Source organism: Alosa pseudoharengus, unplaced genomic scaffold, assembly GCF_046254945.1.
Source record: "Alosa pseudoharengus isolate Yale_2024_CS ecotype anadromous, Long Island Sound unplaced genomic scaffold, YU_APseudo_1.1 YU_APseudo_1.1_scf_2, whole genome shotgun sequence".
Classification (NCBI taxonomy): domain Eukaryota; kingdom Metazoa; phylum Chordata; class Actinopteri; order Clupeiformes; family Clupeidae; genus Alosa; species Alosa pseudoharengus.
The window spans coordinates 39774952-39919130 of record NW_027468663.1 but is presented as its reverse complement, the minus strand read 5'-3'; the positions used below and the strand labels follow the sequence as shown (position 1 = coordinate 39919130).

The following is a 144179-nucleotide window of genomic DNA, read 5'->3' as shown; positions in this document are numbered from 1 at the left end:
CGGGCGGACCACGGCTCAGCCACCTTGGCCATGGCAAAAGTCAGTGGCTTGTGGTCCACAAAAGCAGTGAAGTGTCGAGCTTCCAGCAGGGAACGAAAATGTCTGATGGCGAGGTAGAGACCCAGCAGCTCCCGGTCGAAAGTACTGTACTTACGCTCGCTGGGACGCAGCTGACGGCTAAAGAAAGCCAGCGGCTGCCAGGCCCCGCCTACCCACTGCTCGTAGACAGCACCGACAGCGTAGTCCGAGGCGTCCGAGGTGACGGCGATGGAGGCTGTTGAAGAAGGATGCGCCAGCATGGTGGCATTCGCCAGGGCTGCCTTAGTGGCAGCAAAAGCCTTGTCCCTGCTCTCTGACCAGTCCACAAGGTGCTTGGGCTTGCCTTTCAAGGCCTCGTGCAAGGGCCGCATAAGCTGAGCAGCTCGAGGGATGAAGCGGTGGTAAAAATTCACCATGCCGAGGAACTCCTGCAGGGATTTGACAGTGAGCGGGCGTGGGAACTGTGTTACTGCCTCCACCTTTGATGGGAGAGGGACTGCACCGTCCTTAGTGACTCTGTGTCCCAGGAAATCAATGGTGGAGAGACCAAACTGGCACTTGGCGGGGTTGACAATTAGCCCGTGTTGGCTAAGTCGCTCAAAAAGGGTTCGGAGGTGCGCCAGGTGCTGAGACTTGGACGTGCTCGCTACGAGGATGTCATTCAAGTACACAAAAAGAAAAGGTAGCTCCCGTAGAACAGAGTCCATGAGGCGTTGAAAAGATTGGGCGGCGTTTTTAAGGCCGAATGGCATGCGCAGGAACTCAAAAAGACCAAATGGCGTGATCACGGCTGTTTTGGGAATGTCCAGTGGGTGCACCGGCACCTGATGATATCCCCGGACGAGGTCCACCTTGGAAAAAATCACCTTACCTGCCAGGTGAGCTGAAAAATCCTGTATGTTCGGGACTGGGTATCGGTCAGGTGTCGTTGCCTCATTAAGCCGCCGGTAGTCGCCACACGGGCGCCAGCCGCCGCCCGGTTTGGGGACGATGTGGAGGGGTGATGCCCACGGGCTGTCGGATCGACGGACTATACCCAGGCGTTCCATGTTTGCAAATTCAGCCTTTGCAACGGCAAGCTTGGTCGGGTCGAGGCGCCGAGCGCGGGCGTAGACGGGTGGACCAGTAGTGGCGAGATGGTGCTCCACACCATGCTTCACGGCGGATGCAGAGAAAGTGGGCTGAGTGAGCGCTGGGAACTCGGCAAGTAGACGGTGGAAGTCATCTGAGGCTGAGAGCATGCTAGACAGTCGTCTGGAGTCAGTCCCGCTGAGCGTGCACGTATAAGAACAAAATGTGACGGCGTCAATCAAACGGCGGTTCTTTACATCTACCAACAGTCCCTGTGCACACAGAAAATCGGCTCCGAGGAGGGGAACGGCAACCTTTGCTGTAACAAAGTCCCAGCCAAACCGCTGTCCTCCGAAACACAATTCAACGTACCTCGTTCCATATGTGCGGATGGGGCTACCATTGGCAGCTTCCATAGGGGGGCCGTGGCTGTCAGTCACCATGTCCAAACGGGATGCAGGCAGGACGCTCCTCTGTGCTCCCGTGTCGCACAGGAAACGTCATCCGGAGATGCTGTCACGGATGAAAAGCAGCCTGCCTACGCGGCCGACGCTCATGGCCACTACTGAGCGCCGGCCCTGGCATTTCCCGACCCGCCGAAACTGCATGGCGAACGACATTTGTTAGCCTTGGGTCCAAACTTGGCATGATAAAAACACAAGCCTGAAGACTGTTGGGGGCCAGAAGACTGCTGCCGACGAGAAGTGGTTGCAGCGATGAGTGTGGAGTCGTCCAGCGTCACAGGAGCGATGTGTGCGGGAAAAAGCGCGGCCACACAATGTCCCTGACTTGCCAGGAAGAATTTGTCAGCCTCTTCAGCCAGCCTCCGACAGTCAGTGATTGTGGTGTTGGCTAGTGCAGCCCTGACTTGGGAAGGCAGCTGACGCAGAAAAAGTTGGATAAAAAGAAAATCGGGTCTTTGCTCACCCAAGAGATCCAGCATACGGTCCATGAGCTCAGATGGTTTGCTGTCACCCAGTCCTTGAAGGGAGAAAAGCCTGCTGGCTCTCTCAGCGTCTGACAGTTCAAAAGTTTTCAACAGGTGGGCTTTGAGTGCTATATACTTCTCAGTTGCCGGAGGGTTTTTAAGAAGACTCACCTCTCTGGATGCTGTTGAATTTCCGAGAGCCGACACAACGTAGTAGTACTTTGTTGTATCCGCGGTGATCTCACGCAACGCGAACTGCGCTTCAGTCTGGGCAAACCATGCCGACGCCGACGATTCCCAGAATTCGGGGAGTTTGAGGGTAACAGCGTTCGCGGTCATGGTCGTGTAGTGTCTCTGGATACGTCCAGCAGACTAACGTCGGGGTCACCAGTGTGGAAATTGCAGTAAATCGCAAGAGACAATTTCTCACGTTGAGCACACGAATGCGTGTGTCGTTTATTTAGATAGGAAAAAACACTGAAATCAAAAATGGCGCTGTCCAGCAACAAAACAGGCATGGGGCTACACGTCATCACACATTCATAACATTTAAAGGGACCGCGATCCCTGAACAGTTATACTTACATGAAGTAACTACAGACAGAACAAAGTGCTGTGTTTAATATGAACAGTGTGTAGAACCACACTTAATAACAAAGGTGAATTATGCCGGTCACATTCACTACAGTCTAGTGTTATCCAATTGCGTGCAGTGAGATTTTTAAATGCATGCTTGTTGCCGCCCCTCGAGTTGGGCCATTACATTGTTCTTTGCCAGACCCTTAATCTTTCTAGATTATCAGGGTCTGGATTTTCCAGGCTACCAAAACTATGGAACACCCTGCCTCTGTACATCAAGCAGGCGAGTTCAGTAAATATTTTTTTAAAAAGACCTGAAAACATACTTGTATAAGAAAGCCTTTAGTTAACTAATTTTATCTTGTAGACTCCTTTTTCAGATTATCTGCTGCCATTGGAGGGCGCAGCCAGCCAGAAGCAGATGGGCTTCCCCTATTAAGTCAGGTTCTGCTCAAGGTTTCTTCCTGGAATATGGGAGTTTTTCCTTGCCACAGTTGGCGTGCTTGTGGGGGTAAAGGGTTTTAAGGCTGCCAGTCTTAAACGTCTGTGTATAAAGTCAAATAATTACAACATATGCTAAGAACATGCTAAAGCTGGCTGCTTAAGAGTCAACAGGGCCTAAACATTTGTTAGCCTAGCATTTGTTAGCAAAGCCTTTATATATCAATAGTAGTATAATAGTATTTCTGATATGTTGCTGATTGGATCATAAACGGCCACAGCAACAAAGGGGAATGACTGACTCTTTTCTAATAACTGTGTTACATGTTATTTTCTATATTTCTGTTATTGGTTGCAACCTGGTCTCACAGGAATCCGTGAAATAGCCACGGACGCTTAATAGAGGGAGAGCAGCTTCACAGAAGAGAACTTCTGACGGCAAATTTGAGGAAAAGTTGGTAAACCACCCTTCTTACCTAATTTGAGGGTGCTGATTCTGAATATTTTGTTTACCAAGCTCAATTCTCAGTTCTAAGCTGCATAATCAGCATTTTAACATAAAATAGCGATTATTTTTGCTTATTTTTCCCTAAATTGGGTTGATTTCAAAAGTAATCACTAAAACCAAATAAAAGTGTTCTCTAAATACATGTTTGAGCATTAAATAAGCCATACTATAGTTTATTAACGTATTTAATGGGAACATGATTACAGTTAACATGTAATAAACTCGGAAATTCTAATCAAAACACAACCATATTTTTATTGCTAACATAGTGAGTCACTCGTGGTGTTTAATGCATTTCATCACAATAACAAATTGCACAGATAACCTTCAACTCAGAATATATCCTACAGTACATATGAACTTAGATAGTGGCAATAAGCCTAATGCAGAACTGCATCTACCGTCAGCAACAACCGTCAAGTAAAAAACATTTTACTTCTAGTAACACTGGATTTGGTGTGCTTGCCTCCATACTAGAGCTTGATAATGTGCTCTTCTAATATGCCATTGAGCAGCATCACTTGTTGGTGGTAGAGCCTCCGATCCTCGACATCTAGAAAACAGAGTGGCTCTGGCATAGTTATCACGATACCAAAATTATGACTTCGATACAATACCTGCCATAAATATCTTGATACTCGATACTGAAGCGATATACAAATCCTAAAATACCTGGAAAAGGAAGGCCGCCGCAGGCCTCCTCCAAGTGTATTGAGTCATTTGTGTTGAATTTGGTGCACTTTTGGTCAATTCTGGGTTTCAAACTTCTAAACTTCCTACATAATTATTATTTTTGTAGTCAGTAAAATAGAAGTTTGTGTGTGATTAAGTCCTTTATTGTTTGTTATAGCTCATTTATATTGTGTGATGTTTTGGCAATAAATTACCTTTAAATAGCCAAAGTAGGCTAGATCAAGGTCAGTGTTCAAATTACTGCATGCAAATCACTTAATGCTATGCAGAAGAGCCTAATCTTTAGGCCATCTGATGTAGGCTACCCTAGGCCTTCCTGTGTTTATGGGATTTCTTTGACAGTTGCAAAGGGAAAAAGTGAAGATAGTCTTCTTTTCTCCCAGTGTAATTTAATAAGTATGTCTCAACCACTCTTTGGGTCTTAAAGGAACCATAAGATTGTGGGCAAAACTGGTACTGCAATCACTTTCAAATTACTGTACAGCGGTGTATCCCCTCCCCCTCCCCCCTGACTCGAGGTTGCCAACCTGGATGCTGAAACACTACTGACTTTGTGATTAGTAGATAGGTGGAGGGTGGTGCATCAGGCCAAAACACAAAATGACAACATCAACATCAGTTGAGGGCTGCAACTTCACTTTTTAAATGACAATATCCTGGCCGGACTACTGTTGTCCGTGATATAAGTATTTCAAATGAACATGATTTATTAATGTCTAGTGACATATCAGGGCCATTTTATGATTCATTGAAATACATTTCTTACATATGGTTCCTTTAATCAGATATGCCTACACCATTATTACATTACATTACATTACATTTGGCTGACACATTTTTAACCAAAGCGACTAACAACATGGTAACAGTTAAGTTTTAAAGCAACTCTCTCAACAACTGGGTCTTCAGGAGTTTTTTGAAAATGGAGAGGGATGACCCTGCCCTTGTAGGAACTGGCAGTATGTTCCACCAACGAGGACCACAGATGAGAAAAGTTTGGATTGGCCTGAGCGTATCTGTTGCAATATCTGTGTGCATTCCTACATTAGGTCTATTTCTTTGATAGTCAACATAATTTGCTACCACATAACAAATACCAAATAACAATACAAAAGTTTCTTACAAACTTTCCTGCATACTTCTTTAATGTGCTGCAATCAGATGGGTGCCCTAAAGACATAACTAGATCTTGAGCATCTATTACCAGTGTTGAATGAGCAGTTTTTGTAATGATCACTACTGGACATTCGACATTGCTAGACAGCACTTGAGTGAGGATGACTTATTTCCACTTCACAAATAACCATCGCTATCTGCAATAGCTACAGTACAGGGACATTAATCAGTTCATAGCTGAGTATTTATCCTAGGTCCACTTCCCTTTCAGCATCATATGCAGTAATGATGCACTGGAGAATGTTTCTTTTTGTTGCACTAAAAGGATATCTTGTCTAAATTTTATTTTTATTTGAAAATAATGCTATCTCCATAGCACTCTTCAGCAACCCTCAAACATGCACACTCTTCCATTTTTTTGCATGGCTGGGATTTGAATGATAGGAAAGAGCACCAGTGATGTTTTAACTCGGCAAGCACAGTCGCCTTTACAGTAAAAGAAAATACAGTGTAAATCCTCTATAAAGACTGACAACTCTTCATAATAGTTAGTGGCAAAATACTTTCTACAGAAAAATGAGCAGTCACCTACTATTCTATCAATTTATTATCAAGGAATCTATTTTGCTTCTAAACGTCATACTGAATTTTAGCTATTATTTCAATTTATATTTTAATTTTATCTTATTTTCATTTGCTACTTGAGGGTCATTGGGGTAATTCCTGTCCTGTCCTACAACATATCTGATACATAAAGAGTATATTAATGCCTTATTTTTTGCAATTCCTACGATATCTGATGGCAAAACCAAAAAGTATGTGAATTATGCTAACTAGGCTAATTAGCAAGCTTAAAACTCAAAATTGAGCTTGGTAAACAAAATATTTGAATTCAGCACCCTCAAATTGTGTGAAATAGCCCCTTTACCGACTTTTCCTCAAATTTGCCAACAGGACTTTTTCTGAACGTTTGTTAGCTCTCTGCTCTCCCTCTATAACTCAAAATCCGTGGTGGCCCCACAGAATCACTGAAATTTCCATGAAACTCACACGGATTTCGCTCCAAAGCAAGTTAATGACACTCATATCCCATGGTTATTTCACGGATCCCCGTTTCAACAACTGAGTGCAGATTTAGCTCAACGCACGTTGTTATCTCATTGGGAAACACACTTTTGATACATTCAGTTCGTTTTTTATTATTATTATTTTTAATGTCTATGTCAGACCTTCTGCACATGACCCTCATAGAGTGTGCAAAGTGTCATCTCTCTAGCTGTAACGCAAAGCATTGTGCCTGCAAAAACTACTTTTTTGGCGATTTAACATTTAGCCATTTTTAAATTTTTTGCCAAAAAACTCACTTTTGCTGGTCCGATCAGTATGACATCAGAATAACAGCAGGACATCACAAACAAGCCAGGCTCAGTTTGGAGTCGGTGGATTATTCCCGGAAGGAGATAAACGGTTCGAAACGTACAAGGTTTCCCTCTTCTGGCACGGTAACGCTAGGTGCTAGAGGGATGGGACCAGTGTTGCCACAGTTACCTTGAAAAACTAATCTGATTACTGATTACTCCTTTAAAAAGTAACTTAGTTACTTTACTGATTACTTGATTTTAAAATTAACTAAGTTAGATTACAAGTTACTTTATTAGTTACTTTCAGCAGCTGCCGACAACACCCCCACCGCCTCAACATAAAAATGATAACTGGTTTTGCCAACACTCACTATACTGGAAGTGCATTTTAACAGGAATGTATAGCAGACATCCCAACCTAACCTACTTAGATACTGAAATTCAGATGTTTGTTCAATAATGTCTAAGTACACCAAATAAGGAAGGCCTATTGATAGAAATTGTTATAGTAAAATATGTAGATTTTTTGTAGATTTGTTTTTCATGTAGCCTTGGCAACTAGCCATCTTGTATAGGCCTGAGTAATATGCAAATTAAATTACACTTGTTAAACTCACCTCAACAAGTATTTTGCAATCATTTAACCCGCCGTGAGCAATGCTAAAGTCGCTGTTACAAACAGTGCAGTGTGCAAGATTATCATTATGTTTTAATCTTTTGAGACAATTGGGTACACTTTTGTGTAGTCTGATGTGAAATGGGTCTTAAATCTTCCTTTTTGAGGGGCACTGACGCTGCCATCACGCTCCTGTTCCTAGATACACTGACTGAACTGATTAATTCAGTTTGGGAGAAAAGAGATATAAGCACACTTACACTGAAAACTGATTGGTTGATTTAGCAAAACAGACCAGAATGCTCTCTGTCTTGGATGCGCTTCAGGCACAAACGCACCAATCCTCTCTCTCTCCTTCTCCGTTGTGTGCGCGTTAAGCTCATATGCACACGCGATTTGAAGTCCGGTCTGGCTTGCGTGTTCTTGTTTGCTCTAGGTTCTGGGAGATTTTATGTAATTTGCGGGCGTCAGGAAGCCGCTATCAATATGTGGGAGACTCCCAAAACTTCGGGAGACTTGGGATGTCTAGCTAGACAGCACAGCACTTTGTCGCCAGCACAGAATGTACAATGTACCTTAATGTTGTCATGTTTAGCTGACACAAACTCAAAGTAATGACTGATGAAATGTGCATCTCTCTCTCTCCCTCCATTGTTTACATTTGTGTCGCTGCGTGGTTTTACACGTGAATTGTGCTCATGCTGAAAACGTGAGCATAGTCTAGCCTACATTAATCGCCAAGACAAGAAGAAAGCAAAGAATTTCTTTTTATTAAGGAAAATGACAAAAATAGTAACGCACAGTAACTTAGATAAGTAACTTTAATCTGATTACTGGTTTGTAAATAGTAGCGCATTAGATTACTCTTTAATGAAAAAAGTGGTCAAAATAGACTAACGCATTACTAAGTAACGTGTTACTGGCATCACTGGATGGGACCAAGACGCACGTCACCGCCTTGAGTCCCTTGACAACTGTTCCAAAGGTGGGATATCTGAGACACCCACAAAAAAAACTGTGAAGGAAAAACTTTTAAAAAGTTGACCACTTCTACTTCAGAGGTGGAGTTGTGGGTGGTAGCATGGAGCAACAAGGCTGAAATTCAAGTCAGACCTTCTGCACATGACCCTCATGGAGCGTGCAAAGTGTTATCAACAAACTAGCAACCATGACCCTATTCTCAACCAAAATGATTACCCTAGCAACCAGCATAGCAACCACTTTATTTAGCATAGCAACCACCATATCTACCCTAGCTAAGTAGCCTAAATCATATATTTTTGGAATGCTTGTAGTGTGTAGGTGTGAGTTAAGCTATAATAAGTTATATTCCACCCTCATGTCCATGAAGAGCTTTGTTTTTATACCTCACTCATACAAAAGACCTTAAACTTCTCTCTCTGACCATTCCTCGGAGAACACTTAATTGGTCAATTGCTCCAAAAATGTTGTCTCTGAACAAACACTTTTTACATGTTAACTCATCTCAGACTCCCCTAATATAAACCTATGTCTGATTTTGTCCAGACCCATGTACCTTTCAAAATCTTAACCCTAAGTTAGGTTACAAGGAATCCCTATTTATTGCGTAATTAAAGCAAATTAGCACAGTGCAAGCAATTATCACAAAATCCATCACATATCCAAATAGCTCATGTTGCATTGTAGAGAACTGAGTGGAATTTGTTTAAAAATACATTAAACTATATCCTGCATATGCAATATTTCATGAAGTTACAGGAAATCCCTATTTTTTTGTTTTAAGATATTCCACGGCAGAAAAACATTAAAATATTTGTGAAGAGGTTGTTTTCAACACCTGCTGATATGGTTAACAAATCCTATAAGTATCATCTAGTTCCCTCCTCTGGAGATCACTTTATTTAGTAAAAAAGTGAAAAATTAAAAAGTAGCCAAATAGGGATTTCATGTAACCTCTAACACACACATCAAATAGCTATATCTCTTGAACCATAGAGTATAATTTGTTGAAACTTATTGTGGCACATGTTTGGATGGCAAGGAAGATGCCCATGACATTTTATGCAATTGCCATGTCCAGAAAGCAATATATCCTTGTCAGATTTTGATTCCTTATAAACACCTCAGACAGACTTAGTCTTTTAACTCCCACCAGCATTTTTGTCTTAAAAAGTCCAATACATGTAATATCCAACACATGTAAGAGAACTAAAAGAGAACAAAGGGGGATAACAAAGATAAAATGATAGCCCTCCAAAACTGTAAAAACATTCTTATTCTCTCTTAAAATGGGAGTTTTAGTCAAATAGAGATATTTTGTAACCTGCTAAAAACAATTGCCCATAAATCCTGGGTTCTTTCTTTGTTATGTATAATTATTAGCCTGGTGTTACCATCCTACGTACTTCCGGCCAAAATTTGATTTCAGCCTCGCACGTATGACGAAGAGAAATCGTAGTCACAGGCGGTAAGGGCCAGGCTATATAATTATACTTTTTTTAATGTTCATTGCCATGAATTCTACCATTATCAGTTGTAAAACAAATTTAGTTTAATAATTTTAGTTGTTTAAAATAGAAAAGAGAATAGGTTACAATATATCCCTATCTTACAGCTAAAGAGAGAGAGAGAGAGAGAGATAAAGTGATACAGAAATGGGGAAGTTTTCATAGTATGGTAAAAATAGCCTAAATAAAACAGTAAAACAAACATTCAATGGAATCCGTAGAACTTTAAGTTTTGAATCATGTCTGTGGCCCCCTCCTGTAACATCAAAACAGGAAAAAAATCTCTGGATCTGACTTTACATAAGAGAAAAATGACAAATACCTATTTATTTTTCAAAAGTTAAAGTGGTTACGAATATGGGAGTGCCCCCACATATAGCCTATATGGTGTGTCTTCAGCAGTGTTGGGAACGTTACTTTAAAAAAAGTAATTAGTTATAGTTACTCACTACTTGTTCCAAAAAGTAACTGAGTTAGTAACTGAATTACTCTATGATAAGAGTAACTCGTTACCAGGGAAAGTAACTATTTGCGTTACTGTTACAAAAAAAAGTTGCTATATGTCAAAGATTTTGGATTCTTTTGAGCAGTTTTGAGTAGCCAGTTGAAATGAGTAGAACAGACAGGTGTTTGTAAGCTACATAACTTTCAATATTTATTAGATAGATAGATAGATAGATAGATAGATACTTTATTGATCCCCAAGGGGAAATTCAAGATATTGCACATCGACAGACCTATGGTAGACTTCAGCCTGTGTCATAGGTTTTTGTTGTGACGCAGAAAGATCTAGCTTTTGCTGCTTGGAGGACTTTGCTCCGAGTCCTTCTTTGCTAGTGGATGGCGAGCGATCATCTGTGGTGGAGGTATCGGTGTTTTTGGCCACTAGCTTTAGATGCGTGTGTGATGCTTCATTAAATTAGAGTTGCTTACAACGGATGTCGACAAAGTCTTCGCTCCTGGACATAATGTACACATTACATGCACATTCTTGCCTTGATGAATTTGAAGTAGTGCTTATATCTCCACCTTGAAAAGGCCCACTTTTCGGATTGCTCCTGACCTCTGCTGTTTCGTCGAATCTCTATTTTAGCGGTTGCGTGTGTGTGTGTGGCAAATGTGCTGGCAAGTGTGTAAAAACACTGGCTCTGATTGGTTATCATGAAACATGACTCTGCCTTAGCCAATCATAATCGCTTACGTCGTTATTAACCCACCTCCTCACTAGCTGTGAGCCAGGGTGCGTTCGGATTACACCGTTTATTCAATCAATGCATAGTAACGCACCGCATTTAACGTCCAGTAACGTTAACGGCGTTGTAACGACGGGAAAAGTAATTAAATAGATTACCCCGTTAGTGAAAAAATAACGTCGTTACCTAACGCCGTTCTTTTAAACGGCTTTATTCCAAACACTGGTCTTCAGGCATTTAAATCTTTTATAAACTTAAAAAAGAAAAATTATGTTTGATAGAAAATCTAGAAGTCACGTCAATACGCAGGCGCAAACTGTGAACCAATGAACGAGCTCTATTCTTAACATGTTCTGTGATTACTAGTTACATGTTCTACAAGAATAGAATCTCCTTGACTCTAATCGCCTGACCATCAAATTGCTCAATAACCATTCATGTTATATGGTCAATGACCCCCCCCCAAAAAAAAAAAAAAAAAAACCTGCTGATCTGCACCATTTATCTATCATAATATATAAAGCAATAAGCGTCTGTGTGTCTGTGGCATGAACTATACAGGGCGAAACCATTTGGCTTAGCTAGCTGCTAATGTGGCATCCAAAAGACCGCTGTCTCACTCGCTATCCGGAGAAATAATCTTTGGTCGCCGCTATTTATGGATTTCCGGCTCCCATTGACTTACATTGAACACAGGTAAACAAAACGTCAATTATGTGCTCAAACTAACACCTCTGAGTTATGCCAACAACCATTCCACTTTGATACGAAACTACATATTTGTACAACATTTATACAGCAAAAATCACAGAATTTGGATCAAGTAATGTGGAGAAATCTTATGCAAAGTGTCAACCCCTAACAATGTGCCCATTGCCCAAATTTATGGTCGTCTAATGTCGAATGTCAGAGTAATGACATTGAAAAGGGTACCTTAAAGGAACCATATGTAAGAAATGTATTTTAATTAATCATAAAATGGCCCTGATATGTCACTAGACATTAAGAAATCATGTTCATTTCAAATACTTATATCACTGACAACAGTAGTCCGGCCAGGATATTGCCATTTAAAAAGTGAAGTTGCAGCCCTCAACTGATGTTGATGTTGTGTTTTGTCATGTCATGTTGTGTTTTGGCCTGATGCGCCACCCTCTACCTATCTAGTAATTACAAAGTCAGTAGTGTTTTGGCATCCGGGTTGGCAACCTCGAGTCAGGGGGGAGGGGGAGGGGATACACCGCTCTACAGTAATTTGAAAGTGATTGCAGTACCAGTTTTGGCCACAATCTTACATATGGTTCCTTTAATGATACACTTCAATTTATAAAGGAACGAAGTATAAAAAGAAAAACACAATTTATCAGATGGATTACCCAAATAATTTGTAACAAAGTACATTTATTCGAGGGCACATCTATTCCCAGAACTATAATGGGTGTTACATATTCCACAACCACTAGATGGCAGCATGACACAGCACATAAGGTACGCCTACGTGTCGCTGCGACCTGAAGGATGGCGTGGTTGAATATCCACTGATTTTAGGGGCGTTGTTAGCCACGCTGCACAAGCGGGGTAGGCTACAGAAGAAGCCTATAGGCTACAGTCGCGTGTGTTTGTGGTGATTTATTCCATGTCTTTAGAATTAACAAAATAATAATGTAACATTAAAGAGATAGCCTACATAGATTAAAAAAAAACTTTATCATTGATATAAGCTTACTGAAAATCAAATATAGGCCTAGCCTACAATTGTGTTCCACAGACAATATGTTCTACAGATAATAACAACAGTAAGAAGAACATAGGCTAACCTAAGTCATGAGGACACGGGGGCCTAAGTCTCATGTTGGCCTATGACTACGTAGCCTAGGCTACCAAGCACGTCTACGACAGTGAAATAGCTCCAATATTAATTGTGTCGCCAATGAATATGCTAACATGAATCTCATCAGTCACCTATAATAGATAAGGGTTAGGCTGTAGGCCTAACATATGTAGGCTAAAATGTAAAAATAGGGTCATATCATATAATGTTGACTTTTTAAGATGGGGGAGCTGAACATATTACACTGAACTAACTGTTCATTGTTGAAAATCAATCAAAAGTTTGCAGTTGATCCGGATGTCATTGGTCGCAAGGACTGTTAATGGGTGTATCCACAATTGCAACCTTGTTACAAGTTGGTCTTTCAGCTGCTAATGCAATCAGTAGCCGTGAGAAAACATGTTAGACAACTGAGGGATGAGATGCCACACATAAAATGTACAGTCAAACAGAACGCACAAACATCAATGGGAATCCACCAAACACTGCAGGGAACCATGTTATTGTCAATCACTCTGCCACGCTAAATCAGACCCTGCTTATGTTTGAGACACTAGATGACGTAGGCTATCCGCAGAACGGATATTTGTAGATATGATGCAGGACAAGAGAGATTGGCAGCTCAGTCTCCCTCATACCTAGTCCCTATAGTGAACGATGTAATAGCATATAGTGCTGCTGCTTCTGATGTGCAAGACAAGACAGGGTATATATTCATAATGTGACAGCATGTATTTATCATTATGTTACAACCTCTGCAACTACTATTGATGTTAAAAGAACAAAACAATACATCTTAAAATGTTCATTGCTTAATATAGTCCATGAGCCACAGGCCCAAAAAGGGGCGTGTCACTACAACTTGGGGGGGGGGCAAATTCTCACTATATTTTTCTGAAAGCTACATATCTCTGGAGTATAAAATGGTATGATAGCAAGTTGGATCTTGTAGCTTTGTGGCTGTACAGGCCTTCAAAGTTGACCTCTGATTTGAAAAAAGGAAATTCCGCCTATTGGCTTTTTTTGTTAAACCACTCATAAGAGCCCAGAAAATAATCCAAACCTCATTATTCCTGATGCATATGTGGTGTTTGATGCTGGCATACATATTTTGAATCATTATGTGATTTTGCCCTTCATTTTGGTTGATAAAATTCAAGATTTATGTGTAATAATGAGCAAATCTAAGTTTTCAGAGACACAACGTGTTGCAGCACTAATTGAAACGCCCACTACCTCATTAATTAATGTATTTATACCTTCCTACCTCCCAACAGAGACTTGAAATACAAATGATTACATAGGTCTGCATTGCTATGCTATTTACTATTTGTAAATGTACTATTCGGAAACACCCCAAAATTCAGTAAATTAGTATTTTATTGAAACTACCCATAAGCAGTGTTGGGCAAGTTACTGAAAATTAGTAATTAGTTACAGTTACTAATTACTTCTTTCAAAAGTAATTCAATTACGTTACCAATTACTGTATATCAAAAGTAATTAGTTACTAGAGAAAGTAACTTTTGAGTTACTTTTAAGTCTGCTTTTAAAATGTCAATATGAACAGTACTGAACAGTCACACACACAATAAACCTAATTTTTGGACCTATTTATTGTAGTTTCAACGGGCCTTCAACCTTAGGTTATCCTCGTCCTGCTTTGAACACAGTTGTATTATATAGCATTTTAAGCACCAGCAGTTTGGGAAAAGCCTGCGCTGCACAAGTGCTGACCTACCGAAAAAAGTTCCAATGCATCTGAGAGTTTGGGATTGTCGTGCACTATGCAGAAGGTTACTCTTCAGCTGATGAGGTGTTCCAGAGAGAAGTTGCATGTTCCGTCGCAGACAAATGAATCCATAACACCATGGACGTCAATTCCGATGTAAACATACTGTGCAAATAACTCAAGTCGCTTAGTAGGCCTACGTACGGTAGGCTATTTAGAGGTTTCTTTATCTGGTAAGTGAAATCTGCATTTTCCTCTCGAGTTAAACGTGTGCTTGCTTGTGTCAAGGCTATATATAGGCTACCGTAGCCTATTGGTGTTGTGGCGTGGCTATCAGGGCCGTTTCAAGGAATTTGGGGGCCCCAAGCAAAATGGACATGGAGGCCCCCCCCCCCACCGCACGCAAAGCCTACAGGAACCACCGCATAGCCATACAGTTTAAGTTCACCCACAGTTTACATAAATACAAAATTTTGACAGTGCAATACTGCAGTTGCATATATATATACTGTGGTACCACCGTACCATAAAATCCAATATAAATGTAAAAAAGTGCACAATAACTAAATCCAACATACTTAAACACACACACACACACTCACATTAACATTTTTCAGTTCTCACAAAGTGAGAAAATAAAACACTGCCATCTTATGCAGAAAAAGGATGCATTGTTCAAACTATAAAGAGTGCAGGTTGTATAGCAATTTGAAAATCCAACATAAATACAAGTACAACACAAGTACACACACACATACACACACATAAGATTAACCTTTCAGGCCATCTTCATCAGTGGAGGTATCTAGGAAGAGCCTGAGGGCTGAGAAATTTAAGCAAAGCACCTTGAGGGAGAAAGAAAAGATATGTTAGCATTTCCATATTTTGATATTTAGAAGGGATGCAGCTGCTTTCACAACTACCAATGCTTACTGTAAAAACATCCCAAGCTAATGTTATACATTGACCAAGGCCTACTTGTAGCTTAACATAGCATTTAAGCATTCTGCTGTTTGAGAATTAGACAGGTTGATGCTTTAAAGACAGTAAACAGATGGCGTGCATGAATACTACTAGACATGAATGTTCCAGTCTGCTTTGATGCACGGAATTTATCGTGTGGTTTTCCTAACCCCCATTTGGTAAATAGATTATCACGGTCGAATAGTTAGTATAGCAGAGAAGCTATGCCACTTTCATCAAAACCTATTACAAAGCTATAGCAATGTTATGTCATTATATACGATAAACAGTGATTCTGGAACAGATCTGCGTCTTCCTTATCCTGTTAATAAACATATTACAGTATGTAACCATATTCCGTCCGTTCGAAAAAAAAAGTTGCGCTAACTGTTCTAGTTTGTTACAAGCAGCATGGGCCGTCAGGCAGGTTAACATAAACATTTTTTGCTAGGCTAGCCTTCCTGCTGCGACATTACACCATTTGTACAATACAAGTAGAGCTATTTTATCCAGTGTAATTTATCACTTACCACTATCTTGTTTTTTATTGTCATCCTCTTCCTTTCTCTTCTGGCTTCCGGACGCATAACTCCGCTTCATCATGACTGCCTGTTTTATATTTTCGCGGCAGCAGCAGAGGGCTGGCTGCTGTCAGCGACTACTGAGAGGGGCCCCCTTGAGGGGGATCCCGGTATTGCCGGTAACAGTGTCGTTGCACTTTACTGCATTGACTATCAAAGGGGCGCTCACAGTTTGTCGTTGCATTTTATTTTTAACCAGTCGTTGTCTTGGGGCCCCTGGCCAGCTCGGGGCCCCAGGCAATTGCTTGGTTTGCTTGCCTTCTAGCGACGGGCCTGGTGGCTATGTTGTAAGAATGAGAAATTGATATAACGAGGCTTTTGCGCAATAGCGGAAAAGAGCGGAGATACACAACAAATGCGCTTTTACTGTAGTGGAGCTTACCAGATGGAAACGAAAGGGAAAAGGCTTTTAAGATGCCCATTTAAATTGTAGCCTAATGCACTCTTGTGTGTTTTAGCATAAATCCGAAATAAGGAGGAATGGGAGAAGGCTATTAACTGTATCTGCAATCTAAACATGAAACACAATCGTTGGAAACACAGCTAAGGTCTGGAGACAAGCAGCAAATGTGCATCTTGTCTGCAGTTGTTCATTCGAGATCAACAGAGTAACGCAAGTAACGAACTCTTTGAAATTTCAGTAATTGTAATTGCCTTACTGGATTTACAAAAATACTTCGTTACATGCTCGTTACCACTAAAAGTAGTGGAATTACAGTAACGAGTTACTTTGTAACGCATTACTCCCAACACTGCCCATAAGAGATATTACAAGAGATCAAAACATCATGATTACCAATCACATATCACCTTTACATTCAAGGAATACCATATGAAAATTGTTCACATCACCACATGTACCCACCTTAACATAAATATTATAATTTTATAATGTCCAGGGCACATGAAATACATACAGTAATTTCCTGTGTATTAGCCGTATTGTGTATAAGCCACAGGACAGTGTTTTATGCAAGTTAAAAGAAACAAAACCATATACCATATTAACTGCCCCCGTGTATTAACCTCATAGCTGAAGAAATTTAGCAAAATCAATGTGTAAGCTGCAGCTGATAGTTGGAAAATTATGGTAATTGCATCACAGGTGCTAAAATGATCTACATTATACATTTCAGTTGTACTTTTGACTAGTAAGAATGTGGGAATGAGATGTAGATGAACTGGTTGGTGAAAATATTCATACTTTACAAATTGTTATCATTATGTACAATTATTATTATTATTATCATACTTAAAATTGTCTTTCATCTGATGTTAAAATCATTTCCATTGAAAAGAAATAATAACTATTTTCCAAGACTTAATCTACAAGTACATACATTTACAACAGTTTTAAAAATTCTACACAGTTAGATCTGATGAGACAGAAACTGAAATTGGATCAATCCATTTTCAGAGGAACATGAGTTCACAGCAGGCAAAGCAACGCAAGAGGTTAGGGATGATCTGATTCAGGCTCATACTATAGGCAAAGATCATGAAATAGAGGCTAGAGTCAGATACACCTAAGCACAAATTCCATGATACATTCACAAAGCAAAAATTAAAGACATTTACGAGCATGAGTCAAAAAAGAAAACACAGGCACATGGCAAGACCATCATGTTAAAGACTGGACATGAGAGAAGTCTTTTGTCACCCTCTTGGACCTTAACCATGGTCATTGGCGACACCTGAGGGGACCCCAGGGAAAACCAAAGCATTTGCAGAAACTTGCATCACTATCAGATAATCTTCCAGATGAATATAATACAACAACAATCATTGATGGAATGTCTCTGGTCCAGAAGGTCAATAACAATGTCTCAACTTATGCAGACATTGCTGCTGCTATTCATAGCATGATCCGTAAAGAGGCAAAGCAGAGGCAGATCATTTTTTAGTTTAAATTAGATTAGATTTAACTTTATTGTCATTGTGCAGAGAACAAGTACAGAGACAACAAAATGCAGTTTGCGTTTAACCAGAAGTGCAAAAAAGCAGAAAAGTGCAATGTGACACAGTATAGGCAAGTGGTGCATAGACAGGACAAGAAATATAGTGCAGTGTAGACAGTAGTATACATTTGTTTTGCAGAAGGTGGTTTAGAGTAGCATAAATTAAATATAAATATGTGCAGTGTATTAGCAGTTACCTTATAAGAGCAGAATAAATATGGCTATGTACTGTAATATGAACAATGTATGAACAACATGTACAGGTATGTGCAATGTAGTGGCGGTACCATTATAGTAGTAGTAAGAACAATATAGATATATGCAGTGTATTAACAGAATATATTACAGAAAAACGGAATAAATATGGATATTTAGTATGAACCATATAGACAGATATGTACAGTATGTACAACTATGTGCAGTGTGGTAACAGTACCATTGTAGTGCAGAAACAGTAACATTACAATAGTATTAATAATAAGTGTATGTGCAGGATGAAAAGCAGTAGAATATGGCTATGTACAGTATAAGTGTAATTACAGTATGTACATTTGTAAATAAATAGATGGATGAAATAGATGGGTGGGATAGGCTAGTGCAGTTGTGGGGGGGAGCTAGGGGATGTCCGCCTCCTTGTTGTCCCTGTCAAGGTTGCCATGGTCGTGGACACCTCAACAGGCACAGGCAAGGAGGCATCAGGCGGGGCAGGGGTGATGGGGGCTTAGTTTGTTGGATGTCACCGGGATGCAGAGCTAGAGTTCAGTAGGGTGACAGTCGCAGGAAAGAAGCTTCCTTTGAACCTGCTGGTTCGGATGCGGAGAGATCTGTAATGCCTCCCGGAGGGGAGTGGGGTGAACAGTCGGTGGTTGGGGTGAGAACAGTCTTTGATGATGCGCGCCTTACGCAAGCATCGATTGCGCTGGATGTCCTCGATGGAGCGGAGTGAGGAACCGGTGATGTTTTCACCACCCTCTGCAGTGCTTTCCGGTCATGGGTTGCCATACCAAACTGTGACACAGTTGGTGAGGATGCTCTCGATGTTGCAGCGGTAGACGTTCACCAGGATCTGAGGAGACAGATGGACCTCAGAAAGAAGAGACACTGGTGAGCCTTTTTGATCAGGGTAGAGGTGTTGAGGGTCCAAGAGAGGTCTTCAGAGATGTGGACACCCAGAAACTTGAAGCTGGTGACATGCTCCACCTCAGTCCTGTTGATGAGAATGGGTGTGTGTGTGCTAGCTTTAGACTTCCTTAAGTCCACAATGAGCTCTTTGGTCTTCTTGGTGTTGAGAGCCAGGTTGTTATCAGTGCACCACGATGTTAGGTGCTGGACCTCTTCCCTGTAGGCCGTCTCATCGTTATTGCTGATGAGCCCAATCACCGTAGTGTCATCTGCAAACTTGACAATGGTGTTAGAGCCATGTACAGGTGTGCAGTCGTAGGTGAAGAGGGAGTAGAGGAGAGGGCTCAGCACACATCCCTGTGGTACACTGGTGTTCGATGGTTGAGGAGGTGTGATTATCTAACCTAACAGACTGAGGTCTGTTGGTTAGGAAGTCCAGAATCCATAAGTTTGGTTTTTCTTTTATCACATACACATATATTGGTAGATTTTACCTTGACATGTTTCGACGTATACTTCCGTCTTCATCAGAAGGTCACACGGTGGAGTAGTGTGACGCGTTTTTATCAGCTGATGTTGTTACGGAGGTCCTCCTGCATGCCAGAGTCATTAAGCAGAACAACCTATACCACCACTGGATAAAGGAGGCGATTGAAATAAGAAAGCGGAGCCCAAAGACGATGAACAGAGATGAGGGAGCATATATGCTCTCCCATACCTGGAGTGCCATCCTGGGGGGCGGCTGACTGACAGCAGGAGGTGTGGTCCACCTGTCAAAATACTGACAGGTGGATCATACCTCCGTAACAACATCAGCTGATAAAAACGTGTCACACTACTCCACCGTTTGACCTTCTGATGAAGATGGAAGTATACGTCGAAACATGTCAAGGTAAAGAAAAAACATCTACCAATATATGTGTATGTGATAAAAAAGAAAAAAAACTTATTTATCTCAAGTGTAGACACAATGAATGCAATACAAGTAGTCCAGAATCCAGTTAAAGAGGGAGGTATTGATGCCCAGTTCACGGATGATGGTGTTGAACGCTGAGCTGAAGTCAATGAACAGCATTCTTACATAGGTGTTGCTATTGTCAAGGTGGGACAGGGCAGAGTGAAGTGCCATAGAGATGACATCCTCTGTGTTCATGTTCTGACGATGAATTCAATGAATAGATTAAAGATTCTTTGTACTCGTTTCAGCTACAATTTAAAAAAAACATTTGTACTGCAGACCTATGTATGTCATCATTTAATTTCAACTCGCTATTGAAAGTAAGGAAGGTAGAATAGTAATGATCAATAAGATCTGCATTTAGGTATTGCCATAATATGTTGCTCTGAAAACTCAAATTAGCTTTTTTTTGCACATAAATCTTGAATTTTATCAACCAAAATGAAGAGCAAAATCACATAATGAGTCAAAATATGTATGCCAACATCAAACACCACATATGCATCAGGAATAATGAGGTTTGGATTATTTTCTGGGCTCTTATGAGTTTTTTAACAAAGAAAGCCAATAGGCGGAATTTCCTTTTTTTTCAAATCAAAGGTCAACTTTGAAGGCCTGTACAGCCACAAAGCTACAAGATCCAACTTGCTATCATACCATTTCATACTCCAGAGATACAGTATGTAGCTTTCAGGAAAATATAGTGAGAATTTGCCCCCCCAAGTGGTAGTGACGACCCCCTGTGGCTCATGGACTAATAGATGTGTTATAAAAACAGAATCCTTGTCTGCTTTCTGTGTTTTTGCATGCACCTGTCAACAGGGGCGTAAAGACATATTTATTCACTGTGCACTTAGGCTGTTCTGAGTCATTGTTTGTATGTTATAGTGCTGATTTCCATTTATTGCACATTGATATTGCATTCACATTATTGTTTATTATTGCTATTCTCCTTATTAATGTGTCACCAACATTTAAAATAATATCAACTGACATTGTTATTCATAGCCATATTTATTCTGGTCTTATAAGGTAACTGCTAATACAGTGCACATATTTATATTTTCATTTATACTACTCTAAACCACCTTCGGAAAATCAACTGTATAGTACTGTCTCACTGCACCATATTTCTTGACCGGTCTCATCACCTGCCTATAGGCTACTTACACCACCTTACTTACTGTAGCGGTGCGGCTGCCCGCTACCCTTAAAGTGAATACAGCTGATCCGAACGGGACTGAGACCGTGGTTCACAAACACCATTTTATTAGCACGTTAGCACAAACATAGTATTCCAGCGCACACACGAACATGACATTCCAAGGCATTCAGGACGCCGCCTGCAACACAAACATAAATCGCGACGTTACTGAACGGCCAAAGACAATGAAACACGGTACGAACACTTCACAAACATGGACAGAGACTAGGAAACACTCACGCTGCGGCCGCGCTGGCTTCCGGGTGCTGTAGGCTGGGAAAGGACCCGACGTGAAGTCGGAAAGGACTTTGTGCATTGGGGGGTGTGACGTCAGAGAGGTGCGGGGATCAAGTGTGTGGGATAAGAGGGGTGTTTTTGGCTTTCATGTGTTGGGGGAATATTTAAGGGGGATACAGAGGATGTATAATGATGCTAGGCAGATAAATATGTGAAGAGTATTGTGTTGACTATGTATGGTGATATTTGAACCAGAAATGTATGTTCGTAGAGATAATTGATTTTGGTTATGATGGTGGGTTAGGCCATGCGAAATATATTCTTGGCCAAAACGGGTCTAAAGGAGAGAAGGGTCTGAAGTGAGCTTGAGACAACACCTAGACATTGAATAGCGGTACACATCAGTCAATCCTTGTGAGGGGAGAATTGTTATATTTTTGAGTTGTAATTATTGGAGCTGTTTGGAAGTTTAAGTTTTAGTGTTAATTGAGAGTCGTTGCATTGGAGTTTTTTTTTTTCTTTTTTTGTTTATTTCAGTTAGTTATTTTTTTCCCCCTTTCTCCTGACTGACTTACTGATGCTTACCTGCGGCAAAAGAAAATAAAACGCATACAACTGCCTTTGCCCAAACATCTGACGCACTGCCTCCAGTTTTTCCACCGCCGTGAGGTTAACCCGACTACACTTACAACACTTTGAAGAGCAAAAACAAAGCTCAGCACACCTGTGGGGTGTACTACGAATCTCGATTAGTGGGTTAGCGAGGCATGTTGCGCTCAAAGCCAGTCTATGCTGTGACACGAAAGTGGATCTGTTTTAGTGTCGCTATATCACCATAGGGGTATTTCACAAAACCTAGATAAGGGATTAAGCTGGGATTTTTAGGTTATCCTGGATGAATTTAGCCTTGACTTGGTTTCACAAAAGAGATGGCACATAAGTTACCATGGGGATTTATTCTCTGCACCTAGCCTGGTCCCGTCCAGGCTAACAGCCAAGCTAAGTTCATTCTAATGGTAATTATGTTGTCTTATTGGTTCAGCTAGCTGTCATTCACATCAGACCTCCGTGCTAATTTTTAAGGAGCTTTATTACATTTATAAACTATTTGATAAATGTATTTGTTCGCAAAACAAAACAGATTGTCTGCCTACTACCATATGGTTATTATTTCAATTGTGATAGCCTTATAATTATGAACATAGGCCTAGGTAGCCTACTCATTGTTTGCTTATTTTATTGATAGACGTTTGATGAATGAATGAGCCTACTGTAGTTGATTGGAAGTAGAGGGGCAAGTTTTCGAAGGTATTTTCAACTATAATATTAAGGTAAACATACTATGTGCATTCTTTGCAGTGGCAAGCGCTTTCTTAATGATGTTGCGTGCCGAGACAAGGACGCACTCACACGTGGGTGCATACGTAAATTTGCATTCAGTTGGTCTACCACCCCTACTTCTGCTGTTTTACAGAAATAGCCATGATTCCCCATTCCAAAAAGGACAACTTTACTTCATTGTTAGTTTATATCAAAAAGCGGTTGTTCACTTTGTGTGAATGACGCAATTTTCGCGTCTTTTTTATTCCAACCGTGGGCACTTTGGAGCAGAAACGAGAACGCACACAAATCCTGATTTGCTTACACCTGGCTTGACATAGTCTCTCCTAGTCATCCTGGATTGGCATTAGTGAAACGAGTTGAGCTAGGATGACCAGACAACGCTATGTCAAACCTCGTTTTATCACTTATCTTGGATGTCTTAATTCTGCCTTTGTGAAATACCCCTCGGGTTTGGTTGACAGCATAAGATACCATGGTGATATAGCGACACTAAAACAGATCCACTTTCGTGTCACAGCATACCCTGGCTTTGAGCGCAACATACCTCGCTAACCCACTAATCGAGATTCGTAGTATACCCCAGGTTGCTGCAGTGCAATGATGTCATCTGCTGGCCGTGCTGCGCAATAGCGCCACAACATATGTAATTTCACAGGACATTACGGTACAAATCTTGTTTTTCCTTACTAATATTCGTGTCATCCAGCTAACTTATTGCGTTTTTCTTTTGAAATTTCGTTCCTTTATAAATTGTAGTGTAATATGAAGGTATGTTTTTGAATGTCATTACTCTGACATGTGAGGGATAACGGCCACCAACGTGACCTGTTATACGTGACTCATGGACAAGGGGAAATGGGAGCCGGTAATCGGTCAATGTAGCCTAGAAATCTAGACGCGCCCCTAGCGGCAGCAAATTACATTTGTTGCCAGGGCTAGTCTAGCAACTCTCAGTTGGCTTGTGAGCTCCAGAAATCGAAACTTAATCAGTACATTGAAATCGTGTATAGAGTTGTTTGGTGGGCTTAACATAATGATTGATGGCAGAGTTGCAACGTTTGGCTTGAATTCCCTGCTACTTGAAAACAAATATCCTATTGCGTCCTATTGCGTGCAGAGGGAATTTGAAAGACAACTGATTATCCCGCCCCTCGGACTGAGCACTGCGAACGGTGAGTGCCCAGACCCTTTAGAGACGAATGACCGCGTCGCAGGAAGCCCGTCTACGGAGAGCCTGGCCACTCCGTATTAAGTCCCATTATACCGAATTTTGGTTGCAGTTCCACCAGATTTCCACTGGGGGCGATCGCCATGAGTGCAGAATGAATGGGAGTCAATGGAGCTGTCTCCAACGGCTGTCTCTTTCACTTGATTGTCGTTGACAAATCTCAGATTTGATTGTAGTTTATATAACTTCAACATGGGTTATAGGTTAAAAGTTGAATGAACGAGTACTTATGTCCTTTTGATTTCTTACAGTTTTGGTCGTTGTTGCCCATAACACGCTAGCATTGTGCTAATGAGTGACGTCATTGACACGTTTGAAAGGCTTTTTAGAACAATTAAGTGACTTTAAAAAATATAATACTCCACCAAGTGTATTTTCTTTGCCTCCCCTTTCGAATACAATATTCAAATAGAGCTGCACAGTCCCGCCCACAGCCGATGCCGGATGTAAAAAGTCAATGCAATTTCTCCATTGACAATTGCGGTGTAAGCCATAAAAACTTAACTGCACGTGGTAGACTTAAAACCAGCTACGGTTGTACTAAGCGATTGTATATGCTCCTATAGACACCAAGAGTTCGTGGGGCACTAACCTTGTTTTGAGATAAATGCCTTTTATTCGCGATCTCTTGGATAAGTACTTCATTACCCACAATCCTGAACAATCCCACAATCCCACAGTGATGCCTCTGATTGGTGGAAAGGCCTTTATGGTCATAGTTTGAAACTTTCTCAGCGGAAAAATATTGACAAAGATGGAGGAGTTTTTTACTGCCTATGGTGAAAATCTTAATGTGATTAAACACTTTCTTGACGAATATTGGTACTTGTATCAACAAGGATTGGGGTTTATACATCACACGAACTTAGTCAGGGCCAATACACTATCAAATAGACCACTGTAAATGTTAGTTTAAACAGTCAAACTTTTCAGGTAGGCTAGCACTAGCCGACAGGCTAACCTTTAGCATTTCCGACATTGTATGTCATTACATAATGCAGCTAACATTAGCCTACATGCTGCAACACAGGTATGAATATTATGTTTTAGTGAGTGTCCAAAGGGGTGAAAGCCACTTTAAATCGGGTCACATTATTGACTGTTGTGTGTCCGAGAGTCAGTTTGTGGGTTTTGTAAGGGTCAGCAGCATGAGGGACAAGACCTACAAAGTTGTGGTGAGTTAGCTAAGCAGGGAGGTTGTAATGTTAATGCTGCTAGCAGTGCTAGTTAACATTAGCTAGGCTACTGTAGCCTTCATACTGTATGATTCATATTAATCATTAACCTAGGAATACTTCATGCATTTAATGAACATTTTGTGTAATAATTCACGGCAAATTAATAAACTGAATATGGTGGTCCAAGAGCAGACCATGCATCAGCCCGACTGAGCAGTGATGACAGCATAGGATGAGTCAGGTAACGTTATGAAGCACTGCCGTTAACGTTATCCGCTTTCACACACACGATATAAAATACACGATGATAAATATAAAATTCAATATCAAAACACTATTATTTACACGATTACTCCTGAAATAACTGATATTAACTGCACAATCACTATATAAATATCATTGTTTGGAGGAGAGGGTTCGCTGCTGTCGCCGGTTGGAAATGAAATATTTCGCGCTGGTTCGTGCTGCTTATATATTTTTCAGTGAGGCCCGGTGGTTTATGGGATGAGTAGTTCCTTCGCTCGGAAATGAAAATATGTACACAGTCTTGTACCTTTGACTTTTTTTGGATTTTCTCTTCGTTTTTTCACTCGAAATGATATGTTGTATGCTTATGAGTTATGCCGTAGCTGGTTAGCCTAAGACATGCTGTAAAACTCTTTAGATACGGATTTTTCCAAACGTCAATGGGACAAATGAATGGGAAGCTTACATCCGGCACCTAACCGCGTTTTGGCTGTGGGCGGGACTGTGCAGCTCTATTACTTGAAAACAAATTATATCCCAGGAAAAGTGGATTTTGAGGGGTACAGCTCCATCCCAGCAAACACACTAACGTGGCCATCACGTGATTTTCCAACCAATGTTTACGTTGCCGCCACGTTAATTTCCAACGTGGCGGCAACCGGAAAAGTGAAAGACGCCTTGATGTTGCCGCCACGTTATTTGACAACATTACCGCGACATATCGGCGACATGCAGGCAACCTTCCTGCAACTTAATGGCAACGTAACCGCAACTTTATAGCAACATTGAAACCCATGTTGGAGGTCGCCAGAATGTTGTCAGGATGTTAAAAAAAAAAACAGCTCTGGGCGGATCGATCTGCAGATGCAGTCCTCATTTGCCCACTCACTTGGTTTAAGAAGAACAGAGCGACATTTCACATTTGATTACACCATTTATTTAAATTAATTTAATTTGAGAGTTCCTGCCGATGACTTGATGTGCTGCTGCTGCTGCTGCTGCTACTCCTCCTCCTCCTCCCCTCCTCCTACTGCTGCTGCCGGGCCTGCAAGCAAAGAAGAAAACCTTTAGCTTTCAGGTAAGAGCTGCACTTTTTTTTGAATTTGTGCAGACTGTCCCCAAGTTTTACTTACGTTTTATTGTGCTGCATACTCCGGGTTCCGAGCAGTGGCAGCTTCTCCTTCCCCTTCAGGTTGCTGCCTCCAAATTTAGTAGTGTGGGCTACAGAAAACAACATTTCAATTAAGAGAGGCACAACATAGCCAAAGTTTTCTGTCACCAACCATGAGAGAAAGGGTTCCACTTTCATCTCACACACACAGGCTAGCAGCTACTAGCTCGTGTCTTAGAACATGCCAAACGAACGTCTTCTCTGGGGAGTCCGTTAGCTGCTACTGCATATATCTCATATAAAATCATAGCACACCATCTACTAATTACACTTGTCATATTCAATAACATTCACATATCATATTAATATTAAAACACTAACATTACAGTACAGTAAAGTACAGTAACAAAGCAGTACAGTAAACGTAAATCTCCGATTGGTTTTTTATATCATTCAATTAGCTCAAAGTTATCCTAGCATGCTACATGCTAGCCCCATTCTAATGCAATTGTTGCTACGCGATGCTAATCACTCGCTAGCCTTAACAATCTTTGCTAGCAGATAAATTACTCACCGGCGTTCAAAAGAAGTGGATAAAGACGTGAAAACAATGAGGGAAGATTAAGGACAAAGTAGAAATACTAAAACGACTTAAGATGTATTAAAAATGATTCACGATAGAAAGGTGTCAAGGAGTAAAAGGTTTTGATTCTAAGTCTATTCATTCAAGTGTAACGTTATCGAGTCCATTGAACGTAACGTTAAAATAAACGAATTCTGGTATCCAAGCAACACGCTTGTCAAAATAAAAGCATTTCCCGTTGACTAGAAAATCGTATGTCCTTCTGGATTTTTAATTATTTTGTTATTTATTCAATTTATGTACCTATTTATTTAACATTGGCAACTAATTTTGGGTTTAGTAACCAATGCTTAGGTGGGTTACACCTTCACCCCTCTCCATCGACTTTGTTTGTGCATGCACATAAAAATGTCAAAGCAAAATAAGATTTAGGTGCATAGACAATTGACTCTTAACCTAATGTTACATCTAAAAGGCGAGGCTCGAATTAACAATGTTTGGTCTCCTCATTGCCAATGCACAGGCATCATGGTGGTACTCCTCACATCTGGTGTAGAGTAGAGTTACAGGCATAAAAAAAAGATCAGTCAGAGACTTTGAAATGAGGAGACAGCACTCAAAAAATCCTCCATAGAAATGCATGGGGTTAGTTTGTAGGCTAACTAACGACAAATATCCCACCCCTTCCTCGCCAAAATGTCGACATGTGTATACATTGAGCCAATCATGTGGTGTGATGTGACTACATTGAGCCAATTATGTGCTGTGTTGTGCAGACATCGTGCCAATCATGTGTTGTGAACTCGCCACTGGAGCACACTGGTGTCGTGAAGCCTTGTGCACGCGTATTTCTGCCGAATAGGATGCCCGATGAGTACCCAAAAAGCGTTGCAATATGACTGCCGAGTGGAGGGACTTGCCTAAAAGGACTTTGGAGCAGTCAAACTCAGCTAGCTAGACACAATTGTTCTTGTATAGCTGTCTTTGCACACTTTTTCATTTCGCTTGATATTTTATTAAACTGTGAGTGTGTGAACAGAAAGTATTAAGACATTCTTACCTTTTTTTTCTTTTCCAGGGACCGAACTGAAGAGGGATCGATCCACCATTTTGGAGACAACCGGAGGCAACATTGATAACCCTGACTCAGTTGCGACAGCAGAACCAGCATCTCTACGGCTTAAGGACAACTTCAGCTTGATAGAAAACTTGCAACACTTTAATTGACATATGAACTGATGTTGGATTGGCACCACTTAGCCTACTTGCTGATCGAATAATTTGGTGAATACAATAATAATTGAATTATAATTAAGCTGGTGTTGTAATGTAGAATTATTTTCTCATGCTATGATTTCATACAACATTTGGGTTCTATGGAATTATTTGTTTTCTTATTGGACAGGAGACAGCTATTCCCAAAAGTGGGAATATCCCAGGTCAATAGAATAATCTGGTGTTTTAAGGTTAATTAGTCGGCGGCAGAATTAATGTATTGAATCAACACAGCATTTGTGATCGCAGGGTTGTTACCTTCGCCACTCGGCCTCAGAACCTCGAGGTTACAGCCAAACAAAACACCTGTGATTATATCATTACCCAACACTCCTACTCACACAATTTCAAATTGCTTAACCTCTTTTCAGCCTTGGTAACTGAATACTAAAATTAAACTCAGGTTGATTGTTAGTTATCAGTCTTATCCTGTGGGTCATGTGCACTGCTGTTATTTTCTTATAACTTAAATTTGGACTATAAAGCATAGTTTGGATTGGATTCTGATTAGCAGTCAGTGGTTTAGCTACTCTCCACCTCAGCCTCTCCAAGGTCTTTATGCTCTCTCCTGGTTGACCAATGCCTAACTTGCAACGTGGTTTGTTTGTACACATCACTTGAATTCATGAAACACATTAATTTTACTTCAAATGTTGATAGAAAGAATTGTCAGTGTGATTTATTAATGTGTTCCTTACATGCATTTAAAATAAACGATTCATCAATTCAGTATCTGAATATATTTGATTGCTATTTTTCAACTGGGTCAGAGTTTGTGGAAATTAGAAAATTGTAGTTCTGGATGGTCAACATTAATCTCAGTTTAGCATTATTTTTGTGGGGATGAGTCATCAGGTAGTAAATAAACAGTACAAACCAGTGGTCTATTTTTCTGGCTGGAAGATAGTTTGACTAAAGTTTAAAAAAAAAATAATAATATCTCTGATTATTATTGCATTTGATATAACCTCAGCTAACAATTGGTGTTGGGAAACGGCAACATTGCTAAATGACCATAGGGCCACGTTATGGCCACGTTGCTCAAGTCACCAAATGGCAACGTTACCAAATGACCATAGCACCATGTTGTGGCCACGTTATTTAGACCACTAAATGGCAACGTTGTCAAATGACCATAGGGCCACGTTATGGCCACGTTGCTCAAGTCACCAAATGGCAACGTTACCAAATGACCATAGCGCCACGTTGCGGCCACGTTATTTAGACCACTAAATGGCAACGTTGCCAAATGACCATAGGGCCACGTTATGGCCACGTTGCTCAAGTCACCAAATGGCAACGTTACCAAATGACCAAAGCGCCACGTTGCGGCCACGTTATTTACACCACCAAATGGCAACGTTACCAAATTACCATAGGGCCACGTTAGGGCCACGTTGCTCAAGTCACCAAATGGCCACTTCATAGTGGCAACGTTGTGGCCACGTTGCAGGAAGGTTGCCAGAATGTTAGTTGGCCGTGACCAACTGGCAACTTATAGGCAACGTGGCTGTTTAGTTGTGTGTTAGCTGGGATAGACCATGCATTCTGCACTCGTGGACGAGCGCCCTCATGTGGAACCACAGAAGGAACTGCAACCAGTTCAGAAACCGGAGGTTTTCCGAGAGTGGCAGTTCTCCCCTTATTAGCAGTGTTGGGCAAGTTACTTCAAAATCGTAATGTACTATGCATTACTTATTACTGTCATTTCAAAGTAATTTGTTACATTATAATATTACTGTCTCTGAATTGTAAGGCATTACACTACTATTGCATTACTTTTAAGTTACTTTTACCAAAATATCTAGAAATATGGATTTGCCATTCTAAATGCAGTTTATTACGCTCAATGCAGCTCATTGCTCTTCCAATGGAGGGAGATGTGGTATAGCATAATGACTGAGCTAGGCTTAAGGCTAACAACATACAGTAAGAATGCAATAGGTGCAGTGCTCATGATGCAAAACAAGGAACAATCATAGTCAGAATTTTGTTAAAAACCGACAAAAGTTCAAAGTCTGGTAAATTGTGATATAAATACTGTAACTTTAAGGCTTAGGCGTGATCAATAGAGAGCCAATTGTAAATCAAAGCTTAATAAAGACATGTCAAGATGGTGGCCTACTGGCCATTTCGGTGCCCTAAGTGAGTGGCTTTGAGTGAGTGACATTTAAATGATAACTCAAACACCTAAAGTAAAATAAAAGGCCTATTATACATACCATTACTGTGTGTTTTTTAACATTAATTTCTGAAGAAATGCTGTTTTCTTATAAATGGTGCACGGTCACTTTAAGAGCATTGATCTTTACGTTCTCATAATGCCCTTTTGCCAGCTCTTGTTTACAAGCCTTGTTTGTTGAGTTACATTGATAGCACAATATTAACAATAATATGCACAATGTTAAGTTGTTTTAAGCAGCCTTCATTGCTTTGGAAAGTATGCAATGACATGTTGCTTCACATTTCGTTTTGCAAATAAAAGTGAATTATGAGCCTGGGATCAACCTAGCTATCTGAATGGATTTTTTTGTCGACTTGGCATATCATGTGCTTCATGTAGCCTAAATGCTTGGGAAACGAATTATTGAAGACCCACCAATTCCATTCTACTAGTACGTGGTGGAGATTGAGAGAACCCAAAAAGTATCAAACTTCCATGTACCATGGTGTTAGTGCATTCTGACATTGTAAACGTTATTGATGAAGAGTGAAACGCAGTTTGCAGTAAAGCTACTATTCATTGGTTACATTTGGGTGCCCCCTCTGTCCTTTGGTGCCCTACGCAAAGTGCGTGATGCGCGTGGTGGGAGCGGTGCCACTGCCAAGCTACACAATATTTTTCTGCATTTCTATCCCTTTATTCTCTTTAATTCAAGTTCACAGCTCAAAGCTGACATGCACTAAAAAAACATAGTTTGTGTTTTATCAAGAATAAAAAAGATTAGCGTGGCACCACTTTAGATGTTTCATTAAATGACTTGTGTTATTTCGCGAGGCATAGTGAGATCTTTCGGTTTCGCACACAAAGTGCACTAACTATTATGTTCTTCATATCCTTGTCTCTGACAAGCTAAAAATAATTAGCGTAGGCTTATGTCCATCCCGCAAATAGAGTCCGACTTTGAGTCTGCTGCAGCCACAGTCATCTTCAACCAGTATCAGGAGATACGTTCTACTATTTCGCGCCGATTTTTTCTCATCTGTTGTTCTCGCGGTGGTGTTTGCGAATATGTATCAAAACAAAGCAAGCGCTTAATTTTGGGTTAAAATGCATTGTAACGTGCGTTACTGAAGTTTGTACCGAGTAAATATTACCCAATTTTTTTTTGTAATGCCTTACATTACCGCGTTACCGCAAACAGCAATATATTACAGTAATTCAGTGTTGTAGTCAAGTCACTATGCCTCGAGTCCGAGTCCAGGTTCGAGTCCTCAGTGTTCAAGTCCGAGTCAAGTCCAAGTCATTAAAAAAAAAATTCCAAGTCAAGTCCGAGTCGAGTCCACTACTCATCCGAGTCAAGTCCGAGTCGAGTCACTATTGATCCACGTCGAGTCCGAGTCGAGTCCCTATTGATCAAGTCGAGTCCAAGTCCAGCACTAAAGTAAGCATAGCCTACATGTCGTTCCATTTTTTTCCATTACAGATGAAATCCTTAAAAGCAAAACGGACAATCTTCTGTCTCCAAGCAGGGGTGCCATCACTTGTGTGAAAGTAGTATTGCCAAATTTCTTGCCAAACCCAATGTGTTGTATTTATTATATCGGAGAGAATACCATACCATAGCTATACCATAGCCTATAGGCCTACTCATAATAAATGAGCAATTCACATCCCAATCACACAGGGCATTAAGTCACATTATGCTGTTACTGACTGCTGACAATTGTATAGGCAGTGTTGTAGAAGTTCATAGGCTACTTCACAAGAGCTAGATGAACGTTGGAGTAGGGCTATTTTGTAAGAGGTAGTGTGGATCATAAAAGGGCATTTTTTTTTAAAATTCTGGCTGTTAAATACACAATTTTAGCGCAGTTTGGGAGGGACAGAAACAGAGCAGGGCCCGTCTTGGTAGCTTCTTTCTGACTCCCGTGACGTGAACACTGGCTACCGGCAACTGCATAATTATGTCATTTCACTGACACTATGGAGACATATTTCACGTCAATTTAACAATAGAGATGAAAACTAGCTTTAGGTTAACGAAGATGTAGATCATCTGCCTAATTAATTTATTTGTGCAACAGGCCACGTTCATTTCAGCGAGATGAGTGAAATACATGTTTTTTTAAGCTGCCATCGCCATACTATTTGCTACGATATTCACCTGTTAGAAATAGAACACGTTGCTATTTCCTTTTTTTCGTGCAGTGGATTAGGCTATCAAATCGCTCCTTTGAACAGTAACAGTAATCCAGTTCATTCGTGGTTTTAAATATAGTTGTTTCTGGCCTACCCACGAGAGGTTCAGTTTGTCAGTTTCTCGTAGGCCTACATGGACACTACATGGACACTCTACTAGGCAATGTAATGTTATGCTTCTATATTTTATGACACCAAAATTAAGAAGTATGCTATATCTTGATCGGGAAAACGTTTAGTTTATTTTTCTTTCATCCGATAATAGCCTGCTGCAAATTAACAGACAGAAGCACGGCAAGGCACGCCCCGAATGAAAATGAATGAATGGAACCTCGCTTCTCGCGTCAGTCAGGGAAAACACTGTTCACCAAGTCACGATGATCAGCTATCCAGCAGCAGTGTGTGTTGTTTAGCCTAGGCTGAGTGTAATCTTAGGTAATGTCATGTCATGTATGAGAACTAATATTGCCTGGCAATAGCCAGCGGTTCCCAAACTTTAACCCCCGCGTACCACCGCCTACATTCTGACTCGGCTCGCGTACCCCCACCATCCGACACATAAACACATAAAAATGTAACGCATTCTATAACCCCCCCCCCCCCCCGCGTTGACAATATTTGTCCGTTTAGGTGCGTGCATTTGGTCAGTTAAAAAGTTATGAAAATTAGCCTGCATAGTAGCCTAACTACATCCACATACAATATCTTATAATAGGCCTACATAAACGCATGACAAGGATGACAAGGCTAAACTTAGGCTACCTTTAGTTTGTTAAATGTAAAGCCTAGCTTAATGTTACCTTTCTTGCCCATCTGAAATAACTCCTAGCTTTGCTCATTCCCTCCTTTCTGTTTTTGTTGTTTTCAAAAACCTGTTATTATCCGCGAAACTTTCCCCCCACAGGACCATCCAACGCATTCAAAAGTAACGCATTCTAGCTATTCCAGGCGTCATGTTTAATAAGCTGCCCTTTTTTTGATGAACACATACAGAGTTTATAAATAATATTCTTTTATTTTCATGTTTCCATATAATTATGGCCTGATTCGAAATTATGTATTTATTCATGAATTAATTACAAAAGATTTAAAATGTTCATTTTATACCTGTCCGCCATTGCCTTTTTCATCTCGCGTACCCCCTAGAAGCAGCTCGCGTACCACAGTTTGGGAATCCCTGGCCTACTACATTGAAATAGCGGCGGCCATATCTCCAGGCATTTTGGTGTTAAAGTTAACGTTAGTTTGCTTTGCATGTGAACATGATTGCGATGTAGCCTACGACACGAAGCAGTAGCCTAACATTCCCTTGAACTAAAATTAGTATTACGAATAATTTAGATATTAAAATCATATAGCAAATTATAGCCTAATGATATATTACAAAAAAAAGTCGAGTCCTCGACGAGTCATCGCGAGTGCGAATGCACGAGTCCGAGTCCAAGTTCGAGTCATCAGTGCTCAAGTCCAAGTCAAGTCACGAGTCTCTAAATTTAGCTAATGACTCGGACTCGAGTTCGAGTCTCGGACTCGAGTACTACAACACTGCAGTAATTACATTACTTTTGTAACGCATTACTCCCAACACTGCTTATTAGACATTCTCTGGCTGTACTCAGTGATACTGCAGACTCGTAAAAGTAGTTAGAAAATAAGGCAGAAAAACAACAAGTTTCCTCATGTTGCTTCCTTATGTTGGAATGTGCAAAAATGTACAAACAATCAAGAGGATGCCTTCTTGTATGTTATTTCTGCTACAGTGATACTGCAAACGTGTTGATAGCCTATTGTTGATTTATATGCTGTAGCCTAAAGCATGTCACACAGTAGCCTAGCCTACAGAAAACACTTAATTGATGTGATATAATGATAACTTGTATGCAATGGTTTATTAAACACATTTTCACACATTCCTTCCAAGCTATTTCCAGGAACCGAACTGAAGATGCTGGGATCCACCATTTTAAAGAGGACTGGAGGCAAAAGGACATCTTGACAACCCTAACTAGCTGCAACAGCAGAACCAGCCCCTCTGCGGCTTAAGGACAACTTCAGCTTGATAGAAAACTGGGGGGCAGTTACCTTTTGGGTCTAGTGTTTCCCTGTCCCTTATATGCCTTGTGAATCACTGTTTTAAATGGGAGATGCCGACCACAGTCTTTGTTTGTCGTTTCCGATAGTATTTTGAAATAGCCTCTTATAAAGTTCTGTTAATTGGGCAAAATGTCCTGCGTGAGAGTGTGATTAGTAAATGATATACCCATGGCTGTATTTCATTTGTGCTGCACCTCAAGCCTTGTCCATACAGCCACCAGCTTGTTCAACGCATTTCTTGTCAGGCCATTATTCCTAGTCTACCTGTTCAAGTGGAAGCATTTGATGGGTTAACTTACTTTCTATGTAGTGCTACTCTGTGTGCTACTTTGTGTGTTTTGTTGGAAGGTCTGTGGGAAATTGTGTTTATAAGGCTTAGCTTGACCTAGGACCTTGGGCCCTGACAAGTTTTAGGGTGTGCAAGTGAGTTTATGCTGTGTAGTCATCTTTTTTTGGTGGTCTTGGTCCTTTGTAAAATAGAAACTTTTTTTTATTTTGCCCTGTGTGGGATTGTTGAGTGGCCAGTAGCTGTCCTCTGAAATGGAAAACAAAAACAAAACAAACAAAAAAAACTCACAACAGCAATGGTGTTTTGCAGAACTTGCATAGAATTTGTGACATGATTGACATAAAGGTTTTTAGCATGTATTCAACATTAGTCGGAGTACTAAAATTCAAGATCAATGACTGTTTTGAGGTGACTAAAACAAAGTGCAATCAAGATTCCTGTTAGGGAAAAATAATCTTCATGGCCATTCTTCATGACATTGCAGTATGTTGTCATTTGTGCTCTCATCAGAGTATTATCATTGCAATTTTTCATACAGACACAATATTTTTTACTGTAATTAACTTCTCTGTGTTTGATTACAAAATGAGTATGGAGTTTTTGGGAGAAAAGAATGTTATTGTGGCCAGTAATTGGATAACAAGAGGGAGATCTAAGTCAAAATTGCACTAGACAGAATTAACATTAGGATTGGATTCTGATTAGCAGTCACTGTTTTAGCTACTCTCCACCTCAGCCGCTCCAAGGCCTTCATGCTCTGTACTGGTTGACCAATGTCTACCCTGCAATGTGTTTTTTTAGTACATCACTTCAATCTGTGAAACGCATGAATTTGACTTCAAATGTTATTTTAATAGAAAGAATTGTCGTTGTGATTTATTTATGTGTATATGCATTTAAAATAAATGCTTCATCAATTCTGTATCTGAATATATGTCATTGCTATTTTTTCAACTGGGTCAGAGTTTGTGGAACTGAGAATTGTTATGTAGTTCTGGATTAATCTTAGTTGAGCACAAATAGTTTCTGTGGGAATTGAGTCATCCCTAGGTAATAAACATTGCCACAACGTTGCCAGGAAGTAATGTCACCATGGCCAAATGGCAACTTATAGGCAACGTTGCCATTTGGTCATGTGTTAGCTGCATATGCTCCAAATGTAAAGCACTTTGAGCTGCATTCTGTGTATGAAAGGTGCTATACAAATAAAGCTTATTATTATTATTATTATTATTATTATTATTATTATTATAAGAGATGTCTGTTCTGTGTTGGTATTTGCTAGTATGGATGTATGCACATTCAGACAAAGTACTGTATTGCCTATTTGGTGAAGAAAACTGTACAAAAGGTGTTTACTGTAGGTGTATTTTGATGAAAAATTACATGTAGTTCAATGAAATTTGTCTTTTTTTATTTGTCTGTGCAGGTAAAAAAAATTTCACACATGTACAAAATATTTTATTTTATTTATTTTATTTCTACCGGTACGAAATGTCTTTGCACATACAGAACTCCTTTTGCACAGCTGCAAAACTTTATTACACATGTGAACATCTTTACACAAGCTCAATATTACACTGTAAAAAATAATATGCCCTTTTAACTTAAAAAGGTTTGTTACCCCGCTGCCTTACGTTTTTGAGTTAACTTGACATAACGTTTTTGAGTTAACTTGACATAAAATTAAATTTGATTTAACTTATATTTCTTAGTTAAGTCAACTGAAAATTTTACACAGACTCTTGTTGTGTCAAAAAAGCCATGTAAGTTAACTTGATTAATTTACATGTTGTTTCAAAATAGGATCATTAGTTGAAATAAATTTGTTCAGACATGTATTTTCCTTGTTAGTTTTATTAACTTTTAAAAACTTTTATACTTATTTTTTTCAAAGAGAGGATGCACATCATAATATCGAAGAAAAAACCCAAAACTAACTAAAAATACACAGGTGGATGTACAGCACATCAAATTTGGGGGGGAAACCCATTATGCTACATTAGAAAAAATAATCTGAAAACACACATAAAAACAAATCAAAACTGAGGACCAAGTCCAAGTTCTACGGAAGGTTGTTGTACTACTCTTTACCAAGCAGCCTGTTTTGGAGAAAGCAGCTGCAATGTTCATGTGAAGAGGAGCTCCTTCCAATGTTCAAGAACAGCTTTTGTACTTCAAACGTGAATTTTAGATGCTTCGGGTAGTCCATATTGAGACCCATCAGTCCAAAGAGTTCAAAGGCCTTTGGAATATTGGAAATGTCCATGACGATAAACTGTTCCTCCAAAACAAGACATATGTGATTGATTTTGTAGAACTACGCATTTGCTGCAGTCCTCATACACGATCAGGATCCCCACACTGGTTTCTTTTAAGACATCTTCAACTGGACCAGTTGGCTGAAAAACAAATCACCAGAAAGGTGAATATTTAACTCATTACCAGGGACATGCTTTTATTCTATTACAGTTTAGAACAGTTAAAATAATCTGCTTAGTTCAAATACAATGTTACATGCTTTATAAAATGATGAGTTTCCATCTGTAGAGCATGTCCTTGTATTTCAACCAGTGCTTCCAAATCACATTTAAAGTTATTTGCTAAACCTACCTCACAGGTCTTTAGAATGCTGGAAGTATCTTGACGAAGAAAGTGGGGCATGCCAAGCAGGTTGTTCGCTTATTCTGGTTGGAATCCTGAAATGCAAAGGACAAGAAACATGGGCAGATATTCATCAAGTTCACTGAGGAAGGTTCTCAAGAGATCAGCAGACATCAGACAGTTGAATTCCGTGAGGATGCAGTGAATGCAGAATATGACAACAAAAAAGAAAAGATAAAAGACATTAAATCAATATTTTTGTGTTCATTCTACAGGCAATTCTGTTAATACCTGGTGACACTATAAAATAAAAAAAAGTCAATTGTGTGTAGAAATGTCCGTTGAGGTCAACTTGCCTTCTGAAGGTGATAAAACAAGCAGAGCAAGGGGCAAAAGTGGCTGTGCTGTCCGTGCTTCAGAGTATATCTTCTGATGACCCTCTGATTCCGCGTTGAAAATGGGCTCAGTTTACAGGTCCACTTCATTAACACTCTTCTGTAACAGAGATAAATTACAAGCATCTGAGATTTTAATGCACAAAAATGTGTTTGTAAAAGCATTAGGCCTATTGAGATATCTGTTAAACATTGATACTACATGGCCTACATTATGATACACAATATTATTCAGATTTGAATGAGGACTTTCTATGAACACTGTAAAAATGCTTAGGTAACTTTTATCACCTATACTAAACATAGTGAGAATGAAGTCATGCTTAATAAAGATATGCTTAATGGGTTCATAATAATATTCTACATTTATGTCCACTGTGCTAAATAGCATCGGAGATGGTTGAAATAGGATGTAGGCTACTAAAGGATCTTTGATATTGACTCATTTCTTGCCACACACTCTCAGTGCTGTTTTTAAAGTAAACTTTTGGCTCAAACTGTGAAAACAAACATATCACCCTTACTAATCTGAATTAAGGTTAAATTGTCATTAGTCCTTGTGAAGGGAGAACATGCTGATGGACAAGAGAAGCTTCCGTTAGTTAGCAGGCTAGTTCGTACCCATCTAAGTGAATGTATGCAAATAGATAACCACCAACCAACTTGGCTTGCCTTAAACAAACAAACAAAAACATCTCCTTAGCTATTTTAAATACACAAGGGGAAATAACCATAAGGAATAGAGAAAAGACTTGTTTTCTTCAAGTGGCTTGGTACATTACAGCATTATGATAGCTAGCTTTTACTGGTACTAGCGAGATATGTGGTTAAGCGAAAACATCTACGAAATGCAAGTGTTTCATCCAATTATATGGAAATAGTTCTACTCATTCAATTCATTGAGTGGTTGTGTACTAAAGTTTACTCACCAAAAACACTGAATATTGACGGATTACGTCGGATGAAAGTTGAGACGATTCCTCCATGTGCTTTTCTTCCAACAGGGCAAAGTGATGTAAACAGGTCTGGCCAGAGGTGGCAGTAACGAGCATGTGTCGTGTTTTGTTAGGGCTACTTGTTCATTTAAGTGAAGACAACAAAGTGCTTGTTCATTGAACTTAGAACAAAGTTGAATCAGTGAAAACTTAGTATTTCTTTTTGACTCGACAATTTTCACAGAGTTTAGTTATATTAACTAAACAAATTAAGTTAAAGCAACAAAACCACAGTATTATTTTTTACAGTGTAAAGACCCTATTTTGACTCCATAAAAATGTGTCATTTTGGCCAGACTGTGTTTGTTCAGACATGGGTGTTAACTAAACGTGAGGTCAGAGTTGACACAAGCATCAAAGCGATCAAGGAAAAACTGTAAAGCGATCAAGAAAAAATTTAATGTAAAAAAACCATTATTTAAGAAAAACAGAGCTGTGTTTTTCTGAATTATTAATGTATTAGGCTGTCTAATTTTTTAAAGCCCTGTTTTCTGCATCTTATTCAGAGCAAAATGTTTTAGAGAGCTAAATGTCAGTGTTTAGGCTATAGCCTCTTAAAATGGGTTGGACTTTTCAAATGAGATTTTCCAAATTAATGTATTCATCTTTTAGATATCAAAGTGTAGGCCTATTAAATCTTCGAATTAATGACCAACGAAAAAGTAATACCAGAGAATGTCTAATAAAGGCTCTGGTAATACCGTGACACGGGTAAAAAAAAAACAACCCCGGAAGTAACAATGACGTCACTATTTAAACGCGCTAAGAGAAACTCTAAAGAGACTAAACCTTTTTTTAACACGACGAATACTGTACACATTATTTTGTTTATAGGCGTACTTTTTACATCGGGATAACAATGTCTGAAACAAAAAATAATTCAAGTACATTTTTAAACCACCATTGTTAAGATGTATATGCATTTCGGGTGGTTTAAAGAGCTGCCATGTCCTATAATCATACGGGTATTCTGAAGATCTGCTAACTAAGCTACAGTCGGAGAACGTAGTTTCTATAACTCGGCTTAGGGGAAAGTCCCCGGACTAAAGGCAGAAAGTGCCCTGCGTCACTGCAAGACATGACTTAATTGTGTATATCAAGCTAAGACACTTTGAGAAGTTGAGCTTGACACTTCTGAGTTGTGGTTGTCAGTACTATAGTAATGCAGGTGTCACTCTGACACTAACTAAATGGGGCTCATTCTCAGAATGCACTTTTGCTATTAACCTGTTGAGGAGTACGGTCACAAATATGTAATTAGAATGTACGCGAACCGAGAGGCAAACTGTTTGAGCGCAGAAGGGTGGCCATACGTCCGGATTTAGACGGACAGTCCGGATTTTAAACGCCCTGTCCGGCGTCCGGCGCAGCATTGCCAGACGATCATTTGTCCTAATTTTTGTGAGTTGCAATGTTTGCTCGGACGCATCATAGCGTTTGTCCCCAAACCACCTCCCCAGCTCATAAAACAGAGAGGACAGTTAATATATTCTTGGTAAAATCCACATCAGGTAGGCTAATCATATATACTTATCATAAATCTAGTTGCTTTAAATTTGGTTAATTTCGGTATTCATACTCTTTGTAGGATTTAGTTTAACCTGCTATTGTTGAACCCAGAATGCGACGTTTCATAACGGCATTAAAGAAAGGTCCTAATCTGAGGTCCTGAGTGACAAGCAATGGACCCCGTAAGTGACGTCAGGTTCTACTGAGCCCATGGTTAAATTCAGACGATTCTACTGACAGAAATTAAAACAGCAAGTTAAATATCAATCCATCGTTCAAGACGGTACAATGGTCGTTTAACACAACATTTAAACGTCTTGAAAATTGCAGATGTTGGTAAGTATGAGTCGTGAACTGGCACAAGTGAGGGGAAGCTATTTTTTTTTTGCTAAGTCAGTGGCATCCATGGCCTGCTTTGTTTCGCATCTGAGCTGTGATAGAACTTACTTACCAGACGAGGCAATCTTAATTTAAAGAATTTGAGTTTTGATTTGATTGGTTTTGACATTGTCAATGCGTTAAGAAAGCAAAAGATTTTGTTTGTTTTCAACTTGATAGTTGTGTTCAGTTCAGCGAAAAATCAACGTTATCGATACAGTACTCAAATCTCTTCGATGTAATTTAGCAGGATAGCATAGCTAGCTAGCTAGCATGCTAACGTATAACCATAGAGGGTTAGTAATCAATGGTCTTTTGTATAACCAACACTGAAAATGTCACCGGGAAATACCGTGTGGTTGATTTAATGACAATACATGGTAATTCATATTTTTGACGTGAAATTAGAGCTGAGTGTGGGCAGCTGCCCTTTCCTTAAAAAAAAGAGTTATTGTTGGGCTACCAGAAAAGCTACTTGGCTAACGTTATTGAACAGATTCAGAAACCGACATTGAATACACCATGGCCATGTAACTTACTCTTTTTTCGGCATCGGATATAATTGCTTCGCCAGTGCGACTGTAGTTGTGCCTTGCTTAGTGAAGCACATATGCGATATGTCCATATCAAGGGGAATGTCTGGATTCACGTTACTCAGTGTTGTATGAGGGACTGATGCACGTCACATGTTGTTTACTGTTGTCAAATGCAAACCACTTTATCAGTTTTCAAGTAATGAGCTCATTATTGTTCAGTGCATTGCCAAGTCATATTTAAATTTGTCTTCTGTCACACACACACATTTTTGGATGGTTTGTGGCTCTTAAGGAATCTTATTTATCTTGACTGTGTATGTTGGCAGACTATGTTGACTACACTTCACCTTTTCTGCCCTTTCATATCTAGGTGAGGTTTCTCTCATGTGCCTCCACACTGGCGCTGTTCTCTAGAGGCTTGTCATCACCATCACCATGGACAAGATCCTGGAGGCACTCGTGACCTCCTCACACCCGCTGCCAGTCAAGCGGGCCATAGTGCGCAAGGTAGTGGAAGCGGCAGAGAAAGAGGTGACAGAGGAGCAGTGTCATGCACTCTATGCCCTCACAACACGCCTCATCCTGCTTGGCGAGGATGCTTTCCAGAGACAGACAGGGCAACAGGTATGCACTCACCCTCTCTTAAAGCAAAATACTATTCCTCTTGCCACCTATGTGTGACATGTTTCAAGTTTTCAGTCATGGTAAAGTGCTTTATGATTGTGAAAAAGGAAGGCTATCGTGGTTAGCCTATGTGTCATTTGGGATCACTTCTCTGCCAGTGAAGCATCAGCTCATGTGATGATATGTGAGAGTTGAGATGAGATGTTTTTTTTTTCTGTGTGGCTGACAGGTTCAGGAAGCATATGCACGCTACCACCGCGATGAATTTGCCCGCTTTGTCAGCAAGGACTTTGTGCTGGGCCTGCTGCAGCAAGGCTACGGGCCCCTGGACCGGCACCACCCGGCGCTCATCGACTTCCTCCACGGCTGCCTTCGTCTGCTCATCAGCTGCCCGGCTGTGCTGGAGGTGGCGGCAGCGCTCCAGACGGAGGTCCTGCGCGTGGTCTGCGAGCGGCCCAAGCCCGTGCTATGCGCCCGCCTAGCGGCGCTGCTCGCCGACTTCCCGCAGTGCGTTCCCCGTGACAAGGGCCAGGGGGCGCTGTTCTGCCAGCAGCTTGTGCGCACCATGAGCCACTTCCAGTGCACCACCAGCCAGGAGAAGGACCTGAGGGAGTTTGTGGCGCAGGTGAACCGCGTCAGCGAGCTGCTGCAGGGCATCTGGAAGGCCGAGCCTGCGGCCCTGCTGCCCTCTCTGCAGGAGGTGTTTGCCATCATCTCCTCCACAGGTTAGAGGAACCCCCCCCCCACACACACACACAAACACACATCTATACACACTCTACAGGCCACTACAACTGTGAGAGTGAGCACTTAAATCCCCCACAGTCAGGTTCCCTAGAAATTTCATGCAATTCGATACATATCCTGCAGACACGCATGCGCGCACACATACACACATACACACACACACAGAGAAACACATACTCTCTACAGATACTACAGGGGCACAAACCTAAGTCATCCTTCCCAATTGTGTATGTTATCCCCGTTACGCTGCAGACCCTGCATTTGAGCCGTCCATCTCTTTGGCCAGCCTGGTGCAGCACATCCCCCTGCAGATGATCGCTGTGCTCATCAAGAGCCTCACCACTGACCACAACGTCAAAGACGCCAGCATGACCAAGGCCCTCTGCAGGTGTGTGTGTGGGGGGGTGTGTTTTTGTTGTGACTTGTTGTCAAAATGAGCAAATGCCTGTTTTTGCATTCTTTTTCTCTCCCTCTTCATCAACAGTGTTAACACTGTTTCAGATTCTGTGTTAAGGCCTATGGTCATTTGTCAGGTGTTATGCTCGAACCAGAGGTTGTTTGTTTCCACAGTGGCACTGTGACTGTGCCCATGGCTTTTCTTTGTGAGGGTTTTTTGCTCAACAGACAGGGCAGAATGTCCAGGTCACTGGGTTCATAGGTCAGTTGTCGCTTTGGCTGTGTTAGTGTGGTGACTGCTTTGGCCTGTAAGTGCACTGTTTATTGTGATAGTAATGGTCTCCACCACATATGACATTCATTCTTTCTGTCCCGTAGGATGATTGACTGGTTGTCCTGGCCCCTCGCTAACCATGTTGATACCTGGGTCATCGCTCTACTGAAGGGACTGGCCTCAGTGCAGAAGTTCACTATCCTCATAGACGTCACCTTGCTCAAAATTGAACTGGTGTGTGTGTGTGCGCTTGAGAGAGTCTGTACTTATTGCTTTTTTTTCAATTTCAGGATGTTTGCTTAAGACATGATGGTTGTACTGATAAATGAATGTTTTTAAAGTGAATATGTCCAGGTGAAGGTTCTGCCTATAGAAAGTGCTCAGATTTCCATTTATGTCGATGATGTTGTTTTTGTTTTTGTTTTCTCCTCTTACTAATAGGCAATGTTTGTTTAATGTGTATGTATTTATTCTGTGTGTGTGTGTGTGTAGGTCTTCAATCGTCTGTGGTACCCCATTGTGCGGCAGGGGGCTCTGGTGGTTCTGTCCCACATGCTCCTGAGTTTCCAACACTCCCCAGAGGCTTTCCACCTGGTGAGCAATCAGTGTTTCTCCTCTAGATTTTTTTTAGCAGTGGGGGCAGTGGGGTATACTACGAAGCACGTTAGACATATCTAGGCTATGTAGACATATCGAGGCTTGACAAAGCCTTGACTCAGGGGTATACGTTAAGTGATACTACGATTGCAGTTATGTGATATATTTGTCAAACTAGGCTTTCAGCTCAGATCTGTGCGCGCTCTCGGTGTTGGGATGACGTTGGCCAATCGTGACATTGTGAAACGTGGAGACGCACAAGACCGCCTCTATTTAAAAACAATTACTTCCGCATTCATGAGCGATAGCTTAATCTACACTGCGGTGATTTTTTTGTGTCTAACCTATAACATCAAATAAATAAATTGTCATCAGTTGTTGTATGGTATGACCATCCATAGTGGGATATTTGCACGCACAGCACTATTAAAGCGCATTCGAAATCCAAAATGTTAGTAGAGGCGGAGCTCCACCTGTAAGATATATGACTCCGTTAGATAACTTAATTTTTAAGACAATTGATTGGTCAGTGTGCGGTAGATTACACGATTTGAGCTATAACTTAGCACATAACCTCCTCCCGACCAGGTTTGGTTGACAGCATAAGATGCCATGGTGATATAGCGACACTAAAACAAATCCACTTTTGTGTCACAGCATAGCCTGGCTTTGAGCGCAACATACCTCACTAACCCACTAATCGAGATTCGTAGTACACCCCACCGGTCAGTCTGTCTCTATTTACACACAACACAATGGCTCTTTCACAAATTACACTGCATTTAAAAAAAAAAAAAAAGAAGAAAACTTAGGCTTAGACTACTCAGGACCTACAGCTTAAAGGAGAATTCCGGTGTGATATTGACCTAAAGTGTGTTGAAACATGATACCGAGTGTGAACGTATGTCTCATAGCCCATCTCGGCTTGTCCCCTGCACTCCAAAATCTGGCGCTAGTTAGCCGATGCTACCAACAGCTTTTTCAATGGTGGTGCTTCGGCATCGGGCTAGCCATGCAAATAAATCACTGTTTTACACCATTTTAGGCTCAATGTATCTCCACACTTCATTGGTAGACTTCCGAGGGCCCTGACATTTAAAACGAGACATTGAGAACTTTGAAAAAGCACTGGTAGTTTACTTAAAAGACGATTTATACAGACAGTATCTTCACGAAGTTTAGCGTTTGCAGCCATCTTGAATTTAGTCACGATAAGTCGAGCGACGAGTAAGAATGAACAGGTATGATAAGGGACCAGATTTCAAAAATAATTCCATGGAAATGCATTGATTCCAGTTTCTTCCAGTAGCAGCAACTGAAATCCATGCATTTCCACGGAATTATTTTTGGAATCTGATCCCCTATCATACCTGTTCATTCTTACTCGTCACTCGACTTATCGTGACTAAATTCAAGATGGCTGCAAATGCTAAACTTCGTGAAGATACTGTCTGTATAAATCGTCTTGTCGTCTCGTCAACACTTCAGTTATATATCACATACACTCGTGACACAAAAGTGCAGTGCAATACTTCACCTGCACGTAGTTAAACTGCCTTAGTGCAGATAGCAAATCTCTAAAATCCTGTGGGCCAATTGTCTTTAGATTTGATACTGTTAGTTGTTGTCTACTGTTGAATATAGAAAATTGATGAATGAACATCCAGCATTTTTAAGGAGGTAGTGTTCTTGGTCCGTGTCCTAGGTGGTGCCCCATGTTGTCCAGTTGGTTCAGAGCCTGCGCGGTGATGGCCTTCCAACTAGTAAGGCCTTCCTTCTACAGTTTACGGAGCTCATCCACTGCATGATGTACCAGTATTCTGGCTTTCCAGATCTCTACGACAGCATCCTGGAAGCCATTAAAGTAAGGAAACTAAAGATCATGAAATAAATATACTGTACTTTGAAGCATGTTAAAAAATGATGTGTTGACCAAAAAAGTGCACATTCACTTAGAAAGCCAGCAATTTAAAGCCAGATTTTGCCAGTGCGTTGAAATGGCCAGATCCATGGAACACATCTTTTTGATAAAAAAAAAAAAAAAAAAAACAATGGAGACTGTTGCTTGTTCTGTTTAGGACCTACCTAAGCCAAGTGAGGAGAAGATCAAGCTGATCCTGAACCAAAGTGCCTGGACATCCCAGTCCAACTTGTTTGCCCCGGGCCTAATGCAGCTGGCTGGGAAGTCTGAGACAGGGAAGACGGGCCTGGTGAACCTGGGCAACACCTGCTACATGAACAGCGTCATCCAGACCCTCTTCATGGCCACCGAGTGAGTACCGTTGGGTCAAAGCAGGATCAATGGCCACTCTCCTGCCATAAAAGGCCATTGCTCATGAAGACTTTCTGGCACTGCACTCATAGTCTCCCTCTCCCTCTCCAGTTTCAGGCGGCATGTGTTATCACTGCAGCTGAACGGCAGCAATACTTTGATGAAGAAACTGCAGCTCCTGTTTGCGTTTCTGGCTCACACACAGGTGACACACAGTATTGCTCAAAACATTATCAATACATATCTCTTTTTTTCCCTGACAAATAAAAGTCAGAGCTTTTACACCTAAAACCTTTCACTATAGAGTTCCAGAGTGATATTTGGAGTCATTCTCTGTATAAACTGCTGAAAGAAACAGCAGGTATTTCACCTTTTCTCTTTCCTCTCCCACAGAGAGCGGCATACGCACCCAGGAATTTCTTTGAGGCCTCCCGCCCTCCCTGGTTCACTGTGGGCTCTCAGCAGGACTGCTCTGAGTACTTGCGCTTCCTTTTAGACCGGTAACCACAAACACGCCGCCACGAGAGCCTCCAACACACCAGACAATAAGAGCTTGTAAACGGAAAGCAACATTAGCTGTCAGATTGTCAGTAAATGGCGGACTTGTGAGGCAGGCCACTTGAAGATCAGCAGTAGTAATAGCCCAAATGCAATGTATGTTCATTTTATCGATGGTGGTTGTATCTGGTTGTGTCTTTGTATGCAGGTTACATGAGGAAGAGAAAGCACTTCGAGCCCTGGCAGAGGCTAAGCCAAAGCCCAGTGAGGTCTCTCCATCTGACCAGTCCCTTAACTCCACCCAAGACGCTGGTGCTGACCAGTCCATTAACTCCACTCAAGACGCTGGTGCTGACCAGTCCATTAGCTCCACTCAAGACGCTGGTGCTGCGCAAACCCCCCACACTGCCCCTGATGGCGGTCCGGTGGCCGACGGGCCGACCCTGGTGGAGCGCATGTTTGGCGGACGCTTGTCCACGGGCATTCGCTGCCTTCGCTGCCACAGTGTGTCCGAGAAGGAGGAGCCATTTACTGACCTCTCGCTGGCCTTCTGCCCGCCCCAGGATCAGCCCCAGCACAGCCCGCCACGCGGCGGCGTCAATGGCGGCGGCGAGACCGTGCCACTGGAGATAGGCCCCGTCACGCGGGACGGGGTCGGACCTGGCGCCGGCCGTCACAGCCCCCCACCTCCGGTGCGGACCGGGCCACCGCTTGCGCTGCCCGACCTGGTGGACTATCTGCTGGCGCCGGAGATCCTGGAGGAGGAGAACCGCTACTTCTGCGAGCGGTGTGGCTCGCTGCAGCGTGCCGAGCGGGGCGTGCGTGTGGTGGCGGCGCCCGAGTACCTCATCCTTACGCTGCTGCGCTTCTCGTACGATGCCGCGCGCCAGCTACGCCGCAAGATTGTGGACGACGTGCGCGTTCCACTGTGCATGCGCCTGCCTGTCCACCTGGCGCACGCACAGCCTACTCCTCGGCACCAACAGGAGACGACGCCGGCAGCGGCACCCTCGCGCTGTGTGCTGACCGCCACGCGCTCGCCTGACAGCGGAGAGAACCAGGCCAAGAAGCTCAAGCCATCGCAGAGAGAGGAGGACGAGCGAGGGGGCGGGGGGGAGACCCGGGGGGTGAGGAAGACGCGCGGGAACGTCAACGGAGGAGCACCCGTGATGGACGCGCCAAGAGAAGAGGACGAGAGCAAAACCGAGGTGCAGACTTTTTCTTACGTTCTGACCTCCGTTGTGATGCACTCGGGGATTTCCTCTGAGAGCGGCCACTACTACACGTACGGCAGAAACATGAGCGCCGTCGATTACGAGGACAGCTCCGCCGGCACAGCCAATCACCTCACGCCTTCCAGCGGTGAACACGAAGGACTCGGCTGCACCAGCCAATCCAAACTGGCCTCGGGCAGTGGCAAGGCGGAGGGGTCACACGACCCGTCGTCCAGGGATTGGATCCTGTTCAATGACAGCAGGGTGACCTTCACAACCTTCAATTCGGTGCAGAACGTTACCAGCCGCTTCCCGAAGGACACAGCCTACGTCCTCATCTACCGGAGACAGGGCTCCAGCGAGGTGCCCCAAGGCAGTGGGGTCCCCACCAACGGCCTGAGGCCTGGCGTTGAACCCCCGCTCCAGAAGGAGCTGATGGACGCCATCACCAAAGACAACAAACTCTACCTGCAGGTGAGCGGTCGCTACTCAGGACCCGGCCAGAGCCGCTGAAATGTCCTGACTTAACACCCAACATGCTCCTCTACATCAGTGCAATTGGACAAATATTTGTCCAGTTGTGTGGGTGTCAGTTGTCAGTAACTGAGAAATTGGGAAAATGATTGAATTTATGCTGTTTTACAAGTCATTTAGCAGCTCCCTGTTTTTTTTTTTTGTTTTTTTTTTCGAAGCCGGTTATCCTTGACCAAGTTAGATATTATATGGGCCAAACTTCATGATGATAAAAAGACTGCCTTGCAAGATTGGATCATGTCAGTGTAGTGCATCTACCCCAAGATGATGCTAGGGGCCAGTGTTTCTGCGTTCAGGCAGTTGGAAAGTGCAGTGTGGATGGATTTGTGTGTATACTATTGGTGGCATCAAAAACAAGATGCTGAATTTGTAAAATTGTGCTCTTTGGTTTCCATAGAAGAATGCTTAGAATATCCTTTTAAGAGTTGGAGCTCTGTTCATCATTCATTGACACCAGTTGACAGTCATGTTTTGGCTACTGTTTAAACCATTTCTTATGCATTCGTAACTCTGCCACTGTTCATATTGAGCCTTAAATTCTCACCACCTCATCCATACTATATAGATCTCAGTGGTCAAGATAAAATATCAATGTGCCGACTCCCTTTGCGGCTGGCCTCAGTAGCGTGTCTTCTGGTTGTCCGCAGGAGCAGGAGCTGACCGCACGCACACGAGCCTTGCAGGCCGCCTCGGCCTCCTGCTCATTCAAGCCCAACGGCTCAGACGACAACGAACCCCCCGGGAGCTGCGGCCCGTCCGGTGGAGGAGGCGGCGGAGGAGGAGGAGGAGGCTTCAACACTGTCAGCAGGCTGGTGTTCTGAGAACCATGACTGGATGTTCACACACACACCAGATGAACTGGGACACACTGGACTCAAAAGCTTTCCCACCCATCACACTGGACCCAGTGTTTTTGTTTTGCTTTCTTGCGAACAGTAAGTTAAATGACCCCTGACCTCAAATTTTGGAGCCATGATGGACTCCTCAGCCACTCTCCCCCTCACCCTCTAAACCTGCGATTTCTTTGGAGTGCATGCGTTTTTCTTCCTTTCTTTCTTTGCTTTTTTTAGGAGAAGTTCAGACTACTTAAATGCAAATTTACGACTTTATTTCCCTGATGCACACACACATCATAGGGAATTACATTTTGCAATGCAATAAATCAGTGCATTATAATACAATGCAACTCAGATCTCCTCTGAAACATCATGAAACTTTGTTCATCCTCAGAAATAAATAAGACGTTTTAAGATGGTTTAAATGATTGTTCTTTATAAATGGCAAGCAAAATACATACAAGTGTGTTTTTCAAGCCCCTTTTCTTTAAAGAGATGGGTGGGAGTTACATTTACACAATTTTTTTACTCTGCATATATAGTCAATAATTCAAGATGTGTTTTTGAATTGATGATTTGGTTGGCATTACAACACTAGTAAAGACAATTTACTGCATATGACAAACTACATGCCAACACTGTGGCAGCAAACTGATAGAATTGGTGATTAGGCCTACGTTTGAGGTAAAACTTGATGCAAATTTGATTTTTAAATGATCTGAGTCCCTTTAAATAAACACGAATTGCATGCTAAATGTTCCTCTAAAGATGAATTCAAATGGTTTGGGGTGGTTGGTTATGTATATCTACTTAGTACTCCTAATTATTTCTTTCAGGGAGTTTTTAATAATTAATTTAATTTTGTAATAATCTCCAGTTTTTTCTGTGCCTTTTCATGCCATTATTCAAGTGAGCTAACTGGACAGGTATATGATGACAGGTATATGATAACTACAAGATTTTAATGGATTCATGAAAATAAACTGGCTTTTGCTGTACAGTGTTAATATTAATAAACTTTTTTTAATTGAAGTAAAGATCCATACAAGTATACTCCCAGTGCCCAGTTTCCACTTCTTCTCACACACGCACACACGCACAAATGTGAGTTTCTGTGCCCTCACTATTGGTTGTTGGTGTGGGACACAGATCTAAGATCAAAAAGTGCTTGAAGGGAGAGCCAAGGCAAGATACTGTGCTGTGCTCTCAACATCACCCAGGCTTTTAGAAACCAGTCACGCATAGGTAGTCTAGACATCAAACACTGTTACTAATGTCAACAGGCCACAACATTATGGGGATAGTTTTTTAGCATTGACAGACCTCAACACTTGCGTTATGCGTTTACAAATTTGTAAAATCTGTGCCCCTATCTCAACATTGAGCCTTGTGCCAATTAATAAATATTGTGCTTACCAGCAAAAAATGGTACTTATAAATATAATACTAAATAATGACAGTCATAACAATTTCATATTATGTACAGCTCAAATTGTTTTACTTGCAATGAAAGGGAGATCTATAAGAAGTTGGTTGAAATTAAAAATACAAAGTGACATGAAATCGTGTACAGTAGGAAGCATGAAAATAGAGAAAGAGTGCTTAAGTCATGTACAGTACAGTGACATTTTGTGGTGTCTTACATCTGAGTAATTCTTGAGCAAGTGCATTCCTAACTTGTTCAAAATGAACAATCCAATATTTTGGTGAAAAATGGCCAAGCCAGCTTTCCTACAGACCCAGGATTGTGAAGCCTCTGAGATCTGCTTACCTAGTATTACAGGTTCCTGTAGTAGGATTACTGCTGCAGGGTTTGGACTAATCAGAAGTATCATGGCCCTTTGTTTGGGAGACAGTAACATTATGTATGACAATTGAAAACATTAGGTCCTGTTGGAGATGTGTTTTTATCACAAGATTGAAAAAGAGGAGGATTCTCTTTGAACATTCAGGTTGCCATGCAGTGGATTTCATGTTGCTTGTGGACTCCCAGTTTCATCAGTAATATTTAATGTATCCAGGGAAACTTGTGATTTCCAGGCAGCTAGGAGCATCATTACTGGTCTGGCAACACCCCTAACACTCACCCAGCACAGCAGACCATTAGTGTCCCAGCACTGCATGTTCTGTGGGCGGCCTGGTCTGGGGAGCACTGCTTTCCAAGACCATTTCCATTTTGTAAAATCAATGTCTCTCAATTATTCAGCAGTGGGGACTGATGCGTTTTCTGCTTCACCATTTTGTAAGGACACATCAAGACTGCCAATAAAGGCACAGTCTACAATTCCATTCCCATTTTTTCAATCCCATTCCTCTACCTGCCATGAGGGTTGGACTATGAAACAGTAATTAAGTGGACTGAATAACTATGGTTTCATAAGTGACATGTGTTTTTAAGATCAGTGGTTACTTCCGGCTCAGAGTGAGAAAATCCCAGCCAATCAACACATGCCTCAGTAGCATGAGAGGGGAGGAGCATGATGTTTTCCTCCCAGCATTCTTATCAGCATCATTAGTATAAGTATAGTATATATACTCTTTTGATCCCGTGAGGGAAATTTGGTCTCATCCGTGAATTAGTGAAACACACTCAGCACACAGTGAACACACAGTGAGGTGAAGCACACACTAATCCCGGCGCAGTGGGCTGCCTGCAACAAAGGCGACGCTCGGGGAGCAGTGAGGGGTTAGGTGCCTTGCTCAAGGGCACTTCAGCCGTGCCTACTGGTCGGGGTTCGAACCGGCAACCCTCCGGTTACAAGTCCGAAGCGCTAACCACTAGGCCACGGCTGCCCCAAATCCAGTTTATCCCCATTATCCAGTGCCTGTTTGGAAAAAAAAGGAGAACCCCATGGATCATTTGCCAACATTTCTGTTGATTGAGACTCATGAGAGTCATGAGATTAACATTGTGTGTGTAGAGTTGAGAAATCTCCATGGGGCTTCCATACACATTCTCAAGAACTTGGCCCCTGCATGTTGGTAAACATGATAAAACCTTCATGCCCCCTGAGGCATATGATGAAAGGGATAATCCAGTAATAATGAAGATTACAGTAACATTGCAAGAATTTCATTATTATTCCAATGGGAGTGTGTTCTACAGACCTAAGTACCCAAACAATGCACCTGTATCATCAAAGGTGCATGAGCAAACGTACATGGAAAATTACAAAACTATCTGGTTCTAAATCAAAACGACAGTAGAATCAAAACGACTCAATAATTTGAAATTATGGAATACTTGCAAATGTATGGAAATATTTTCTTCAAAAGTGAAATCTTAAATAGTGCATTCCTTATAAATAAATCATGCACTATTTTTAATTATTTCGTCCCCACGTATTATTAACAGGAATTTAGGCTAGCACAACAAAACAGCTTGGAAAGGTAGGCTATCCTCATGTTCCCCTTGATCATTATGTCCGAAGAATTTTCTCAAAATTATTATTCATTTTCTAACTTAAATTATGACGTTTAAAAACGATATTCACAGAGGCCTAAAGGATAATTATGATCGTATGCGCCTCCCAATAAATTCACAGACAGTTAATATTTTAAGATTTCAGATTTTAATTTTTAATCATTTTTAAGAAAATTGATATAATGTCAAAAAGTCGGAGAGCACGCATTATACTTCTATACTTCTAATAGGCCCGTGGCCTAATGTAAATACTATGTCTGAGATCGAGATGTCTAAACACTCTATTGCGCACCGACTCGCACCAAACAGCACTTGCGTAATGGAGAATTGTGCTGAGTAACGTTAAGTTTGAAGACTACATTTCCCATAATGTGTAACGCCCCTTGTTTTTTTCTTGCACGCCACCTTCTCCCTGCCTCCATGGTCTGAAGGAGGCTGAGTTTAGGGAAAGTATCGACGTTCCCGCTTGTCAATCATAAGGAACCGAGGGGAGCGAAACTGGTAGGAAGGCCGGCGAAACAAGTATTTTTTGAGCAACTCTAATGCAGCTTGTGCATCGATAATGGGAGTCAAGGTGGGAGAGAATTGCCATCCTGTTTCGGGAGGAAAGATTGATTCGACTTACAAATAAATCAGATAAAACCTTCTAAGTGCACGTCGAACTTGGCGAGTGTCAATCGCAGCTGAATGTAGCTGTGGTTTCTGTCTTGAAAACGAAAACGGGGGTTGTTCCTCCAGGGTAAGTGTTTACATACCAGTGTAAACACTTTTGTCGGCATATTTCAGGACAGTATAGCTGTTAGGTGTTCAACTTTTGGCACATTTTCCTACTCGACTAGGGGACTCGAGGGGAGTTTGTGCCCTCAAGTGTCGCTGTTGGGAACCACTCATACAGAGTGGACCGCCGTGTGAGAGAGAGGAGTGACGGTATTTATCGCTGTTGCTTTTGTTACATTTGAGCCAAACGTAACATTGTTACTCTTCCATCTATATAATATAACTCGCTCGTGGCTCTCATTCACAGGTTCGCGTCTGAAACTTGCACCACAAACCTCTCCACGGCGCAAAACGAGGGAGAAGATGAGTGGGGGAGATGTGGTGCATTCGGGGTGGTTGAGAAAGTCTCCACCAGAGAAAAAGTTGAGACGTTATGTAAGTAATGCTTTATTAAAATCGAATATATAACAATTACCGTAACCGCCGAGACTAACCACACATTTATGCAAATGCTATCTACTTTCGAATACCCGTCATCTGATATAGGCTGCGATTGGCAGTGTAGCCGACAGGCTAGCTGTGGTATCTGCTGACAACTACACAATTGTAGTTAGCAAAGCAGCGTTGTTTCAGGGACAAAGGTGGGAGCTAAAAATTGTGGACTTTGACAATATCTCCACTGAGTATTGCTCTTGAGTTTCATACAAATTCCTGGTATTGTTGTGTTCTATTCCTACGGTCCTAAAATTGCACGCCACGCATTCCACTGAGAGGGGGACACTAAAAAAGGCTTGTTTGTGTAGTCATGGTTAGTTTCATTCTACACGACACGCCTCCACATATTCATGTGAAAAAAGAAACTACCCAAGCAAACTATTTCCTATATCCAGCTTTGGTTTTTGAGAGTTTATCTACTTGTCGACTAGTTGTGTTTTTGGCTTATAGACTTTTACACTGGTTTTAGTTGGACTCCGCGGCGCCAAGGAATGCGGCCATGGCTAGCCCACCTTTTCCTTTGATGGAATGCGCCTAGTGTTTGCGTTTTGTCCTGCGCAGAGGGCTACAGCAACAGTTCTTCGAAACCTGTGTTTGTTGATGTAAAAGCTGCAAAAACGGGTCAGCTTATTTAACTTTAAATTAAACCTCAATGTGAGTCTGTTATTGACCTGAGGCCGCAGGGAAAGGGTTGTCTCTCTGAACACGAATGGTGCTACTGTAAATAAAGGCAACACACTTTAGGTGCTGTCAGGGGTTCAGTTTTATGTATTTTCCCACACCAGAGGTTCACTATTCTACCATGCCACTTCCAGAGGATTGTGGCTTTCAGTTGTTCTTTGTGACTGTCAGTAGTTTTTGCTATTCCTGGACTTGTATTTTCTGAGATGTGGTAGCCTAGGTGTCCCCATCGGTTGCCAATCTATTACTTCATCTGATTCCAGCACATCTATGGTACCTGGTCTTCTGTAACTATATTGCAGAGTTGACTACCTTGTTATAATGAAATTACCACCTGCTCAATAATTCATGTTGCAACCTAATACAATCTAAACCTGACCGGTTTTCATCATCCCCATTCTGTTTACATTATAACTTGTGCAGTCTCAGCAGGTTAACTAGAATATGCTTGAAATGTTGACAATTCTGCACTCTATATGAATATTCCATAAAATATATGACTGACAGAAAAATATAAACGTGAGCCTGATGAAGCAAACTGCGAAACACATTGTTCATGCCAAATAAAAATATACCCTCCAGTATGCAATGTATACTAGTTTTTGACTTTTCTGTCTTAGGATACGTCAAGCCCTGTCTACCGCCACATTAAAATCAATACAATGCAGTTTCGGCCAGAAATAGAAAACCGTATTTCTGATAACTGAGGTGTCATGGAGACACCCATTGTTGGCTGGAGGATATCGTGGATAACAAAACGCTCCTCTGGACCACTTGTATTAGCCAGAGGAAGCCTCAGTGAGGGGGCATGTTTTCACAAGTACTCAAGTTCTCTGTCTTTGGCATGCTCTCTCTCTTTTTTTCTCTCTCTCTCTCTCACACATACTTCTTTCTCTCTCCTTCTCTCTCTCTCTCTCTCTCTCTCTTTCTTTCTTTCTTTCTTTCTTTCTTTCTTTCTTTTATATACAAACACACACATACTCATACATGATTATTGAGGAAATGTCTTTCCCTCTTTCACTCCATCCCTCAATCTTTCTATTTCTCTGTCCTCTATTGTGATGCAGAAACAACTAGTGCCTGCCAAGAGAAGTGCTTGGTTCCTCATTTGAATTTGGTTGCGTTAGGAAAACAAGTTAAAAAAAGCCTTTTGGAGTTCATTGTTGTCTTTGTGGTTTAGGAACAGGAGGTTTCTGGGAAAGCTGGTGACTGAGTTAGCACATGCATCTGTGTCACACTCACACACACGCACGCACACTCGGTCACGTCAGCGATGCACACACACATGTGTATTCACGTCACATGAGGACTGAGACCAAAGTTCTTTCCGTTTCCCACTCACTGCTCAGCCCTCAGGTCTAATTGATATTAAGCTGTAAATCCAGTGTGCTGGTCTGACATGACAAGAGGTGGAACTTTGCTTCTGCGCTCACGAATAAGCAGGTACCTCAAACCTTCTCTTGATTGGACTTTCAAAGGAATTGCACATTATATCGGAAGTCGAGGCTTAGTTGATTGCTGGCCTGTTATGTAAATGTAAATCAGGTTTCTTGGGCGAAGTTTACTTGCGTATACAAGTAATTTGGTCTCTGCATTTATCCCATCCGTGAATTAGTGAACACACAGAGAATACACAGTGAGGTGAAGCACACACTAACCCAGAGCAGTGAGCTGCCTTGCTACAGCGGCGCTCGGGTGTAGCAGTGAGGGGTTAGGAGCCTTGCTCAATGGCACTTCAGTCGTTCCTACTGGTCAGGGATCGAACCGGCAACCCTTTGGTTCCAAGCCCAGTAGCCCACGACTGCTCCACTGATTGTCTTTCTCTATGCATTTTTTTTGTCCCAAATCTCTGATTTTGTCTGTCTGCTGTGGAGTGGTGTAGGAGTAGATGTGGAAGGGGATATGCATAGGTTGACATTCGCATGCACACACTCGCCTTGACTGTCCCATCCCTCCCATCCCGTAGCTTATGCACAAACACATACAAACACCTGTCCTCATCAGTAGCAGCAACAGCAGCAGAATAGTCACCTGTACACACACACACACACACACACACACTCCTTATTGTACTCCCTATGAGTGATGTGGTGTTCCTGAAGTTCAGATGGCCTCCTCTCCGTGTCCATCCATATGTGTGTGTTTGTGGCCATTTGAGCGAGTGAAGAATGTGCTTACACAACATTAGTGCTGCTTTATTCACACTGGTGCAGCATGCGGACCCAGCGGTGAGAGGAGCGGTAGGCAGGGCCAGTACAATAGACTTGCTTTGCCAAATCAAAGAGCACGGTCTGCCCATTCACAGTGACACTTCAGTTATGCCCATACCCTCACCCAAGCGGTTTCTCTGCTTTAATTGGTAGTGGCATTTGTGTCTTTGGGCACTTATTGCAAATTGTCAGAGCAAGATTGTCAAGGTTGTGTGTGTGTGTGTTGTGTGTGTGAAAAGCACCATAGCAGCAGCTATGGTGCTTTTCAGGTGCTTTTCACTTCCAGGGTTCACTCACTCATTCACTCACACACACAGCTTTTCGCTACAACATTTTAAGCCCCTCCTCCCTCTGTGCGCCCCAATCCATCTGTACCCAATAGCATGGTGGCCTAGGCCTCTCCCATAGTATAGAGTGGAGGCCCCAAACCTTCAGCTTCCCTGTTGGCTGAAAGTTTGATTGACAACACATGTGCCAGCAGAGGTACTGTCTGTGCATTAGCTTCACAGAGATTTGTTTATGAGAGCTCATGGTTGTACAGGGCAACATGTCTGCCTTGCATCAAATTTAAAAGCAATAACTTGTAAAACATTCAAATACACATGTGGAATGAATGAGCACAACCCTGTTAATATGTTAATATTATTAGTGATAATAATAGATTATTAAGTAGCAAAGTTGCCAACTCAGCATCACAAGGGATTGCTCACCTCCGCTTCCCCTTTTGAGCCCCCATTTTGGAAGGAGACTAACACCCACAAATGCACATCGGTGAGAGGAGTGTGTATCCGGTGGTCTGAGACGCGCGTTCCTCTTTCCTACATTGACTAGACACTCCGTGCCTTATTCATTGTCTGATTTTATGGCAGGCAGTGATTGTTTTTTTCTTTCTTGAAATGTTAATGTTTTGTAATGTATTGGATTTTCGGAGCACTCCTCAAACACAACTGAGAGACTCAAAAGCCTCTGTACAGTAATAGCTGGCAGTGTGGAGTTAATTATTTAGTGTAGTTGTGATTGCCTTAGTTGATTAGGTGTCCTATCTGCTGGAGGATGAAGGAGACATGGGCCCTGGCTCGTTTCAGTTCCTCATACTAGGAAGTGGAGGGTTGGGTTGGGCTGGGCTCCCTGGTTTTCCCAGGCAGAGCTGCTTCCAGCTCGGCCAAGGGGAGAGAGTGGAGCAGGAGGGGGTTGGCCCTGAACCACACGAACCCTTATGCTCCCAGCCTCTCTGTCTCCTGTCTTTCTTTCTGTCTCTCTTTTCTCTCAATCTCTCCATCTGTCCATCAGGGTTGTGCAAAATTCGAATTGCAATTATGCTTCCTGTTTGATACCTCAATTGAAATGCAAGTGAAATTCAAGAATTGAATTGGAATTTAAGAGCCAGTTTCAATTTAATTCTGGAATTTTGCACAACCCTGCTGTCCATACATCTATATGCCCATCGTTTTCTTTATTCTTGTCATTTCTCTCTTGATATTTCTTTCTTTCTCTCATTTCTTTCCTTTGAAGTTCTGTCTGTGCCTCTTTTTGTCTGTCGTCTTTAGTAGGGCAAGGGGCATGGTGACCGCACATCCCAGTCTGCTCATAATCAACACAGAAAACATCCGTCTCTCTCTCTCTCACTCTCTCACTCACCCCCTCACTCTCGGCTCTCTAAGTATGTCTCTTTCTCTCTGTCTCTCGCTCCCATGATGTTCTGTCTATCCTATATGCACAGATTTCACTAAGCCCTGATTTGTGTGTGTGTGTGTGTGTGTGTGCGTTTGTGTGTGTGTGTGTGTGTTTGAGTGTATCGAATGGGTTGCGTAAATGTGTTTCCTTTGTGCGTGTGTGTATAAAAGTCGAAGTGAACACCTAGTGAACCATTTGTGTATATGCACACAGTATGAAATTAATGAACTCTTCAAATGGGCCAACTCAATAGAACAGTGGTTAATTATGCACGGCTCTGCTCTGTTGTGTATGTATGATGTGTGCGTTATTTTATTAAAGGCGTGGTGTGTGGGCAGTGCTCCGTTCATTAAATCTGCTTAGCTAGTGGAACGGCCGTAGGCTTGATAGCGTGGTCCACCTCACCTCCCGTCCACCCTGGTTGTGGCCTTAGCCTCTGCACAAACAAACAAACAAGGGAAAAATAAGAAACAGACAACAATCCTGGAGAACAAGCAAGCTTTTGTGTCTTTATGATCGGCTTACTAAGCTGCCTGTGCTTTTGGCACTTATTAATGCACGCATTTCATTTTTCCACTTAAAATACTTTGTATCCCTTTTTCTCTCTCCCCTCCCCTCTTTCCCACTCTGATCCTTCTCTCCGACGAGGTTGTGCTGTCGGCAATGCTCTGCTATGGCCTGCAAATGGGTGGCCACGGCGCTGTAATCAATTATTAACAATCTATTACAAATAAGAGAAAAAAACTTGCAGTGATCATGAAAAATTCATGCTGGTCCCACTCTCCAGTGGTTGTCTTAAGCGCCCTTTGTCTGAGGTGAACCTGATAGGGTCCGTGTCGTGCCCTCGTGCATAGGCAGTCTGGAAAAGATACACAAATACGTTGGTGTGTGTGCGCTAGTGTATGTGAGTCACACAGAGTGAGTCATTGGTCTCTTCATCATGCTTCAGCATTTTATCTTTCACCCCCCCCCCCACCCCCCACAAACACACACACACACACACAAACATTAATATAGTGTGCTCCAGTAATGCAGAAAATGGTTCTAAACTCCCTCAACTCACTAACTTGGGCACCAGATTTTGTTGTCCAGCCCCAAAGGTGTATATGCATCCAGCACAGAACTGTACACATCCTGGGGTCGTCCATGTTTTAGTGCCTGCTACCATACAAGGGGTATCATTTTTTGGCAGGTGACCCTGTTTTTGATGTCGCAAAACGTTGACAACCCCAATCATTCACAACATGTTGTGAGAGCGCGCATCTCTGCTGTAACATTCAGTCGAGAGCGGTACTTTGATTTTCACACATGATTACATCAATCAAAGATCTCATGCGGGCTGTCTATGTTGATTTTTACTTAGCTAGATTGTAATGAAGGATCGATATTAGTATGATGATGTTTTTAATATATTTTTTTTATTTAATGTACTGGTCAATTTTAAGATGCCCATCATTTGACTTTCAGATGACCCCACATGGGGTCACGACTCCAAGGTTGGGAAACGATGGATTATATTGCTTGATTGCTGTGAAGTCTGTGGACTCAAAGTTTAACATTCCAGCTCAGTACAGCATGCAAACAATAGAATGTAGCTATGTTTTAAGATTATGGATCTCAGAAGTGTTTGAGTTTAATTGATGTGTTTGGCAAATGCTAATATAAACATGTTACAAGACCGTCACTCGGGGCAGTGGGCTTTGGAAAAATGTGAAAAATATTATTTAAAGGTGCTCTTAGTGATGCTGGGTAACGTCACTTCTGTTGACTTTTCAAACAAAACAGAGAGCTACTGTAGCTCGCTACTTCCTCCCCCTCCCTCCCGTGCTGCTCCCGTGCAATTGAAACTCTCCTAAACGAGCATCTCATCTGTGATTTGCTGGAACAGTTTGTTATGTTTTTATGGGCTAGGTTTGCCTAGGTTGTTTTTGATCTCCACAGAGATCTCATTTTTTTACAGTGTATTTAGGACACAGACAGCTAGCGGTTGGTTAGGTGATGTTTGCAGTAACTGACATAAAATGTTTTAGTTTAAAAAAACGCATGGCATCGCTTAGAGCACCTTTAAGATGCCACTTGAGCCCCGTTTTTGTGGACTAACTTTTCACTTCCACTTATGTGCTTGTTTACTCAGCACAGGATGTTGGTTGTGTTGAGTTGATGGCCTTGTTTTGGAAACTCAATCCCTGTCTGAAACAATAGCATAACCACAGTCCCAGCCTCCCAGGCCTTCCCAGCTTAGTGGTGGCGAGAGAGGCTTGGCGTGCTCCTGACATTTTTCAAGGCATCATGTGAATGCTCCTGGTCACCAGGGAGACGGTAGAGCGGAGACAAGCTCAGGTGGTTTTCAGTGACTGCTCACTCAGTGTCCATCTGTTGCTGTCCATTCCTTGCTCATCCTCTTCCCAATGCATGACTCTTCCCCTCACACTAAGCCTTTTATTGGCTTTTATCTCTCACCCTCCCTCCGTGGTCTTCCTGATGTGGTCATCCTACTCCAGCCCTCACTCTTTCTATCTCTCACTGGCCTTCTGTTCCTCTTGTTTTTTTTCTCGCTTCTCTATCCCTCTTTGTCTGACCCTGTCTCCGTGGCTCACTTCCTGTTTGTCCCTGCACCCCCTTTCAAATCCAGAGGGTGAAAAGTCCGGTATCAGAGAGTAAAAATCCTGCCATTTGTTCCAACCATTCACTAAACCAGCTGATTATATTTAGCACAACTCCTCAGCCAGTTAGATTGGCTAATCAGTGAAATCATTTATGTTAAGTGCACAGGTACAGCCAATACATGGCAGAACCTTTCCTTTCTGAAGCCGGCCTTTTACAACTCTGCCCAAATCCTGACCGTCTGTCTGTCTGCCTGTTTGTCTGTGGGCCTGTCTGGGCCCCACTGTCTCTGCATTGATGTTCCCACAAAGTGTCTGGAGAGTGATGTGAGTTGTCTCTCGCCTGATTTAGTTTTACTAGAGCTATGGTGTGTGTTCAGGATTCCAGTGGTGGGAATGAGGGCCTGTATTAGGGCAGGTTTCTCTTTCTGTCTCGGCATGCATGGATGCTGTTATGTCTGGGCACCCATCATGCTGTAATAGCTTCTCATTCAGACTCATTTTCTTCTCTCTCTCTCTCTCTCTCTCTTGGTCTCTGTCTTGTTTATTGCGGCTGTATAAATGTTGCCCTTGTTTGGCACTCAGTGCACATACACAGAATTGGATTCTGTCTTGATCCGTATGGAGAAACTTCATTGCACAGTGTAGTTCTCTCCCCTCACATTTTGAAAGGACACTTCTCTCCCCTCACTTTGAAAGGACATCTTTACCTTCAACTCTGGCACAAGGCCTGCAATCACTATACCATGTCTGCATGTGGCCTTTGGGTCGCTGTGGATTGCAGCATTGGACTGCTGTGGACATACTGTAGGACATAACAGAGAGGGTTAAAGCGGAGTAATCAAGGATCTTTGGACATAACCTCTCTTTCTCTCTCTGGCACACACATGCACATTGCACAAGCACATGTGTTTTCGCACAAGGGTACCAGCTCATGGTGTGTCCAGTCACTTCCCAGTTTTCCCTATTTGCAGGCCTCACTATGGTCACATGGGTCCGATGTCACCGTTTGGACGTCTGCTGGGGTTTTGGCAGAGATGACAACAGTTGTCTATTAATACCTCTGCCTCTGTGGGCCAGTCACCTCAGGACCCTCTCAACCACTCCTCTGGCCACTGTGCGTGCGTGCGTGCGTGCCTTTGTTTGGCCTTTGAGAGGTTCCACAGATTCTGAAAACCACTATAGGGATGAGCACAAGGCAAAGATTCTTCCATTCGTGATGACTTGATCTCACTGTGTGAGATGCATCTATATACTGTACATGTATGATGTGGTTTAAAGACATGTCCTGGTTATGCCCCCTACTGCTTCTTCGGGAAAATGCACCCACTTCATGTCTCTGCACCAGCTGTGTAAAACAAGTTGAAGGCATGACATTTTCCATGACGCAAGATGATCTATTTTCGTCAAGAACAGAGGACCACTGCTTGACGATGAGTATTTGTGTGTGTAAAGGTGCCGCTCTAGTCTGAACACAGAGAGGAGGCACGACTAGCTGTGATGAACCCCTCCATGTATGTATGTCTGACTCATCTAAAACTTCCCCGTAGCGTCCCCATAACACCCTCCCAATGGCCTGGGTGTGATTCTATATGGGGGTGATGCATTAGAGAGGTATTTGTGAGGCCTGCTGAGCTATGTGAGGAATGTGGAGTGCACAGAAGCGCCGTGTGGATTACCCACTTCAGCCACAACTCCGCCACAGACAGCAGCCGCGGCCTTGCATGGAGTGCACATCCACAGGCACCCAAAACCACCACCACACCAGGCAACCTCACAACCCCTCACAACCTATTCCTTGGTTTCTTCCCTCCTTCTTTCAAGTCCCTGTGTGTGTCTATGTGTGTCTGTGTGTGTGTGTGTGTGACACACAGCTGACGATAGTGGGCCGCAGGTCCTGGAGGAAGAGAGCTCTTCTGGGTCAAGGAAAAGGATCCTGACGTCTGTAAGGCTTCAGATGGCTAGTAAACAAAAAATAGGGAGAATCTTGTGTAGTTGGAAAAAATTAATCTTCACGGTGCTTCTGGATTCACTAGAAAAGCATGGTGTTGAAGGGGCCCACAGGCATTTGGCCTAAAGACGCTGCTCGGCTCCATGAGATGTCAATAAATAAATAAATACATGCAGGCAAGGTTGTTAGGTTTGGAGATATAAACTTTGATATCAGTGTTCATGTGGAGCCGCAAACATTAGGGGCTGCTGAGATTCCGTGTACTGTGGGAGAGGCAGGCGTGCACACACACACACACACACACACTCACACACACTCACTCTCTCTCTCTCGTTCCCAGCATGCTCTTGGCAGGCGGCAGCGGGAAGGAATGCAGGCCTGACTGAGGCCCCTCTCCACCCTTTCCCCCAACCCCCTCCATCCCTCCCTCATCCTTTGTTTCTCTCTCCCTCTGTCCCTCTCGTGATCTGTTTTCTCTCTCTCCCTCCCTCTCCATCTCTGCCTTTTCCTCTGTCCTTATCTCCCTCCATCTCTCCCTCTCCCTCCTCCCTCTCTCTCTCTCTCTCTGGTGGTGTGAGAGGCGTGGCTGTGCTCCATGGCGCCGGTCAGAGGCTCGGCTCAGCTCAGCTCGGCGGCCTCTTCCTGCTCTCCCCTCCGACTCCTCCGCTGCTGGTGCTGCTCCTGCTGCTGATGGCTACCAGATGGCTGGAGGGAAAGAGGGGCCGAGGCGGAGGACTCCCACCGACTCCCACAGAGCTCTCCCCGTCTCCCTCTCCCTCTCTCCCTCCCCCTCTCTCCCTCCCTCTCTCTCTCTCCCTCTCCCCGTCTCCCTCTCTCCCAGCCCCCTCCACCTCCTCCATTCCCCTCCCTCAGGACCTCACAGGCTGTGCCCTCGCTCCCCTCTTCCTCTCTTACATAACCTCTCTCTCCATCTCTGCCCCACTCTGTCATTCTCCCCGTCTTCTTCTCCCGTCCCTCTTCTCAGCGACAGCATGCCACTCTTTGGCCTTGCTGTTGTCTCGTCTGTCCATGCATGGCTCTTCATGCTCATTGTTTTCCTTTTCCCTCGTCCCAGTCGCTTCCTCTCTCCTCTTCATTGTAGCCTTTGTGCCCCCCCTCTCTCTGTTCTTCAGGCTCTCTCATGTCTGAATTTCTCTTTGCTCTTTGACTGTCTGCCCCCCCCCCCCCCCCCATCTCTAACAGCATGTGCTGTAGAAAGATCAAGGGGTTGTGAGACATGGGATACAGACATATGACTGCCAGCTCTTTATTTATAAGCCTAGGGAGTTTATTTATTAGTAATATGCATGTTTTTATCTCTAACCATTTCTTTAAATCAACAACTGACTTGCTTTTAGTGATCTTGGAAGAAGGAATGCAAACATGCAAGCAAAAACAAACAAACAAAGATGGTAAAACCCCATCATTTCTTGTGATTCCTTACTCTGCCAGGTCTTTAAGGATGTTGTTTTAATAAGTGGCCTTAACCATCTGTAGCCTCATTTACATGGACAGTTTTTTGTCATTCCAATTAAACTATTCCGAATGAAAACTCTGTCATATGTTTACATGGGGTACATTCTATTCCGATCAGGTGGTTATAAGTGCTATAGAATCTTTGATTGGAATAGGCATTGCTGCTTTGCTTTTGCTTTTGCTTGAAAACAAGCAACCCAATTAACCGTATACATGGCTGTTCAACCAGAATGAGAATGGAATACACCACCCCTTTCATTCCAATTAAAATTCTAATCGGAATGGCAGATTTATTCTAACCAAGGTGTTTATATGTGTGTTTTGAGATTGGTTTTGAGCCAGATTGGTTTTGGGTGCATGTCATAAATCTGATGGATGTGCCTAGTGGATGGGATTTGTGTGTATCTCTCCAACCAAGTGAAGTGAAGTGAACATTGAAAGCCCCTGCCTCTACCCCGTGTGTGTGTGTGTGTGCGTGCGTGCGTGCATGCGTGCGTGCTAGGGAGAAAGAGAGCGTGTGATGGGGAGCCTGTGAGAGTGTCGGGAGAAGCAGGCGGGATGTTGACGTACCTCACTGCAGCGTATTAACCACTGTCAACCCCCAGCGCCATGCCAAACATTAATACTCCACTGTCACTGATTTATGGCCATCTTAATTCACTGAGAGCAAAATAAACTCGCTCACCCCAGACGACACACATAAACATGCCCACATGGCGCACTCTCTCTCCACACACACACACACTCTATTTGTATACACACACTCCACACGCATACACAAACTCCACCCCATTTCCCGATGCGGGTTATGAGAGTTGTGGGGTCTGTGTGTGAAAATTTGTGCATGTGCTTGTCTATTTATGTTCCACGAGGTGTTTATATACGTTGTGCTTTGACTTGTGTCCGTCTGTTTTACTTGGTGCACCTGGTTTGTATGTATGTACGTATATCATGCCTGTTATTGTGTTGTGTGTGTGTGAGTGTGGTTGCATGTCTGTTTGCGTGTATATTTTTACGACCGACCAAAATGCCCGGCTAGCATATGTGCTCACTGTGGGCGCGTGTCACCTGTCGTGGTGCACACATGTAAACAACACTTGCTGGTGAAAGGCAGGCATGCGATCGCTCTGCCGTCGGCTCTCTCACCGCCCTGCCTACAGCAGTCCTGCACCACCCAGCCTATTTTTGAGACTTCTTAGTCCAATCTGTGTCCTCGTTTAGAGATCGAGGGTGGAGTGTGTCTCCTGCTGAAGTATAGCCCTCCCATTATGTATTACAATAGCTTCTCTAAGTGAGTTTTATGTTTCCGTTTTAGTCGTCTGCAAGGGATTTGCTCTTGGGTGTTGCTCTAGTGCTGTGTTTTGGGCGTCACTGCTCCCTGGTGCCATGACTCTGTGGTCACTCTGGAGAAACACGTTGTCCAGGTTGCGTTCTGGCTGTGACTCTCTGCCTATGTCATATTGGGGTCATTTAGGGTTTTGACTGCCCTACAAACCTTAGGTGTGTTTGTGTTGTTCCCGTGCTATTGTCCGCTCATGCTAGGCCTCAGTCCACACCAGGGCTGCCCAGGGGCCTGCTTTGAAACTAGATCACATCTGGGGGGGGTGGGGGACTCTGCTCTCTGCTCTCTGTTGCTCTCCTTTGCTCCACGCAGTGTTTTCCAGCCTGCTCTGCGTTCCTCTGAGGCCGGGCCCATGGCTGCTGCACTGCTACTCCTCTATAGGCTCAGACACACGCATGCGCTTACACACACATGCGCATACACACACACGCACGCGCGCACACACGCACATGCGCATACACACACACACGCGCATACACACACACACATGCGCATACACACACACGCACGCGTGCACACACGCACACACACACACACACACACGCACGCGCGCACACACGCACACACACACACACACACACGCACACGCGCATACACGCACACACACACACACACACACACACACACACACGCACGCGCGCATACACGCACACACACACACACACACACACACACACACACACACACGTGCATACACGCACACACACATGTGCATACACACACGCGCGCACACACACACACACACACACACACACACACACGTGCATACACGCACACACACATGTGCATACACACACGCACACACGCACGCACACACACACACACACACAGCTCAGGTGGAATCCATCATGGCGGTGTGGCAGAGAGAGTAGTGGTGTGGGGGATGGGGAGGTCAGTTGGAGACAAGCTGTGAAATGCCGCGGCCGCCCTGCGTCATTTCTCAGGTTACTGTAAGCCTGCCTGGGTCCTGCTGCCCCCACATCTCCACCCACACCCTAGATCTGTGTGTAAGGGTGAGAGGGAAGGAGTGTGAGAGACAAGTGTATGTGTGTGTGTGTGTGTGTGTGTGTGTGTGTGTGTGTGTGTGTGTGTGTGTGTGTGTGTGTGTGTGTGTGTGAAGGGAAGGCGGTTCTCAGTGACAGTCCTCTGTGAGACTCCAGTGGCCCTGGTCCCTGATTGCATTAAGAGGCTTCTACTGCTCAGCTCGATATCTCCAGCCTGGCCCCAAGCCAGGGAAGCGCTGCACTTGTGAGAGTGCGTGTGTGGAGGAAAGAGACAGAGGGAGGGAGTCATACACACACACACACTCACTCTCTCACTCACACACACACACACACACACACACACACACACACACACACACTCATTCCTAAAGTGTAGACCCTGCTGTGTGTGGAGGCTGCAGTTGGACGTGAAGAGTGGGCTCAGTTGGGCTCCCTCTCCTTGCCTCTGAGTGAAACACTCCGGAACGCTTCCTCGACCTGGACCGCGCACTTTCCCCTCCACCAGGTTCACATGGAACTCTCAGAAACTCCTTGCATGCTGGACTTCAGCTTTTTACATATTTGAACAAGATTCAAGGTTTGAATGCAACTTTTATTTTCTTCTTTTCTTTCGTTTCCGTAAGTCTAGAAGAGTTTTCACGCATGCGTATCTATGTATGTATGTATGTGTGTGTTGTGCTGTGTTGACACATATCATTTTAAAGAAAGTACTCTTCAGAAAGGGCTGCTTTTCTCATGGACGGTTGTGTGAATGGAGCCTGGTCGGGAGATCATTGGTTGTGTCAGTAGGAGGTTTTATGGTCTGCAGGTGTGGGGTGCTGGCAGGTGCTCGATTTGCTGCGTCTCCCAAACCATTGGCTTTCGGCTTCAGTATATCCACGCGGTGCCTTGGATGGCTCTTATCTCTATTGTGCCTATTTGTTTGGATTAAAGCTCGTAGTGTCACTTCTCTTGTATTGACTCGGTCATATTAACTAAGTCACATTGTCCCACATTGTGAGCAACAGCTCTAAGTAATCTATTTGGATCAAGATTATCTTGTCAGCAGGTAGGAAATGTTTATTTAGCTATATTCTGGCGCTAAATTTCTAAGTTCTGTGGAAATGTGTCATTGCGATGAGGTGTAAACAGATAGGTGTATTGACTGAGTAAATAAGGTGTGGAGCGCAGTACACCTACGGCAGGCTCTGTTTTGGTGAGGTAGACCTGTTGAATGGGACTGATCTCTGTGAGTAATGCTCGTGTCCACACACTACAGTGTGACTTCTTCAGTGGATCCACACATGCGATCATTCACACTGTCAAGTGGACGTAGAAAACACTGCAACAAGCAACTCACTTGTGGCAAAAACAAGTGAAGAAGTGCATTCTCAGTGTCCTAATGTTTCATTATACTTAACTTGACTATGGTAAGCATGCTAATAAGCATGAAACCTAGAGACGCATCGATATCTAGATTACAGACTCAAACTGAGATGTGCTCTTACGAAAGAGGTTTCTTTACCATATGCCTCTCAAAGAACCCATACAATGTTACTTTTCCACTCTCCAGAAGCTGAAGACTGCACCAAAGCTGGAGAAGGGTTCTATGCATAATCTGAGATGTTTGATGTAGAATACAAGCTCTAAATAGGACCTTGAGGCACTCCAAAGCTTCTGTTTTTAAAGTGTTTCTTAATTCAGAGGACAGCCAGACGGCGGGGCAGTCAGACAGAGGCGGGTTCCGAGCTCCGCTGGTGCGGGGTGCTATGACCGGCTGCTGCCCGGCTGGGATCAGCATGCCAAACCACACCGCGCCAGCCGCTAAAAAAGGCCAATTGTCTGGGCCTACAGCACTGCTGCCATCTTTGCTCTTTACTAGCCTGTGCCATCTCTCTCTCTTCACACACACACATGCACACACTCTCTCTGTCTCACTTGTCATACAAGCATGCATACACACACACTCTCACCCTCTCACTCTCTCTCTGTTTCTCCCACACATTCTCGGCTTTCCTCTGTGCTTTGCTTTACTGTCTCCTTTTCGCTCTCTGTCTCTCGTTCTCATTCCTATCATGTGAACAGCGGCTGCTCAGGCCAGAGGAATGTGTTGAATCTGAGCTACGCAGCTTTGGCGGAGGCATGTGACTTTGAGAGAAGGGGGGAGGGAGGGAGGAGGGAGGGGAAGGAGGGAGGGAGGGGGTTGGGCAAGCAAAGGGAATCGGGGAGGGATCAAGAGTGAGAGACAGATGTAGGAAAGAGCTGCTGTGTGAAGGAGTGAGATTGTAGGCCTGAAGCAGGGACACGGGGCAGAAGAGGGAGATAGTGAGTGAGAAAGGAGGAGAGGAGAAAGGAGGAGAGGAGAAGGAAGGGGCGGAGAGGGGCGTGTAGAAGGGTACTATTGACTCATGCTGGCACTGGTGACCTTCTGTGTGTGTCTGTCGGGGTGGTGGTGACGTCAGAGCGCTGTCTCGAGCAGGCGGCCTTTGTTTTCAAACACTTTCCATCCGGGTCACATGGTCAAGGCTGACTCCTCGTGTCTGGAACACAGAGAGGGCTATTGGAAGAAGGAGCAGACTTTTTTCTGTTTGTCTATATACTACATGAACACACACACATTAACCATTTATTTATGTCCACATGAAGAAAATGGTACAGGGACACAAATATTAAGGATGCAGTACAATACATACGCAAACTCACGGACCAGTGGCATGTAGCAGGTCTTCACAATATCACTTAACAAGCACAATATAATAATATTGTATAAGTAGCAACGTCTCCGCCATATGTGGCGGCTGCAAATAATAGCAGAGATGGCACAGTACTTTGCCAGCTGTTTAGCCTCTTTTTAGCCATCCCAAGTTGTTGCAGCCCTCTTACTACCAATCTGTGTATGTGTCCTAGGCTACCAAATATGAAAACGAGTAGTCTGTGTTTTTCAAATATGAAAACGAGTTTGTGTTTACCCTGACCACGCCTCGCAGTCGCACCATGTGTGCGTGTTTAGAAGCGCAACATTAAAGGGTCCCGTCTGAAACAGTGTCGTGCGTCACAGCGTTCCTAAAAGTTGGCGGTATATTAAAAATTCATATTATAACGAAAATATACACCGGTATACGGTGTGAACCGGTATACCGCCCAGCACTAGTACCTCCAAAATGTACAGCTCACTGGACTCCTCATTGATGATTAGTAAGGGATAAAGTATAGAACGCCGGTCATTATTGGGAAAATAAGTCTCGACAGGGCGAACCGGACCCCGACGTGCAGCGGAGGGGTCTTGTTCCGCCCTGAAGGGACTTATTTACACGGATACTTGCCAAAACAAAACAATAAACTCCCCACGATGTGACTCTTTAGCCTACATAGCCTAGGCTATAGCCTATTTGTTACCGTTTCATCGTGGCTTTTGGTGAGAAACAAATAGTTCGACAACAGCACACGCTGAACCTGAATCAAACATTCTTTTGACGTGAAATAGAACCACAAAGCCCATTTTCCTTGACAGTGGTCTGTTATACTTAGTAACGTTCTGTTATTGAGAATTAGAAGACCACCGAACGTTGGGAAGGCCCATTCAAGTGAATGGAGCATTCTGCAGCATAATGAAGAGCCGTGTAATAACAACATCTGGTGTATTGGCAACCAGGTGTGAGAAAGTACTAGGGTTACTAATTGCAGTGCTGAAACATGGATGGTTTTACCTGAGAATGTTTGTAGCCTACATTCTTACTGTGGAAAATGGAAAATGGTTTGATATGTCTTTCACTATAAGGTCTACTATTCTGTCATGATGTGCTATGTACATTCCATGGCAGCCATATTTTGGACACACACACATATATACATATATACACACACACACACACACACACACACACACACACACACACATATACATACTGTACACACATACACACATGCACACACAGAAGACTCCGATGTGAGGTTACCTTTGTATCAGTTTGTATGATGTAGTGGAGCGATGCTACTGGTGTGTGGTAATGATCTGTAGCAGGAGACGGGGCTTTCATTTGTGTGTGGACACATGAAGCTGGTCTCCCTGAATTCAGCTAGAGCAAAGAGAGTTCTGCAGAGCTGGCACGGAAGTGATAAGTGCTGACCGACTGACCCCTACAACTACACATTTTCTGTTCTGTATGTTGGATTCCTTTTCAAATCTATTGAGACTAAAGGGCTGTTTTAACATGGAATTCTCTTCACTCTTCCGGTGAATTCCACATGCACAGATTCCGCACAAAACTAATGTGCTCTGGTCCATTTCATTATGTTCTTTCTGCATTGTTCAGCGTCTGTGTGGTCTGTTTGAATAATGATGGCATGAAACGCCATGAACTCCAGTCACTCTTGGTTTGTGTATTTTACGCAGAATAAACCACACAAAAACAAATCCAGTCCAATTGAATGTACTTCATGTAGGTTGTTGGATGCTAATACATTAGAAGTTTTTGGCTTGCAGGCTACAGATTCACCATGCCATGATAGCCCAACCTGTAACACACCAGCGGTGGTAGCATCGACTCAAGTTGTTTCTGCAAGCTCCCTGCAGTTGACATAAGCCTGTTTGGACTCCTACATTCAAGCTAATAGCTATTGATCAATGGCCTCCATTCCGCTTGGCTGACCACAATCCAATACAGGCTGCCTCATCCACGAGCCCGACAAGAAGGGAGCTGCTGGATGATTGAGTGAATGACTGTGCTACAAAACATTATGATTGTGTGTGTGTGTATGTTAGTGTATGTGTCTATGTATGTGTCTTTTAATGCTAGGATGTCAGTCTACATAATGTGTTTTTATGTTTGTTCTCAAATCGCAGAGCACATTGTTTTTAGATATGTGTACTTTGTGTGTCTTGTTTTCATGTGGCTTTTTGCATGTAGTTTCACACATGCTCGTATCCAGTGCCAATGAGTCCAGTGATTTTTGCTTATTGATTGAGAGGTTCTCAGGCTCCCAGAGGAAATCAAACCCTTCTCCTTGGCTTTAGCTGTTCATCTCCTTGCCTTGTAAAAGCATCACGAGTTACAGAAACACTGTCACAACACAATTAACTAGATGTTGAATGCAAATCTTAACATTTTTATCTGTTAATATGCTTTCTTGATTCATGAGTCTCCTGCTCTGCATTGCGCTCACTGATGCCAGTTGCCATGACCACGTTCTTCAGCAACTTTATCAAGGTTGTAGAAGAGTGTCTGTGTGTATGTCATAGACAGAGTGTTTGAGTGTATGCATAGGTGTGTGTGAGAACTCAGAGAGGCTTCTCAGTTATCATCCATTTTGCACTGCATTAGTGTACATGTGTTTGAGTGAGTGCGTAAGATCGTGTGTGAGTGTGCATGGTCAGTGTTTCCCACAGAATTGGATTCAATTTGTGGCAGTAGCTGACTTGAACAACGGGGGGGGGGGGGTAGGTAGGTACTTTAAGACGTTTGAGGGAACCCTTGCAATTGTAACACAGTTGAAAGGCTGCTGATGTGTGGATGCAATTCATAACGTTTTCTACATAGTTAAAATAAAGGTTCGTACTTCTCCTTGGGACAAGCACTTTTTCATTTCGGAAAACACTTTTCCATTTACATCGGGATTTTGCAAACATTCAGTGTCAGAGTCAATAAAATGAGCCCTACAACGAAATTGACAAGCAGCTGTAAGTAGGCTAAGCATGCTAAATTCGACATCCAAACAGTATTCTAACGTTAGCTTTGAGATACTGCTTGATTTCATAACTTAACTTAGTTTAGTCTCTTCAATGTAGCCTACTATGTTGTGATAAGACCTTAGCAGAGTTCACTTCAATGCAGCAGTTTTGAACAAATTTGCGCAGCATGGTCACGATGCTAAGCGGATTTAATAGCAATTTAGCCAGACGTCTTGGCAACAACAATCCTTCAACAATCGTGAATATTGTGTTAATGCACATACAGAGGAGTGGCAGCCGGCTACGAGAGAGAGCGGGGCGGGGCCAGGAAAGGCTGCGTGCGTAAAAAGCGCAGCTCAATGGCAATGCAAGGATTTGACCTTATATTTATTTCGTTTCGTTATTTTTTTTTTATTTCGTGGCACCCCGCCACAGATTAGTCAATGTATGGCAAACACTGCAATGGTTGTGTGTGAGTGTGCATGGTTGTGTGTGAGCGTGCATAGTTGTGTGTGAGTGTGCATGGTCGTGTGGTTTCATGTGTCTAGCGAGAGAAATAAGACTGAGTGTGTAATGCATCTTCATGGTTAGTGGACTGCTGTGAACTGCTGTGTGTTTCTGGATGGGAGCTTCTATGGGTCGTCCCTGTCCTCCACTCTCATTTATTTACGCCTGAATGAATCTCATGAGAGTCTGCAGCATGTCGGTCCAGACATGTCGGACAGTCTCATCCTTAGAGAGAGGGAGAGGAAACGCTGATGTCCCTAATCAGCTGCTTGATCTGGGTGAAGTGGAATCAGGTGCAGATGTGGATTGATCAAAGAGACTCCAGTGTACATGGTTGCAGTCAAATATGGGTGGCGTTTCTGGCGGTTGCTCAGGTTATGTTAACTGGTCAGCTAGACTGTGATGGAGTGCAGTTGTGTGCTGAAACAGGGCTGGTCTAAGAGCTGGGCTTTCCCTGGCTAGTTGTCAGATTAAACACACTCTCCTGTTCTGAGGTCAGCCATAAAGAGAACCTAGCAGTTAAATAATCAATACTGACGTGCAAGTCACCACCTGCTTTGAATCGTTGCTCTGATTCTTGTTGGTTCTGTTTGACAGCATTCCACTTCTTTGAGGGCAGTTTAATAAGATCTGTAGCACTGAAAGCACTGCCCAGTGGTATTAAATAATCCATATGGATGAAAAACTCAGATGAACCTATTAGACACTGACTTCCTTTTAGTGAAGGAAGAGCCTCATCTAACCTCCTCCCAGCCCAACGGACTCGGCTTCCCATTCGCTTACGACACAGGAAGTCGTGCTCCCTCTCCTGGGGCCCAGCCTGGGGCCTGGATTTCCTGTGTCCTGCTCGGGTGGTGCTGCTGGTTTAGGGGTGGAGGGTTGGATATGGGAGATACATATACAGGTTCAACACAGCCATGGAGTGGGAGGAGAGGGTGGGGTTAAAAGTGGTGTGTGTGTGTGTGTGTAGTGTAGCAAAACTGCATGGCTCCACCAACAAATCCATTCTGTGGTCGATTTGTAAGTGTGTGAGTGAGTTTGAAGTGAGAGGTCTTAAACCAGCATTTGCACAGAAGGTTTAAAATACCAACAAACTGACCTATGATCTGGATGGTTAATGATGCAAAGAGAATGTGTGTGTGTGTGTGTGTGTGTGTGTGTGTGTGTGTGTGTGTGTGGCTGAAAGAGGGAGGGATTGTGCGTCTTTCAATGAGCAACAAGTGAGTGTGTTCATGTGTGCATGTGTGTGTGGCTTTAAAAACGAGAGAGAACTGGCTCCCTGTACCCCATTATCAGTCTCTTGGGTGGGATCCAGTGCTCCACATACACCCCACCCCACCCCCCAAAAGCACAAAACCCCCACCAGCCATGCGCTCAGCTCCATCTTGAATAACTATTTCAGAAATGTCAGACATGGTTCTGGGGGCAGGTTGCATAATGGCTGGCCTGGGAAGCATTCAGCCTTTCAGCAGCTGTTGGCCTTTCACTGTGGTCACTGCCTGAAATGTGAAGTTTCACACACACTAGAACACACTCGACACACCACCACCACAAGATTCGCTCATATGCTCCTTCTTGTGTGATTTCAAACACTCCATGTCTGTTGCATACAGATTTCAGGAATGCTCACTCAAGCCCATGTTTGTCATGTACATTGGTGCACTCCCTAATATGTACTCACACAAATATGTAAGCACACTTTACTTTGCTTTGCATATAGCAATACATTATCCTGCAAACCTCCACACATAACTTAGAGAGATTCTTACACACACACACATCTACACACACACACACACACACACACACACACACACACACACACACACACACACATCTACGCACTTAAGGCCTAGTCCACACGTACCAAACCGATCTTTTTTTCCTCCGTCTTCCCTGGAACCGTATCAAGAATATTTGCATCCAAACGGATCCATCTCAACACGACTCAACACGTTACTTCATACCCCAGGCCTATAGGTGGCATTGTTTCTTTACAGAAATTGACCAAAACTTGCGCTTTAAAAACAGACAGAATAGGCTACAACGAAATGGCTAGTGCAAGGAAACCAGAAGTTTGTGTGAACTGATGGTGAACTGTCAACTGTAGTCAACTGTAAAACTAATAAACTTTATTTTACGGTTTGTGAAGGGTGCATTCCCGTCCTTTATTTGGCTAACGCAGGTAGGCCTACTAATCACCTTTACTTTCTTTGGTTGTAGGATAGTCCGTGATTCACATTAGTTTTGGCTATCACCGCAATTAGGCTACTAAACGCAAGGCTTACCCAAGTTCTAGGCTATTCTGTCACCACATTTATAATATTGCTATAAAACTTTCGTTAGTAACAGTCAATACTTTTGCCTGCATCAAATCGTGCATTGCATTCAGTGTGCTACCATCGGCTTAACGTCTAAGCGTCTTTGTATGCTTATATCTGATTTCACTCGACTGTGAATGCATGTATATATGTTGTAAGACATGCAAAATAAATGAATGACACTGGCACTACGCACAAATTAATTTATCCTAAACTTACACCGCACTTTCCTAATAACTTAAGTTCTCTCGCGTCACTGACAGTAGCTAGAATGCATAAAAAAAACATCAGGAAAAACAGTGTTCAGTCCACCAAGTCATAAGCTATCGGCGCTGCGCAGCACCAGTTGTGATATTTATCTTACGGAGTGTAATCGTAGGTAATGTCATGTATGAAAACTAGTATTGTTAGGCAATACTATAAGTGCAAGTCCAGGGCAGCTGAGGTGGGGGCGATGACATCATCGATACGCAAGCAGGATGTGCGGTTTCGCTGTCTAAACGAATTCAAACGGGCTACGGTTTCAGATTTCTCCACTCTGGGACCAGGTTTCAGAAAAGTGCGGTTTCGGGCAGTGCGTTTACAGGATTCGTTTGGACGCTCGGCCAAGACGAAGCAAAACCTCTGCGTTTAACCTAAAAAGCGTCTCCGTGTGGACAGGTACACACCCTCCGTGGTGATCTGTGACTGTGCAGGTTTGTTCTGGGCAGGTTCAGACAGGCCCAGCCCACACACGTTCTCTCTCTTTCTCAGCCATTCTCTTTCTCTCTTTCTTTCTCTCTCTCTCTTTCTCTCTTTCTCTCTCTCTCTCTCTCTCTCTCTCTCTCTCTCTCTGACACACACACACCCCTCCCACAGAAAAGAGCCTTCTTAATGGCTCAACCACATTTCAGAATCCATGCAAATCCCATCAGCCTCATAACTGTAAACACCATGTCACGTGATTCCTCCAGTAGAACTACCTGGGTCTGCCCACAGGACCTAAGAGGCTGTTTGACGGTCTGGCAGCAGGTAAGAGCTCCTAACTACATAACACCATGTCAGCTATCAGGAACAATACAGCAACACTCAGCAGAATGCAACACTTACTGCCATGTAACATACGGTTGCACACCGCTATAGGCTACGGTGAACCATCACCTGCACTGTAGTGAAAATCCTCATCTGAATGATGCCACAACAGTGCTACACAAAATGATTCTCAGAGTGATTAGTATCAGTAAATTGTGCCATCTCTTGCTGGCTGGCTGAGAGAGCAAGAGACTGGACATAAGTGGACAGACACACACTTTATGGGTGTTACGGATGCACTTAGATGTCGTCTTTGCCTCCTTATCTCTGTAAGGCACTGCAATCCATTTCCTGTGTGTTCTCCTCTGCCTTAATAGTAGTCAAAGGAATTAGATTTGCCTTAAGTCAATGGTGGCCTGTCCGTTTAAATGTGATTTGTCAGGGTTTGCATTGGCTTGCTATTGGATTACAGTGGCTGGATACATGGCTGGATAATGTCACAGGGCAAGGACAAGGAGTTAGGACAGTCACACACAGACTCACACACACACACACACACACACACCTGTGCACACTGTAGTCTCTAAATCTGCAGCTACGACGCCTTCTCGAGGATGTTATAGTCGTCTGCCCCGCTGTGCTTTAGGCCACTGCTTCCCACAATCGCCCCTCTCAGGTGCCTGTCTCTCCCAGCATGGCGCGCTGGATAAAGGAGCGGGAGCAGCAGGAAGTGTGGCTGAGGGGATGGCCAGAGAAGATCTCCATGTTGGGGAGGGGAAGGAGAGGATGTGGTCAGTGGCTGGGGTGGTGTTGGAGCAACGGGAGTGGGGCCTGATGGGTAGGAAGGCGCAGGGAGGGGAGGCGGTCTCTCGTTATTTTGAGCCCATTGTGTCTACTTCCTGTGGGTCAGAGGTTATTGGAGCAGGGTGTTGCAGACCACTGCCTGCCTGAGGAAGGGTGCCAGACACAGATCGACAACACGGGCGACGGCAGACCGCAGAGCGTGCTCACTCTGTTCTCTCTCTAACTAGCACGCTCCTTTGTAAAGCAGCAGAGGTAAGACTAAACAACACAGCTGGACTGGACTCTCTCTCTCTCTCTTCCCTCTCTCTGGCTGTCTCTCTCTCTTCCCTCTCTCTGTCCCTCTCTGGCTGTCTCTCTCTCTCTCTCTCTCTCTCTGGCTGTCTCTCTCTCTCCCCTCTCTCGTTCCTCCCTCTCTCTCTCTCTCTCTCTCTCTCTCTGTTGGACCAAGTCCTTGATTTATTCCTCTTTTGTTGGATGTCGGAAAGTTGCACTGGGGTAACACTCTTCCTGTTGTGTGTGAGTCTATTCTCTCTCTCTCTCTCTCTCTCTATTCTCTCTCTCTCTCTGTCTCTCTCTATTCTCTCTCTCTCTCTATTCTCTCTCTGTCTCTCTCTCTATTCTCTTTCTCTTGCTCTCCTGCTCCTCCTCTCACTGTCTCCTCTCTGTTGGAAGTGTTTTGTGTATTAGTCATGATCTGGTTGATATCCTTCTATATTAATTAGGTACTGTAATGTGTGTACTTACCAACTTTATGGGCCCCTGTTGCACATATGATATATGCACATATTTGCACATATATAAGTGGTGTGTGTGTGTGTGTGTGCGCGCTCATGTGTCAATGCGTTTGTTTGCTCTTATGTAACGTGAAGCGTGTCACAGGGAGGGTGTCCATGTTGGTGTGGAGGGCAGGAAGCTCAGCTGTAGCGGCAGACACCAAATCATAGGCGCTCTCTCAGCGTGGTGCAGGCTTCCGAACACTGGCCCGCAGATCTCATGCTATGTATTAGCATTAGTGCATTAGCAACGTGCCTTGTTTCTTGTGGAAATGTGTTCGGAAAACTTTGCTGGGTTTTTCATTATAATTGTTGTGGGGTAGCCTAATGATGTATCACTGCATTTTATATTAGTAGAGTACAACGTTTTTTAACCTCATTTACTCTCTTATTCTATGGTTGCAGCCAGAAGATGCCTTTTTTTGCAATGGGCAACAACTCACTGATACATGTACCGCTTTCAGTCTTGAATTAACTGATCAACTAATTGTGCTGATGCTTGACCTAACACAGTGAGCAGCAGAGAGACTGTGGTCACAGATGTGCGTGTTTAGAATTTCTGAGAGGTTGCTGTGACCTTCTCCTCCTGGGTTGTTGGCCTGCACAGCAGCCTCCCTAGTCCTTGATTTACAGCAGGGATGCATCTGTGACACTCCCATGCGTCTGTAATTGTAGCATGCAGAGCGGATTGCTGCCTGATCCCAAACCAGGTTCATGGGATGGCCCTTCCTTCTAAATTGGGATTTGGACATGTTTTGTTAACTCTGCTGGTACAGGCTTCAGCTAATCCAATAGCCTAATTCCTATTCCTAATTCTTGAGTTTGCTTCCTTTCATAAAGACAAATGCAAATCATCATGATTGGTAATAGCTACGACTTTTTGTGTGTCTGGTTAGCAAACCAAGTCAAAATGAGCTAGCTGACCATGAAGTTGATAACTTTCCTATGACATTAAACAGGTGGCAGTCAGCAATTGGTAGCGTAATTGATAGGTCAACCAATTTAGCTATAGAGACTGCAACAGCAAAGTATTTACCAATGCTCGCCCAATCGTTGGGCTGAAGTGCCCTTGAGCAAGGCACCTAACCCCTCACTGCTCCCCGAGTGCCGCTGTTGATGCAGGCAGCTCACTGCGCCGGGATTAGTGTGTGCTTCACCTCACTGTGTGTACACTGTGTGCTGTGCGTGTTTCACTAATTCATGGATTGGGATAAATGCAGAGACCATATTTCCCTCACGGGATCAAAATATACATATATATATATATACTTATACTTATACTCTTTACACACAAATAGCTCCCCATACACAGACAAACACAGTCTAAAGTTAGATGTGAAGGGTCTTTGAGCGCACAAGTGTGACAATGGAGGCAAAACAGGAAGTCTTTTTGCCCAGAGTGTGTGTAGAGAACAGATGACCAGGAAGATAAAAAACGCCAACAAAGTGGAAACTTCCAGCAGGGCTGTTTTTTTCTTGTGTGTTAGTATGTGTGTGTGAGTGTGCTTCTCAGACCTTTTTTCTTGTTAAAAAAGACCCCCATTTCCTGAAAAATAGTGTTGTAGGTGTTTTTTGTGTGCCGAGTTTCGAACCACAGGAAATGAAATCCCTTGTCTCCCAGCAGCCGGTTAGGGTCCAATAACCTGTGTGTGTTTGTGTGTGTGTGGTTTGGTGTGGGTGGGGGGTTCGAGACAGTGTTCCTGGTTATTCATCTGTGTTCCTTTTAGCTCTGCATGATGGGATGAAGTGTTAATGTTTAAGCCTTTCTCTCTCCCACCCATTTCTTTCCCTTACTCTCTCACTGACTCTCTCTGCCCCCTTCCTCCTGTGGTTAATAGCTCATCTACCTGCCTCTGAACCCTAACTCACTCTGACTGCAGCACAGCACAGAGAAGGGGGTCACTGCTGCTCCGACAGTGGGAACATTTCAACAAATACAGGCAGTAAACAACCAAACAGGTCAGAGAGGGAAAGCTAGCCAGGCCACCCCCTAGGGACTACTACGCATTGATCTCTCTCTTCCTCTCCCTTCCTCTCCTGTGTACTCTCTCACTCTTTTGTCATTCATTCTCCCGCTCGCACTCTCTCTCTCTCTCTCTCTCTCTTTCTCTCTCTCTCTCCATACTAATGAATTTCCCCTGATTAGAGGAATGCTTCAGTTTCTTTTCCCTGTTTAAAGAGAGAGAAAGACAGAGAGACGGCTGCCTTTGTAAATTTAGTATCAGGGTTGGAGTGCAGAAGAAAACCGAAGCAAATTGGAGACGATGCAGCTACACGAGCAATGAACTCCATCAGGTGCTCACCAGGAGTCTAGCTGGACATGTGTGGAACTTCGGTAACTTCTGCTTGTGAGTGAAAACCTCCTTTGCACCATTCGTCAGCCATCTTCCAGCTGGAGTTTGTGGGTGTTATTTTTTTTTTCCTCCTCTGGGGTTGAGAGAGGAAGATTCTGACATTTGGACGTTGTGGCTCATAGCACTCAATTGAGGACGCAATGGAGCGAGAGGGCTGTGCCGGCGTCCGAGGTCGGGGGTGTGTGGCGTGATGTTGCCTTGGCCGAGCGTCAGCCGTTGGGTTCGGCGGCTGTTCTGCGTGCTGTGTGTGTGTGTGTGTGTGTGTGTGTGTGTGTGTGTGTGTGTGAACCCCACAGCTGCAGATGAAAGTGGACAGGGAGCAGGAGGGGGCTGTGCAACGGCTGAGCGGTACGCTTTTGATTCTTTGGAGCTCTCTGTTCCTCTTTCCCTCCTCTCTCTTTCCTGCGCTCTCCCAAGTCTTAGTCTCTGAGTATTCATACTGAGGACACAACCTGCCAGGCCGCCATCTCGGCCACTCACACGAGTGGCCACCAGGATCCTTACAAAACATCGCCATAGAGAGGCAGTCATAAGGTGAGCAGAATGGAGCTGCTGTTACTCTGACTGTGTGTTGGGTTTCGTGCTCTCTCTGGGCTTCACTGTGAGTTATCTATCTGCAGGATTTTCCCCTTTTGTTACTCAGATCCTTATTCTTTGGGTTGGGGTCAGTTTTCTGTGTCTTTTGAGACTATTTGTCCCCACTGCATGCAGGACTGTACAAGCTGACCTCAGTCCAGCAGTTATGGGTCTTGTGTAATGCATCAACTGATCTTTCTCACCCCCCCCCCCCCCTCGGAGAAAGGAGGCAGTATGCATTCCAGTTAGCTTTTTGTGGCCCATTGCTTGCCGTTGTTCTTTAACCACAAATCTGTGTGTCGTAAGGGTCCACTTCCCTAACCTCATTCTTTCTTGTTGGAGCTCGTGGATGTGATTGAAGTCAGACGGGGTTATTTATACCCCCTTGCTCTCCTTTTTACCCCCTAATCCCCCACCCCAGCCCACCCCTCCACCCTCTCAGCTCCAGGGAGAGGGATATTCCTGGCCTGCAGCAGATGTGTTCCACTCCAGAGGTGTGTGCTGCTCCCGCCCCAGGGTGTGAAGGAGTGCTTCAGTGGGTCTGCTCAGTGTCACGATTGCTGCACTCCTCTGGCTATCTGACAACATGTGTGCTCTGAAGAAACCACACAAAAACAAAAAGTGATGATTCTCATAAGGCACAAGGATGTGGTGGGTTTGGGGAAGCAAAAATGCAGAGCCCATCCCTTTATTCTTTCCCCTCTTTCTTCCTTTCCTTTTTTCTTTCTTTTTTGCTCTTTCTTTCTTTTTCTTTCTTTCTTGTTTCTTTCTCTCTTTCTTGCTTGCTCCCTGTGTAATTCTTTCTTGCTTTTATGTCCCTTTATTTCTCTGCGTCTTTATCTCACACTGCCTGTTTTCATTTCTGCACTTCTGTCTCAGTGCTTCACTACGCTGATAAATCTCATCCCCAGCTCCCCTCTGAGCTGCTCCCCCTCTCTTTCCATCTCTCTTTCTCTCCATCTCTTTCCATCTCTTTCTCTCCATCTCTTTCCATCTCTCTTTCTCTCCATCTCTTTCCATCTCTCTTTCTCTCCATCTCTTTCAGTCTTCACCTCACTGCTCTTCTCTTTCCATCTTTATCTCTTAAGAATAGGGTTTTTTCAGTGATTCATTAGACCTTTGAATCCTCCCCCGGATCCTTTCAAACCATCCGTGTAATGTAAGAATTATTTGTGTGTGTGTGTGTGAAAGAGAGAGAAAAGGTGGCGTGTGTGTGTGTGTGTGTGTGTGTGTGTGTGTGTGTGTGTGTGTGTGTGTGTGTGTGTGTGTGTGTGTGTTGCTCTGTGTGTGTCGCTGTGTGCACAATCTCAAGCGAATCCTGCTGCTGCTCTTGGCTTGGTGTGAGGCGGTCTGTGTTCTCTGACATGCCTGGGATGGGAGTTTTTGGGACTCCTGCTCTAGTGAGTGGGTGGTGAGGAACTGCTCAGGCCCTCTTGATCTGTTCCATGAGACCAACACACCTCTGGACCTCCCACTCTTGATTGGGCTAATGTGCAGTCACAGCATGGGTCAAACGACTCTAGATCTGGATATGTTGCATTCATACCTTCAAAACTGTCCACTCGTGCAAGTTCCTTGTGGTCTTTCTGTCTGTAAGGAGACATCAAGGTCATGGTCAACTAAGGGGTGACGTCTCCCATACCTCTCCTTTGCGGAAACTAGAAACGCGTGGCGAAGCATACATAGACAACTTCTCTGGGTAAAATGTTGATGTCGCTTAAGTGGATGGGAATGCGTAAAGGGAGAGACCAAATGAGTTGTTGGCCTCTGAGCTGTAAATGTGAAGCGCTCTCACAAGCCAGACGAACTTGAGCCTAGAGAGACCGCGGCCACCTCGTCACCTGCCAGTGGCGTTGGAGCGAAAGTGGATTTGTTTAAATGAGGCGAGTCAAGCCCACTGGGGCCAGGGAGGCCAAGTGGAAAGTGGTCGAGGTGCCTTTAAAAGCTGCCCCCCCACCCCTGAGTAGAAAGTGGTGGATGTGCCTTTAAAAGCTGCCCCCCCCCACCCCTGAGTGGAAAATGGTGGATGTGCCTTTAAAAGCTGCCCCCCCCCCCCCCCCCCGCCACTGAGTGGGAAGAGCGCTGGGCCTAATGCATTAACGGCCTCCACCTGCGGTCAGTCAATGCTCACCAGCGCTCTACTGCGCCCAGCCGTGTGTGACCTGGAGGGTGGGTGCCTGGCAACGTCACAGCCCCACACACTCACCCAACACTGGCTGTGTGTGTGTGTAGGACATTGTTTTTTGAGTGTGTGTTTCTGTGTAGTCATTTTATCTGTATTAGTATTTGTGTGTGTGTGTTTTGTATGTGTATTTTTTTCAGTCAATTTGAATTCAGGAATAGGCCCTTTGTGTTAAATGGAATCTGCAGGTTTATATTTGACTGAATAGGTGTGTGTGTGTGCGTGTGTGTGTGCGCGTGTGTGCGCGCGCATGCGTGTGTGTGTGCGTGCATATGTGTGAATGCATGCCTTTGAGTCTGACTGTGTGTGTAATTCCATTTGGATATGGTGTTGTTTCACCCAAGAAGTCAGAACAAAGAGTTTACAGAATATGCTGGCTTTAAGAGCAGTTGATGTCCTTTCATTTCTGCCAGCTAGAAGTGGCCAAGCCCCTCCTCTAAGACGCTGTAATAGAGACCAGCTCTTCATCCTCTGTGCTCGACGTGCGTCTCAATGGGGTAGGGTCTGACACACACAGGTTCTCTCCAGCTGAAGGAAGAACTGTAATGTTAGTAGTTGGATTCTTCACATCACCATTGAGTACCGATGTCCTGAGGCACCTCCCGCTCCGCAGTATGAATGAAAGACTAGAGAGTTTTCTATGTATATTTAAACATTTGATGAATGATTTTTATCCAAAACAACTAGCTTTTACTATACAGTGTATATATATATATATATATATATATATATATATATATATATTGTACATTACATCACACCCACAGGGGCTGCGGTGGGGGCCACCCGCTGTAGGAGATGTTGATGTCACCTGCCTGGCTGCTTCCTCTGCTACACACTCTCCCTGCTCTGTGGCCACTGGCCTGCCAGACCCAGGAAAGATCAAGGAGCAAAGGGGACGCAGTCTTCAACTGGACACAGCTCACTGGGCTTAGGACCAGGGAAAGGACTGTTGAGGAGAGCAGGTGTTTTATGTGTAGTCTATGCAGAGGCAAGCACAACGTTATAGGTCAAGAGAAAGCAAGTCTGTGGAGGAAAACACAATAAAGCTGCTCTGTTTTGTGCTAGGCACGCTGTGTTTTTGCCATGATGAGGTCAAAGGATGTATCCAGTCCTCTCCTCCCACCTCCACACACACTCTCCACAGTCACTGACTGTTAAGGATGAGACAAGACCACTCAAATGTCCTTTTTTCCCCTCTCACTCCCTCTCACCAGTTCATGAAGTAGAGTTCTGTTTGTGTCTCCGTGGGTGTGGAGGAGGTCTGCAAAGTGTGTTTTTCATATGTGCTCAGTTGTTTGAGTGCAGAAACGCCCTATCCTCTAGTATGCATCCACTCAACATCCACACACACACACACACACACACACACACACATACACTCACATACACTCCCCGCCTCCTGATTTAGTAGTCGTGGCGGTTAGAAGGGTCTGGGAAGACCTGATTAGACCACAGAGGAAGCCAGAGGAGGGTGAGGTCCCAGCTCTACTAGTTTCCCTGTGAAGGGAACGGCCCCCTGATAAACACAGTAGCCGGCTGCCGACAGCAGCCCCCTCCCTACGCCTGCACAGACTGACCTCCCCAGCACAACACAGCACGGTGCAGACGGCACTGCACGGCACACTACACACGTGGAGCCCCTCACAAAGGTACGCTGTCCGCTGCGCTAACGCTAACAGTCCAGGTAGACAAGAAAGTATGAAGGGAAAAGTCACTGACCGGGTCATGTGAACAGATTTTCTACTGGATTCTGACTCCTCCAGGGACGTTCAGCTTATGGAGCGATTAGTGTTTCTTCATGTCCACTGTGAAAGTGAACCAGGGAGGTTGCTAGGAAGCTGCTGAGATCGGTTTGTTTGTGTGTGTGTGCATGTGTATGTGTGTGTGTGTGTGTGCATGTGTGTGTGTGTGTGTGTGCATGTGTTTGTGTGTGTGTATGTGTTTGTGTGTGTGCATGTGTTTGTGTGCATCTCCCAAGAGGAGACTGTTGGCCTCTTGATGATTTGATTAGCTTCTGATTTGCCTGTGATCAGTTACATTGCCTTAGCTAATCCTAAACTGGTGTGCAAAGTAATCCGGTGAGCAATGTAATCCTTTTCCTTGTGTGCAGTTTATTGCAAAAGTATACCGTTTGTTATTTGTGATTTTCTGGCTTTTGGAATGATAAAAAAAGTAGGTACTGGTGGTAATGATCAGTTTGTCTGTTTGTGGAGGCAGTAGAAAACAGCTTGTCATTGTGAAATGATCCAAAGCAGAATTATCTGAGCACTCTAGGAAACATTGACTGTAATACCTGTAATGAGTTTTTAAGGACATGCTTCTCAGTGTTTCTTTAGATGGTAGTCAAAGTGAAATGTTAATTTTCATTTGGGACAATTTAAGGTCATATAAGGCCATATTTAAGTTTACATTTTTAAACTGATGGAGCAACTGACTAAAGTGAGATTCAGATGTTTTACCAAACTGCCGAGGTTTTGAGCTATTGTACCGACTTGGCCATTTCCCTGAGTCATGACTAAGTCATCTTGTGCCAGTAAGTCTGTTTCCCATTTAGAGCTTACACATGTAAAGATGTGATAAGAAACATCACTTTTCAACCTGTTGATTTAAAATAACCCACTGTTTTGATTGTGGGAGGAATCCCCCACTGCTGAAACAGTGTGCTATGTGGACTGACTGCTCAGTCATGCGTTACATCATAAAAATATTAAATTAAATTCTGTAAAAATGTGGGTGAGAAGTGTTATTTCAGCTAGCTGTGTGATTGTCTTGTGGAGTGGAATTCTAGACCAAACTCATTGAAGTGGAGACACTCTTTCAGACAATTAAAAAGAAAAAAGAATGCCCTTGAATTGAACCTGTAGCGATTTTGCCACAGTGTTTTTGCCTGCGTCTCTGTGCTCAAGGTTGTTTTCATCCGGCGACTTCTGATAGCATCTCCCAAAACAACAGGCGAGTGTGTGAGTGTCTGGTTCAGCGGAGTCAGCTGAGTGTGAAGGGTGGCACGTTGCCCGAGCCTTGCCCCCCTCATGTTGTTTTTCACCCGCCACCAGCAGCAGAGCCTCATTGTGCCAGCGCTGGGCCCGGCCTGTGGGACTCTAGAAGGTTCCCCAAGCAGCACATTAGATCAGCTGTGGCATACGGGCTGGCTGTGACTCGGTGCTTCTGTCTGCTCCACAGGTTGGAGTGACTTGTAGCCTCGTTTTGGCTGGGTGCACAGAGAAGTTTCTTCCTGCAGGTGTTCATGAAGCACTTACAGTCTATTAATGACACTTTTAAGCAATAAGCCCCGAGAGGCCGTAGGTTACACTGATTCTACAACAGCTAAGGGGTGTTGTTAGGCACAACGCGCTAGCGGACACACTCCAGTGGCTTATTGCTTTTCTAAAACTGTTGCTATAAATACCTTGCCTTTACTGGCAAGTTTCATAAAGTAAAGGCAAAGCAACGAGAAATGTAACAATTTATTATAGATAATCATTCTTCCGTCAAGAAATATATTTCCTCTATCTGAATGGTTGCCAAGTAACGTCGAGACGCAGCTACTTTAACTTTTGTATCAAGTTATGGTAGCACAGTAATATAGAACGGAATGCGGTCAAGGTGTATGTTTGTACTGGATTTTACAACGGCATCGAACGTGATTCAGCCAATCACAATCAAGGACCGGAACTATCAGTTTTAGAATCATGTTTTAAAACAGCTAATTAATACCTAAGACTGCTTGAGCTAGAGAGGGATGAATTGGCCTCAGGAAGAGCATGTCTAATCTGGATGGAGTGGATGTTTGTCTGTCTCCTAGGACCAGTGTGGCTGGTGTTACTCCAGCCAGTCCTCATATAGGTCTAGTGTTTAATCATCTGTGAATGTGTACCAGAATATTAGAAAAATGGTGCAGAACGACAAGGTAGGCAAGCAGTGGCAGGCAGCGCTGTCTCGGGAAACTCAAGGTGACAGGCTCTCCTTCTCTCGTTTCTCATGCATTGCTGGAGACCTTGGGCAGGAACGTCCTTGCCCGTGTGTGTGGCTGCCGAATGCCTTTTGTCGCAAAATGTCTGCCTCCATCTCGGTCTATAAAGAAGCCTTTTGAAGAAACGAACTAAGGTGTCCGCCACCCCCGCTTACCCTTCACTCCGAGAGACCCCTCCTTCTCCAACGCTGAAATGCGTCAGACGGCTGCGAGCGCCGTGCGCAGATATCACAGGTGAACTCGGCAAGCTAAAAAAGCGGTTGGTCTGAAAGGATTGCGACTGACTAAAAGGCCTCATGGTGCATCATCTTGAATGTACTCAGTTAGTATGGGTGATGGAGTGTGTTTGGGAGGCATCTGTGGGTGGGTGTCTGTATGTGTGGGTGGGTGTTCTATGTATTGGTGTGTGTGTCTGTTTGTATGTGTGGGTGGGTGTTCTGTGTATTGGTGTGTGTGTGTGTGTGTGTGTGTGTGTGTGTGGCTTGGCTCAGGTGCGTTCTTCGCCCTATGAGCACCAGCAGGACTCCAGTATGTGTAGTGCCAGCAGCAGGGCCTGTTGTTGTTTTCACTGGCTGTTCACAATGGACACTGAGGGCCCCCACCTGCAGTGTGACGCACAGCACATTCAGGAAACAACTTTTACTCAATTTTGTGGAACAGCATATTATTTTATTTTCCATGCTAAGTGAAGTGCATGTCACTGAACTTTCTGGGAGAGTGGAGCATAAAGTAGAAAAAAAGCATTGTATTGGCACTGGGTCAATATTGGATTTAGCAGGAAATCCACAGCTGGTTAACTTTTCTGATAGGAGATTGCATTCCACTGTGGACTTCCACCAAAAATAAACAAAGCAGCTAGATGGGAAGTGTGTGTGTGTGTGTGTGTGTATGTGTGTGTGTGTGTGTGTGTGTGTGCGCGTGTGTGTGTGTGTGAGAGAGATGCGTGTATGTTCATTCTATTATGACCATGATCAAGCATATTCCGGACATGGCTAGTGACTCTCTTGGCATTGCGGTTAGAATATTTTTCTAAATGAGTGTTCTCAGCAAAGAGGAGGTGTGGCTGCAATTGAACTGGGCTTATTGCTGCTGGTCAGTTGTAGGACTGAATGGCTGCTGAAAACCAGGGCAGATGCAGCTAATGCAACGGCGTCACTGCTGTACAGCAACTTCTCTGCACAGTAATGCTTTGATTTCTGTTTGGGTTCGAGCTGGTACTAAGCCCAGATCCTCTTCCTGTTTTCAGCACGGAGGTCCTTGTCTGCATTTTAAGTATAAGTATAAGTATACACACTCTTTTGATCCCGTGAGGGAAATTTGGTCTCTGTGTGTTCACTGTATGCTGAGTGTGTTTCACTAATTCACGGATTGGGATGAATGCAGTGAGGTGAAGTACACACTAAACCCGACACAGTGAGCTGCCTCCTACAGCGGCGCTCGGGGAGCAGTGAGGGGTTGGGTGCCTTGGTCAAGGGCACTTCAGCCGTTCCTACTGGTCGGGGTCCGAACCGGCAACCCTCTGGTTACAAGTCCGAAGCCCTAACCAGTAGGCCACGGCTGCCCCGGCTGCATTTGACTCAGTGCTGCGCCACTGCTTGAGCTTGACCAGAGAGTCGATCTGTGATGAGGGATATTGATTAGTGTGCACGCAGCGGCGAGCGCACATTAGCTGATGCATTAATGCCAAGTGCAGGATTAGATGCTTCCTATGCATCTTCCCTGACAGGATGTTGTTATCTGTGAAATGTTGGCGCCATGTGATCTATGGGGAGTTCTTTGGAGAGGGTTGGTAATGGGGGTCTCCCTAGTTCTGCTGTTTCCACATCATATGATGATCAGTTTTCTACTTTTCACCTATTAGGTGAAGCATTATGTAATACAGAATTGATATTACCTGAAATACACAATTAAATAACATGACTTGTTAATGTTTTTAGAAATGGAGATATAGCGTTTTAGAACCAAACTCTTCATTTGATGTGTGTGCTGGGTTTTGGGCAGAAGAGACCTCTTATGTTCCCGTAAGGAGGCAATGAAGCCAACTTCCCACTGTGTCTTTTATGAACCATAACGAGGAGTGTGGGAAGTTGTATACACTCAAGTATCGGTTTCTTGGCAGAGGCAACCCTGCTGATAGAGAGAGAGAGAGAGAGAGAGAGAATGTGTTAAAAGCAAAATGGACAGCTGAGTGTTCTAAAGCAAGGAGCAGAGAGAAATTGGGAAAGAGAAATGTGAGCTGTAGCAGATGAGCGTGTGAGAGGCAAGAGGTGTGTCGCATCTAGGGACTCTGCCCTGACATGCCACACAGAGCACACTACTAGCAGTCAAAAGTCGACTTTCACGAATGCCCTGCATATCCCGTCCTTAAACCGCACACACACACACACATAATACAGTACCAGTCCTGATTTTATAATCTGAGGTAGTCTTTTTAAATGACCTGTTCTGTAGGGAAGTTGTCTGCATACTAACACCGCACGCTGCAGTCCTGCAGACAACACTCCCAGCTTTACATTACATCACAATCTGCTCCTCACAATCACTCATCCTTTCTCTACCTTTCATTTTCTCTACCTTTCTCATATTTCTCTCTCTTTCTCTCTCTGTTAGCGTTATCTCCCCTCTTTTCACCCTTGATGCACTGTTACTCACTCACTCCGTCTTATTTGCTCTGGTAGTTTTTGAACTCTTACTATTAGTCCTTCACAAACATAGTGTTATCTCGCTTCTTACAAAAATATACACACGTGTGCACACGCACATGCTCACACGCGCATGCGCACACACACACACACACACACACACACACACACACACACACACACACACACACACACACACACACACACGCCTTTGTTTATTCCAGTGCTTGATGCATTGGCCCTCACCCATTAAAGCACATGGAGTGAAATGAGCCTTGGCCATGCTTATTGAATCCCATTTCAAATCTATCTGGGTGAATGGTGCTTTTAGAGCTCGGCCGTGGAAAGGGACAACCCAGCCCCCCACCCCCCTTGTGTGCCACAGACACTCAGCATCAAAGCTCCAGGGGAGAGAGATGGATGCAGGGGGATGATGTCACCGTTGGGGCGAGCAGGGGGTGGGGAGGATGGGTGAGCGTGTGGTCATGCCTAGACAGGCCTGGCTATTCTTGTACTCCTCCTGCTGGTAGGTCACCTCTGCAACAGGACACTCTGGCGGGGCTGGTAGCCCACTGGTGCCTCCCACACACACACACACACACACACACAGGTGCACTACAGCAGGGTGGAGAGACTCTGGAGAGGCGTTTGTTTGTTCTGACTGTTCATTCCCGTTTGTGTGTTAATGTGCATCATTTGTGTTGCTCTTGTGGGCTATTTTGTCTCATCCTTTGCTTGTCTAGCTTTGAGCTGAAAGACAGACATACTTCCAGCAAGTACAGAACATTCCTTGGCTTCTTAACACTCTTACTGCCTTCTCCAGTTTGTAAGAGACTGAAAGAGCCAAAAAAAGTTAACATGCTGTGAATTGACACAAGTGTGTGTGTGTGTGTGTGTGTGTGTGTGAACTGACTGACGTGTGCTCATGAACACACACATGCCCTCACTAAGAATTACAGACACACACACACGCGCACACACAGACACCATTGCCTTCCAGACACCCTGACTGGCTTGAGTCCACCCCCTGGTTCTGCTTAGCCTGGCAAGCTTTCCACACTGCCATGCTAGCTGCAACAGCACTCTCCTCCTCCTCCTTGTCCTCTCTGATTCTCCATCTCACACTTACAAATGATTCGGCCAGTCCGTTCTTTTTCTTCCACACACTCACTCACTCATCCACATTCGCACCACGCGTACGGACAAGATGGCCTGCTTTGTATCCTAGAAACTGTAACACTGTTTTACACTGTTTATAGTAATGCATTGGACATGCCAAACACTTTGCCAGGAGACTTGATCATGGTGAGATGATCAAGTCGGTGTGATGGGTGCTGTGCTTGTAAGTGCTAGTGTAGTATGTGTGGTGAGCATGTTTCAGCTTCAGTTTAGCAGCTTTTTCATAGCCAGATAGCACCCTACCACGCATCAAGGCTGTCATCTTACCCACAAATCTCTCCTCAGACTGAGGATGTCCGTTGTGATCAAATGTTATCATTGTCTTTAATTAATGAAACACATACCCAGTATGATGCAACAATAACAGCAGTCGCTGGTGCAGTTAAAAGGCAGCTGCAGCAGATAATAGTTGCTAGTTGCTACTGCGCCATGATTATCATGTCAATCCACTTTGAATTTTGTTAAGTTTGTAGAATATGTAATGAGAGAGTGAATAGGGTCATGATGTTGAAAACTGTGTGCTCGTCCTCTGTGGAGCATGCAAACATGTTTGCACTTACAGTTAAGCAAATGGAGGTCATCCACTCTGGATTTCTATTGAGAGGATGTTATGACAGTAACTGCCACGCAACGTGCCCTCAAAACGTTGTGTAATAGTTGTGTAACCTGTGGCTGGAGCCGTTGGCGTTTGTGGTTGCTATGTTGCTATCTCATGGGCAGAGGGGCTGCAGGGTCCCGATCAGAGCGCCGGAGGCCGAGTGGCCGCACCGAGAGCGCAGATGCTGGGGAGAGCAGGCCGCTGATAGCAGCCAACAAAGGACACTGTTCTGGACAAGGGCAGGGCAAAGGCTGAGGAATGCAGAGAGCGAGGAGGGGGGAGAGGGAGAGAGAGGCCATGCCCTATGGTAACCCCCCGCCCCCAAGTCTGTGTCTGTCACTCTGAACCCCCTCCACCCTCTCTCTCTCTCTCTCTCTCTCTCTCTCTCTCTCTCGCTCTCTCTCTCTCTTTCTCTCTCACACACACACACACCCTTCATATGGTACTCCTAGTACTCTCTCTCTCTTGCTCGATGGAAGCGTGATTCAACAGGGATGGCATTCCCCCAGTGTCCCACCTCTCAAAGACACCTCTGTTCCAGCCTCCGCCGTGACACTCAAAGCCCCCAGCTTCCGCCGCATATATCAGATGGGTGTGTGTGTGTGTGTGTGTGTGTGTCTGAGAGAAAGAGAGACAAAGGGTGGAGGGACAGCTGCTGTGGCTCTTGGGGGGCCTCTCTCCCTCTCTCTCTCTCTCTCTCTCTCTCTTTCTCTCTTTCTATCTCTCTCTTTCTGGTCCCATCCCACACCGTCCCCACTCCCACCCAGCACAAACACACTCACACACGATTCTCTGTCTCTTGCTCACACACACACACACACACACTCACTCACTCACTCACTCACACACACACATACCCTCATCTGCTCACTCTCCAGAGCACACTTGAGGGGCTGCGTGTGGAGGGAGCTGTGCTGCGGGACTGCTCGGCTTGTCTTGGAACAGTGTCGTCCGATGCTGTGTGGAGGGTAGCTGCTATGGAGACGCTGAGACTCTATTGAGCTGTTTTGGGATCTGTTGGATCTCAACCGACCAGTGTTGTCATCGCCTCCATGCTATGGGGCAAACAGCTATTTGTTTGGGTTGAGCAGAGCTCTTAAAAAGTTCAACTTTGTGATTTGTGAATGTGTGAGGGCATGTGTGCATCTCTGAACTGCTGATCTGAAGGTGTATGCTCATGAAAGTGATTTGCTCTTTGAAATCTCGACGAGGGATTCGTAGATTGAGGTAGGCCGGAGCTTGATATGCTTACTTCACTAATCCAGAACTTTCTGTGGTCATGGAGCTGTCTCTGGTCTCAGCCACAGGCTTTGGACACACACACACACATACACACACACATAGTAGTGGTGTAGAGTGCCTCCTGTTTTGCTGTGAGAGCTCTCTAGGGAGCATAAGAGGGCTCTTGCCTTACTGACAATGAGGCGTATGTGGGTCAGTTACATTTCCAGCAGCACACAGCAAGGACAATGCGTGTGTGTGTGTGTGAGTGTGTGTGCACAGATCGACTGCAGGTTTGGGAAAATGTAAAAAGAAAGTGCAATGCAGTAATTTGAATTGAACCGTTGCGAACCCTGTGTGTGACCATGTTTATGTGTCTGAGTGTGTGTGAGAGAGAGAACGTTTGTGTGTGTGTGAGTGTGTGCGTGCGCACCCACATGTACCCTCATACCAGTCCCCACATGCCAAAGGTCTGTGTTGAATGTCTCCTGTCTATTTATTTGCATTGTCTGTATGTGCCAGTCTCCTGAGCATGTCCTGGTCTGTGCATAAACTGTGTGAGTGTGTGTTACTGGGTTGGTTTAATTACGGCTGTTGAAGACTGATTCAGGGCTGTGTGTGTGTAGACCCACATTGGTGGATAGTTCTAGTTCTTATACCTTCTGGTACTTGTCATCTGTAGCACGCTCTCTCTCTCTCTCTGATCTCTCTCTCTTTCACACTTTATCTTCTCTTTCTATCACTTTTTCCTCTCCATCTCTCACCCTCTGTGTCTCATCTCTCCTTCCCTACATATCTGTGTGTGCAGCGCTACCAAAATAGCTCTGAAACCAACCAATCTATTACTCCTGCAACTGTACATTTAGCCACAGAAGCCTTTAACCATAGGTAGTGCTCCTCATTCTCTCTTCACCTCTCTCTCAGTCCCCTCCCCCTCAGTCCCCTCCCCCTCCACTGAATCATTTTCTACAACCCATCACTCCCAGTTGTCATCATCGAAAGGTTATCAGCCCGTCAGCGATTAACCTCCCTCAACCCATCACTTAACCACTCTTACCACTGCTATTTCTCTGCCTTTCTTAGTCCTAGTTGTGTGTGCGCGTGTGTGCGTGTGTGCGTGTGTGTGTGCGTGTGTGTGCGTGTGTGTGTGTGTGCGTGTGTGTGCGTGTGTGCGTGTGCGTGCGTGTGTGTGCGTGTGTGTGTGTGTCAAGCTGTCAAGAGTGTTTGACCAACCCCTCGGAAGACGCTGTACGCTTTGTTGCAGCTTCCACATGGCTGATGAAACTGACCTGTGGTTTGGAGCTCTGGGTAGGACTCCTGCTCTGCTATGGGTTGCAGATGTGCAGTTCACCATCACAACATTGAATGTGTTGTGTGTAGGTGGAGCAGGTTGCCTGTTGTGTTTTTGAATCTTTCCCTTCTGTTTTTCTCACTCTCCTCTCCTTTCTTCTCCTCTCTCTCTTATCTCTCCCATTCTCTCTTGTTCCTTCTTGCTCCCATCCATTTGCACCCCCTTCGTTCTCTCTCTTTCTCTCGCACTCTCGCACTCTCTCTGTTTCTCTCTATCTCTCTCTCTTTCTCTCGTGCTCTCTCTGTTTCTCTCTATCTCTCTCTCTCTCTCTCTCTCTTGCACTCTCTCTCTCTCTCTCTCTCTCTCTCTGTAAGCTGAGCTGTATTCCCAGTGGGGTAACCTGACCCTGTGTGCTCTGTGAAGAGGCTGAGAGGCTGAGGCGTAGAGAAAAGCCTGTGCTGGGCTCTAACCACCTAACCACACCACAACAAAGCCCAGTCCACTGTCAGGATGAGTGTGAGTGTGTGTGTTTATGTGAGTGTGTGTGTGTGTGGGGGGGGGCATATATGTATGCATAGCTGTTTGTCTTAGTGTGTTTTCATTGGCGTGACAGCACTTTTCCTGGAGATGTTTGTTTCCTTGGGGATTTCTTTCTCACTCTCTCTCTCTTCCCCCTCTCCTTTTCTCCCCTCTTTTTTCTTTTCTTTACTCCTTTCTTTCTCTCTCCCCTCCTGTGATGGTGTGATATTGGCCTGTGTGCTCCTTAGGCCTTTGCTTTAACAAAGACCCCCCTGTGGATGGAAAAACAGCTGAGAGGGGAGAGAGAGAGGGGGTGAGAGGGGGGAGAAAAAAGCACCCAGCATTGTTAATCCAGCTCCCATCTTACGGAAGAAAAACAACAGCCATTTAGTAAGCATTCCTCACAGTCCGACGCCAAGTTGTGTTGCCTGCCCACCCCTTCCCTTGAAGTGCAAAACATGACCCCAGGATTGTTTGCCCTGAGAGGACAACCTCCATGCTTTTGTTTTGAATGGTTCTTGCAGGTACTCACACATGCACATGCACAAATACACACACACTCCCACACACGCGTGTACAGGACATGGTCACTTGGTTTTTGACTCCAGTCACGTAGACAACATGCACGACTATACCAACACACAACTTTCTGGGCATCATGCCCATTCTGAAGACCCTTCAATGTGATATCTTGAACTGGATGGTTGATTGGACTGTGATCTTTGGTTCTTCCCATCATTTATATCACCTGCATGATTGGCTGGTTGATGTTTGTTTGTTGGATTAATGTTTTTTTTTTTTTTATAATTGGTTGATTATGTACCCAATTCTCAAGTGTGACAGACAGACTTTGGCATATATCTACGTTACATAAGCATAAGCGTTAGTCCTTTTAAAAGGGAACCAATACTTTGCTGTAGTTTCCTCCAGCATGATTGACAGCGGAGAGTTCTGAGACCCCATGAATTACTCTAATTACCAGCCCACTCTCTCTGTCTTGTCTGCGTGCTGCGCTGCATGTGTCTCACGGCGCTTCTGCCCCCCTCTCCTCTGACGGCGCTCCTGCCCCCCTCTCCTCTCACGGCGCTCCTGCCCCCCTCTCCTCTGACGGCGCTCCTGCCCCCCTCTCCTCTCACGGCGCTCCTGCCCCCCTCTCCTCTGACGGCGCTCCTGCCCCCCTCTCCTCTCACGGCGCTTCTGCCCCCCTCTCCTCTCACGGTGCTCCTCACGGTGATTCTGCCCCCCTATCACGGCGCTTCTGCCCCCCTCTCACGGCGCTTCTGCCCCCCTCTCACGGCGCTTCTGCCCCCCTCTCACGGTGCTCCTGCGCCCCTCTCACCATGCAGGCTGACGCCTCTGTGGGTTCTCTAGTCACGGGTGCAGAGGAGCGGAGTCCTCCGTGACTCTGTTTCACTGTGTGAATGGGTCTGCGTTTTTGCTGGGGGCTGAACATCCATTGCAGGCAAAAACGGAGACTGTGTTCTCTGAGTGCGAACCACACAAAAAGGGATCCTGAGAGCCCGGGCTGGTCACTGGCACTCTTCCCAACCATGGGTTTGGGTTCCTCTTCGTAAGGAAAGTAAGCCTCAAAACAACCCCACTCTGAGAATAGCTGGGCCAGTCAGCTGGAGCGAGCTAATTGGCCCTTTCCTAGTTTAGCGTGTGTGGGCTGGGAGGGCGCCCCAGATGGCGGAGGTGCTGCGGGGGTGTTGGACTGAGCTGTGGCTGTGGCTTTGGTGCTTCCAGGCACATAGCTGTGTGTGTGTGTGTGTGTGTGTGTGTGTGTGTGTGTGTGTGGATGGGGGAGAATGGTCAAGCCATGGAGGACCGAACCAGACCAGACTGACAGAGGCTGGAGTGAACTAGTGAAGCAGCGGTCCCCTCTGAATAGCCAGTGGCCAGGGGTGGAATCTGGCTGTGTGGAGTTCAAGCTGACCCCTGAGACCTTCTGACGGTCTCTTTGGACCTGTGTTCCTCTCTGGTCTGGTCAGGCCTGGTCAGGTCAGGGCTGGGCTGGTCTGGTCAGGCCTGGTCAGGTCAGGGCTGGGCTGGTCTGGTCAGGCCTGGTCTCTCTCTACTGTGGCTCTTCTCATGGACTTACTGCTCTCTGCTCTCCATATCCTCATTCTTCACTTCGCTCCTCAGCCCTGTTTATGTAAATACATAAACTACATATGTTTGCAAGAATCTCGCTTCATTTAGCAATTGCACCATTGTAACACACTGAGCATTCGAATTGAAAGAATGATGAGTAATATATTGGAGGATTTTGTTTGCTAAAATAAAAGCTGGAACCTCTCACAGTCAACTGAGATTGATTGAAATATAATTTAAACAACATAAAACAACATTTAAACAACATAAAACAAAATTTAAACAACATAAAACAAAATAAGTTTTGTTCAAAATGACAGCTATGCTATAAATTAATATATCACTTGCCACCTTCATGCATTACATTCCCAGAAGCTGAACTTCTTGACACGAGTTAAATCCCTCAACCTCTCTCTTTCAGGCATGGAAAAAGCGGTGGTTTGTGCTTCGGAGCGGGCGACTGACCGGGGACCCAGACGTTCTGGAATACTACAAGAATGACCACGCCAAGAAGCCCATTCGCGTGATCGACCTAAACCTGTGTGAGCAGGTGGACGCGGGGCTCACATTCAACAAGAAGGACCTGGAGCACAGCTTCATCTTCGACATCAAGACCATCGACAGGGTCTTCTACCTGGTGGCCGACACCGAGGAGGAGATGAACAAGTGGGTGCGCTGCATCTGCGACATCTGCGGATTCAACCCCACAGACAGCGATGGTAAGGGGCACACACGCGCACACACACAGGTCAGGAACATGGTGAAGACACACACCACAACACCTCCCGTCACCTGAAGGGGTCAACGCCCCCTGAGACACTGAGGCCTAGATGTACTAAGAATTACCTCCAAATCACCCCGTTTCTGACGCTTTTTGCACCTTAATTCATGGTATCGTATGTACAAAAATGATCGCACGTGGATCAAAGCGCATTTTGCATCCCACTGGAGCGCGGAATGGCTATCTGCGCTTTTCTTACTGATGTATATGCATTTACAGTGATGGCCAAAAGTGTTGGCACCCATGCTAAAGTTGACTGAAAAGAGGAATATAAAATCCATCTTTTGGAAATTGATCTTAATGCCTTAAGTGAAAAATGAGGAAATATCTAACCTTTAAGGACACCAATTTTCTTAGTGAATGAATAATGTATCATAAATAAATAAATGTTCTTTCTTAAAATACAGGGGTCATAAGTATTGGCACCCCTATGTTAAATTCCCATAGAGACAGGCAGATTTTTATTTTTAAAGGCCAGTTATTTCATGGATCCAGAATACTGTGCATCCTGATAAAGTTACCTTGGCCTTTGGAATTAAAATAGCCCCACATCATCACATACCCTTCACCATACCTAGAGATTGGCATGGGTGTTATTTCAGTTAGCCTATTAGCTGGTTTGATGCTCATTGAGCTCAATGCAAATCAAACCAGCTAATAGGCTAACTGAAATAACACCCAATAGCAATTGATTAGGTCAGGGTTCCCACAGGTTATTGCATTTCTGGAATATCATGGAATTTTGGAAAGTCTATTTCAGACATGGAAAGTCAGGAAATGTTATCATTAAACGTAATCGGCACCTATGTAAAAATAAACCTGCACACACATACATATTATTAACAGATCCTCTCAGAGAAAGAGCCATCACCAATACCAAAGATCCTTGATTACTAACCTGCTCCTTCATACGCCCACCCATACATATGCACAGTAACAAACCGTATTTGCATATGCTACTCACAATACTACACACACACACACACACACACACACACACACACACACACACACACACACACACACACACACACACACACACACAAAATCTTGCTCAGACAGTCATAATTACTAGGTGCACCATACCAGTCTGGACTGGAGGCTTTGACCTCCACGACCCTAGCTGCCACTTCCTTTTTCTGTCTCTCCACCCATCTCTCTCATTACACACACACACACACACACACACTCTTGAGTAACAAACAGGTCAGCAAGAAGACCTCTCATCCTTGACTTCTTCTGTATATTAAGTTGTTGTTGCTGTTGGACTGAATGACTACCTTGTGTCTACATGTTCCTCTATCATCCAAAGGATGTTTCCTTACTAGTTTGGAAGACTAGCACAGCTTTTGTTTTTCAGTTAAAGGTTGTATCAACCTGGCGGGCTAACGTCACTTCTGTTGACGTTCAAACAAAACAGAGAGCTTGCTCGCTTCTCCCTCCCCCTCCCTCCCGTGCAATTGAAACTCTACTGAACGCGCATCTCGTCGGTTATTGGTTGGAACACTTTATTTTGCCTTTGAGTGGTTGGCAACACTTGTTGGTAGCAATTGCTTTGTTTTTGTGTGCAGATCTCAGAGCCTAGGCTGCCTACAGAGACACGTTTTTTTGACAGCCTGCTTATGGGACCGGCAGCTAGCAGAAAGATTAGATGAATGTGATCATTATGTTTGGGCCTTTTTTGGGCCTGCAATAGCTAATACAACCTTTAAAATGCCATGCTCAAGTTTCAGGTGCTGGGTCCTTCCTAACCTGCCACTATTCTCACTGCCATTGTATATTTGAACATGTTTATTTTAACATGCCTTTATCACTACCCCATCCCCAGTTGAAAACTATTGTTGATAAATTAGGGTTTTTTTTTAAGTAGAAATATTTTGAGTATGTCAATCGATTTCTCGTCATCTGAAGCACATCATGCCAGGAAGCGTACGTTATCTCATTATTCCCATCAGCGCAGTGGATCACTCCTGTGCAGCTTCACGTTCATGGAGTGTTGCAGGCACCTCCGTAATGCCCAACACTGTCTCCCACAGTTATAATGGGCAGTGATGTTGGAGCCTGTAGCTGTGCATGTGTGTATGTAAGTGAAAGAGGGAGACCATGCATGTGTTTGTGTCGTGCTAAGGGGGAGTTTCTAGAAGTCACCATTCTATATGCATCAGTACCCATCAGTAGACACACACACAGAGTGCCTCTGTTTACTGTGTCTTTGAATCACAGTGTCAAATGGCTCAGGTGAAGCCTCTACAATCCCCTGCAGGATCTCTGAAGGTCTTTATTAGGACGTGCGTGCGTGCGTGCGTGCGTGCGTGCGTGTATGCGCCAGGCGGCTCTGTGTTATTGTTTTTGTCTGTGGTGGAGACTGCCTGCCAGGTCACTCTGTGAGTGCACGAGTCACTCTCACTCCCCTGGGAGAGTGTGGTGCCCGGGTTAGCCCTCGGCTCCCCTTACATCGTCCCTCCAACCCCCCCCCCCCCCCCCCAGCCCAGAGCTCACATCTTTCTGACTTACATAAAGTTGTCCAGCACTGAACACTGATATTACGGTCAACACTGCCTACTCATGTGGAAGCGATGCTTCTCTTGTTGCTGATGGTGTCGCTGAGTTCAGACTAAAACAAAATATAGTACGGCTGTAATGCCATTTGTAAAATAATCCTGATTTATAAAGGATGTGTAGTAAGCAAGGAATTTCCCAAGAGCCGAGAAAACTGAAAAGGCTTTGGCCAATGGAGAAATGCAGGAGCCAGCATTCAATAATGGGATACAGCACTAGTGTACTCGGAAGAATCCCCTCCTGAAGCTTCCCATGCACTTTACCCTCCACAGAGGCCCAGCCTGCACCCTCCCCCCTGGCCCCCATCCTGATCTCCCCCTCGATTGGACAAAGGCCTGTGAGATCCGGGAGCAGGACGAGGGCCCACTCTTCTTCCCCAAGGAGGGCAATTATTAGTAGGGCAGATGTCACAGCCGTGCCCAACAGAGTGGAGCATGAAGTGTGTGCAGTTAGCCATTAGCTAGCAGGTAGCCGAGGGTTGTGTGAGCAGGGCTTTAGGGAGAGGAGGGGGATTTTCCCACTGCCTCAGTGAGTCAGTGCTCAGCCCTATAAACAGGAGAGGGAAGGGGGACAGCAGGACAGAGGAGGGAAAGAAACGAGGGAGGGAGGGAGGGAGGAGGAAAAAGGGGAAATCCAAGTGAAGAGGGTTCTTCAGTTTCTCAGCTGCTCATCTAACATCCACTTGTGCAAAAGTTAAACAGATTACATGAAACATAGATACAAATTCATTTTAGCATTGCATGGCATTGTTTGATGAATATTTAGGATCATCATGTATAGCCTATAAGTAACTGTTGTTATTCAAAGAAATATGAATGAATATGCATATTCATTGACAGGAAATTGTGTATGTCAAAGAAAAACTTATCAGCACTGATAGACACAGTATATTGATACTTGAGTAATCCTCAGGGGAATTGAAGTGACACATTCTGCTACTAATGTGTACAAAAAAAATGAAATACAGTGCTAAAGTATTGAAAATAGTAGCCCCACCTGGATCCTGTTCCAGCAAGGTCAATATTGTGTCACAAAGGGGCGGAGTTGTAAAGTTGAATGGCCACAGGCAAGAATGACCTCTTGTGGAGTACCTGGGAAGGTTCTGGGAGGACTGAAGGATATTCCTGTATTCCTCTCCTGTGTGTGTGTGTATGAATAGTATAGATTAAATAGTGCTAGGTCCACACACTCTCGCTGTCTCCCACAGAGTGAAGCACAGTGCAGAGGTCCCTGAGCGAAGGTCGAGCGGCTAGAATTGAGAGTGAGAGAATAGAGGACTGAAGTATTAGCGCCTTGTGAAAAACTCTGTAGACCCTTACACATCTGAATGTGGACAGGCTCATCGCAGTAGCCGTACCTACACTTAAGACCGTGTAGAGCATTCCTGAGGTGCTCCACAATAATTGCCTTGATTCTCCCCAATTTAAGATTGAATCTTTTTCCCTTCTTATTTTGAAATTAAGTTCCACATTTGCTTTCCTGAAGGCTGTAGACTTTTATCTAGGGAATTTGAAGTGTGTGAGTGTATGCATGCCCCCCCCCCCCCCCCCCCCCCATCTCTCTCTCTCTCTCGTGTGTCTCTTTCTCTTTGCCACAGTAGATGTTTCCTCTTCGCACTGAGGTTGGTCCTTCCTTAACTGATGAGTGGTTTAGATTCAGTCTTGGAACATAATCTCATTTCCTCTTTACAGTCTCACTTCAAGATTAGTCTTTTCATCCTTCTCAGCAAAAATATGGTCCATAAATGCTCGTGCTGCACATAACGCTTCATCGCTTGTTGTTGCTCGGCTAACTTGGCTGTTAACAGTGCGAGACTGTAAGGAAAGTCTTATTGATTAGGAGGATGGCCGTGATATGTAGTGGTTACTACATTGGAGTTCATCATTAAAAAGGTGTTTTAATCATAGCCATGCCTATATGTGTAAACTTTGATGAAGTATCTTTCATGGCTAAATCATGCAGATGTGTCCTGAGGACACCTCGTCATGCATTTTCATTGGACCCCTTGGACAAACTCACTGATTGTCTCTCTCGGTCTTCCTCTCTCTCTGTCTCTCTGCCTGTCTTTCCCCTCTAGACCCGTCGAAGGTGGCGCAGCAGTCGGGGAGCGCAGGGGTGGATGTGGGCCTGGGCTCGTCGCTGGGGCCACTTGGCCACTCGGTCCTGACCAGCGTGCCCCCGCCTTACCAGCCCGTTAGCGTGAGCCACCTGGAGTCCTCGTCCAGCCTAGACGAACCACAGGACTACCTCTGGCTGGTCAACTGTGAGAGCAAGAAGCCGGACACCAGCAGGTAAGGAGGGGAGAGGGAAGCAGCTGGATGAACAAAACCCAATGACTGGGAAGGAGAATCAGAGGCAGAGATGTGCAGAAGGAACAACTGAGTGAGGGAAGGAAGGAGCAGGGCTAACTTAAAGCAGAGACTGGCTGAACTGACCAGCCTGCTAGAGGGAGACTGAGAGAAAGAATGCATGAAGTGGAAGGTCTTGAAATGTAGCTTAACGTTAGTAAAGGATCAGTCACTACTTTTCAGACTTGCTACCTGCTGCTGTGTTATCTGTTCCCATGGTTCCACTGACCCCCCCGTCCTCATGTTGTGTAGCTCAGTGACCCCCAGCCCTTCCCCCGGGCCTCCCCTGCCCCCTCCCCCCTCTCCACCTGAGGGGGATCAGGAGTACCTGCTCCTAGAGGAGTGTGAGAGCAGGAGCTCGCCCCTCACCAGTCAGTGAGTGCAAAGCATGGCGCGCCAGTGTGCACTTACGAACTCACACACATGCAGACCTACACACGCAGTTGGATCAAGCTTGGCATTATGTTTAGTCTATACTTACATTATGCGAGTATGTAATGTAAAGGAATTTGTCGACTATAGATGCGTTTCTGGGTGGGGTGTTGGTGCAAGTGGCTGCAGCGTCCGTTCCACATTTGCATCAAAGTGCCCACGAGGACTCGGGTTCAAATCTGACCCACGGTCATTTCCCGATCCCATCCCATCTCATCTCATCTCATCTCTCACTCTCCCGCTCACTTCCTGTCACTCTTCACTGTCCTATCAATATAGAGGCAAAATGAACAAAAACTACTTGTACTACTTATAGTTTTGTATGATAAACATTTTGCGCACTCACACACATACAGACACTTGAATATACACACACACACACAAACATAAATGGTCGATGCTCAAAAATAATCCCTATTTAACTACTACACCTGAGTGAGGTTTGTGCTTTACTAACTGTCTACAGCTGATCAGCTCACCCAAATGTTAACAGATGTCGCGTGTTGGGATGGTAGTATTACCTGGATCCCAAAGAGGCTTGTGTTCTGCATGACTGTCATGGTGTGAACCTTCTGGACCTAACTGAGGAGAAACATTCTAATGACTTTAGATTAAAATATGATACTACTCTGAGAAGCAACTACATACTTTAACGTTATGTGTCCATTCACTATATTGAAAACTACTGGATATGTTTGATTACTGATTGAGTTATTCACATTTTGGTTGCGTTTTTTAACATTTATCTCACTCACTCATTGATATCCACTCAATCTTCCCTCTGTGCAGGTCTCATGGCGACTGCTCGAAGTCCACGTCCTCAGAGCCCGACTGCAACGACAACCTGCCACTGCACCGCACGCCCCCGACCGCCTGCTCGTCGGCCAAGCACACGTCCGTCAATGGCTTCTTCCCTTCGCACTCGCACCCCTCATCGGCCTCGTCGGCCGCCGCCCTGTACGACTCGCCGCCCTCGCGCCACGGCCCCTCGCTGCCCCCGCCCGCCGACCCCAGCAGCCTCTACCAGCTGCCGCGCAGCCGCTCGCAGGACACGGTCATGCCGGTGCCGGGCGGCCGCTCGGCCTCGGAGAGCGAGTCCGAGCTGTACGTCTTCAACACGCCGGGCCGCAAACCCTCGCTAGAGGCGCAGCTGCGCATCATGACGTGCTACGACATCCCGCCCACCCCCGGCAGCGGCTGCTCTTCCTACCTGCCCTGGAGCATGAGCAGCGGCGGCGGCAGTGAGCGGGGGGGAGGTGGAGGGATGGAGCCTCTCGGAGGAGGAGAAGTCGTGCCCCCGCCCCGCCCGCCCAAGCCCTCGCTCTCGTCGTCCATGGCCACGATGCCGGCTGGGGGGCCACCGGAGAGGTCGCCCACGGACACCTACGCCGTGCCACGCTCCATCTCGGAAACAGACGGGAACTACTGCGTGCCGACCAGTGCGGGGAACAAAGCGCTGCGCAGCAACACCATCGGTCCTATGGACACTTCGCGCCTCCGCAAAGGTAGGTGTCCAGGAAGTCAAAGCAGTGGTGGAACAGCACATTGGATTAGCATAGAAAATAAATCTGAAGTCTTTCATTTCAGCAAGAGGACTCCACATCCATTCCTTCCCTGATGTTAATTAAACTGAGCACCATGGAGCAGTGGAATGCAATCTCTTTGTGCCTCTGTGACATTTCTCACAGACTTTTGACAGACTAAATCTCAATTGCAGCTCAGTGTTTTTTGAGTATTGTGTTGGCTTTTGCTGTTGCCAGTAACTTGGTAAGTTGAACTGAAATTTGTTCTTCCAAAGTTCTTCCACGAGATCTGAATATGAAATATTGTCCTTGATGAAAAGGAATATCTAGTCACAATGCTTTAGAAGACTTAACTTCTAAAACTTCATTGTGAATAGATTTACTGCTAACACAAATTGGTATGCATCATAAAGCTAGTCAAGTACTTGTGGATGTTGAAATAGTATCTCTCAAGAGCCTCTGGCAGGAGCACTTTTCCTGGCCTGGATTTAAAATCAGTGGGTTAGTTCAGTGAGCAGCACAGCACACTGATGAAGTATGACACAGCAGTTTTATCAGCTGAACTCTGCTGGTTCCCTGGTAGCGTAAGCTGGGTCATTAGACACACATTTCCTCCCTGGGTTGGACGGAACCTTCAACCTCAGGCTAAAATCCATAGTTTGCATAGTACTGTTGTTTTTCATAGCGCCCTCTGTCTGTGGTTGAAAGCAGTGTTGCAGTGTGAACTTTTAAGACAAGTAATGCACATTTCTGGATGCATTTGGCTAATATTACATTAATATTTGATAAGCTAAGCATTACGTTATCACTTTTTATCCAATGGTTGGACAGTTTTTGTTTTATCTTTCAGTCTTTACTAATATGTGGTATCTCGCTGCTATATGCTAGCTTTTTCACCATCAAAAGGAGAAGGATCACATCAGTTTTGCATGGATGCTAATAAGCTTTAATATGTGATATTTTATGCTATGGTTTGCTACTTGAATGTGCCCTGAAACAAGATTGTGTAGAGAAGTAAAATGTTGTGTTGGTTAACCTTCCGTTCCTGTCAAATATGAATATGTTGTTACTCTTCCCCATGGCTGTTGTGTTTGCTTAATTTGGGGCAGCCGTGGCCTACTGGTTAGCACTTCGGACTTGTAACCGGAGGGTTGCCGGTTCGAACCCCGACCAGTAGGCACGGCTGAAGTGCCCTTGAGCAAGGGACCTAACCCCTCACTGCTCCCTGAGCGCCGCTGTTGATGCAGGCAGCTCACTGCGCCGGGATTAGTGTGTGCTTCACCTCACTGTGTGTACACTGTGTGCTGTGTGTGTTTCACTAATTCACGGATTGGGATAAATGCAGAGACTAAATTTTCCTCACGGGATCAAAAGAGTATATATACTATACTTTATACTTTATACTTTAATGTTTCAGAATTAAAACTGAAACTTGCTTCATTGTTGTCCATGGTATAATTTCCCTCTGACTGTCCAGCTGTATGCTATAATTAGGAGATCGTTAAATGGGTTAACCTGTCTTCTCACCTGTCCCACAGCTTAAATCTACTTTTGTTTTGTTTATACAGAGTTTGGATCCCAGGACTGCTATGACATCCCAAGACCCTTTGCGTCAGATAAATGTGGCGCATTTGAATTCAACGAAAGTCTAAGCAATTATTTTGTGAGTTTCTTGAAAAACAAATCATTGCCTGCTTGTTTCATTTTAATGAGTATACTCACAAGTGCATGACTGTTTGTTTTGTATCGCTCCTTTAAAGTAAAGCCTATGTCAGTTTGGCCTAATGAAATACTGTCTTATCTTGTGTGCTTGAAGACTTCAGAGCAAAACAAGATGGGTCAAAAATCAAACCAAAGGGGAGATTCATGAAGTCAGTGAATCACATCATGTATCACTGCATTATTTTCTTGCTTTCTTGCCTCTGGTGGCAGCTCTAAATATAGTTTAAGGTAGAATCTTGGAGTGTCCCCTACTGAACCAGAAAAGTGATGTGAAGTACTTTCCTTTCCTCTTCATGTGTGTGTGTGTGTGTGTGTGTGTGTGTGTGTGTGTGTGTGTATGTGTATTATCAACCACAGAAAAACAAGGGTATGATGCCTGTGAGCAGCGCTTCCACGGAGGAAGTGGACGAAAATTATGTGCCCATGAGCGCCAACTCGCCCTCCCACCGGCGCTCGGGCAGCCTCTCCGAGCCCATCCATGAGCCCAACTACGTACCCATGACCCCGGGCACGGTGGAGTTCTCCTCCCTGGGCAAACAGGTGCCTCCGCCGGCCCACATGGGATTCCGCTCCAGCCCCAAGACGCCCCCACGGAGACCCATGCCTTTGAACGAGTGCCAGCCACCTCCCGTGGACCGCCAGCCGCCCCCCGTGGACCGCAACCTTAAGCCAGATCGCAAAGGTGAGGCAGGGGACAGTCCCATTTTGTGCGTGTGAGTGTGTGTTTGTGCGTGTGAGTGTGTGTTTGTGTGAGGTTGGATGTGTTCTGTGGCTGTGTGTGTGTCGAAGAGCTGAAATGTATGTTGACTGCTGTAAGGTTTGTTGAGCCTTGTGTGTTCTGTCTGTCAGAGAGGTGAGATTGATTGAATTGATTATGATCTTGTCTGTAGCCTATTGCTTTCTATGCTGGGAGCTCTTCTCTCGTTTATGTTCTGGCCCATGCTTATGAATCCCATTCATTTCCCCCAAACACCTCAGAGAGGCCCATCACGCTAAAGGCTAACGTGCCACTCTTGACAATATGGCAGCGCAATCAGATATTCAAAATCTTTTTACCAACCAAACCCATGAGACCCATATATGCACAAAAACTTAAATCTGCCTTCATCCCAAACCCTCTGAAGTTCTCAAATTAGCATCTACAAACACACTAGCGTCTCGATATCCCCTTTGCCCCTTGCGAGCAGTTAACATATGACCAGCACCGCCATGAAAGGCGCCTTTTGTGCTTGGCCTGAGATCCATGGGTCTTAGGGACCCTGACCACTCTGCTAGCCTGGAGCGGTCACCTCTGTCCCCATTGTCCATCCTGTCAAAGGCCTCTTTGATGGCCTGGCTGACGAGGGGAATTTCTGGTTAAAAGGGACTGGAGCACTATTTCAATGTCGTACAAGCAGAGAGGCATGCAGCCACAGGCCATGGCTGCCACTGCTTCTGTGGTCGGGCCAAATCAAATCGTGGGCACAGCGTTCCACCACCATTTCATCATTGTAGCCTAACCCAAATGACATCTTTACCCACGTCAGCTCTTGAGCAAGCGACCTTTTAATGTTTTCTCTCAAATACCTCTCAAAGACTAAAATTACATTTGTAATTACATTAAAGTAAGTACCTTTACCTCAACAAGTCACATTTGCAATTTAATGGACTAATAAATTAAAGTTTTCAGCAATTATGAATTCTGCTCATTTTTTTGTAGTTAGACACTAGGGGTGTTCGATATTGACCAAGAAAAATATCTAGATATTTTAATGGAACCAACATATCTTAATTATTTACTTCAAACAGAACCATTCAAGCAAAATAAGTAGGAAAACACTTCACCACCAGTAAAAGTATGAACCCAGGGTCAGAGTGGCGTAAATCCCCTCTGATTTCCAGAGGGTGTACACGAAGCTCTACGCACACTTATGACCACAAGCTACAAGAGCAAAAGCTGCAGAGGATGCAGGCGATTTCAAATAGAATAATACAAGTTTGTCTCACACCCCTATTAGCCACTCTGGATATTATATTGTGCATTGGGGGTACTGTGAATCTTTCATAACCATTTTATTGTGCATTTGGGGGTACTGTGAATCTTTCATAACCATTTTATTGTGCATTTGGGGGTACTGTGAATCTTTTATAACCATGGGCCAGATACATTGCTATGTGCTGCTGACCTCGCTGCCAGCTGGTTATTTGTGATGTGCTGGATGGAGCCTCAGCAGGCAGCCATTTTGTGTTGTTTGGTGTGCACCACTGCTCTCTGTGTGTTGGGGAGGTGGCCTGTGCTGAGCTGAGCTGGGCTGTACTGGGCCTTTCGGTGAGCTTTGGGGTGCTTTCTTTAATGTTGGTCTCCTCAGAGACGTCTTCTGTGTTTACTTGTACCAGCTGCAGTCTATTTCTTGCATCTTTACGTGAGCGGTTTCTCTTTCTTGCTCTGTCCCTTTGTCTCTGCCATTCCTCTCTCTTTCCTTTGCCAGTATCGCTCTGCCTTTCACTCGCTTTGAATTTCTCCATCTCTCTTTCATCTCTCTCTCTGTCTCTCTCACTAACCAGCACAACACAGCCACACTTGCTGATACCTTTTCCCCACCTTTATGGTACACTTCTGCACCGTACAGTTTTTGCCATGTTGATGGCTGCATTCTGTCTGATGCTGATCTATGTGTGGCTACAGTTGTGGCGAGCTGTCAGTTTTGTCAATGCTCAGGGCCAGCTAAAATGTGACCATTTACTGCTGTTGGTTGGAGCATTTACTCACACAATCAAGGTTATCTATGGCCCTAACCTCTGGTGCATGTGCTTTTATACCGATTCTTATACCTTGTGTGTAAAAGGCTGCCCACGTGTGTGTGTGTGTGTGAGTGTATGCATTCGTGTGGTGGGAGGGACTCTGCATGAATTAAGATGCATGCGGGCTAGCTGTAGCCACCACAACACTACATGTGCACCCTCTTAGAAATGAGGGAAAGAGAGAACAGAGGGAGAGGAGGAGGAGGGCGAGAGAGCAGAGGAGCTGATGCACTGCTTGACCGTGTCCTTTGGTGCTGCATGGGGGAGCGATGTCTTGTGGAGATTTGTGGGGCTCAAGGAGGGGTGCTGAGAGGGCATTCCCTCTGTGTTTGTCCCAAAGCTTTGTAATGAGAACGGTCTTCTTCCACCAATCAGGTCAAAGCCCTAAGGTATTAAGAGCTAAGCCAGTCGGTCTTGAGCGAACCGACTCACAAACCATAGGTGAATTCCCAAGACGACGCAAGGGTAGGTAACCCACATCACCTGCCGCTGCATCTAGAATCTTTTCTCTACTGTCTGGCCTGTCATCTCTCTCACCTGTCCATCAGCCACACACTCTCCGTCCATCTAACATCACTTTAAACTTCATGCATGTTTTGGAAACACTAACAACCACAAAAACAATGAAATATTTGTTTCCAGGGCATCACTGTTAGACACTTCCACAGTAAGGCATAACTGCAACATTATAATCAGTGTATCTGTAATCAATCTGTTGATGTGCTTAGCCTACAAATAACCTACATCTTCAACAAAACTCTAAAATTCTCTTGCCGCAGTCTGCTTTGTAACAATGACCAAACCAATTGAGAAAGCCAAGCAAACTGTGTTTGGTTAGTGCTTGTTAATAAATGTTAACACGACCATATACACTTATTGACTGTGGGCCTTGGAAAAGTCCTTCTCAACACTAACACATTCCTCATTCACCTCATTTCCACGCCACTGACCGTTGCACTCACATGGTGGATACCTGGTTAGTTCCCACACAAACCCTAACAACATGGTCAGAAACACTCTTTCTTCACATACAAACTTTATTGGTAATGTTCCCAGTCTCCTGATACCAGAAAAAAAGGTAGCAGATGGCTTTTGCCAAGCTGCCCAGACACTGTTGTCTTTCTGGAAAAGAAGCTGGGGATTCAGCAGCATGTGACTGTCTGTAAGCGCTTGGGTCAAGGACAGGATGCCATGTTTAGTTGTTTCCTTAAGTAAACATTACTGACCAATCAAATTAGGATTTGCTACCAGTGTGGACATATTGGGTCCTCTTTAAATAGCCAAGGCTGAACCCACATGCTCATGCACACAAACACTGAACTGCCTTTGCCATCTTTTATTTTCTCTCCAAAACTAGCACTTGGTATGACCCAGTTATTTATATATTTTATTGCTTCTGTCTTCGTCGTTATGTAACTGTTACTCTGTTGGTTGTGATTTGCCTCCCTATCTATTTAAGATTTATTAGGAATCTGTTTGTCATAGTACAAATTTACACCATGTCACTTTGAAGACAAACACACTATAGAGGGCTGTGGTGAACTTTTCCTCTGTGTGTATGTGTGTGTGTGTGTGTGTGTGTGTTTCATAAGCTCTCAGCTGTGCGATTGCCACATTTGTGGTGACCTGGGCCAGATGTAGTTTCACGCAGATGTCTCCATGAACTTTTGAAACACGTATCAAACAAGATGTTTTTTTTGGCTCTGTCGTCTTCTCTTTCTTCTCAACCTTTCAATCTCAATCTTTTTTCAGTTGAAAATCTTTTTCTCTTTTCATACTTTGTCTTTCGCTCTTTTTTGTCTTTGTATGGATCCCTTATCTGTTTTATTATTCCTTTTGTCTTTCTCTCTGTGGTAGCACCAGATGGTGCATGTTTTGGCCCACCCTGTTGCACTATGGGAAAGCTGGCTCTCTCTCGGTTGCCAGATTGAGCGAGTTCTCAGCGCATCGTCGCTGTTCGCCAGCTGTGAAGACTGAATCAGGCCCTGTGAATGTGGGAGGAAAGAGGGAGAGAGAGAGAGTGGCGGAGGGATGGAGTGAGTGAACATCTCACTCCCATTTTCACTGTCAGTCAAACGCCTTTGCTGCCAAGCTCCTCTGAGGCTCACGATAACTGTCAGAAGCCAGTCTGTATCAGAATGGCTAGTCCACTCCTCTCCACTCCTCTTTGATTTTCTAAGGTGTAATCTCTTTACAACCGAGTTGATGGCTAACACAGAGAAGCAGACTGTTTTATTCTTGCCTAGGTTATCTGTTCTGTGGCATGTTCGACAAATGAGACAGATGCCACAGATGTACATTTTGCTGTCTCCCATACTCTACTCAGAAAGCAAATCAGTTGTACAATTGTACTGTCCCAATCTTGGGACAGAGGTCCTCTCAACTCTAGCATGGCTGATGGAAAAGGCTTACCAAGCTCTTACCATGGGCACTTGTGCCCTCTATTGACTGAAATGCAGACCTGCTGAAGGGGTCCTGGTGTCCCTTATGTAACAGTACGGCAGATTGTCAATTACGAAACTTCATTTGAAATGAAAAGTGTTAGTATTGCACTGGGACCACATGACACTCAGTCATGCTTCAGATGGTGCTTGGGCCTGCCAGCAGTGTTCAGTGTAAGTTTAAGTACTGCGATAAAGACAGAATTTACTCTCCATAAGCATTTGTGTCTCCATGTCCACACAGTATGAATATAGATATTCCCATCAGCTCCGGCAGGTTTGAATTACCCATGACATCCTTAAGAGCCCTGGGCTAAATCCTCCAGCTTGCTGCATAGAAATCAGGTAATATCTGATCCTAAGTCCATCAGGAATTTTTGTGAGGAGTTAGTGTAAGTTGATTATGCAAGGCTCTACCACAGCCAGGCTCCGGCGAGCAGCCAAAGATGTTGTGGAGCTAGGAGTAGTCACTCTTCTGTGTGTACCCTCTCTGCTTTGTGAGTTGGTCATGGTCAACTGTTGTACGTCATGTGATGGTTACATAAGTACCACAGCCTCTTACACAAGTGTTTTCACGGGTTAGAAACGTTACAGTGGTGGCTCCAAGTGACTGAAATCTAGATGAAGTCTACTGATGGCTAATGGCTGTGTTTTGTCCCCCCCCCCCCCCCCCTCCCTCAACCCCACAGCCAGACCGGCCCCTTTGGAGATTAAGCCCCTGTCGGAGTTGGAGGAGTTCACGGCGCCCGTCCGCTCACCGGACACCAGGACGTTCGCCAGGGAGTAAGTTCTTGGTCCAAAGTATCCAAAGCCCTCAAGATGCCCATCAAATAGCAAAGCCATGGTGTCAGCCCTGTGTCAGTCAAATGAGGCCAACATCGAAAGTAATATATACATATTTAATGCACTCATTTGGTATTCCTTCCTCATGGTTAAAATGTACGGTGAGATTTACTTTCTTGTTGAACCACATTATGTAGGTGTCAGCATTTACTCAGTATAAAAAAAAATACATTTTAAGATGTATGGGAAAACCCTTAAACTGGACATTCTTGACAATACATCCCTTAACCATGTGCCTTACTGACACAGTCTGACAGTTAGGCTATGCTCTGCATGTCTAAACTATACAGTATAAAAAGCCAACACTGGGCTGGTTTCCAGGACCAAGACCAGTTTTCAATCAGATGGCTGGTCTTGGCCCTAGTCTGAGAAACTAGTTATCTGTATACCACTGTTAACTTAGACACTATAGCAGACACCACCTAACCCATCACAGTAGTCTCATGCCTGATGGTGTTGTGCATGATGATTTTTGTCCTTGTTATGGTGTATGGAATTACTGGAGATGAAGGGATGACTGGTGTTTATGTTAGAGCACTGTTTGTATATGTTTTTTTTTTGTGTATATATTTTCTGTGTGTGTGTGCTGTATGATTGTGTGAGCGTGTGAGCAGCAGTGTAAACCTTTTGGTGCTGCTCAGTCTCTCCAGGTTTCCCATGCCTCCAAGACCCTCGTCGGTGCAAAGCACTGCCTCCAGCACCGATTCCGAGGAGTGTGAGGAGAATTATGTAGCCATGCAAACATCTAGTATGTCTTCAGACGAACCAGTATGTAAATCCAGCTCTACCACTCCCCACTTGCCTCTCAGGCACTTAACCAAGATTTCTATTGGCTCCTAAGAGCAAGATGTATTATTTAATAATTTCATTAGTTACATAAATTCAGATAAAAGTTGAACTTTTTAAAATATATCCATACATTTTGTTGTTGAATATACTGTATGCTTCATTTTTAGATTGTAACTTTTCAGCAATGAAAGATCTGGGACAGACAAAAATGCTCACACTAATGTGTCATGTGTCCAGTACTTTATTTAAAAAAATAAATTTTAATCGCACTTGGTAGATTGTTATGTGGTAGCTAGCAAAACAGCCTGTTGTTAAATTAATGTCGCATGGCAGGTTATGGGCTATTTAGTGATATCCTCATATCCCACAGAATGTCGCATGGCAGGGTATGGGCTATTTAGTGATATCCTCATATCCCTCAGAAGTCCTCATTTATCGTTACTGGTCGTCATCCCCAGTAGGTAAAAAATAAAACCCCAAAGGGTATACGTGGCTTCTGTGGACAAGCCTTCTGGAAGGACTCCTCTTCATGTTGCTTCTTCATCCCTCCTCTTTTGCTCTTTTGCCATTTCATTACGCTCACCCCATCCTCTGCAGGCAACTTCTTTTATAGAGAGCATGTTGCACATCTTGCATTTTTTCTTCCTTTTTGTTATTGATTTTTCCCCCCCATGTCTCTATGGGCCCTTTTCATGTTGGTTCATATACCCAGCTGATTCTATTCATCAGTTGAGTTCTCTACATGAATGCAGTGATGAGACCTTTACACATATGCAACAAAGCATGCAATACATAATTTAGCAATGCCTAATGTTAGTCAGTATGATATGAACCTATTGGATGATGTTAAGTTAAATTCAAATTGGCCTGAAAGTAGAACCATGAAATGGCCCCACATGTATTCTGTTTGCATTTCCCAAATCCCTGGTGACTGCTTCTTTGGGTTTGCTTTAGTGTCTCATTACTTCCTTTATTTTTTCTATCATCTTTAAACCTTGTTTCCTTGTCAATGCCCTTTTAGTTTTTCTCCTGCTGTGTTTTTCTCATCTCGCGGTGGTTCCAACATGTGGTGGTGAACGCTCTGTCCTCTACTTTTCTTTCTATTCCTTCTCCATTGTCTGTTACCTTCTCTCTATCCTCTATCTTTTCCTCTGTTTTTATTTCACTTTGCCCATCCCTTTGCTCTCTTCCTGTCTTCTCTGTTGTCTGTCTCCTGCTCCATAGAGAGGAGTCCTTCTACTGCACTGTGCCCATCACTCCCATAAAGAGGGAGATGTCTGGCCTTGACCAGCTAGAGGAGGTGAGGGACTGACCATGCCAGTGGCTCCTCACACTCAGGAGCTCTGTTCTGGTAGAAAGGATTCTGCATTAAAGAGGTTCCAAGCTGAACTCAAAGTCAGAACAGTGCATGATCACACACCTTCTTAACCCTAGGTATTATATACAATCCTCTCAACTCGTTATTAGTTGGAAGCTTTAACAGTATGATGCCCACAAAGTTTTGTCAAGAAGTGTATGGCGAAATGTCATACTAGACCCTTAATTTAAGGTTCACCTGCTCAGACAGTGGCTTTGAACTTCACAGAACCCTACTCTGAAGAATTTCATTCAATAATCACTGGATATCATATTCAAATGCCTATCTTTTGTTTCTCCTGAAAATGAACATTTCATATGTCCTTATACTCTCATGCCATTAGTGCGATCCCACCTCTCATACTGGGGCGCGTTTCCCAAAACCATAGTTGCTAACTAAATTTCCCATTGCCAACCAACTAAGTTGCTAACAGATTAGCAACTATGGTTTTGGGAAACGCACCCCTGGTTGGTAGAGTAGAGCATTAACTTAGCATTAGCTTTTAGAGTCAGCGTTAGTTTTTTAAGTGGTGTGCTGGCAAACACCGTTTTGACCTCCCTGTTCTTCTTATAACCAGTCTGCACCATTGGGGTTTTCTTTGTTGTTCTAGAACCTTAAGCTGAGTGCTCAGATGAACGCAGATGGAGGCAGTAGTCCCATGGTGCCGCTCAAAGGAGATAAACAGGTGGAGTACCTGGACTTGGATCTGGACCCTGGCAAATCCACACCCCCACGGAAGGTATGGTCCATAGGTTAATACTGTAATCGCATTAGAAGAACAGCTCAAGAACTGCATGATTTGACATTGATTAGTCTGTTTACTGTACAAATTGTGTTAATGCTAGCACACTTACCATAATATCATATGAGCCCTCTTCTCTCCTGCTCCTACAGAAAAAGAGCAACGGGACGGGAGCGGCTGTGTCAGACGAGCGTGTGGACTATGTGGTGGTGGACCAGCAGCGAACGCTAGCTCTCAAGAGCACTAGAGAGGCATGGACTGATGGCAGACAGTCCACTGAGACCGACACCCTGATCAAAGGACCTAAATAAACACTAGCCACCTCCACCAAACTAGCCCCAGCTCCCACTCTTTCCCCCACTCTCCTTTCTCCTGACGGAGTCGCCTTTCTGGGCCTAAGCGCTAAGGAGACTGTGCCATGGATGGATTTGGACACAAAGAGATGGTGAAGGAGAGCATATCAGTGGCCTAGATACTAGACTGCGTCCCTCCCTTGAGGCCTGTAGTTTACATTGCCACCTGGCTGGAGGCCAAGCACAACCTCTCAAGGATTTGCGAGGATGTCTGCTTAGCGTTGCTCCCCAGGGTCTTCTTGAGGATCTGGGATTCTCTGTTTTGTAGGGTGAAGATGACCTGTGAAGGCTCACAGGATATGAAGCCCTTTAGGACACTTAGACTGGAACCCCCCATGCAGCGAAAGATGTTTTCTCTAAGGATTTCATTTTTTTTTATCATCTAGCCAAATCTGACGTGAACACTGCCGTTGTCCATAAATATGTTGGCTTAAAAAAGGTAGAACATACATTTTGCTGTCAATTTGTACTGATCTAGCCACATTCTGAATACTTAACTATGTTAAAGTGTTCTTTAGGAGTACTGCCTTAATTATATCAGTAAAAAAATCTTTAGTTTTCTGATAGGTGCATTCCATGAAATATCCTGATTCTTAGAAGCTATTCTGTACCAAACAGTGATGCAGATCATTTTTGGATCATTTTTTTTTCTCTTTTTGGAGTTCTTGAGTGCTCCTCCATGTGATGTTTTAAACTTAAAACCATGAATGAGACTGCGTCATTTCTCTCAGCCCTTTGAACGGGGCACACAGAGAAAAAAACTCAAGTGGACAGCAGCACCTGGTCAGAGTTTCACTCGACTCAGTTGAGGTGGCTAAGCAAGCATCATTAACGTCGTTCAACCAAAACATCTGCAAATCTGAAGGAATTCCTTTCACTGAATCGCACAGCTCAGAGTGCTTCTTACTCCTGGCAGAGGAAATGCAGATGGACTGTATGATGTGCATTTGTTATGGTGTGTATATTTTTTTCAAAGTGTCCTTTGACTTGTGTTTATATCCAGGATGTAAAAGCTTTCATGTAGATTCAGGATAGAAATCTGCACCTTCTGAGATGGCTATCAAGAACTACACTATGATGGATGACATGAGATATTGGAATCAATAACTGTGACTGCTACTATTGGAAGCTGATGCTTCCTAATAGCTATGGAAGGTATCATACTAAAGAATAAGATAAAGAAGTCAGGTACTCATTTAATTACTTAACACAGCTATCCATTTCTAATTTATTTTTGTGTCGTTTCATCACTAGATTGATTGATCTTTGCCTCATGATGCGTTTTGCTTAAAAGTGTTTTTCTTAGTTTATTTGCCAAATTTAGATGATTCTAAAGTATAGACGCTTGTTTTAAAATGCCTTTCCCAAGATACCTCCACCCCCTGCCAACTTTAATTTTGTTTCACTCCAGTTCTCCTCAAACTGGCTTTTTGATTTATTTTCTCGCTTGTTTAATAACTTATTTCAAATGGATTTCCCACCACTCTCAAATACTTATTGCCTTATCAGGTGTATTTGTATGTTGTAAATAAGACTGATCATGGCATTTCAGCTCATACTATTTTTAATGAATAGTTGGTTTTTACTAACTTTCTTCTCCTTTGAAGCCCAATCGAGGGTGCTACAAGTGCGTTTCTACGCTGTTGAGGGCACCCATGCTGTAAATATTTGCGCTCAAATTTTCAAGCATGCTCCCACTGAATAAAATCTAAAACACTGATGCTTATACTGTTGTTTCTGTACTTAAATCTTCTCTCCCCTCAAGTGGAATGGTGTCAAAGAACCTGGAGGATCTTAAAGCTTTGTATCTTTTTTAATGAATCAAACAGAAAAGTACATTTGAAAATGAACTAAATAAAACCTACCTTTATGCAATTGTGGTCTGAGTCTTTGTAAAAGTGGAAGAGGGCGGATTGCATTTAAACCACAAGTGTAAAATGTATGGTTTTTTTTACTCATATAGAGTGATGAAAAAACACCATATTGTTTGAAATAATCCTGAACCTTGCAGGCTGTGTGCAAGGCTGGGGCTGACAATAGCCTATGACTAGTACATATCCACATCATGAAATGGATGGCCTATCTCTCTCAGCCCCCAACCTTGTATGTGTCTTAGGGCATTTTCACATATAGTCCCTTTTAAAAGAACTGAACTCAGTCCAGAAAGAGGACCAAAACAAAAGGGACTATATGTAGTCATTTTGTATTCACATTGTGAGTTAATTTGAAAGAGGACTCCGATCTCTTTCTGGTGCACTTCAGCTCTGATGGGGCCTCAGTTTTCTTCATGTTCACACTACACCTTCTCTGCAAGTCTCAGACCTGCTTTGGATTATGGGCTATGTAGTTGCTCTGGGTTAGTTATGTATTTTCATCATCATTCATTATAATTATAATTTTCTCCTATGTTTGCCACATGCAAGAAGAATTCGACAGAGAGATAATAGCCTAGCAGATCATCCCAGAGAGACTGAGTCTCTCAGAAGTAAAGAGGTGGAGGAGGTATTCATCACTCTAACCCGTGTGGGCAAATGATGAAACAATATAAAAATAATGTTTCTGATCATGAAATTGTGAAGGATTTGAGGATTTCATCTTCTACAGCACATATATCATTAAAATGTTGAGAGAATCTAGAGAAACCTTTAAAACAAGAGACAGGGCTGAACAAAAATATATTGGATGGCCGTGGTATTTTGGACTAGCCTGGAACACCCAGACCTTCACAATTGTACAATACACATCTGTATGCGTGCCCATATAGGGACATCAATGGCCTCTTGGCCAGAAAGACCTAATTTGCCGAAAGTTCGTATGGGTATTCCCAGGCTACTTTTGGACCTCAGGTGGCACTGCATTAAAACGAATGAATGATTGTATGGGCAACCTGACAACCATTCACTGTCTATGAGCACAGTTTAATGCTCCATTCACAAACTCTACCATGCAAAGAAGACATTTCCTTTAGTCGTGATACAGAAATCCCATCTTATTAGAGCCTGAGGTAATTTAAAATGGACTGAGGTAAAGGTCTGAGAGCACTGATTTTATCCACCCTCCATTTAGGCCAGCAATTAGCACACCTTGGCAGAACTCCACAGCTCCACCTGCAGGCCAAAAGAGGACAAAACGGGGCCTGCAAGGAAGAAAGGCAGTGGCGTAACTATAGTAGGTGCAGCAAGTGCAGTCGCACCAGGGCCCGTGACCTCCCGGGGCCCGTCGCTACCCCCACCCTGCCTCCTTTTTTTTTTTTTTTTTTTAGAACTTTAGAATGTTAGAGCACGGAGAGTGAAGCGTCACTTTGACGATCTATCGGAAGATGAGCGCTTAACCGATGAAGAGAGATACTTCAAAGTGCAGGTATTTAATAAACTGGACATCATAATCAGTCAGCTCTCCCAAAGATTTACAAGTATGCGAGAAACTTGTCATGTGTTTGAGTCTTTACGTCCTATGACCCTTCAACTCGCAGGTGATGATGAACTGCTTGAAAAGGCAAGACGTTTGTCAGACCATTATAGCAGGGACTTTGCACCGACATTCCCAACACAACTCCTCTCATTCAGGTCTTGCTTTAAAGCAGAGATTTCACAGAAGTCATCTATTTTTCAACTTGCCAAAATGGTGGTAGCTTATGACAGTGACAAGTTCTGAGTGTGACACGACACTTATTCTAAAGATTATGACAGTGTAACATCCACATTCGGGGAAGTGTGTACTCATGTTGTTTCTGACATTGCCTGTGACTGTGGCAACAGCTAAGCGATCTTTTTCCAAACTCAAACTTATTAAGACCTATACCTAAGGAGCAGCATGGGGCAGGAGAGGCTCCGTGGGTTAGCTATTAGAGATGCGCGGATGGGCTATTATTTCAACCGTAACCGCATAGCAAAACTTATCATCCATCCGCCATCCATCCACACCAACGTTTTTTGACCAATTTTCAAACCCGCACCCGCCCGCCATCCGCTGGTTGTTTTAATGTATAGCCTATGCGGTGCTGCTGACGTGAGGCTAGAAAGCTCTTGCCTGTTCTAGAAAGACTGATCCAATGCAGCAAATATATTAAAAGGCTAAAGTCCTACACTGGCTATGTTGTAGCCTATCCTCAGAATATCAGCAGCAAACTCAGTCTCTGTCTCGCAAAAGTCTCCAAATAAAACGCACATCGGCCTGTAGCCTACAATTTTATCATTGTAATAAAAAACTCAATTTGGCACATCATTTCAACATGCTGCTATTTAGCCTACTAATTAATGCCTATCGACTTTATTTTTTGCAAAAAGAAAGAAATCCTTAATAAAATAACAAGTCATTCACATTATAGGCTACTTTACGCACTGTAACCCACCGCACAGCAGTGCAACGTGCATGTTCACATTTTTAGTAACAACCGCCGAACTTGCTTGCTTACACATCTAAGTTTTCCGACTATTTTTCTTACTTTCTTTTTTCCGCTGTGGATGTTACTGAGCTTGTAGAAGTTTTAGCTCTTACGTTCTGAACATCTCGCACTGCCATTGCCCGATGTCAGTTCTGAGTCATATCACTCCATAATCTGTCTCCCTTTTAAATGCCTATTCCCTGAATGGTAGGCTACAATATGTGTTTTATATATAATATCGAAACAAAATAACCCAGTCAGTCTCATCTACGAGATGTTTAGGCCTCCTCCAATACTGGCAGCTGGGCTCATAGGTTGCAGATTTGCTTGGCCTACCAAGGCTCTGCAACGAGACGCGACATGGGAGATGAATCATCGGTCAACTTGCACTGTAGCCTATTCTACTAATTTTTTTATTGCACACTGGAGAGGAAAACATGCTGGTATACGATAGGCTACTTAATTTAAACTTTGTTACCTTTCGTGTGTGTGTGTGTGTGCGTGCGTGAGGGGTTGCTCAGTGAAACATCGGAATACACCAATTCCGCAACACCGTCTCTGATAGATAAACAAAGCAGCATGCATAGAAGCAACTATAGGCCAAACTGCCTGATGAAAATTTGACTATTTCAAAGTGTGCTCGTTTTTTCCGGATGTAGGTAACACAATTTAACAATGTATACGCTATATTTTTTTCATTTGATTGGTTCAACCGCCACCCGCCCGAATTTCATTAAAATATTATATTTCTTCACGTCATCCGCCCGATCCGCGGTTTAACCGCGGAGTCCGCGGCTGTAACCGCGAACCGCGCATCTCTAATGGAAACTGGCACACATGTTAACTGGCTGCTTTGGTGACGTTTCACGAGTGATGACGTTTCTTTGACAGTTGTGGCCGCTTGCAGATTTGTCACTTTCTGATGGAAACTGCAGACGAACAAATATAAATATGCATGACATATGTAAATGTCAAAATTGTCTGTAGTATGCTACATGCACTGAACCATAAATATGCCACCAAAAAAATAAATACCTAAACAGCCTAACAATAACTCCACGTGGGTATCGAACCTGCTTCTTAAATGAAACCTCTTAAATGATAACCATTCATCTACGTACTTGCGCCACGAACCAGCTGATAAATCATAGTGCGATTTACTTAACTTACCCTATACAATTAGAAGAAGTCAGCTGATGATTGTAGCAAGTTAACACGACTGATGGTGTTGTCTTGCTACAGCAGTTGCCCAAGCCAGTAGGTCTTCAAAGTAGCATGGTTAAGTTTTCAAACATTTCACTGACTGCTGGTCAGGCTCTCTAGCCTAAATTGAGGAAGCGTTGCTGGTCTAAAAATAAATAAATAATAGTAATTAAAAAAACGTGCGATGGGGAGGATCGAACCCATGTCGACTGCGTGAAAAAGCAATGTATAGGTATTAACTTGTAGCACCACAGACGCACCCAACTTGTGAATTAGGAAATAAAGTATCAAAAAAAACATCAAACCCATGTTTACATGTCAGCAATATTAACGTTAATAGCCTATAAGCCTAAGAGTTTTGACTCTCCCTGTGCGCAAATTTTGTGTAAAATATGGACACGTTATAGACTTCTCCTGCCCATTGCAGTGTGCGTTTCAATGCCTGTGTTTCATGAACTGAATTCTTAAAAAAAATAGGCTGGACAAAAGGATACACAATTAGGCAACACATTTTTATTTATTTGCTGACGTTCATGTGGCTCTACAGACACTTCAGGTAGGGGCGGCCATAGCCTAACCTCAGTGAAACGTTTGTAAAACTTAACCATGATACTTTGAAGGCCTACTAAATGGCTTGGGCAACGGTAGCATGATAACATGGTAGCCAGATAACATGAACAGCTATGTTAACTTGTTACAATTATAATAACGTTAGCTGACTTCTTTTAATCATACAACTGAAGTCAATTTCTATGAGTGTCGTCAGCTGGTTCGTGGCGCAAGTGGATAGACGTCTGATTATCAAGCAACCAGGTCAATTAATTATTCGTGTTTCGATACCCATGAGGAGTTAATTTATGCTATTTAGGTATTTGTTTTTTGGGTTGCATATTCATGGTCCAGTGCATGTAGTACTACATACAATTTTGACTTTTAAACATGTCATGCATATTTGTGTGCGTCTCTAGTATATCAGAAAGTGACAAATCTGCAAGTGGCCACATCTGGCAAAGACTCGTCATCAATCATGAAACGTCATCAACGCAGCCAGTTAACATGGGAGCCAGTTGCCATGTAACACCGGTGTTCCAGTTTAGATGGTGAGCAGTTTAACTGGTGATATTTGCATAAAATCAGTGAATATTCAACAAGACCCTGCCTACTTCTTAATCTGCTCTGCCTCCGATAGTGCAGGTTTATATTAGGCTACATTTTCACGAAGTGTTTGCAAGTGAGACAATATAACGGATATCGCTGAAAACATCACCAGTGTATGTCTAATACATGTCCGTTTAAGCATTATCCACAAATATGACACATACTGAATTAATGGAAAAAAATAAAACTAGCGATCTAGCTGGGATTCGAACCATGCATGGACAAGAAAGTTGATTGGATTAGCTTCTACATTGTCTATACCACTACACTAAGAGCCACTGAAATCAATGCCAGATTTCTATGTATATATTGAACTGTTAGTAAAAGTTAACACAGGTTAACATAAGTGAGAAATATACGCCCATGTTATGGTGCCATCACAATTTAACATGGGCATATGCAAGCCTCAAAACAACAAAATAGGTTCATCTTTGCCTCACATACCAAAACCTAACTGATGTACAACAAACTGGCATGTCCCACTATTCCGTTTTGGGGGTTAATAATATAAAATATGTCAGTCATGTGCAAAAATTATCATAACTTAGTGTCATGTCTCGGTGAAGTTATGCAGTGAGCTGTCTAATGATTTGAAGTGAACACATGAAACTTATTTTCTCTGAGTTAAATATTATTTAATTTGTTGGTCCTAATTTGATGACACAAAATGGTTATCATGGTAGCATATATTACAAAACTTTGATGTAGCTAGAGAGTTTGATGACAGATGTTGCTGTTTCAGATTCCCACGTAGCCTAAATTAGAAAATAGTTTAGCCTACTTACTGCTCGTTCAGCAGCTGTTGCAAAACATTCACTTAGCCTAGATGTTTGCTATAATGAATATATTGATCGATTGACAAATAAGCTGTCACAAGACAACATAGACCTACATTCATTTAATATGAAAACCATGCTATTGCATAGAAACAAAATAACCAGTGGTGCAATTGGTTAGCAGGGTGGACTATTGCTGCTGGCTTGCTATTTTAGTGAGCAGTTCGAGGGCCAAGTGATCTTCATAATTTTTGCGCATTATAATCACGATGTGTGTTTCTGCACAAAAAACGAGCAACGTCTGATGGGGTCATTTGTTACTGTTTGTGATGCAAAATTACTGAGGCTAAATTAATCTGAATTATTCAAGGCATGCATTTGCTGTGTTTGCTCATGTTATAGGCTATCACCAGTTAACATGGACATCAGGATAGCTAAGCTAGTAGACTAGTCTAATAGACTAATGACAAGTGTTGCCCTCTGTGGCGTAGTGGTGATAGTGCTTACTGCTTGGATCATTTTGCCTCAGTGAGACTCATGTTCGAAACCCAACAAAACCTTCGCTGATTTACTTTGACACATTTCCTGTTTGAACAACATTTTGTGTGGATGCTTAAGCAAACATGCATTAGCGATTCCCGCATGTTTTCGGCAAGATCTTGCTTCATATTCTGTCATGCACTGTAGGCTTGTGAAAATGTGAATCTCCAGCACTGGAAGGGCGGAGGCAGAGCAAAGCGTTGTTAACAAGTAGGCAGGGTCTTGTTGAATATTCACGGTTTTATGCAAATATCACAAGTTAACCTGCTCACCATCTAAACTGGAACACCGGCAAGGCAGAGTTGGGCCGTCAGTATATGCTAAAACGTTTTTCAAAATTAGCCTATTATGCTCAGGGTAAACTTGTATTTCAGCCTGTAGCACTTTACCGCATTTTGCCTTGTTTTTACACTATACTTTACCAAATTTGTGTTGAATTGTGAACATTTAAAGGTAGGCCTACAGTTTTATTTTTTTTAAAATACCACCTGAATTATTTACTTATTGTCTTTTATGTTAATACAACAATTTGGGGGGAATTCACTTGAACTAAGTTTTTTCATTTAACATCATAAACCTCCACCTTGTAGGATACTCTCTTCTCTTCTCTTCTGTCCAGAAAGATCCCACGCAAAGAGTAGCCTATAGCCAGGGATGGGCACAAATACATCAAAATGTATGTCCAAATAAAATACCAAATACCGACCTTAAAATGTATCAAAATAAGCTACAAAATACAGCAGCCAAAAAATGTATCAAAATAAAATACTGTATTTTTGTATTTTCAAAATTTCTAAAAGCCTTTTTTGTCTTGTCTATCCCTTCACTTGTATCATCTTAAAGCAAAAGACTCCTTTCATAATCAGTCAACAGATTAGATATGCTGACCCCTCATGTTAGACATCCCATAAACTTCTGGCAGGGTCGGCGCCAGAAATCAACGGGTAGGGGGGCCATGAGCATTGATGGGGGGGGGGGGGGGCACCTCGAGTGTGAAGAATAATAAGAAAATTATTTCTTATTTAAAATGTGCAAAATTTGAAATGTCCTTGTTTGAGGTATCTTGTCAAGTTACCATAGCACTGAAATATTTCACAGGTCAGAGAACATAGACAAATGTAAAAAGTGTAGAAAAAAAAAATGTAAAACAGAAAAAAAAGAAAACTCAAGTGTTGCGATATAAGCTTGTGAACTCAAGTCCTTGCTGTCTTTGTGTGAGCAAAGGAGTGTGTGTAATCTTAGCTAGTAGTGTCTCTTCAGTTGATGCCTTTAAGCACAACTAACTTCTCAAACAGTGTTGCATTCAGACGACGCCTATGGAGCCTGTTAATCAGTCCAGAAAAAAAAAAAAAAACGCTCTACTGGAGCAGGCTTGACCATGCGAGGGTGCCACAGACAGACAGAGACAGAGATTTTGTGCTTTATAGATAGATAGTCATCACAGTGTTTCACAGAAAGTATTTTACAGTATTTTGAAAATACAAAAATACTGTAGTATTTTGATACAAAAAATGCACCCCTGCCGACGACTACAACAAGAACGATTGCCTCTGGCATAGGCCTACGCATAGACGGGCTCTGTGCATACGAATCCTTTTTGCTACATTTGTCTCAGCCAGACTTGGTGCAAAAGTATCTGTCAGGACAACAACAGCATGAGACTCGTAGCGAGCAATTGCATGATTTGACTTGGGCTCGTAAGAAAATGATCAATAATCGCTATGATCTATTTAATATGTATGTAATATATATATATAATATTAATTTGTGAGAAAATATTTCACAGATGTGCAACTTTTGATGCAAACATGTGAGTTTACGAATGCACCAATTTTGGGCATGTTCTCAGATAATGAAACACAGTTGTGCGAACCCGTAGGTAGTGATGGGCAAATGAAGCTTTGGTGAACCACTGAACCACAGCAGTGTGAACCTAGCGACCCTAGCTGAAAAGCAAAAAGATGGCCGCCACACTTACATTTTTCAACATAAAAGTCCTTAGCAAACCAATATTTTTGGTTACATATACTGGTTTGGGTAAGGACTTTTATGTTGAAAAATCTACATGTGGCAGCCATATTGGATTTTTTCATTAGCTAGCTTCACACTGCTGTGGTTTAGTGGTTCACCAAATTTGCCCATCACTACCCGTAGGCCCTATTTTGTGTTTACAAGGTATAGGTATAGTATAGGTATGTGTACGACTTCAAATTTACTTTTAACTTTCAAATTTACTTTTTTACTTTAGTGCATGCAAAATCTATATGTGCTAAAGACTTTTGCTACAATAATAGGCTACCTTCATAATGAATACTTTTTATAGGCACTGTATCTTCAGGGCTCTGTGTTAAATGGGTGTTATGAAGCTGTTATTCACCATCTACTCCCCAAGATTCAATTTTAGGCACTCTCCATGGCTCCATCTTTGAGAAATTCAATATTCAGCATTGACTGACCGTTAGGCCTACATATGACAATTAGTTGTAGGCTACCTTCTGATCCAACCTGATACTGCTTTCTCATTGAATGATACTTTCTCATTGAATAATCTGATTGAATGCCAAAATGATATCAAATGCTAAATGAAAACTAGAAAATGTAATTTCGAGGAAATTACCAGTGGATGAAAATGCAAAACATACTGTATATTAACATAAAATGCAAAACAAACTTTTATTTGAAAACAGTTGTGGGCAGAGGAAACAGTTGGCAGGAGTCATAGTTGATAACAACTGACAGTTGAAATGGCTGAACAGTTAGTTGAGTAGTTTAAATAGTTAAATTATTTAATAGTGAATTATTGTAGTGAGGACATTTATTTTGAAACAGTTGTGGGCAGAGGAAATAGTTGAACAGGATCTGTAGTGTTAAGAGAGCCAGATTGTATGCTTAAAGCCTGAGACAGAGTATATAGTTTAAAAGTTAAATTTAGATAATGTAATGGATGTTGATAGACAGAAAGTTGAATGGATGTTGATAGGCAGATTGTTTAATGGATGTTGATGGGATAGTTTAATGGGTGGATGAGTGAATGGTTTGAAAAGGATGAATGGATAGAAAGTTGAATGGAAATTATATCCTTGTAGAATGGAGATACACAAAGAGAGTTGGCCTAGTTGAGCAGAAAGCAGTTGATCCAGGTGCAATCAGTTTAACTGGCTTTTTGATGGGGCCTAGTTGAGCAGCTGGAAGTTGATACAGGTGCAAATCAAGTTAATTAGCCCATTGTGATGTCATAGTGCCAATGCAAAGTCTATGGGGGAAAATAAGCTTGTTTATTATTAATATCTCAAAAAGTATAAAGTTTACAAAAGTGAAAAATACATTCCTCAAGTGTCATTTTCAAGACCTATATGTTACAAAGTTTGAACGAAGTTTCTACGTTAAACGGTTGAAGCTGAATTAGACGCAGAAATTTGGTGGGAAGAAGAAGAAGAAGAAGAAGACAGAACAGGGCCCAGTTCCCCGAAAGCATCTTAAGCCTAAGAACGTCGTAAAGTCCCTCTTACGAACGTCTTAAGATTTGCCGACTGTTTCCCGAAACCATTATGGCAAACCGTTCAAGACATAACGTCTGTCAAAAGGACGCCTCCACGTGTAGATTTTTTACTTCTTCAGGAGTAAAAAATAGACGTCTGAGCGTCAGACGTCATATTTTTACGTGTGCCACGCGCAAAAACTTTGCGTCTGACGTCAGAAGTAAAAAAATTACGTCTGGGTGATTTGCTGCAATGTCAGAGCCTATGTGCCAGAGTAGACACAGCATTGGCTGCTGGAAACAGGAAATGCAGCCGCTATAGTTGCAGCAGAAGAAACAAGATGCCAGAGCAATGTGCAGCATATTCCTGCTCAAATCGGCGGACCATTGCAAACAGGGCTCGGGGGATTACTTTTCACAAGTAAGATTTAACATTATCGTACTATTGGTTGTATTTTGTGAATGCAATATTACCAGAGAGTTGAAAAGGAGCAAGGATCTTTGTTATTACTGTATGTAAATCGTAGCCAGCTAGGTGTTCACCCCGGCTATGAACTGAGACTTGATAAGTCATATTCCATAACACTGACTTACATTACAACTGACACAAGAATGCTATTGTAGAAATGAATCAAATATTACTAGTATAACATTGGCCGGCGAATTTTACACAAGTGGCACAGACTGTAGCCTATACTGTATTATCGGGCAGTTGCTACTTGTAGCTTAGCTAGTAATAAGTGTGTTGGTGGTAGCTTCACTATTTCCTGAATAAAGTAACTTTTTAATAGCTTAACTTCTTTATATGAAGTAGCTTGGCCAAACAAGCTACACTTTTGTCATGTGAAATTAGCACAATTTAAAGTAGCTTCCTATGTAGTGAACTAGCCTACTGCTGTGTTTGTGTTACTAAGCTTGCTACATTTGACTGGGGAGGTAGCCTAGTTTTGTGTAGTGTTTTTCATGGCAGAGTAACTGATAGTTTCGCTCACTACAATTCAAAAGTAGCTTGCCCAACACTGTATTATTCACATGTAATTCACCCTAACAAAAATAAGATGCATCTCAAATCCATTTTTATTCATTTATTTATTTTATATCTCCCCAGAACAACTGCCTTGCTCAAGGACTACCACAAATGAGCTGAACGGTCTCCTCACACCCCTGGAACTGAGGAAGTTGCAGCTCTACATTGCAGTACTGCAGGGCATCTGCTACAATGTGACTGAATATTTGATTTATGAGCTCCACCTTCATCACCTTTTGGCAACTGGTATGGTATGGCAACTGCTCTGCCCATGACCGGAAAGCACTTTCTTTCACAACGATCCATAAAAATAGTTTTCATTTATGACACGGATATCCATGGCTGAGACGTCTTTAGATCGTCTTTAATTATAAGTTCTCGTAACGTGGGGTAAAGTTAAACTTCCATATATATTATACTTCTTTGGGACACCCCTGATCATACTGTAACTAAACTATTTATTTTGTAATAGTATTTCTACATGAATTTATAACATAAAAGTGATGTTAATGTTCGCAAAATTGCTATTTTTCTTGTTTCCTTTGGAATATCCACGATCGCTTCCTACTTCTGAGCGGCGAGATTTCACTATCTGTTACGTAACTTCCGTTCTTAGCTGTATCCCATCTAGCCACAACCGTCTCTCTGGCACAAAAGGGGAGTTCGACTTGCGGCAGATCTGTGCAGATCTGACTTGATGTGATGCATGCTGGGTTGAACACAATGCATACTGGGATGGACGCAATGCATACTGGTTAGAAATTCTGTCCGACTTCTGTCAGCCGGGGAGGGACTTACCACCGTGACACCATGTCACATGGCCTTAAAATATCGCGGGAGTCTTAGCCTGCAGACAGATCTTGCAGTTGCCTTCCACGAGCTGCACGAGCTGAAACACGCCCTCATGACGTCAGTTCAAAGACGTGATAGGGCCATTTGGGAGGAATGTCCTCATGACGATTATGACTGGAGGCTCATGCTGCTTCCTTATGTTGGAATATGCGAAAATAAACAGAAATCGAAGGGATACCTTCTTATACGTGATTTCTGCAACAATGGTAGGCTAGCCTACTGAAAACGTTTGGATATTCTGTTATTTTCTGCTGTTGGCTAAATAGATAGACACACATATAGGGGAAACACTTGATATTGAATTTATGTGCTACAATGCAGGCCTGTTAACTGTATGACAACAGTGGTTTATTTAAACTACATCATAAGAATTTATTTCGTCAGTCATCATGCTCATTTTAATGAGTAAGAATGAAAGTTCTGCTGTGTTTATTGCAAACAACATTCCGCGAGTCACGTCAGGCAGACTGTAGCCTTTCTGTCCGGGATGAGCTGCCTTCTGTTGTAGCTCCTCCCGGCTAGGCTCTGAAGATCACGTTTAAGGCCCGGTTATACTCGACGCACCCGACCTGTAGTGCGACAATGTGACGTCACAGAAGCGCCATAACCATTTATACTCGCGCGTCGTGGTCACGACACTAGTTGCAATATTCTCCTGAACAGAGGTGTCGCTGTTGTGAAAAGATTAACGCTAACTACGTTAGGCTACACAGCAGAAGAAGCTGCATTAAGAAACACCATAGATATATACACTAGATGTCGCCTTCTGCTTCTCAGCATGCGTCAACACCGCCGCCATCTTTGTACAGGGATCTGAAGCGCTAAACTAGTTCTCCTGTAATTGTCAGCGTTACCTATTTAGCGACGTTTGGCATCCCCAGCGATAGAAAACCTTTTTAGCGATTAGCGACAAATTTGGGAACTTCTCACAATGATGGCAGATCGGCTTCTTTGTTGTTGAAACGTAAGAAAATCACCTTTCTCATGGCTTTGTCATTTATGAATTCAGCTACATCTCGTTTGCCCATGGCACTGACCCATGATTATAAAAGTAACGACTGGCGTAGCCTATGTAGTAGGCTAGCAGAGGTAAATGTTCTACAGATCTACAGCAACTTCTGGTGAGATTACAACTTACATGAGTAAACGAGACGAGGGGTATGTGGCCTCAACCAGAGCCTGTCTAGAAGAGCCTGTTTACTTTCACTGTATCGAACCTGGTTGCAGTTTACTCATTGTTCCTCTAGGGGCCGCCGCTAGCTAGTGCCGAATGAATGGGAGTCTATGGGGCTAGACGGGTAAAATGTATCTTTATTATCGTCTTAAGCTTAGTTTTCTCTAGACTCAACCATAAATACATGCCTGTCAGTTGGAACAACCCAAAAAACTAGATAATTGCTTGAGATTTTGACGATTTATGGTGATTTTATTTTCGCTAGATCTTTGCCCAGATTGACGCTAATGCATTATAGAGGAGTGGATCACTGAAGCAAGATGGCGTCTCGATTGACGCATTTGTTCCAATGAACAGCAGTAGTCAAGGCGACATCTAGTGTATATGTCTATGAAGAAACACTAGTAGCAGAGAATGTAAACGGGCTCTGCTATTACCTAGCCTCTGTGATGGTACTTCAGACTTTGGTTGCTACTATTCACAACTACCACCATCATTATCATCTAGTTTCCAAGGTGTGCGCACAGGTAGATAGATAGATAGATACTTTAGTCATCCCGAGGGAAATTTTAATCATTTAAACAGTTTAGTTAGCTGGCTAGCTAGCTAGCAGCTGGCTGAGTTTGTGTAATTTCCTGAAGTGGAAAGAGATTTTGTTCAGGCCTTAATAGATATCCTTTGTTTGAAAATAAATCGTTTCTATTCTTTCCTCTTAATTCCATGTGTTGCAACTCTGACTGGTAACTTTGTTAACTTATCCAGCAAACTATTAAAAATTCACGACTGTAACAAAACACTGCAACTCGCTTGCCCTCGAACTAGTCCATCTTCCTGTTTCCGCCTTGTCGCGCTCGTCTGAAAAAAAATGAGTGGTGCGCTACCGTGGGCTACACGGCCAAAACCCTGGCGCGCCAGAGAGATCTACGTCATTTTGACGTCACGTTGTCGCGCTACCGGTCCGGTGCGGCGAGTATAACCGGGCCTTTACGTAGTAAGCCAGACCAAGTCAGACTCAGCCGAAGTCAAACAAGCCTAAAGGCTCTGGCATTGCAGCAAATCACCCAGACGTCATTTTTTTACCTCTGACGTCAGACGCAAAGTTTTTGCGCGTGGCACACGTAAAATTTTGACTCCTGACGCTCGTCTATTTTTTACTCCTGAAGAAGTAAAAAATCTACACGTGGAAGCGTTATTTTGACAGACGTTTTGTCGAACGGCTTGCCATAAACCATTGTAGCTTAAGAGCTTTGTGAAAACACTCCAGAATTTTGTGAAAATGCTCCAGAGTTCTCGTTACCGGCTAAGAGCGTCTTAAGTACTTCTCACTGAGTTCACCAACAGGACATACAGAGGAATTACAACTTAGAATACATAATCCAATTTACGTTCCCATTCTTTATTGTGTTTACCTGTGATGAATCAGATTTTAACGCACAATCAGATTTTAACGCACACTACACATTTCCTCACTTTCTTACTCGACTTCTTTCTTATCTTCAAACGTGTTCTTAAGTGACACAGCGAAAAATGATTGCATGGTGCAACAATCTAATCTTAAATAATTACAATTATTTATGTATGTGTGTGGTATATAACCTACTTGGGATGCTTACATGCAGATGTCAAAGTGTTTCTATTTTCGTATTGATGTGAATTAATAGGGGAGTTCGACTTGCGGCAGATCTGACTTGATGTGATGCATGCTGGGTTGAACACAATGCATACTGGGATGGACGCAATGCATACTGGTTAGAAATTCTGTCCGACTTCTGTCAGCCGGAGAGGGACTTACCACCGTGACACCATGTCACATGGCCTTAAAATATCGCGGGAGTCTTAGCCTGCAGACAGATCTTGCAGTTGCCTTCCACGAGCTGCACGAGCTGAAACACGCCCTCATGACGTCAGTTCAAAGACGTGATAGGGCCATTTGGGAGGAATGTCCTCATGACGATTATGACTAGAGGCTCATGCTGCTTCCTTATGTTGGAATATGCGAAAATAAACAGAAATCGAAGGGATACCTTCTTATACGTGATTTCTGCAACAATGGTAGGCTAGCCTACTGAAAACGTTTGGATATTCTGTTATTTTCTGCTGTTGGCTAAATAGATAGACACACATATAGGGAAAACACTTGATATTGAATTTATGTGCTACAATGCAGGCCTGTTAACTGTATGACAACAGTGGTTTATTTAAACTACATCATAAGAATTTATTTCGTCAGTCATCATGCTCATTTTAATGAGTAAGAATGAAAGTTCTGCTGTGTTTATTGCAAACAACATTCCGCGATATCTCCCGCGATGTCTCCCGCGAGTCACGTCAGGCAGACTGTAGCCTTTCTGTCCGGGATGAGCTGCCCTCTGTTGTAGCTCCTCCCGGCTAGGCTCTGAAGATCACGTTTACGTAGTAAGCCAGACCAAGTCAGACTCAGCCGAAGTCAAACAAGCCTATTGTGTAGATCCGAAGTTAGGCCTATAGCTGTGACGTGCAGTCAACTGACATCACCATCAAATCAGAGGATATTTCAGAACTATTAACGTGGACAGCTCGCCTTAAGAGCATCTAAGAGCAGTGCACGCGCGTTCACGCTACGAGCATGTTAGGGAAACAGTCGGAAAAACCAAACGAACGATCGTAAGATGAATCGTAGAAAACGAGAAAACCCTCTTAAGAGCCTAAAGAGCGTGTCTCCGTCGGTATCGATAAACTGGGCCCAGTGCATTTACATGCACTGTAATAAAACTGAAATAATTAGCCTACATTGCATAAAGTGAGAATTCAACCACCTTGTAATCATCACCATTTTGGAACTTTTTCCATTGTGAACACCTTTTTCCAATTAAAATACAGTAGGCCTTTCTAAAAACTTCTAAAAAGTTTTCGCATTTCAAGCATGGACTGACTGTACATGCCTTTTTCGGACCTGTAGGTGGCAATGAGGAGCATTTCAAGCGGGGGCGACCCGCCAATGAATAATCATAGCAAGGGAAGAAGAACACAAAAGCCGGGCAGAGGGACCTACGCGTATGAGCGCATGGTTTTGTTCCTCCTCTCGCTGTTGTAAATAAACTCATTACTAGTGCCACTTGTCTTTTTTGTTTCGTATTTATTTGGATTTCGAAACTTGAGGGTCTTAAGTGGAAGACTTGTTCATCTTTGATCAAATATATTTACCTAATTGCCCGAGAATGTCCGACCAGGAGAACGGCGTGGACAAGCGGGAAGAGAAGCCTGAACTTGAAGCCGGGGCAGAGGTAAGAAAAGTAGCTAGCTAGCTAATGCGAGTTTGAAATGTAATGAAGTTTCGACTCAGTGAAGTTGGCATTTTTGAATAGCCTTGTGTTTTTATAGGTAAATGTTTCCATATTCTAGTTGTCGTGGTTAAGAATATCAAGTGATGTCTCGAAATTACAAGAAGCTCTTATCTGACCTCGCTTCTTAGTAAGTGATGCCAGTTTCTTAGAGCAGATGCGCCAAACAATGGCAACAACAGTGATAGCAATTTAGCTGTTATTTAGCCAGTTAGCTAGTTAGCTAAATACCTAAGGCATCCATTTTCTCTGACCCGTGGCTTCCCTGTGACAAATATAAGCCAATTTACTGTTTAAATTGCATTGTTTTTGTCTAACTTTGTTGATTCTGACAAACAATCTCTGATTTGATGCTAGCCAGCTTGCTAAGTGATCAAAACGTAATTCATCCTTATGAAACAGCAGTTGCGTCCTGACACTATGGTTAACGTTCGGCTAATTGAATGGTTTTGTGTTTTTCGTGGTTCTCGTCAAATATTTATATGAAAGTAACTATTTTAAGCTAGTGTAACTATACATCTAAACGTAGTCACCGAATGAAGTGATAACCATCATTTATTGTGAGTAAGTTCACACGGGACTTTTGTTAGCTTTGGAATACGTGGATCAAACAAGTGAAGATGCGCCAACGTAACGTTAGGTTCAGTTTGCTAGATAATAACATTAGCGTTTCAAAACCTTTTAAAGTATTACTAGTAGGACAACGTCCATAAGTTCTCCAATTCAAGCCAACTTAGTTAATTGCTTTTGTCACTTAGTCAGTGTTTAGATATTGTTATGTACATTGATTTAAGATATAAATGAAGTGGTTGTAAGATGCGACTATTGCTAGTTTTCGTTCGCTAGCCACCTAACGTTAGCCAAGCCAAGCTAGCTCGACTGACTGCTTGACCGCCGTGTTCTCAGGTTTGTTTTGAAAATGCTGGCAGCTCCTTAACGTTGTCATCTATGCTTTCTGGACACCGATCTATCAAATTCAAACCCATATTGTCCTTGTACAATTACCTTGATGTGATCCGCAAATGTAAACGTAAACCTCAAACCAGTTTAGGACTGTTTTCGTACTTTGCTGCTGATTTCCGTTGATAAAGCCGCGGCGGCCTACCATGTGTCCGCGCGGAGCAGTATTGCTGGGTCTGACTGGACTGACAATGAATGGAAAAGAAATCTGAAAAGCATGTTTATCATCATAATGTGAGCGTAATATATTCAGATTCAATCTGTGAATGTTCAGTGTTTTTTTACGCGTTTAGAATGTGTAACCGAAACGCTGCTGAGACGCCTTCATTTTGTACTGCTACAAAATATCCGGTGTCGACCGATGACATCAGTCCATAACACTTCGTTCCTGAACTCTCATGTGTTAGTAACGTACTTTGATGCAATGTGTGTTTTAAGAGCTTTTTTTTTTTTTTTGGATAGGAACATATTTTTACATATATTGACATATGTCGCGCGCAATGTTGTATGGATTTGACAGAAATGCAGTTTCACTGATTTTGACTGCTTTTTTAGGATGATGCATCCGATACTGTCCGGGATGAGGCCTCCGAGACCGGGGAGGGGAGCAAAGAAGAAGAATCCTCCTCTTCTCCAAAAGAGTTTGAAGAGAAGTTGTTATTGCCAGGATATGAAGAGAAAGTGGTGAGGACTTTACTGGGTGTCCAGTAAATTATGCACATTTTGATAAAATTATTATTAATAGAAAACAATCAACACTCCAAAAGATGGACAATGATATTGCCATGATGACTATTGTATAGTTAAATCCGGGCTCAAACCTTACCCTAAACAAATGATGGATGAAGATATTTGTGTGTGATCAGCATCCACTTTAAGCACCAGGAACCAAAGCACCATATATAAGCGTACAGAAATGTGTCCTATGGTGTAGTAGAACATTTATTAATTTTGTCTCCCTCCTTCTTAGGAAACGGATCGGACCAACCGCTTTGAATATCTCCTGAAACAGACTGAGCTGTTTGCTCACTTTATCCAGCCTGCGGCTCAGAAGACCCCAACCTCTCCTCTGAAGATGAAACCGGGGCGTCCCCGCGTCAAGAAGGATGAGAAGCAGAATCTGCTCTCAGCAGGAGAGTGAGTACTCCCCTTCCCTGTTACCCAAATATTAGATTTTTACAGATGTTGGGTTACTTAGTTACAGTTTATCCTCTCTGGCTTGTTGCCATTATTATTGTGCTGGGGCTACCTCATTGGCCAGGAAAATATTTAGTGAGGGTCACTGACGAGTGCATTTCCTGCATTCTTACAGCAACCGTCACCGGCGGACAGAGCAAGAGGAGGATGAGGAGTTGTTGAGCGAAAGTAACAAAACCACCAACGTGTGCACACGTTTTGACGAATCTCCCTCCTGTAAGACGTTCTTTTATGTTCCCCCTCTAGCTCTGTTGTGACACTGTCCAAATACCCTGATGTAGATACTGCTTCTCTAATTTTGCCTGGGAAATTGTGTGTCTTTGCAGATGTAAAAACTGGTAAGCTCAGGGACTATCAGATTCGGGGGTTAAACTGGCTCATTTCCCTTTATGAGAATGGCATCAATGGGATCCTCGCTGATGAGATGGTATGCTAATCTTTTTTTGCATTTCCTCACATTTACAACTATAAATATAGTTTTCAGATTGTTTGCAGTAAGACCTGAATAATGAAGAATAATGTGTGCTTAGACTCATCTCTATCTGTTTGCCCCCCCCCCCCCCCCCCCCCCCACTCCCTTCTTTCACATGTTAGGGTCTGGGGAAGACCCTTCAGACCATCTCACTGCTAGCTTACATGAAGCACTACCGGAACATCCCAGGGCCACACATGGTTTTGGTGCCCAAGTCGACGCTGTACAACTGGATGAATGAGTTTAAGCGCTGGGTGCCCTCTCTTAGAGCTGTCTGCCTCATTGGTGACAGGGAACAGAGGGTGAGCTCCACCTGCTCCTTACACCTCAGTTTTATACCTGGTAGCCCTGACAAAACGCCCATCAGTTTGGTTACAATATTGATATCCCTCTGGTGCCATTAATGCACAGAATGACTAGGGCTGATTGGTCTGGTGATCTTTGGGGGCAATTGTGGGGCACGCATTACAATGGCTGCATTATTTTTTACAATTGGTTGAACTTTTATGAAACTTGGCAGCTGGCTTGTGTACACATGCATAGTTTTATCGTTTCTGGCTGCATGCTGTGTAGTATTGTGTTGCGGTAACTTGTGCAGGCATTAGATAATTAAATGTGATCAGTTTAACATTACTTGTTATCTGGGAGCATATTAAAGTGTTGTGGTAATACTGAGAACTGTTTCAGTTCACTCTACTAATTCTTCCCATGTTGTCTCAGCCCAGAGAAGTGGCTGTTTTCTGTGTGAGAGCTAGTTCTGCCCCAGCAGGGCTGTGCTGTGTAGCCACATTGTCTCTTACCGTATTCTCCTCTCCTTTATCTCAGAATGCATTCATCCGTGACACCCTGTTGCCAGGGGAGTGGGATGTGTGCGTGACCTCCTATGAGATGCTCATCATTGAGCGGGCCGTCTTCAAGAAGTTCAACTGGAGGTACCTAGTCATTGATGAGGCCCATCGCATCAAGAATGAAAAGTCAAAGGTCAGTATTCTCTGTCACACAGATTTGCTTGTCTGTTTTTTTTGCAATGTTAACTACTGTAAAAACTGCTGATGTAAAACTATTTAGTCTTTCATGGTCAGCAGTAACTGTTCTTCAACACTTGAGCCACTTGAGCGCTTCAGTTTTGTGCCCCATGTAGCCTCCCTGTTAGTCACTTAATTATTTAGGCCTAATGTCTGTTTTGTATGATGTTTTGTAGCTGTCAGAAATCGTTCGTGAGTTCAAGACTACCAACCGTCTGCTGCTGACTGGAACCCCGCTCCAGAATAACCTTCATGAGCTGTGGGCTCTGCTCAACTTCCTGCTGCCTGATGTCTTCAACTCCTCTGAGGTATGAATTCTCTATTTGATCTTTACATTTACTTACAAAGCTTACATTTACTTTTAGCAAAAAGCAACTTACAAAAACTTAGCTACTTACAAAATTGGTCTTTCATGTGTGTAATTTTTTCTCTAGCACATAGTCACAGTAACAAGTGCTGCTGCAGTTAGACTGTAATATTGTGTATATGTAAGTATAAAGTTAATCAGTGGTACACAAAGGGTAGTGGCTTTCTGACAGATCTGCAGACACTGATGGCATGACTCCAACTAGGACAGGGATATATGGAAATCACCCTTATACTAGAATAAAATGTTTTGTACCCCCCCCCCCCCCGTTTTCTTTTAAAGGACTTTGATTCCTGGTTTGACACAAACAACTGCCTGGGGGACCAGAAACTTGTGGAACGTCTGCACACTGTGAGTACACCAGCCCGGTAATCTAATGTGTGCACTGCGAGCCAGCCATCATGCTTTGCCACTCATTAAGCCTCCATTTCTGTTGTGACCATGTTCCCTCCTGCCGTCCAGGTCTTGCGTCCTTTCCTGCTGCGTCGTATCAAAGCTGACGTAGAGAAATCTCTGCTTCCCAAGAAGGAGGTGAAGATGTACGTTGGGCTCAGCAAGATGCAGAGAGAATGGTAAAATTCACTTTAGCACTGACACAATCCCATAATATTCATATATCTGTGGTATATAACGTAGAAGGCGTTGTTAAGAATTTAGGGTGGTAAATTACCTGTGATACTCTCTGTGATTAACCCAAAATCAACTCTATCTTGCATTTGCCTGTAAAATCTCTTTTAATAAAATAATTTTACACTTTCACAGTTCACATTGAACATACAAACCACAAACTACAGTACGACACTCAATATAACACTCAATATACAGCTCATGAGGTACATAAAGAGATAAAAGAAAGCCGTTTCAATGTCAGTATCAACTATGTGGAGACTGGGGTACGCTTCATGCTTGTGTGTCTGCTCTCTTGCTTTGTTTATGTGAATAGTTCAGTGGACTAGTTATGTCCCCCACATTCAAACTAAGTGACCTGTGGGTTCAGCGCCACAAGATGGCAATAGAAATTCACCAAAATGCAGCTGTGTAGTGACTGGGAGTACTTGATATTTCTGGAGTGCAGCCTTCGTAGTCACCCCTGATATATTGTTTCTCGGTCTCTGGACTTCTCAGGTACACAAAGATCTTGATGAAGGACATTGACATTCTCAACTCAGCGGGTAAGACCGATAAAATGCGCCTGCTGAACATTCTGATGCAGCTGAGGAAGTGCTGTAACCACCCCTACCTGTTTGATGGCGCGGAGCCTGGACCTCCCTACACCACTGACTCGCACCTGGTGGTCAACAGTGGCAAGATGGTCGTGTTGGACAAGCTGCTGCCTAAGATGAAGGCCCAAGGTAAGGAACAAGAATTGTAGTTGCACATGAAAGCACTGAAGTCATTGGTTCTACCATCGTCTTTCCCCCCCGTGAAATGCGCTGGCGGCGGCTTTCATTAGTTCCGCTTGTTGTAGTTCTGTCTGAGGAATCTGGGTGTTATCACAGCATTCCAGAACGACGAGGTCCATGTAGTGGTCCAGTAGTGCAGCAAACAGACTTGTCGGAAGGATTTAATTGCTGAACTTTCACAGAAACCTGCGCGAACTCTGGAATTTTTTTTTTTAAGGGAATTTTAATTACTGATGTTATTTTTCGTAATTCGTAAATTTAAATCTTAATTGTAATAAAAAGGTCTTCAAAAGTATTACATTTGACCGACTGAATCCTGCAGAAACCATGCATACACACAAGGCAATCCAGACTGTTCTCCTTTATAGTTCCTTAATGAACTACAATCACTAGTTACCAATCATTACCAGAGCAGGGATGTCCCTCCATCTTTAAGGATCTCGACTTTCTACTACCTCCTTTTTAAGAAACATAACATGCCTAACTCACACCTACCATGCACTTCCTTCTACTCACTATTATATGTCATCTCTCTTGATTACGTCCCAGGTTGTCACATAAACATCTGTTAATCATTCACAATGGCAGGGGTCTCAAACTCCAATGACCTGCTGGGGGTGCAGTACAATAGGGCATTAGGGAAAACAAATCTTCTCATTTGGGCCACTCCTGTGTGGTTTCCTTTTTGCACTGTAGTTTGACTTGTCAGTCGTCATCTGTAAGTTGCTTTGAATACATGCAGCAACTAAATAGATAAACGTTTATGATTATTAATAGATTTTGACATTATAGCCCATTTATAGGTATGCACAATTAATTGAGAAGATCCTAAGAGTTGGATGTATGAAAATCATTGCAGATGGCTCTCTGTCAAATCTGTCGTCACCCAAGGGTTTAGCTTTAGATTGGTTGTCTGAGAAAGTCCACGGCGTTCTGACGCTCTTCCCCTCTCAGGTTCCCGTGTGCTCATCTTCAGTCAGATGACCAGGGTGCTGGACATCCTGGAAGACTACTGTATGTGGCGTAACTATGGCTACTGCCGTCTAGATGGACAGACCCCTCATGAAGAGAGACAGGTAATGATTTTCTGTTTTGTCTTTTGGAACACTGGACAATGAGTCAAGTCGGCTCACAGATTAAAAAAATATAATATTTGTTGAAAATAAATATTTTGTATTTTCTTGCTCACATTTTCTCTGCGTGTATTCTTCTGTTCCCTCCATCTTTCTTGCAGATCTCAATTAACGCCTTCAATGAGCCAAACAGCTCAAAGTTCATCTTCATGCTGAGCACCAGGGCTGGAGGTCTGGGCATCAACTTGGCCACAGCAGATGTGGTCATCATCTATGACTCTGACTGGAACCCACAGGTCGACCTGCAAGCCATGGTCAGTACATGTAACACACTGAAATGTTTTGCATTGATCACCTATACACTACACTACTTGTGCACAGTCTGAGTAACTTGTTATACTGAGTACTGAGCCCACTAGAGGCATTTCCACAAAGAACGGAAATCGGAACGGAAAGCATCGGAAGTTCAAATGATTTGTTTTGCACCTCCACCTCTAGGATCGTGCTCACAGAATCGGTCAGAAGAAGCAGGTGCGTGTATTCCGCTTCATCACTGAGAACACGGTGGAGGAGCGCATTGTGGAGAGAGCCGAAATGAAGCTGCGCTTGGATTCCATCGTCATCCAGCAAGGTACATGCATGTGAATGGTCTCTTCCCCCCTTCTCGTGTATATTTAAGTATATATATATATATATATATATATATATATATATATACGCCAAATGATGTATATATACTCTTTTGATCCTGTGAGGGAAATATGGTCTCTGCATTTACCCCAATCCGTGAATTAGTGAAAAACACTCAGCACACAGTGAAGTGAAGCACACACTAATCCCGGCACAGTGAGCAGCCTGCAACAACAGCGGTGCTCGGGGAGCAGTGAGGGGTTAGGTGCCTTGCTCAAGGGCACTTCAGCCGTTCCTACTGGTCGGGGTTCGAACCGGCAACCCTCCGGTTACAAGTCCGGAGCGCTAACCAGTAGGCCACGGCTGCCCCCTATTTATGTATACATATACAGTACAACTTGCACAAAAACTCATACAGGCTTGCTCAAAGACACAGACTTAGACTTTCATGTGCTTGAACAATTCTGCATGTCCACATTTGTCAGACTGACTAAAAAACAGGTATGCTCAGAGATCCAATTTTGCTCAGGGTCCAGTTTTCTTGTAGTTAATGCACGTAGTTAATGTAGTTAAAGCACGGTACAGACTCAAATTGTGCACCCTGTCAGGGTGGTTGACAGGCTGAAGAGTGTATTGCACTCCAAGGCATTTCGTCTGGGAAATTATCTTAACAAGTAACCCTTGCAGAATTCCTATGATAAAGCCGAAGTTGGTTATATCAGATCTGGTACAAATAGAGTATCTCTCTTTCCCTCACAGGCCGTCTTGTGGACCCAAACGCGAACAAGCTCGGTAAAGACGAGATGTTGAACATTATCAGGCATGGGGCCACACACGTCTTCGCATCCAAGGAGAGTGAGATCACTGATGAGGACATTGATGAGATCCTGGAAAGAGGAGAGAAGAAGGTACAGACTTTTGGGGTGTGGCTCTGGGGGTTTACAGGGATTGCACAAAACACCTTATATTTTCACAGCACATTTCAATGCCAGCAACACAGATTTCTCTTGGGCAATCCATATGTTGGTGTTTCCCTTATCATTTATAGTCTTGTGTAGCAAGATTATATTGCATGTAGGTTTATTATTGGCATGATTGACACTTTGTTGTGCCACTTTATTGGGCACAAATGTGGTAAGGGTTATGCTAAACCTTTTATTGGCCCTATTGACCTTTATCTGCTATTTCCACAAAGAAATGGCCTGTATAAGAACAGAAAGATAGTGCTGCACTGTTCAGTGGTCCATAATCTGATGTCGCTAATCTGATGGTCGGTTCGGTCCATCTGAGTCCTCATACATATTCTGTCGCCACTAGACTGAAGAGTTGAAGGAAAAGATGGGTAAACTTGAAGAAGGCTCCCTGCGGAACTTCACCATGGAAAACACGGAAAACAGCGTCTACAACTTTGAAGGAGAGGATTACAGGGAAAAGAAAAAGGTGAGTTTCTTTTTGTTACAATCTGTGTTTGGGATTATTGCAGACTAATACTGTGGCATACAGTTCACTTAACGTTTAGGTGTTCAGGCCTACTTCTAGCACCAAGCATGCTGTTCTTCATGGCTCTTCTTCATGGCTCTAATTCCAGGTCATCACAAACTGGATTGAGCCGCCAAAGCGAGAGCGGAAGGCTAACTATGCTGTCGACGCCTACTTCAGAGAGGCACTGCGTGTCAGTGAACCCAAAGCCCCCAAGGTGAGGAGTCCAACTCCCCTCAGTTGAATTCGTGTGTTTTAGATTTATCAGGTGCTAAGCAGGCTGTTTTTTTTAGTGTTTGAAAATGAATGTCCATGGATATTTTCTCAGGCTCCAAGACCTCCCAAGCAGCCCAACGTTCAGGACTTCCAGTTCTTCCCACCAAGACTCTTTGAGTTATTGGAAAAAGAGATCCTCTATTATAGAAAAACCATCGGCTACAAGGTACTGCTTCTTGCACTGTGACTTTTCATATTCCTTCTGTCTCCTTCACAAATGTAACAGATACAGTGGTGGTGTATGATTTTAGTTTAAGGATGAAATGGGCACAAATGTACATCGGACTAGCGAGGATGAAATGGGTGATGTTGGTTTGCCAACAGGTTCCACGGAACCCAGACCAGCCAAACTCAGCACAGGTGCAGAAGGAGGAGCAGGCGAAGATTGATGAGGCCGAGCCTCTGACGGAGGAGGAGCTGGAGGAGAAGGAGAACCTCCTCACACAGGTAACCCTACCAACGTGTTTGGATTGGCACCAGCTCCTAATTTAATCAAGAGATCATGAAGATGCAACAAACCCTTTTATTTTCTGTAGTGTACAAATTGTCAATTGTCAAATTCTTGCTTATGCTTCCTCTGGTAGGGATTCACCATCTGGAACAAGCGTGACTTTAACCAGTTCATCAAGGCTAATGAGAAGTGGGGCCGAGATGACCTTGAGAACATTGCCAGAGAGGTTGAGGGCAAAACACCAGAGGAGGTCATGGAATATTCTGGTAAGTTGGGTAAATTTTTCAAGTGTTGATGCACTATTGCACTATTCATCTGAAACTAATTGTGTATGTGTGTTCTAGCTGTGTTCTGGGAACGATGCAATGAACTGCAAGATATTGAGAAAATCATGGCCCAGATTGAGAGGGGAGAGGCCAGGATTCAGAGGAGGATTAGCATAAAGAAAGCACTGGATTCAAAGGTAGGGCCACCTGAACATCTCCCTCAAATGACCAGCAGCTTTCTGAAAGCACATCTTCCAGATCTCCGGTTCAAACTTTGTTTGTCTCGTGGCAGATTGGTCGCTACAAGGCTCCGTTCCATCAGCTGCGCATCTCCTACGGCACCAACAAGGGCAAGAACTACACGGAGGAGGAGGACCGCTTCCTCATCTGTATGCTACACAAACTGGGCTTCGACAAGGAGAGCGTCTACGACGAGTTGCGCCAGTGCATCCGAAACTCGCCACAGTTCCGCTTCGACTGGTTCCTCAAATCTCGTACTGCCATGGTGAGTAATTGAATTCCATGGTTGGCCAGCGCTGACTGAAATTAGATGGTTGGTGAGTGCCTGTTGCAGAGAATAGTTCACTTTATTAAGATTGGTTAATGATGCTGCCACTTGCATTCACAGCAGTGAATAAAGTGAAAGGGATGGGGAAATGTAACGATTTATTAGCGGTGTCTGCCCTGTTTGTTTGTTTGTTTTCTTATTTTGTAAGCCCCATTTCATTGTCATCTGTTTTGATTAGGGATCGACCGATATATCGGCCAGCCGATATATCGGGCCGATATTTGGGTTTTTTTTACGTGTATCGGCATCGGCCGATAAGCGGCTGCGTTCGCGATAGTTTTTTCCCGCATTATTTACATACAGGCGTCCACAGGCAGGTCTGTGTTGCTGGAGACGCTGCAATTCACGTGCAGACTGCCCCTCCCCCAAGAGCAGAGAGCTGAAAGCCTGCTCTTCAAGACAACAGTAAACTTTAAACTT

The 144179-nt window shown here is 43.6% G+C and overlaps 3 protein-coding genes and 1 long non-coding RNA gene across 8 annotated transcripts in view; 3 read left to right on the top strand and 1 right to left on the bottom strand.

Annotated features, from left to right (window-relative positions):
• Positions 1-38291: 38291 nt before the first annotated feature.
• LOC143135277 (uncharacterized) lies at positions 38292-39348 on the bottom strand. The gene is made up of 2 exons (XR_012988881.1): positions 39260-39348; positions 38292-38430 (listed from the first exon to the last, which is right to left on the bottom strand). It is a non-coding gene; the product is annotated as an uncharacterized LOC143135277 (long non-coding RNA).
• A 743-nt stretch (positions 39349-40091) lies between these two features.
• On the top strand, positions 40092-50778 carry usp38 (ubiquitin specific peptidase 38). Its single transcript, XM_076294972.1, has 12 exons — positions 40092-41170; positions 42119-42372; positions 42602-43097; positions 43372-43507; positions 43894-44023; positions 44282-44383; positions 46092-46250; positions 46465-46658; positions 46770-46863; positions 47052-47158; positions 47365-48844; positions 49552-50778. Exons 2-12 carry the CDS (start codon positions 42184-42186, stop codon positions 49723-49725), a joined length of 3261 nt encoding a protein of 1086 aa, XP_076151087.1. The 5' UTR covers positions 40092-41170; positions 42119-42183; the 3' UTR covers positions 49726-50778.
• A 2823-nt stretch (positions 50779-53601) lies between these two features.
• On the top strand, positions 53602-117555 carry gab1 (GRB2-associated binding protein 1). 5 transcript variants are annotated; one of them, XM_076294974.1, is made up of 13 exons: positions 53602-54091; positions 54189-54316; positions 97431-97728; positions 102427-102640; positions 102950-103072; positions 103919-104634; positions 106221-106315; positions 106732-107056; positions 109531-109620; positions 112286-112379; positions 114453-114528; positions 115196-115324; positions 115480-117555. In XM_076294974.1, the coding sequence occupies exons 2-13, from the start codon at positions 54245-54247 to the stop codon at positions 115636-115638; spliced, it is 2391 nt and encodes a 796-aa protein (XP_076151089.1). In that variant the 5' UTR covers positions 53602-54091; positions 54189-54244; the 3' UTR covers positions 115639-117555. The 5 variants fall into 5 exon arrangements, with proteins under 5 accessions (XP_076151089.1, XP_076151088.1, XP_076151091.1 ...); XM_076294973.1 differs by lacking the exon at positions 114453-114528 and adding an exon at positions 113081-113207 and having other exon boundaries at positions 53604-54091; XM_076294976.1 differs by lacking the exons at positions 109531-109620; positions 114453-114528 and adding an exon at positions 113081-113207 and having other exon boundaries at positions 53604-54091.
• A 15736-nt stretch (positions 117556-133291) lies between these two features.
• smarca5 (SNF2 related chromatin remodeling ATPase 5) overlaps positions 133292-144179 on the top strand; it is a 15268-nt gene continuing 4380 nt past the window's right edge. The window contains exons 1-22 of the mRNA XM_076294971.1: positions 133292-133535; positions 135108-135236; positions 135523-135689; positions 135865-135965; positions 136076-136176; positions 136344-136523; positions 137047-137202; positions 137423-137554; positions 137896-137964; positions 138076-138185; positions 138739-138965; positions 139971-140092; positions 140251-140403; positions 140588-140720; positions 141479-141627; positions 142037-142159; positions 142308-142415; positions 142527-142640; positions 142799-142921; positions 143059-143191; positions 143270-143388; positions 143484-143696. Of these exons, the coding sequence (XP_076151086.1) occupies positions 133470-133535; positions 135108-135236; positions 135523-135689; positions 135865-135965; positions 136076-136176; positions 136344-136523; positions 137047-137202; positions 137423-137554; positions 137896-137964; positions 138076-138185; positions 138739-138965; positions 139971-140092; positions 140251-140403; positions 140588-140720; positions 141479-141627; positions 142037-142159; positions 142308-142415; positions 142527-142640; positions 142799-142921; positions 143059-143191; positions 143270-143388; positions 143484-143696 (2928 nt within the window). The 5' untranslated portion in view covers positions 133292-133469. The remainder of the gene's footprint in view (positions 133536-135107; positions 135237-135522; positions 135690-135864; positions 135966-136075; positions 136177-136343; positions 136524-137046; positions 137203-137422; positions 137555-137895; positions 137965-138075; positions 138186-138738; positions 138966-139970; positions 140093-140250; positions 140404-140587; positions 140721-141478; positions 141628-142036; positions 142160-142307; positions 142416-142526; positions 142641-142798; positions 142922-143058; positions 143192-143269; positions 143389-143483; positions 143697-144179) is intronic.

What these genes read in the sequence shown, in the direction of transcription:
- gab1 (XM_076294973.1), top strand. Translation starts at nt 54,245, where the DNA reads ATGAGTGGGGGAGATGTGGTGCATTCGGGGTGGTTGAGAAAGTCTCCA. An exon ending in AGAAAAAGTTGAGACGTTAT is followed by an intron (nt 54,317 to 97,430) that starts GTAAGTAATGCT and finishes TCTCTCTTTCAG; the next exon opens with GCATGGAAAAAGCGGTGGTT. An exon ending in AAAGTCTAAGCAATTATTTT is followed by an intron (nt 106,316 to 106,731) that starts GTGAGTTTCTTG and finishes TATCAACCACAG; the next exon opens with AAAAACAAGGGTATGATGCC.
- usp38 (XM_076294972.1), top strand. Translation starts at nt 42,184, where the DNA reads ATGGACAAGATCCTGGAGGCACTCGTGACCTCCTCACACCCGCTGCCA. An exon ending in TGCCATCATCTCCTCCACAG is followed by an intron (nt 43,098 to 43,371) that starts GTTAGAGGAACC and finishes GTTACGCTGCAG; the next exon opens with ACCCTGCATTTGAGCCGTCC. An exon ending in ATGACCAAGGCCCTCTGCAG is followed by an intron (nt 43,508 to 43,893) that starts GTGTGTGTGTGG and finishes TCTGTCCCGTAG; the next exon opens with GATGATTGACTGGTTGTCCT.